The sequence below is a fragment of the Rhinolophus sinicus genome, chromosome 3, assembly GCF_057876585.1.
Source record: "Rhinolophus sinicus isolate RSI-liver-muscle chromosome 3, RSI-T2T, whole genome shotgun sequence".
NCBI lineage: Eukaryota > Metazoa > Chordata > Mammalia > Chiroptera > Rhinolophidae > Rhinolophus > Rhinolophus sinicus.
The window spans coordinates 149,329,785-149,451,680 of record NC_142503.1 but is presented as its reverse complement, the minus strand read 5'-3'; the positions used below and the strand labels follow the sequence as shown (position 1 = coordinate 149,451,680).

Below are 121,896 nucleotides of genomic sequence, written 5' to 3'. Positions count from 1 at the left end.
GGGAGGCAGACTCAATGTTATTGCCTGAAGATTGTTTTATGGATTTTAGTTTCTTAAGTCCCATGAGAGAGTTCAAATGGTCACAGCTGCTGGGCTTATCAAAGTGTAGCTGCAGACATCTGCACTGTGTTTCCTAATGTTTTTGATATTTCTTATGCTTATTTAAGTGTGATGTGACTGACCTTCAGCTCAATCAATTTAACTTTACATTGAGAGTTTATTGGGGATAGTGAGGTTGGAGAGCAGTGAGTTTCAGGATGAAAACTCATGCACAGAGGAAAGGAGATGACTTTGGGGAGAACATTTGTCTACAAAAATAAGGACAGAGACAAAAGGGAAGAAAAATTATACCCACAGAGGCAGCCCAGGTAAGCTCTCCATGATAAGAATGGAAGAAGTGTGGGAAACAGGAAGTAAACTTGAGAAACGTAAAATAGATCCTTAGTCCATCCTATGCCCAATCTCTCTTTCCTCTAATGCTCTCTGCCCTCTCCTAGCTTCCTGGTGTATGTGGTCCAAGGACACCTTCTCTAACCTCCCCTTCCTGCCTCCCATCTGGATCTCTGGCCCAGGTAATGGGATTGCTAATATGATGATAGTGGATGTAAAAATGTTGGTGTCTGCAAAGCAACTGTCTTAAAGTCTACAGTGAGGGTTTGGGCAGCCTGGGATTCTAATGGCGAGAAATCAATCACGGAAGCAGGACAGTTGGGGAGATCATTGTGAGCAGGAAGCTGCACTGAAAGATCAGAGCCCCTCAAGTCTTACCTCATCTAAGTGATGAGCTAGCCCAGGTCACCCATAGTCAGAATATCAAGTTTAAGTTTGAGAAGGTTAAATTTGCAAGACTAAAGGAAGACAGCAGAGGGCACAAAGGAGACGCACTACAGTCCATGGAGGGAAAATCAAGTGGTCAGAGATGCTAAGAAAGTAGCTCCTAACATGGTGCTGGCTGCTATTTATAGAGTAGTAGAGATGGAATTCCACAAAAAGGAGAGGAGGTGGCAAGACCATTGACACAAGTTGAAACTTCCCTATGTCTGTAGCTTCACAATTCCCCTCTCTCACTACTCCAGCTTCCGTAACACTACGCAGGGGTGTTTTCCCAACACCTCTCTAAGAGGTTCTCTGGGCCTAAAGATGGACACTCATTAAAAATCTCTATAAATTCCCACGACTAGCATGCATTCATTTATTCAATTAATAGTAATAGGAAGCCTGTATATTCTAGGCATGTTCTAAGAGTGCCAAAATAAGACAGAAACGTGACCTCAAGGAATTCATGATTTAATCCAGGAGAGATAAGACGAACAAGTAATGGCAATGCCATGTCATGAATGCCCTGATAGAGTATACATGAGGGGAAGAGCGGGTACAGGAGGAGGAAGGTCAAGCAAGGTGTTCATGGAGGGGGCCATGTTGAATGAGTAAGCAGTTTGTCAGCTGGACAGGTGGGAAAAAAGCATCCTAAACAGTGAGAGTAGCACGTACAAAGACCCAGAGGAATGAAACAGTCCAGTGCCACCTTAGGGGGCAGATGGAGGCAGATGGATAGGAAAGTTCAATGAGGTAGATGATGAAAAGTTTTGAATGTATTGCTAAGGAGCTTGGGTATTATTTTACAGGTGATGAGGCGGTTGAGAGATTCCTGACACCTTTCAACTATGAAGCAATAGAGATTCGTCTCAGGCCAGTTAGTGCTCTGCACTGTATTTCTTTCTTTCTACGGGCCCCACTTCCCCTCAGGCGCCAAGAGCTGTGTTACTGACACTTCTGGTTCATGACACCCTGTTGACATGGGTCTATGCACAGCTCTCACTGATTTCATTATATTTTAATTTTATTTCATTTCCCCCTTCAACCATGATTCCCACACCCATTCCTTTCTCCCCACAGAGGTATCCACTCTGATGAATTTGGCAGATGTCCTCAGATATTTTTGTATCCTTGTAACTTATGCTGTGCTCTTTTTTTATGTGTATGTGTTTTTAATTCACACAAATGGTATTGTTATACAACTTTTTTTCATTCAAAACTGTTTTATGATCTTGTGGCTTTATGTATATTTAATTTATTGCTTCCTACTTTTACATGACATCCCACAGAATCTATTCACATTTCCGGATCCTTTCCCCTAAAGTTGAACAAGAGGGGCAATGCCCTGTAGAACAAACAGTGCAGCAATAAACATCCTCAGATATGTCCTATTATAGGTCTGGGTAGGAATTTCTTTAGGATATATAATCAAGCCTGGGGTTGCAGGTCTGAGCTTTGTGAATCTTTAGTTTACAATTACCGGCAGATATCTCTCCAGAACAGTTATCCCAGTTTCCACTCCCACTAATAATACATGAGAGTACCATGTCCCTTCATCCTCACCAACATGTAGTATTTTCTGACTTTGTAATTTTTGTCAAACTTATGTATGTCAAGTGGCATCTCATTTTAATATATATATATATATATATATATATATATATATATATATATATATATATATATTATAGAGAGAGGGTGCCAAAAAGATGTGTACACATTTTAAGAAAGAAAAAACTGTTAAAATTGTAATACTCAATATATATTGATAACAAAAGATGAATACGGGGTAGTGGATGGGGGCAGGGGGTTTGTCACTGTGTGAGGGATATAAATGATAAATGTCTATTACATTGTGTTGTGCACCTGAAACTAATAAAAAAAAAGTTTAAAAAAAGGTCACATTTGACTTCTGCAATTACAAGAGGTGCTCAAAGTAGTTACCATCAGCATAATTTTAATGCAGTTTTTTCCTTTCTTAAAATGTTTTCTCTCTCTCTTGATATATATATATATATATATATATATATATATATATATATATATATATGTATATATATATATATGTGTGTGTGTATATATATATATATATATATATATGGTACATGACTGCGAAATTCATATAAAGGGAAATCTGAACAGTTACCAAATTATTGAAAAGATGTTCAATTGCTAATGTTATTGAACATCTTTTCAATGATTTGATAACTGTTCAGATTTCCCTTTATATGAATTTCTCATTCATGTACTTTTGCTGTTTTTCTGCTGGGCTTTCTCTTTCTTATTTATTTGCAGGCATGCCTTATATATTTAGCTATTTATCCCTTGGCTCTTTTAACCATTACAAACATATTTTCCAAAGGTGTCACCTGTTAATTTTATCTACAGTGTTCTTTATCAAATAAAAATACTCAATTTTGATAAAGTCAAATCCATCAAGTTTTTTTTTTTCTTTACCTTACTATATATACTTTTTAGGTCTTATTTAAGAAGTTCTCTCCATCCCCCAAGTGGACAAAGACACTCGTACATTTTCTTGTTTTGGCTCTATAGTTTTAATCTTTTATTTATCTGAAGTTCATATTTGTGTATGGTATAAGGTAGGGATCTAGATTTGTTTTTCTTCACATAGTGAGAGAATTACCTGTTGGTCCACAAACTGGCCCTCATACACAGAGGGCAAGGGCGGACTGAAGAAAGGGGCAGACACTCTAGATTGGTAGGTGGAAGTTTTAATAAGCAAGGGCAGTTACCTAAGAGGCTTGTCTTGGGTGGCCACAGATAAGTAGATCTCTACATCCACCTGCAGACTTGATCTGGAGGCCTTAACTGAGTTCAGTCACATATTCAGTCTAGATGGTCTCAACAACACATTATTGTCTCACGGCTATGTCCTTGAAATAGCTCCTAGAGGGGGAATGGTGGGCAGATCAGACATTCCAAGGACAGGTGAGGGGGTGAGGAGCCTCTTATTGCCTGAGTCCAGCTCTCAGCTCAACGGGTGGTCATGTCCTCTCATGACCTCCTCCAACATTACCCCAACTCCACCTACTAAAGACTCCATTCCTTCCCACTGATGTGGTGTCACCTTTTTCATTTATCAGGTACCCACACACCCAGGGGTCTATTTCTGAGGACTCTATTTTGTTCCATGGTTCTATCTGTCTATGTCTATAGCATCACCACAATGCTTTATGATATGTCTTATTTCTGATAGGATTAAAGTCCCCCAACCCCATCCTTCTTTTTGAAAATTGATGTTATCTGTGGATTTGTATTCTTCCATGTAAATTTTGGAATGCTTGTCAAACTCCTCAAAAATTGCTGCTGAAATTTAAATTAGGATTGCTTTGCATTTATGGATTAATTTGGGGAGAACTGATATTCTAAAACATGTAAGTCATTTCTTCCATTAACAGGAAAAAATGTCTACATTTATCCAGACTATTTTTTATACCCTCTAAAAGTTTTAGATTTTTTCTAAAAGGTTTTATGCATGCTTTATTATTTCATTCCTAGGTGTTATACAGCTGCTGTTGTGAATGGTGTCACTTTTTAAATCATATTTTCTCTTTATTTGTTAGTGTTAGTATGATGAAAATATGAGCTTTATTATTCTGACAGGCTGTTGATTCTGAGAATTTTCCATGTAGGTAATCATGTTATCAGCAAATAATGATACAATAAAGTCTCTTCCCTTTCAATACTTTTACTTCTTATTTCTTTTTATGTCATATTACACTGGCCAGGCTTCCAAAATTATGCTGAACGATAAAGGTAATACTTGTTTTCTTGCCTTTTTCCTGATCTTAAAATGGTTGCATTTAAAGTTTCTCTAGTAAGTATGATGTTTCTTGCAGGTGGCAATATAGAGCCCTAACAAATTCCAGAAATTCCCTTCTACTCCTAGTTATCTGAGAGTTTATATTTTTACATTACAAATAGTTGTTGAATTTTTTCAAATGCTTTTTAGGTTTCCATGAGATAATTGTGTAATTTTTTTCCTTTTTAGTTTTCTATATGGTAATCTATATGGACAGATTTCCTGTTATAAAATCATTTTTCGTTCCTAGGATAAATCCTATTTTATTATGATATGTTATTTTAAAAACACACTGCTAAATTATTAGTTTTTTGTTTGTTTGTTTGTTTGTTTTTAGGATTTTACACTCATTTTCATATATTGAAATTGGTATAATTTTCTTTTGCTACCATTATTTTATATGGGAATCCAGGTTTTACTAATTTTATAAAGTGCGTTGAGAAACTTTTGCTCTTTTTCTCCTTTCTGGAATGACTTGCCTATGTTAAGAATTGTATATTTCTAGAAAATTTGGTAGAGTTTGTTTGTATAACAACAGTCTGGGGCTGGAGGATTTTTTATTTTTATGGAAAGGTGAATTCTTTCATTATTTTTCCAATTTCATTAGTGGTTTTATTCTATTCACATTTTAGATTTCATCCTGCATCAATTTTGGCATTTGTGTACTTTTATGGACATATATTCATTTTTCTAGGTTTTCAAATATGTGCGTGTATATAATTTTAAATTTCTAATTTCTGTATTTAATATAATTCCAGTTCTCTCTCACTCTTTTTCACTTATCATTCTTGACAAAAGCTTGTCTATTTTATTGATTAAAAATAATTCAGGTCTTGCTTTAACTAAATTTCTTTATTTTTTGGTGTTGCTGTTGTTCAATGTTTTATTGACTTTTCATCTTATATTTATTATTTCCTTCCTACATATTTCTTTGGGCTTTTAATGTTGTTCATTTTCCAACTTCCTAAGAACTTAGTCCATTAGTTTTAAATCTTTCTTGTTTTTTTACAAATATAAGTTTATTAAATCTATAAATTTTCTTCTAAGTAGTGATTTAGTGTGTCCTACAAATTTTGACCTGTCTATTTTTAGTACCATTTAATTTTAAGTTTACTCTTTGACCAAAGGATTTTGGTACATTTTTTTCATTTCCAGACATGTATATTTTAAAGTTTCTTTTCTTGTTACTGATTTCTTATTTTATTGCCTGTGGTCAGTTAATATTTGATCCAAATAAATTCCAAAGAATCAAATGGTCAGTATCATTTGTTTCTTTGGAATTTATTGGGCTTATGCCATGTTCTACTACATAGTTGATTTGTATAAATACTTCATATGTGCTTGAAAAAGAAGTGTACCTCTTTTAGTAATGATAGATACATGATAGATAGTGTATATTCAAGTAGAAGGTAGGTAGGTAGTAGTCTCTAATTCTGAATTTTGTCACTTAAATCTTCTTTATATTTGATTTTTAAAAATCTCAACAAAAGTTGACCATATAGACTTTAAAATCTCCTGATCCAGAGTTGAGTGTCAGTGAAACAAGTTTGGGCATGATGAGCTGGGTGATGGGGGAAGGAATTTTTTTTTAACCCTCTGTATCCAATTTGAGTGTTGCTAACTCACAGAGGCATTTACAGTTGTTATGAGAATAGTGGAGACAATGAAGGAAGGAAATGAATGCAATTCTCAGTGGAAAGAGAATGAAAGAAAGTTGCTCCTGTGAATGGCTTATAGCCTGGAGAAAGGCAATGTGTGTAAGAGTATGTGAGTATGAGTGTGTATGTACCACTTGGGAAACAAACTGCTTTGCTTTGGGACGTCTTGGATGGTGGGGAAACACCCCTGGACGAAATGAGAAAGCTCTATGCTGTGGTTGGCAGGGATAGGTAATGACATCGGAACCATTTTTTTTCATACTTCTTGCTTTGTGTGAACAAATCTCAAAATTGGCAGAAACCTAGATGGGGGTTACACATTAATGGGGTCATTGGGCCCAAGACTATTTTTTATGCATTTGAGCTCCCCTAGAGCTCTCAGAAATAGTTTGGAAAGTGGACTTTGTAAAAGACTGGGTAAAAGCAGAAGAGTTCAAAGCCATTGTATTGTGGCCGTTAAGTGATAATATGACTGAATTTGTACTCACAGGATGGTGTGATATACTGGTGTGTGTGTGTGTGTGTGTGTGTGTGTGTGTGTGTGTGCGTGTGTGTGTATGTATGTGTGTGAGTGTGTGTGTGTTACTATACTACATGTATTTAGAAAAACATAAGTAGCATGCAAATAACTTTTTTCACAAGTAGCATACAGCCTTGTTAACCTGTTTTCATCCATTCAACAATATAGCATTGACATACTATAATAGTCAATAAAAATATTACTAGTAATCCACAGACAGAAGGAATTAATACATTTGAAAATTTTAGGTAATCACCCACTACTAGCTTTTCTGATCAGGCCCAATATACATACTTAGCAGGGAAGTATCCAAACATTTAAATATGCAAATGTAGGAAGCCAAATGAGACATCATTTAATTCCTTTATTGTCTTACAGTGAAAGACAGCAAATGAGCAAGTAGATGGCTTTATGCCAGTTATTTTTACTACAATTTCTTTTATGCTAAGGTATAGCTGAAGGCAAGCCCTCAAATTTTAGCATGAACATGCTGCAGCAATAACATGAATATTTTAAGGGCGATAAGATTCTTTTCACGGGTTATGGTTGCAAATAAAAAATTTAAGCTGCAACTGCTTTGGCAAAGGTGTCATAAACAACTGGGACTACATGTAAGAATATGTGTGTGGCCGCACTCCCTGACTTGATCCTAAAAGACCCCCAGTCCTTGGGCCCAGGGCCCTCCACACTGCGATCGTCTTTCTTCCTGTCTTTCCTGATTCATCTTTTATCTCTCACCCCACCTAATTCAGCTACACACCTCCCTCCAGTTACACAAGCTCAGTGGAACAGAACAAGCATTTTCACATTCAAGAAATATGGCCTAGAAACTTAGCCAAAAAGAAAAAAGAAAAAAAACAGAAAAGAAAAAGAAATATGGCCTAGAGACTATCTTCAGATACCAAGGCCAGCAAACCTGCTGTACGATGGCAGCAAGCTGGGTCGGAGACTGCCTTCCTCAGCGAGAGATGGCAGGGCCAATGAGGCTTTGGTCATGACCCCCAGCCTGACAGCTACATTTCCTCTACTCTTTGCTACCACGGAACCTCACTGCGTCCTCTTGCAGGTGGATCCTATTGGTCAGAAGGGTGACCACAGCAGGGACCACATAGAAACCCCCTCTGTCCAGCAAACCGCAGAGCCCTGTCTTGACGACAGCTTGTCTGGAACACCCATTCATATTGAAAGGGAGACATTATTAATCTTGAGGAGATGTAACCAGTCAGAACATTTAACCTATTATTTGTTTAAGGGTGGTTTTCTCCCTTCCAGGAAAAAAAAAAAAGGTACAGTATTTCTGAGTTTAAGACACATCAAGAATTAAAAAACCTCACTCTTTTTCTTACCGGAGGCACATCACTGCTTAAAACCAGAAAGTGCTGACCTAGCCAGTGATTCCAGAACCTGGGGCCTCAGCACAGCATTTTAAAGACTCGTCTTCATAATAAATTACTATTTTAATGATAGTCCTGGCAATATTTTGTGACTATATAACACTTTCTGTAGATTAAGTAGCATAGTTCCCATTAATGGTTTACTATACTTGAGACCTTAAAGAGATTTAACTAACTGTTCATTTGGTGCAGTTTCTGCTGAATTATTTAAAACACCTCCTTACTGCTTTAATTTTGAATTTGCATTTGAAAGTACAATGCCAATTAAGATTCCTCCATTGCCTCAAATGCTCTAAAAATAAATACAAGCTAAATCCCAACCACAAATACATTTCTCTCTGTATACTATGACCTTTCTGTTATCCTAAGCTTAGGCAAAATAAACAGAAATTTCAGGAGACAGCCAGAACATTAGGAAATTATTACAGTAAAAAAAAAAATTAAAGTCTTTTTGGAAGTGCTGGAGACAGAGTTCAGAGTTCTACATTTAGACAGAAAACTTAGTGTTCAGATTTGACTAGATCGCGTTCTACCATCTCCAGAATTACAAAATGGAAAATATAAATGCAAGTACTTACACTTCTGTAAAACCAGGAATTAAAGATATTTGCTCAGTTGGCTGATTTGAATTTTATTTATGGTAATGAATAATTAAAAGTGAAAATCAAATGCAAGGCGTAACTTGGGCTGACCATGTTGTCGTTGTTTGTTTGTTTTTCCAAAGTTGAGTGTTTCTCTTGCTCACCCCACCCATCCCCATCCCTGCCACTCTCTTCTCATGATATGAAGTTTAGCTATTGACTTTAAGTCTACATCAGATACCTTTCTCAACGTAGACCCAAACTGTTTCATATTCCTCGCACACACTTCTCTGGCTCCCAGGACACCTTTCTAGAGGCCACTCTCCTACCTGGAATGTCTGTGTCTTGCTGCCTTTTGTCCCTTCTACTCCATCCAAGCACTCTACTTAGGGAAGCTCTTCCATGGAGGAGTTCTCCAACAATCCCATCTGGTTCCAGACATTTTCATGACTCTGTTTTGATTGTGAGTTGTATCCGTGTACATATCATCTTTTCCTTAAATCGTTTTCAAATATGGTTTTGAGTTCCTTTTGTGTCACCGCACATTTTTACTTGGGTACCTCTGATTACTACAGTATCTTCCTCACAGTTAGCGCTCAATAAATGTTACTGAAGGACCACGGGAAGCTCAGAATGTCAATTTGAAACAGAGTGCCATCTACTGGTATAAATGCTACAATATTATCAACATGATCCATTCTGCCTAATGAATGTACGTATTCAATACACACACACATAAGCTCTCACAGTTTGATTAAAGAATAAGGAATATACTACAGCAAAGCCATACTTTTCTCCCACCTTGAGTAAGATCTATGCTTTCAAAAAAGAAATGACAATGAAATAAGAAAAGATCCCCATCTGGATCCTCTAAATGAAACCATCATCTCCAAAAAACAGGTGCAAATTCTAAGCTCTGTCCTGTCTATTTATTGAAAAAAGTCATTTGAAATAAAGAGCTGAAACAATACATAATAAAATGACTGATTGCCACTAAGTTCCTATGGAAATGGCACCGTTCTATGAGGAACACTAGTTTTTGTTTTTGTTTCCAATGAATTAGTCCTTCCATCAGGTGAGCCTTATCTATAGTTCTGACAATATCTTTGAGTCATGAACCTCTGAGTGAGCGTGATTTCTCAGCACAAAGTGGAGGGATGTATGAGAGAGCAACGTGAAAAATATTCAGTCCCTAGTTATCAGGCTAACATTTTAGCCTATTAAATAATTTCTCAAACCCTTTCATAACTCCAATCTTTCTATTCACTGTAAAGCAAATCACATTGTGGGTGAATTTAAATTGCACAGAAGTGGGTCTATAAATTAAGAGAAAACTTTTCTTTCCTCTCACAGAGGCTGATTTAGCTAACACAGGCTCGTTAGTGACCAAGCAGATGCCCTCATCTGTAACCCACAGACAGCTCTCAGCTGTACAGAGAACCTTTCGTTTCCTACAGAGAGGTGAACTCAAAACTTGTCACTGATTTTTGCACCCTTTTAATCTTCCTGTTTATTCTGTGCTTCATTAAAGTCAATCTCCACAGGGCAGACTGTCATCCAAGCTTGGCCTGTCCTGCTGTCTGCTCTCTCCAGAGAGCATCTTTCATCCTGATAAACGGGCTGTGAGCTGAGCACGTGACTGAGCTCCTTAAGGTAAATACATTACAGAGAGCTGCTCCTTCCACACTCACTCAGCAGAATTTGATAAGCAGGATCATTTGACGTGGGCATCACGGTGAAGACAATGCTTTTCCAAAAGATGGAGTTTCAGATTTACTGGTGCAAAATGAGATAGAGGATATTTATTTTTATCATTGTGTTATACTATACCTGTAAGGCTGTATTAGTGTCATTCATCTGCCTGGCGTCTCCCTCAGGATTCAGCATCATTTATAGGATGTTTTCCGCATGCCAGGCTCTGCGCTAGGCACTAGAGACATAAAGATACACCTGGGGAGGGAAGATGGGGGCCATGGCAGGAAACAGTGAAACTCTGTGGGAAGCCGTAAAGCATGTCACCATTACAACAGCAGCCCGCGTGCTGAGTTTAAAGTTCGCCTATCTGCAGACCATGTCATCCCAGAGCAATTGTTATATCTGGATGAAGCAACACTGGGGCCCTAGACTGGTTTCTAGACAGCTCTCCCCCATCCTGTCTCCTGTTGACAGATAAGGCAGCAAGCCTACGCTCTGCGGGTGTATGACTTTCCTACCTAGTAAACCAGACATGGACCAGAGGCTGGGGAAGGAAGCCCTCTTTTCTCAGGAAAGGGGTAGAGGCATCTAGGATGCCTGAGCTGGGGACAGCTGAGTTCCTGTGGCCATCAGCTGAGCACTGGAATCACTCCCCAATACTTAGGCGATGACAACTGTGAAAAAGACAGCCCAGGGCTTGCGCGAGGGTAAAGGTATGGGCAGCCCTATAAGAAGTTGGAAGCTTCCATCTGGATGACCAGGAAAAGTCTATGTGGAAGGGTTACAGTGAAGCTCACGCCGACTTAGCTGAAAGGAAGATGAGATCAAGGAAGACGCCAAGCCACCCCACCCCAGTTTCCCAAGGTCAGAGTTGCAGAAATCCAAGAAGGGTCCTGATGGCTGGTCCTTCTCCGCAATTGCCACCTCTGCCTGGGTGCCTTGAATATCAAGAGGACAGGACAGCCCCGGAGATGTGTCCTGTTCTGCCAGGGGTGGCTCTGGGCTCCTGAATTACCTCTAGTTTACTCAGTGGTAATAGCAGCAGAAGAGCTCCATTGGCAGGTCAAGGGCAAGGGCTGCGACATCTGTGGGGCTGCCGACCCAGGTAAATCCACCCATCGGCAAAGCTTGGCTCAGCTGACGGCTTTTCCTTTTAGTCCTCTAGGCCCTTGCAAGACCCCATGCATCTCTCCCTCCTCTGAGCCCCTGTTACAATGTACTGTTTAGCATTTTTTTATATTAGGTCTCACAATCTACTTGTTCCTTGTGTCAAAACAACAAGATTTGTGTCTTTTACTTCTTTGAAATGAGAGACACACACACAGTGTTACATGTGTAGCAGTTGTACAATACTTAATCTAAATTAGGAATTGGAAAATAAGAGCTTATAGAAACCTTCCTCCTTTCACAGAATAGGAAACGGATTCGTAGAATTGCTGCTTTATTCATTCCACAAGTGTCTAATGGAACTTGCAAGTCACTGGGCTGGGTTCTGTGAAGGAGACAGAGACATCCAGAGATGGGCCCAACTCTTAGGGAGGCATGAAAAACAGAACATGTGCCCCAATCACCAAACGTGGGAACCCATTAGGAAGGTAAAATCAAGTCGGAGGGATCTCAGGTGAGGGAGATAAAGGGGCAGCTAAGAGACTCAGGGTTGTTTGATCAGGTACCTCAACCTGGTCTTGAAGGATTTGCTGTGTGGGGGTGGGGAAACAGTATTCAAGTGTGAATGTATTTTGGACTTTGCCAAGCTTTACATTCAACTCAAAACCAGGCCACAGGGGTCCGCTGGCTCCCAGCCACGGTGAGCCTCCCGAGGGTTAGGTGAAGGAAGACCTTCCATCCACCAGAATCAGCTCCTGGATGTGGCTGTCCTCAGCTCCCCATGCACAGAGAGGGCTGTCTCTCTCCTCCTGTTTCTCATTTTACTTGCCACCCCACCCCCACCCAGTGCAGGGAAGCCTGCAGTTCCACTTGCCTTTGGCAGCAGGCTGGCTGAGATGGGCCCCACCCTATCCTGTCAGCCCAGCCCCGCTAGACCAGGACACACCTGCGGGCCCAGCTCCTCTCTGCCCACACGTGGGGTGCATTTACCTTCTGCCTCAGGCCTGAGCCTGGTTATCGAAGGGTTCAAATAGCACCCTGGCGACGGAACAGCGCTGGCTCAGTTCTGTCTGCACTCTACCTCGGGGCGTGCGCTTTCCCTGGAGAGCAGCCAGTCTGATTCAGACGCAGAAGAGCACCTGAGCCCTCACCTGTACCCTCACTCCTCCTTCAGGTTGGCTCTCCACAGCTTTCCTCTCTGCACAGAGGGTCCTTTGCCCAATCAGGACACTCTCCCTGACCCTGGTCACTCCTGGTCACTCTCCCTGACCCTGACTGGGACTCGGTTCAGCCCTACCCCACCCACACGAGTAGGAGTTTTAGCCTGTTCTCACTAGGCTCACCCTCACTGGGCATCTCCAGAGGCCAAAGCAATCTCCACCCTCCACATTTGCTTGGTTTCTTGTGTCTCCCTTTCCTGTTCCCTTTGATTTAGGGGGAGAGGGAAAGTATCAGCATGCCAAGACAGCAGCTTGTGGGTGGGGGATGGTGAGGGGAATGGGGGCAAGAGAGATGCTGAATAAAGTGCCTCTCAACTTATCTTAAAAGCCTGCCCCCACAATTTCCTCTCCATTCTTCCCTCTAGACTGGGGTCTTCAGCTTCTTGCCCTCAATTTAACTGGAAGCTGGTGACAACCACATCAACAGGAATGGTGTTGTGAAAGTGGCGTCTGGATGAGAAGGGAGCCTCTCCGCTGTCCAGCAGCTGGTGAGTTATTCCTGCCCTCCGATTCCTTAGGCTTCTGTCTGGGATGGGCCTGAGGCTTCGCCCTAGGCCTGGGTGAGCTCGAACTCACTGCTGCTTTGGAGTTGTGATAACCCTTTTTCCCTTTTAAGTTTTTAAGTTCCAGTATTTAGTTCCTGTATTTCTTTAAGTTCCACAATTTAGTACAAGTAAACATTTATATATGGCAAAATCCTTTGGTAGATGTGCGATTCCACATTGTTTCAAGTCACCCTATCTGAGGCAGGGCAATGATACAGGGCTGTCCCCAATTTGCTCTTTCCCATTTTCCAGCTTCTCCTCACCCTTACCACCTGCTCGTGGGTGGGAGCCTCGGCCTTCGCCGTCCATCCATCCATCCCGTCAGCCGTCATTGGCAGTGCCGATAGCCAGACTGAGCTCACACTGCTGTCCCTGAACTTCCGGGTACCTTTAAATGCTTGCTTGGAACCTCCTGTGGATTTAGACCCAGTGAAAAGGCTGGAGGGGTGACCTCTGTGTCGTAACCGGCCCCAGAGGCCTGGTATTTGAAAGCACAGGCAGCAACCTCCACTGTCCTGGCGCGGTGATGTGACAGCTCTAACTGGTGGTCACATTGGGTGGGCAGGGAGGTCACTGGAACAGGGTCCCACTTGATCCTTTTCTACTTGGACCACACAACAGCCCTGCTAGGGGTTGTTTATTCTCTTAGATTAGCTTGCAGTTCAGATTTCAGGAGCTATTCACTGGCAAAAAGGACATGAAATACAGACATCAAGTACTTGGTATTTTTCTCCTCAAAAGAAGTTTAACTCTAGTAAAAACTGCAAATAAACTCAAAATAATTTTCAGTTTTGACACTGTCCTATGGAAGCATTTGAATGTGTGATAAAGAGCGTCCTTCTCAATTTACTAAGCAAACGTTTTAGAATCCAAGAACCCAAGGCCAACTGAGCCTGCACGTTTTTTCTCCAGCCTGCAGGCCTTGGCTCCCTCTAGTGTCTCTGGCTCAGCCTTTGTTTCAGGCTTAAAACGCCTAGGACTTAAGAACTCTCTTTAAGTGGGGATACAAAGCCCAGTTCAACTTCTCTTACTCAACTCTCCATGATGACTCTTGCCCACGTGCAACTCCCCCATGAGCTCGTTTGTTATTTTCTGTTGCTTATAACATTTTATTATATTCAGTTTATAAGAGAATTGTTTCATGTGTGTTATCTTCCCTCCCCCAAAATCACAATTGTGTCTTTTACTTTAAAATGGGAAAAACACAACATCAGGCATGCAGTAAGTGTCAAATACTTTAAATTTGGAATTCAGAATATTAGACTCATTTGGAAAGCGAATATAGCTTCCTCCTTTCACAAAATGGGAAACAGGTTCAGAGACTTGCTGCTTTATTCACTCCACAAGTGTCTAATGAAATTTGCAAGTCACTGGGCTGGGTTTTATTGCAGAGACCGAGACATCGAGAGGCAGGTCCAGCTCTCAGGGACCTTTTAGTGAACCATGAAAAGCAGGACATGTGTCCCAGTCACCAAAGGTGGGAACCCATAAGGAAGGAAAAAATAAGTCTGAGGGATCTCAGGTGAGGAAGATAAAGGGTCAGCTGAGGGACTCAGGGTGGTTTCATGGAGAAGGTAATACTGGAACCCAATCTTGAAAGATTTGATATGAGGGAATGGGGGGAAGGTGTGGTGGTATGAAAGCATATTTGGGGAAGGAAATGTGAAGGAGAATAGTAGAAGCTAAGAATGGAATGCCTTAGGGTCAAATTATAGCAGACCTTGAAATGCCAGCCGAGAAGTTTGCACTCTGACTGGTAAGCGGGAGGCACTATAAGGGAAGAATTTATAAATATATCCAGCCTCCTAAATGTGTATTGAATTCCTTTTAAAAAAGTGACTTCTCCTTCCTTGGAGGTTTAAGTACCAACTGGATGTGCTTTTCTCCAGCTATCCACTTATAATTTATGGAAATTCATGCATGGACTAGATAACTGCTAAGATTACTTCTGATTGAGATTAGACAATCAGGAGTTTGAACCAGAAGTTGACCCTATGGCAGAGGGAAGACTGTAGTATTTCTTTTTGTTCTTAGTAGGTGCTAAATTAATACTTTCTAAATTAATGAATGACATGAACAGGGTTGTGTTTTAGGAAGAGGAATTTGGCAGCAAGGTTTAAACTAGATTAGCAAGAAGGGAGCCACTGGATACAGGGCGGTCAGTTAGGACACTGTTATTCCTTTCCAAGGCCTAAACTAGGTTAGTGGAAATGGGAATGGAAAGTAGATTGACGCTGTGGATGTCGAATCAAGATGACTGTTTTGTTGTAATTGTGATCCTCCCCCTCAATGGACTGAAAATCCCATGAGCGCAGGAAATGTATTGCATTTGACTTTAGACCCCACTGTCTGGCCATGATTAGCACCATACAAGTGCTCAACGTGTCCTAAATGAGTTTAGGGAATACGTGTTGACTGGCTTTAGGAGCACGTAGTTGAGATGTTATTTAAGAGGCATTGGATATCCAAGCCGTTGGACGAGGGGCAGCCCGGTCCTGGGGCAGAGGAAATACAAGAGATAGCTACTTCCCTACTATCCAGTCTCTCCAATCCACCCGGGAAGGCCTTCAACACAGCTTCTCACGGTTCGGTCACTCCCCCACTTCTTGGCCTTGTGTCCTCTCTCTCATTTCACTTCTCAGCAGCATTTGACACAATTGACCATTTCATTCCTGGAACACTCCTTCACTTAACTCCCAAGACATTACTCTCTTGATTTTCTTTTTACCTTACTGACGATTCCTTTATTCTCCTCCTTCTGGCTTAACCTCTTATTCCCAATATTTAAATCAATGGTTCTCAGCCTTCCCTGCATGTTAGAATCACCAGGAGCTTTTAAATCTCTTGATATTCAAGCTGCTCCCCAGGCCAACTAAGTCAGAATCTTTGAGAAGCAGGCACAAGGTCAATATTTATCTAACGCTCTCTTGGTGATTCTAATGTCTAAACCACTGTTGCAAATGTTAGCGTTCCTCAGAGCTTAGTCTGAAATCCCTCCCCACCTCTGGCTATACCCCTCGTCCCATGGGTTTCAAGAGCATTCTTATCATGTTGACTTGTAGAAATATACTTCTAGCCCCAGTGTCTCCTCTGGACTTGTACATACAATTTCCCATTTAAGATCTCCATTGGGATATAGACATCTCAAATTTAACAGGTCCAAATAGAACTCTTGATTTCTTTCCCCTGACCTATTTTTTCCCCTTTTCTCTGACCACATCTATTCTTCCTCAGCAACCTGCCCCCCATCCCAGTTGATGGCATTATCATTTGTCCAGTTGTTTTGACAAAGACAACTTGGAGTTATCACTGAGTCATCTCTTTTTATCAGCTCCCGCATCTAATTTATCATCAAGTCCCTGTTAGTTTTATTTCTAAAATACATTCTAGACATTATAATATTTGTTGATATGTTTATTTCTCTGTCTCCCCTAGTAGAAGGTAGGGACCTTGTCTGTTTTAACATTGGATCTCTGGCACCAAGTAGGTTACCAATAATTATCTGCTGAATTAATTGTTAAATCCAGAGTTGACATGCAAACCAATAGTGAAGCAGACTGTACTGCCAAGGAGTCGCTGTGAGGTGGATGGCTGATCTCAACACAAATCATGATTAATGAAAGACTCTATTAAAGGTGTTTTAGGAGAGTATCTGGCTTGGCCTCTGGGCAGACTGTCTGCCCTAAACTTCCTGTCTTTCTCTCATCACAGTGTCTAAAACTCTTCCATTGGTGATACAGATAAATGCTACTTTTGAATTCTGTACTAAAATTCAAATACCCTCCGCATGTGTCTACTGGCTAATAAAAGATTAGGGAAGAAAGATTTTTTGAGCAATCAGACCAAGAGTGAAGGGGACTAAGAACAGAGGGAAGGCAGATGATATACTAAATTTTCTTCCCCATAATGTCTTTGCCAGAGCCCTTGGAGGAAATCGGTCCTGCAGAAAGCTGGATGAGTATAGGCCTGAACAAGAAAAACTTCCTGTGTGGATTCCACTGGGACTAGACACCTCCTAATTTCTCCCTCCCCTAGGTGCCTCCCGCTCCACCCCCCGACCCCCACTGTCATTTCCTGTGTATGGGAACTTGGCAATTTGGTAATGTATCTCCAATGCTCCTCTCCCTCCTGATTGTTTTGTTTGTTTGTTTGTTTGTTTGTGTGTTTTTTTTATTAAATTTATTGGGGTGACAATTGTTAGTAAAATTACATAGATTTCAGGTGTACAATTCTGTATTGCATCATCTATAAATCCCATTGTGTGTTCATCACCCAGAGTCAGTTCTCCTTCCATCACCATATATTTGATCCCCCTTACCTTCATCTCCCATCCCCACCCCCCACCCACCCTTTACTTTATCAAAGTAAATCAACCAGCCCTCCCTATATCCAGAGGAAAGTAGTTCTGTAGCAGGTGGTTCTAAAATACCTAAACCACGTAATATTTAAATGCTGGTTAAAAACATGTTTTCTCATTATAAGGTAATACTTATATTTTAATAACATGAGAAACAAAGAATTCGATTTCCCTAATGTTCCAATCTGGGTTCCCTGAGATGCAGACTCAGAGACAGAGATTAGTGTGTAGAGTATGCATTAGGAAGTACCCTTGGGATCGACATTTGTGGAAGGGAAGGAGGCAGAACTGGGCAGAGGGAAGAGCTGAGGTCAGTGCAGTCTCAGCAAAGGCCTCAGCTACGACCCGGGGGAGCTCTTCCAAACAGCTGGGGTGACCCTTTAGAGTTGACTTCCCTCGCAGTGAGGTGGCTAGGTGTTCACACTCCCACATCAACCAGACATTGGATTCACGCTGATCCTGGGTGAGAGAGGGTGCTCTGTAGCCATGGGCAATTTCTGGAGAGGGCTGACTGCTTAGGAGTGTCTCAGCACTCCCAGCATCTAGGAAAATAAGTACTTAGACCTGAAGACAGATCTGGGCAACAGGGCACAGCATCCATTACACCTAGTGTTTTCACACTGATGTTGCTTTCTGGTTGCTAAACATTATTCCGGGTAGCTATTGTAAGGCAGTTGGGTAAATTATGTACTAAGAGTCTCCACTGAGTTGGCTTTACTGCTGCCGAATGTTTTCTTGTTAATGCTGTGCCTCTGAAATATTTCCACTTTTCTGTCGATAATACATACTGTAATCATGCAGATAAGAGTGGTTTTTGATGTTATTGTCATTCTTAGTTAACATTTTGCGAAGCATTCACAGGAGGCCACAGACTCCTGGGATGGTTTCTTAGCCATCTGCAGGGACCAGTCTGGCCAATTAGAAAGATAAGATTCCCCATTCATTAATGCTGCAGACTCATTTGAATCCAAATCCCAGGAGTTTTCCTTAAAATAAACAAACAAACAAATGCCTCAGCCTACACAGTGTCTGAGGAACTAATTATTCAGGCTTCCAGTTATAGTTCTGTGTATGTAAGGACTGTAGTCAGGCCCTGAGTAAGCGTAATTGAGAATTAATGTGTTCTGTGGCTCAGAGGTGGGAAATAAAACCAAGATGGCCCACACGAGGGGAAAAAAATGGTTCTTACTGTGAAAGTAAGTCAATAAGGATCCATGATTGTAGGTTTTATTGCTCAGGCCTAGCCAGTGAACAAAAACAAAAGGACCTTCTTTCTACTGTGATTTTTTTTTCACCCTGGCAAATTTAGTCTCTAAAATAAGACCAACGTGCCCCTTAACTCGTTCATCTCTGCAGAAAATGTGGACATGAAAGGCAAGGAAGTTATACTTAGTAAATTCTACATATGTCTGAGCAAGCATTAAGCAGATAATAGGTTACCAGAGATGGTCTACTTGTCTGGAATTCTAATGTTGTGGTTGGGACAGGAGCTGGTACCAGGTGCTTCTTGGGCCCAACTCCCTCTCCCTGTGCTACGCGCAGCATCTGAGGATGATGAGAGAAGTTCACCTGCTTCCTCGCTTCCTCAGTTTATTGGTGTGCTCTACTCAGTGTTTTGTTTGGATGGCAATGTGGTCCAGTGGCTTGGCATGTGACTCTCAAATCCTGGCTTCTTCGCTTAGTCGTTGTATTATCTTGGGTATCCAAATGATCTGCCCTGGTCCTTAGTTTCTTTCTCTCTACATTATCAGTGACCATGGTGCCTACTCTTAGAGTTGCTAAAATGATTAAAGTAGATAATACATACGAAGTTCTTATGCCTCACAGTAAAATCAGTAAATATTAGGTCTTATTATTTGCTAGGAGTGAGTTCATAGGTATAAGATTAGGTTAAGAATCACGTGGACAATTTCTGGGACAGAGAGGCAGCTAACCTTGGTTGAGCTGATAATTCTTTGAATACATACAATTAAGTAAATAGCAATAAAGAAGAAGAGTTTCTATGCAGAGTTAAAACCAATGAGATAGATTCACTCTTTAAAGTTAGATGTAACTGTGGGAACTGGATTAGATCATTTATTGGTAGCAAAGGTAATGCAGTAAGTCTTCACTTAACATAATTGATAGGTTCTGCAACTTTAAGTGAAATAACATAACAAAACCAATTTTACCATAGGCTAATTGATATAAACTAGAGTTAAGTTCCTACTGTATCTCATCAATGTTATAAGGAAATAACGTTGAATGAAACATTATTTGAGAACTGCTGTATTAAACGTTAGGTTAGGAGTGGCTATGGCTGTCCATGAAAGTACAGGAATGCGTTTCTGCCAATCATAAAAGATACAAGCCAGTCAAAGAATTAGACGTTTCTACACCAAAAAGCCTTTCCTGGCTGAGCAGAACAAGATGTGGACTCGCCAAAGTCAACAACCTGCTTTTCTTACAAGAGAGTATTGATTTATGAGTAATAGTTTACTTATTTTCCAAAAAATCCCCCCAAACCAGAATTTAACGTTTTGATCTTAGAGCCAACTTAGGCTGTGCTCCGCTAAGGTATTATTAACTAGACAGGAGGAACGGGTTTTTGTGAAACTTAATACATTTCTAGCACTCTTCTTACCCATTCTAGGTATTTTAATTAAAAATTTTAAACTTTTATGTTAGAACGCCTGTTGATTTTAATGCTTTAGAAAAGTTTCTTACACATCCTATTGCTTTTTCTTCTCCATATTTATTCGTTCAACAACTATTTACTGAATGCCCGATATGAACCAGTTATATGATAGGTGAGTGTTCTGAGTGGAGCTAAAAGAAATGATTAAAGAGGTTAATAGGCTAATGTCTTTTAAAAATCTATTGAATATGCTTCTTTGAAATTGGGACCATATTTCTATGGTGTTCTGGTATAACCTCCATTATTTCTAACATGGTATCGTGTACCTACTTGACACATTTATTCATTGATGCTAAAGGATTGCCATAGTCTGTAGTGGAGACAAGGATGCGAAGAGCCATGTGGTTGCCAGTCATACAGTTTCTCTTATTTGAAGAAAGTTAGTTACAGATATAATCTCAGCCTGAATAAATGATACAATTTGTGGATCTTTTTCCAGACATCAAGTTTTAAGAAGTTTGAGGAATTGAACTTTATTTTTAAAAAAATGAAACACAAGAAGGTCAAGATGCAATAGTTAGAGAGAAAAGCGGTAGATGAAACAGTCAGAGAAAAGGAAAGTTAAAATGAAAATTATTATCTTTCTCTGAAATTATAACTATGTTAGTAAAGGCTTTGATATCCTGACTTACTACAGGTGAGAATAATTTATAAAATATAAAGTAAGGGTTTTACTAAAGGCAAAAGAGAAGATTAGCATCCAGTAGAAATGGAAAATAATCAAACTTTAGTTAGGTATTTTATTTATTTACATTTCATTCTTCTTCTGTTGCTTCTTCCAGCCTACTTCCTTTTACATAAGGGAATCTCAGTTTATTTTGGCTTTTACTGTGAAGGCTGAGAGAGAGAGACGCCAGGGCTCCACCTCTGACCTCCTGAATTAGACTACCTGGCCAGTGGGGTTCATTCATCTGCATATATTTTTTTAAATGTGGTAAAATAAACATAACCTAAAATTTACCATCTTACTCATTTTTAAGTGTACAGTTCACTGGCATTAGTATATTCACATATTTTGTGTGCAACCATCACCATCATCCATCTCCAGAATTCTTTTCATCTTGAAAAGCTGTGCCCATTAAACAACCTCCCACTTCTTTCTCCTCCCCCTAGCTCCTGGCAGCCACCATTCTACTTTCTGTCTTTATGAATTTGGCTGCTCCAGATACCGCGTATAAGTATAATCGTACAGTATTTGTCCTTTTGGCTTATTTCACTTAGGATAATGTCCTCAAGTTTTATCCATGTTGTAGCATGCGTCAGAATTGCCTTCCTTTTTTAAGGCTGAATAATATTCCATCGTACGAGTACATGTATACCACATTTTGTTTATCCGTTTATCCATTGATGGGCAGTTAGGTTGCTTCCACCCTTTGGTTGTTGTGACTAATGCTGCTATGAACATCTGTGTACAGATGCCTCTTCCAGACCCTGCTTTCAATTATTTTAGGTATATGCCCAGACATGGAATTGCCAGATCATATGGTAATTCTACTTTTAATTTCTTAAGAAAGCACTAAACTTTTCCATAGTGGTAGCACCATTTTATATTCCTGCCAAGTGCATAAGGGTTCTGTTTTCTCCACACCCTCACCAAAATTTGTCATTTTCTGTTTTTCTTTCTTTCTTTTTTTAAATAATTATCCTATGGGGTGTGAGATTATATCTTATGGTTTGGAGTTACATTTCCCTAATGATTAATGATTAGTGATGTTAAGTATCTTCCTGTGCTTCTTGGCCGTTTGTATCTCTTCTTTGAAGACATGTCTATTCAAATCCTTTGCCCATTTTAAAATTTATTGTTTCTTTTTTTGTTGTTGAATCGTAAGTGTTCTCTATATATTCTGGATAGTAACCCATATCAGACATATGATTTATAAATGTTTTTTACCATTCCATAGGTTGCCTTTTCACTCTGTTGATTGTGTCATTTGATGCCCCAAAATTTATTTTGAGGTAGTCCAATTTATCTATTTTTCACTTTTGTTGCTGTGGCTTTTGGTATCATATGCAGGAAGTCATTGTCAAATCCAATGTCATGAACGTTTTCCCCTGTGTTTTCTTCTAAGAGTTTTACAATTTTGGCTCTTAGGTTTAGGTCTTTGATTCATTTTGGATTAATTTTTGTATTTGGTGTAGTAAGGGTTTAACTTCACATTTTTACATGTGGCAGCTTTATTTTTACCTAAAGTTCCGCAGATATTTTTGTTGTTTGTGAACAACTATATTATGCCAGTGATATCCAGCCAGTATAGCAGTCCCCCAAATATCAGGTGATCCTTTTGTGGTAAAAATAGTAAAAGGGCCAAACACAGAGACAAAAATTTATACAAAATTCTCATGTGCTAACCTGATTATGTTTACTGTTTAAGGGTAATTTAAAATGTGAAATAATTGCTACCCACAGTGGTAAAATTTTCATATTTTCTCTGCTTTTTTCACACATCTACTAATTGTTCCAAATAACTCCAACCAAAAAAAATCATAAATAATGCTTCTCTGAAGATGAGCTCATGATCCAAAATTATAAATATCCAAAGATATAATCACCAAGTGTGAGAGTCAGCAGAAAAATGTAACAGCAAAATTAGGTCCCCAAGAACTTGTTTTTAATTTGTTTATTTTTTTCACTTACAGTTGATATTCAGTATTATTTATATTAGTTTCAGGTGTATAGCATAGTGGTTAGACATTTATATAATTTGTGCAGTGATTCCCCTCACTTATTCTAGTAGCCACCTGGAACCATAGTTAGTACAATATTATTGACTCTATTCCCTATGCTGTACTTTACATCCCCGTGACAATTTTGTAACTACTAATTTGTATGTCTTAATCCCTTCACCTTTTTCATCCAACCCTCGCTCCTCTGGCAACCATCATTTTAGATCTCCAACAACTATATATAATGAAATTATCAAATACAATAAACTTTTTTTAAATTTATTAAACAAAGGGTGGAATAAAAGTTTTAAGACAAATAAGATAAAGGTTTTTTCCACTTTAACACAGTATGTTTTGGAATCAGTGTACCCAAGGTTAACTGAGCTAGAAAACTCTCTTTAGATTACAAGCCTAACCCACACCCATTCTCACAAAACAACCAAGTAAGAAGAAATGTTATCAGAACTATTCTGGTGGACATTAACAGATTAATGGGAAAAAAACTATGATAGTCTGAATGTAGAAATAAATTGATAAAATTAAATTCCCGTTCAGGATGACAACTCTTCACTAACAAGGGAATAAAACACAGCGTGAAAAGCAGTTTACAGTGTATAACTGTTAGATTACAGCATATACAGTATAATTTCCTTCTGTTAAACATCTATCAATATATATGTGTGCAGGTCTCTAAGGTGTTAATACTTATAATCTCTGGGTGATAGATATGTAGTACTCTGGTCTTATATTTAGTCATCTGTATTCTTTCTACAATATATACTTACTGCTTTTGCTATAATAAAAGCAAAAACAAAAAAAAAATCTACAGCAAACATCATACTTAGAGGTGATATGTCAAACATATAAGACAACAATGCCCCTATTAGTTCTCCTATTTACAATTTTATTGTAGGCTCTAGCCAGTTCAGTAAGGGGAGAAAAAAATTTAATGGTATTAAGGAGAGGAAAGAAAAGAAAAAAACATGTTTATGAACGTAACACTCAAGAGAATCTATAGATAAAGGATTAGAATTTTGAAAGGACTTCAGCAAGACTGGTGGATATAGAGTAAATATACAGTACCTATCTGTGCTCCTCTGTAACAGCGAAAAGCAGAAAATTAATTTTGTGAGAGAGCCAGTGCTGGACATGTCCTTGCCCCGCCAGATTTACTCCCCACCCTTGTCTAACCTGGCAATGCCTTACTGACTCGCAGTGCCAGGCCCCCTTGTTCTCTGGCTTCTCCTTAGTTTCAGTCAGCAGTAGCACAGGCAGGAGATCAAGGGAGAAAGAAAAGAGGATGAGGATTATATTACCTCACCTCTCTCCCTGTGGGGTTGTTCCTGGCTGGCTGTATGCCTTGACAGAACGGCACCGTTCTCGGCAAAGGTTTCTCTCCACACAGCTTTTTGTGTCTTTGGGTTCTGGAAAATTGCCTCCTCTGCTTGCGCTTGGGTTTGGGAGGAGTGGTGGTTCTCAGAGTTACTGGCCGTGGGTGCTGGTACAATCTCTGGTGCTTTCCTTAAACCCTGACGGCATCTTTGTAAATGACCTAAATGAGGATGATGTTTTCCTACTTGGACCTTAAATGGTACAGATATTGTTTATGACAGCAACAAAGAATTAAAAGGCACTGAGAATAAACCTAACAAAAAGAGGCATGAGATCGTCACAGAAAAATTATAAAACTTAATTAAAATACATAAAAAAAAGACAGTATAGATATATACCCTCTACATAGATAGGAGGACATACTGTCATAAAGAGATTGGTTTTACTCCAAATGGATTCATAATTCCGATCAAATTTCCAACAGCTTATGTTTTCTTTTCTTGGAAACTGGCAAGGAAATCTAAATTTATATACAAGACTAAAAGGCAAACAATAGTCAAAATATTTTTGAAGAGCAATAAGTCAGATAAAGTTTGCTGTATTAGGTATCAAGTATTATAAATGTGTTATAATTAAAACTGTTAAAAAAACTGTGAAATTGGTACATTACAGATCAACGGGGAAAGAGAATGGTGCTGGGACAATGGTTATCTATATGGACAAAAGAATTATAAAATTGTACATCATTCAAAAAATATGTAAACCCCATGTGAAATATAGATGGGTCATGAAAAACTTTATGAGCTCGCATTGTTAAAGGATTCTTTAAATAAGGCAAAAACCCCACATAAGATATAAAGGAGATAATTGATACATTTAACTATATTGGATTTTTTATTTCTGTACATTAAAAGACATTTTAGAGAAAGTGAAAATGTGAGTCATAGCTTGGAGAAAACAAACAAAATAGATGTACATGCAATACCATGGAGTGATTTCATAAACATAATGTGGAATTAAGAGTAATTTGCAGGTATAGCTCAGTCTTATCATTAAAGCATGCAAAATGTCACATATTTTTTAGAGGTTGACTGCTGGTATTAAAAGTATAAAGACTTGCATGGGAATGATACATGCTATTAAGTACAGAATAGTGCTATCTCTAGGGGGAAGAAATGAGACAGGAAGATGTACACCAGTGCACAAAAACAGCTTCCACAGTTATTCTTATGCTGGCTATGGAAACATGGCTGTTCATATTATTCTCCATACCTTTCTGTATGTTGGAACTATTACCAATGTAAGTGGACATGACACAACTGTGGAAACAAGGTGTCAGAAATCAAAGTTCCATAAATGTGGGATTTAATTTTTAAAATCTAAACTAGATAAGAAATACTATTATTTCTACTAATAATTCAATGTTGACCCAAGGTAAAAGCAAGGTAAGAAAATGCAGACACCAAAGAAGAATAAGAAAATAATAGTGAAATTAGACGAAGTGGGTGTGGGCACAACTAAAGTCTCTGACCTCAGTTGTCCTTGAGCTCTTCAGAAATTGGTAAAGAATTTTGTAAAAACTGCTGTCTGTCATTTTATAAAATTCTGGTACAGTGTCTGCTGAGGTTCTGAATACAGTGGAGGGGGGTGGTGGGAAGCCATCACAATGACTTTTTTTAATGAAAAGAATGGACTTAGTATTATTATAAGTGTATCAGGTCAAGATCCTTGCCCAGAAAGCATTAAATCTTTTGTGTAAGCATTAATTTGTAAATCTTAAAAAATTATGTTGGATTTAAAAACAGCATGAGTTGGTAAAGACTAAAATCTGTCAGTTGAATCTAATTTTCTCTTGTGATGTGTCTGTTAAAGGGCAGTGACAGTGTAATTAATTGCTTGAGGCTCAGAAACCCAATTAATCTTTAAGTTGACTTGCATTTCATAGAATGTTAGTGCTAGAAGAGGCCTCAAGGATTATCTAGGCCACCCTCTTCATTTTATAGAGGAGGAAACAGACGTCAGGGAGGTTAAATGACTTGTTCAAGGTCAAAGATACTGTCTGTCTTTCCTTGCCACTGCATCCTGTGACTAGGTTCAGTATTGCTTCCTTAAAGCCTTTATGAGGTGTGATCAACAAATACGGTGGATGTTTAAATAAATAAAAAATTATTACTTTAAAAGACACATTGCTATTAATCCCCTTCAAAATACTCCCCCCTCACTTTGAACACACCTATCCCACCATTCTTGCCACTTTCTGACGCAGTTCTGGAAGTCCTCTTTCATGAGTGTCTTTACTTCATCCTCCACTATGACAATGCTCTGTATCACACATTACTTCTGGTACAGCAATTTCTGTCAAATGAAAACATTATTGTGTGTCCTCATCCACCTTGTTTACCAGATCTGGCACCGTGCAACTTCTGGCTCTTCCCCAAAGTCAAAATGATTCAGGACACCGAGGCAGCCACAACAGCACAACTAAAGACACTCACGAAAGAGGACTTCCAGAACTGCTTCAGAAAGTGGCAAGAATGAGGAGATAAGTGTGTTCGAAGCGAGGGGGAGTATTTTGAAGGGGATTAATGGCAATGTGTTTTTACTGTAATAATTTTTTTTTTTAAATTCTAACTGTCACTGTGTTTTTTGATCATATCTTGTATGAGTTTCTTTGCATCTGATCATGAAATAGTGTTTGAACCCAGGTTTTTCTTATGTTACAGCCTTTTGCAAAATACCTGGAAATTCAACTCATGAATGTCGTCTTGCAAGGGTTTCTAACCCTCAGTTTTTAAAATGTGAAGCCTGTCCCCTAATGTTTATGTAGCAGAAGGGGGAGAGGGAGAGCCACTGTCCTAGCCGACACACTCACAGAACTCTGGAGACAGGAGCAGCCCTGTGTGTACTTGAGGACAAACAGTGGTCCCAGAGTGTGACAGGGTGAGTCACACCTAACCCTGGTGGTACCCTGCAGGCCGAGCAGGGTACCATCCCCAAAGGATCCCTTAAGGATCCTTTGTGCCTGATTCCAAGAGATAAGTAGAGAAAGCTGACATGTGAGTATTTCAGAGAAGATATCAGTAGGGCAACAATGATAACGAAGATGACATATCCAGGAGAAGATCAAAGGAAATGGCAATCACTATAATGTGGAAAGTGTGGTGTCAGGCCATGTGTCAGTGAGGCAGCCAGGGAGATGCTCTGCTTGAATGTCTCCTTTAGGGAGCCTGCTGCACAGAAAGTGGTTGTCCCAGAACCTCCGGCAGCTGCCCATCTGGCTCTGCTGCAGTGTTAGTGCTGAGGCTGTGCCCTCCCACGGGGTGCCCTCCCACGGGGGCTTTCTCCCACGGGGCGCCCTCCCACAGGCACTCCTAGCAAATGATTGAGCACTGCCAGGGTGGTGGGGCCAGGACTTTTGGGCTCTAATCTCTAATGGGAAGTCTTCGTCGGGCCTGGCACAGATGTTCTCAGTTTTGCTGTTGTTTGAAGCTCCTGTTTTCACCCTTTCCCTCTCTGTCTGCACGTCAGAGCTGTATCAGTTCTGAAGACGCTCCCTGCCTTCCGCCCCTTCCCCTCCCCTTTCTCCTTAGAGGCCTTCCCCCAGACAACCCTCTTGACTGCCAGTTCTGTCTTGGCATGTGCCTCTCAGGAGACCTTCACAGATGCAGCGTATAGCAACTAACATGGGTGATGCCAAGCGGGGATAAAAAATGACTTGAGAGAGAGTTAGGACCCTACTTTGCTGTGGGGGCTTCATAGTAATGGTTTCTGTTAGGTTGTTACAGTTGCCATTATTACAATTCCTTAATTGTGCTCCTTCGTGGCCTTAGGATATATGGACTATTGTAGTAAAATTTACTTCCAGTGAAAAAAAATCCATGTTTCATAGATTGTAGACATAATTTCTTTCTTTCTCTTTTTCTTTTTAACCTTTCTGAAATTGGGATGGGTCTTAAAAGAGATGATGCGCCAGAGTTTTTTTTCGTCTTTACTGATGAATAATATAATGGTGCATCCTACCATTGATAGTGTCATAGATTCACTAAAATCCATTCGCTCCATTCAGGTCACCAGATGCCAGGTGCTGTAACAGAGTCTAAAGAACTAAGGCACTAAATCAGCCTCTGTCAGTTATTATTTGACTATTTATTAGGTATATCTACTAGGAAATGAAAAGAAACCCCTAGGGAGCAGAATTATATGATGGAGAGATATATAGTGGATAACTATGGCTATGAATATATTAGTATAGAAATAACTAGAGATCCAATGAAGCATTAAAAAAATCATAGGAACATATACTCTTTTGCTTCTGACTCTATTTACTCTTCTACTCCTTTTCTTTCTTTCTTTCTATTTTTAGACTGATATTTCCTTATAGACCATAGTCACCTTATAGTTCTGGTTATTCTGTCACACTCCCAGCTCTATCTTGTATAATGAGACATATGACAATGAAGTTTTTCACTATCTGTATTGAACCCCATGTTGATATGTGGTCGGAAGGGCCGAGCGAAGGACCAAGCAAATTCAGTAAGCTTCCCCAACCGTGTCCAGGGAGACGGGTGAGATGGAAGGATCTGTTGCCTGGATTCCCCAGAGATATATCTGCTTATCTGAAATTGGATTTCTTTGCACTGACTGCTTCTAAAATTAGGTTTAAACCCATTGTTTCCTTTCTCTCCAGACATAGCATTTATGCCTGGATCAGTTTCTACTAGCTTTCCCTATCTTTTCAAAATTGGAAAGTCTCTGCCTCAGAAAAAAAACATGATTGTTATTTCTAATCTGAGCACAAATCAACCAGTACTGGATACTCAATAAATAGTTACTATTTCTGTTCTACGAGGTCTGACAATTAAGTTTGTGAACTCATCCTAGAAAAAGTGCTACATCCCTCATTGCTGAATATCACTATGGTCACCTTCAAAGGACTCCCCTTGGGAAGCTATGGACCGACACCAGCACCTAGTCCACCCTTCAAAGCAATTTTGGAACTCTTTTTCTGGAATGGCCATCAGAGCTATTGTTGTATTACCCTTGATGTCCTGAATGTCATCAAAATGTCTTCCTTTCAACATTTCCTTTCTCTTGGGGGTAAAGAAAGAAGTCATTGGGGGCCAGATCAGGTGAGTAGGGAGGGTGTTCCAATACAGTTATTTGTTTACTGGCTAAAAGCTCCCTCACAGACAGTGCCGTGTGAGCTGGTGCATTGTTGTGATGCAAAAGCTCCTTTGGGACCATTTTTGCACACACCTTTCTCATTGCATGATTTTCAGTTAAGATTTTCCTGTTTCTCTATTGATATTTACTTGGTCTGCTATGCTTCTCACAGCCCGCTGACAATTTTGATGCACAATTCGACAAATTTTTGCAATGTTTTCATCAGTTCTGCTCGTTCTGGCTGCCCTGACCTCTCTTCATCAGTGATGCATTCTCTCCCCTCAGAAAAATGGCATTATCCCCATAAACTTGGACTAACATGTCCCTTATTTCACTCCCACTCTTGCCAAGTTGAACAAGACATTTAATGTTTGTTCGTTGCTCTAATTCAAGCTCAGACATTCTCGCGATGGCACACAAAAACACGCAACAACATCAATGAATGCAACTCAGCAAGACACCACCACATGTTGACAGGAACACAGCTGTGAGACATTGATATACCAAGGTTATGAAACCTTACTGAGCTGTTTGTACAGTGCTGCCAATGTAACTGCAAGGTGGCAAGTTCGCGAACTTAATTGTCAGACCTCGTATAAATACTATGTAGAACATATATATACAATTAGTATATTACGTTTATTGTATATAAATAGTCGCATAATCTATGATATATTGCTAACATGACAAATTTTATTATAGTCATTAATTACAGTACATATTTTTATAAAATGAAAGTTGGGTTTGCCTACAAAAGACTCAATGGGGATTACTTTGATATACTATGCCATAATTATTGGAAGGATTATTATAGTTTGTGGAAAATACTTTAAATGTTTGATTCAGTGACTATTTGAAAAAATAATTTTGCATGGAGTAATGCCCTAGACATTGTAGAAAATATTCCATAAAATGACAAAATTGCTATAATTAAGAAGTTAGGAGAATCTCCCTAAGATTGGGAAAGAGAGGCGATATGATCTAATTCGGTTGTTTTGAAACTTTTTTGACTTTGGTGCATAGTGGGAAACACATTCTACATCATGATCCAATATATGCATACGTTCTTCCTATCTATCTATCTGTCATCCATCACTGAAAATTTCGTGAATCAATACCTAGCTTACTAGATTTGATGTACTCTAATATTTTCTGGGCTATTCTATTTTTATTTAAATACTGTTTGTGATTCACAGTTTGAAAACTGCTGAACTCATGAAAAGAGCATACATAAGCTAGGAAGACAGTCTTGGTACAAAACTGTCCCACTACTGGCCCTTTCCATGAACTTGGCAAGTTACTTCTTTTGAATCTTGTTTTCTTCATACGTAAAATGAACTTGCATTCTATTATGACAATTATACATATATGAAGTGACTGGCATATAATAGGTGCTCAATAAATGATAAGGTAGCAGGATAATACTTTCTAATATTACCCAAATGTTTGCCCCTGCATTTCCTTATATGTGTTGTCCTCTATTATTTCAAGGTAAGGTTGTTACCAAATTTCAGGGCCATTCTTGCCTGGTAGCTTTTCAGTTCATTGATACAGCCCTCTTTCTCTGTCTGCACAATCCCCCTCCCTGCCCCCTTTCTCTCATGGCAATGGACTGAGCAGGACAGGGTCTGAGGACAGCTTGCACAGCCTTGCACCAGTACTCCCCTGTCTCCAAGTGCCCACAGCCAACGAGGGCTCCTTGACTCTGCCTTCTTTATCCTTCATTCCTCCTGGAGGGTTATTGTGGCCCTCTTTCTCCCTAAGACCTTAGAGTTTCTGCTCAGGTACTGAGTGCGCAGCCATTCTCCTTTCCTACGAGGCTGCTCAGACTCCCTACAAATCACCTCTCCCTGGCCTGCCCCTCTGGCCCTCCAGACACATCCACATTTCTCTAGGTACCTAGTTGATGTGCTGTCGTTTACTTAATCATTTCCTGATCATTACATATTTGGATTGCCCCGTATTTTTTACTAAATTAGAAAATTCACAACAAATACAATAATTCATTTAGTGATTTAACATTTTTGGTCTGGTGAATTTTTCATTAGAAAAAAAATTGCCATAAGTGTACCAAATTTGATCAAATTAGGCACTTTTTCTAAAGTTAAGAAATGAAAAAAAAATAACACCTTTCTACAAGTAGTTTACAGATACATATTATGTATAGACATATTTTTAAAATCAGTAAGAGCTTTATATTTCAGAAGGAGACTCCTCTGCTCTTACAATGAATTAAATGGGGTCACTAACCAAATTACAGTTTCTATACCCCACATGACAAATCCCTAAGCAATTGTTACGTAACGTCACAACCTCCCTAAATCATTTATACCATTTAGGGAGCTTTATATAAAGTCATTTATACCATTTAGGGAGCTTGTGATGTCACATAACAATAGCTTAGGGAGATATATATATATATATATATATATATATATACACACACACACACACATATATATATTTCAATCTAACATATATATTTCGATTTCAATATATATAGGGATATATATATATATATATATATATATATATATATATATATTTCAATCCTCTGTTTAACTACCAATTTACATTGCTTATTATTCAGTTCTGTGCCTATACCGGTTCTGTCTCCACTGTTTTCCTCCTATGCTCAGAATGTGACTTTTAATGCACAAAATTTGACAATCGAGGCAATTTTCTAGATGAAGGTCATTTTTTAAAATTATGTAGTACTTTACATAAAAGTGGCTTTTTACAAAATTACCCAGATAAAATTTTAATTCATATCCACAATAAATAAGCATTCTTTCTGTGTAGTGTTCCCCAACCTTGGAAGTGCATAGATAATAATTCAGGAGTTATTTTCCAGTTTTATTTTAGGAAATTGCTGACTTTGTGAATTCTGTTTCCTATAGATTTGGTGAGGGTGTGAGAAAAAGAGTGAAAGTGAGAGGAAGGAAAAGGAAGAGACCCACTAATCCAGGCTTAAACGGGGCAACAAGCCATTTAGTAGTGCCCTTCCCCCCCCCCCCCCCCCAGTTATTTAGCATTTGATCACATAGTCAACATGACTGCCAGATTATGGTGGCTAAAATATCCAGAGGCAGATCTTATTGTCTTAATGAAACAATCAGATTCAACATATGGAAGCTGCCTATTTGGAATCAACCAGAAAGTAGTCACTTCCTAACCACATATAACAGAGAGAAAAAGTAAGAAAGGAAGTTATATACAATGAAACCATTAAATGCAGATTTGCCACAAGGCAAGATGGTAATGCTTGAACATTATGAAGTGCAAAAACTGCACAAACACATTATATTTTAAACACTTCATCTACTTAACAAACTATGTACGCTCTTCAGCTAAATAAGATGAATTGAGATTCAAGAGGCAGCACCGTACTGGCAAATCTCGTCCTAAAGGCATCCATTAATATAAATCAACAGTAGCAATTTGGTTTGATCATTTATTTGCAAGAATCATTAAGGTTTATTAGCATAATGATTCCCTGTGGGATTTCATGTCGAGAAATGAAAAATGGCATTATCAATATTTAAAAGATAAGTGTGCAATGTTCCGAGTACTTAAACAGTCATCTGCAGGTGGTGTCCAGCTGCAGTAAATTAGATTAGATTTAGGCATTTTTCCGAAGGAAAGAAAAATTGTTTGGTTCTAATTGCTTCATTTTATAAAGCAATCCAATTTTGTAAATAATTTCTACTGTATAGTTAGAACTTACAGTGTGTACCTATTAACCTGCCTTATTTCAGCTTAGCAACTCTGATCTGTTCAACCCTGTTATGTTGTAACTATTGGGAATCATTAATCAGCATAATCCATCATTCATTACCAGGAAAATCTCTTTCTCTCTAGTATTCTAGACCTTTAATCTAGACCTGTAGGTGAAAAGCTATCTTCCAAAGGGAAATTAACCAGAAGATTTCTCCTTGATGCTGGGAGGGCATAAATCCTTCCTTAACAATGAAATATAATTCATGATAGTAATAATTTATCATGAGAAATCATCTTTAAATGTAATAATTGTTTTTTAAAAAGCTGTGCAATGGACTGTTATTCAGTGATAAAAATAAATGAGCTTGCAAGCCATGAAAAGACGTGGAGGAACATTGAATGCATATTGCTAAATGAAAGAAGTCAGTCTCAAAGGACTACATACTATATAATTCCAACTACATGACATTCTGGAAAAGAACAAACTATAGAGATAGAAAGATTAGTGATATTCAGGGGCTCGGGGGTAAGGAAGGAGGGATGGGTAGGGGGACCTCGGGATTTTTAGAGGAGTGAAACTATTTTGCATGATCCTGTAATGGTGGATACCCATAAACCTGTACAAAACAGAGTAAACGCTAATGTCAACTACGAACTTTAGTTAATAATGAATCAGTATTGGTTCATCAGTTGTAACAAGTGTACCACCCTAATATATGATACTAGGGATAGTGGAAACTGTGCGTGTGGAAGGAAGCAGCGACATATGGGAACTCTGTATTCTATCAATTTTTATGTAAACCTAAAGCTCCTCTAAAAAGCAATCTATTAATTAAACAATAATTTTTCGGATATTTTTTTCAGGTAAGATCAACTCATTGTTGTAATTGATTAAATTTGCCTTTGATTTCGATGACATTCAGGCCAAAAATCCTTTTCTCTGACAGACCACCTATTAAATTACATAAATTATTATAGAATCCAGAGCACCTGTGGGTAGACTGGAAACAAAGAGCTATAACTAAAATTCCTTTTAGAACCAAAGATCCTCAGTTAGGGAAGCAAACAATAATGAAAAGCTTGCATATTTGCTAGAATATTTTGCAGTGTTACATCATATTTCGCTATTAGGAATAACAACTCTATATAAACTTTTACCCTGAACCTGCCCCGTCTCCTCCCCCTCACGACAGGGAGCTTAACTCTTTGGGGGAGACAGTTATGTCAAGAAGTCTGCAGCACTACCTGCTTTGCTTTATCCCAGGTCATTTTATACAGAATACCAAGAGGGCATGCTTGTGCCTTCTGTCTGTTCCTCTCAGACAGTATCACTAATGAATAGAGTAGTAGATATAATTAACTTGGATGAAACACCCAAGGACAGAGAGAGGAACAAAAGCTTTGCAGCTCACAAGAACTTTTCCAAGGCTCAAGAATTTTAAGTGTTTTATTCATGCTTCGTATTCTTTTCCTCATGTATACCTTTCTGTCTTTGCCACATGTATACCTTTCTTGTACTTCTTACCAGAATTTCCTTCAATATGAATGTATTTTAACTTGATTATGTATGGCGATACCTGTAATCACTGTTTTCTTCATTAGTGCACATTGTTCTTATTATGATATCATTATGTTAAGGTGGGAATCCTTTGCCAGCACTCTGTGACCAAGAACTTGAACTCTGCTTGGTCAGAATCCTATTGGTTTTTCAGCTCCCCTTACTCTTGTGGTTTAAAACATGCCAACCATTCCACAATTTGGCCTTTTAAAAATTCGTCTTTTGTCTCTCTTGTCTTATAATTTCTGGTGACCTACTTGGTTTCCCCTTAGTTTATTTCTAACTAAATGCAAAGTGTTCCCCTCTTTCTACCCAGTAGATTCCCCATCGGAATTATCCTCCTAATAATCTTAAAAGTCAAATTACTGCATTTTAAATGTATTCTGAATCCTTCAATGTATACTTATTAAGCTATACTATGTTCAGGGCTCTGTGCTAGCCACATTTTGGTAAATTTAAACAATTAGTAATGCATTTAAGTATTGCTTACTGTGTGTGGTGTTCTGAAATAACCCATGTTATAAGAAATAAGTGGTATTGATATATTTAACTGCCTGACTAAACAGGTAATCTATGTTTTGAGGAGTGAAATACTTTGTTTATTTGATTAATGAATTGGTCTTTAAGTTACAAATATTTCCTTGCAAAAATAAATTAGTGTGATTTAGAAGTTCATTGTACATGATAGAACATAACTTTATCAAGTAACTAAATGTTTAATGATCAGATTTATGCCCTGTTAATGTTTTAAAGACTTTTATATTTATTGATCTGTGAGCATTTCAGGTGAGTAATGTTGATCCAAATCTATTCAACCAAAAATATTATCATTTGGTTGTCAAGCAATCAGTGGATCATGTTAAGCAGATAAGGGAAATGAAGAAATCATAATATATCTAGACTTTAGTGAAGTGTTCTTGGAGAATTGTCTCAGTAAATTCTTATAAAAAAGGTATAAAAATATTGGCAGTATATTAGTAAAATTGCTGCATTGATAACTAGTTGATTGATCCTAGTCAGAGGTTGCTGATCTATTTGCAAGGGAAAGATAGTGGTGTATGTCACGGCCCTGTGTTCACCCAGTCTAAGTCTACATTTTTATCTATGAAGTATTTAAAAATTAAGGCATGCTTATCCAATTTGCAAATGACATGACTCTGGGAATTATCAAATTACTAGACAAACATGTCACATGGATATTTTGGAAAACAAAACCAAAGATTGAATGTTTTGATCAATACTCTGAGAGAGCACATGGATTACGGCAAGGAAAAAACTGGCCAGTAGCTTCTAGAAGATAAAAAAGGGAGAGAGGAAAACATGAGAAAGGAAATCAGAAGTTTTCCACTCTACTAATAATCTTTAAAATCAAACAATTGATCTAAAAAAGTAATTAGTGCTGCAAAAAGTTTTGTTTTTCTTAACACTTTCACCCATGAGATTAAAAAGAGATAGTATTTGTAATAGTTCGGAATTGCATTTGTCTAACAGCAATAGAATCCTGAGTGAAAAAGAGGGTACAGACTTAGATAATTATGAGTTTATTTTTCTTTCATATAGCATGCGGTCAGGATAGGCAGGGCAGGGCTGGTGTGGTAGCTCTTTGGTCATGAAAAACCAAAGCTCCTTCTATTTTTCTGCTCTGCCATCCAGAGCGTGTATTATCTCATTGACAAGATGGCTGGTGGAGTTTCGGTCTTATTAAGGGCAGAGACCCACACATACAAAGGCCCTCTGGCAGGAAGGAGCTCAAAGAAGTTCACTGTGGCTAATATTTGAAGAAGGAACTTGGAGAAGTAGACATACAAACCTTCACAGGCTAGGATAGGGTTTTGGAATGTCCTTTAAAGGCAATAAGAAAATAGGGAAAACTTACCATTACGGGAAAAATTTCCAGTTTGTTAGACCCCCATATACACACACACACACACCAGACCTAGCTGACCTATCGCTGAACCAGAACAAACGCGAACATCCCTCCTCCCACCATCTGTCTAGCCTAGCTAGCATGAGCAACAAAAGCCAGGATCTACTGCTAGGGGCAGGAGTCAGAGGGTGGAGAGAGACACTTTCTGATGTGCAGGAAAGCCTAATGCTAAGGGTGGATCAGGAACATTGAGAGAAGCCTTCTAAACAAAAAACTAGCCCCCAGTATAAGCACAGGATAATGCTAGAGAAATTTGAAGATAGGGAAGCACTGATGGTAACCATAGCAACAGCAAAGTTCAAATCCAGCTCAACTCCTGACTACATTGACTCAACCTCCTACACTAATGTTACAGCAGAAGAACGGGTGTGTTTATTTCCGGCATAAATATTGTTTATTGTAGTCTATACTTTTTTACACATGATGTCTGGCATTTAATCAAAAAATTATGAAACCCACAAGAAAAGCAAGAAAAAATATTGTAAAAAGTGTATAAAAATGAAGCAATCAACAGAACAAAACTCATATATGACCCAGATGGTGAAACTCGCAGACAGAAATTTTTAATTACTATGATTAACATGTTAAAGCCTCTAATGGCAAAGGCAGACAATACATGAAAAGATGCATAATATTAGCTGAGAAAATGGAAATTATAAGAAAGAGGTAAATGAAAGTGTTAGATTAAAAACCAAAACAGTAATGAACATGAAGCATGCCTTTGACACGCTCAGTGGAAGACTTAACACAGCCAAGGAAAGAGTCAGTGAATTTGAAAATATATCAATAAAAATGAACTGAACAGAAACACAAAGAGAAAAAGATTGGAGAAAAAGCAAAGAAAATAGCATTTCAGAGTTTTAAGGCAATATCAAACAGTCTAACATATATGGAAATACACATATTGTGGATTTATATAGGTAAAAGTAAAATAATAACAATAGCACAAAATATGGGGTAGAGGAATTGGAATTATACTGTTTCAAGGTTTATACATAACAAATGAAGCAGAATCACAGTATATGAATATTTAAATATATATATATACTAAAATGATAGTGAAGATAAGATGGAATCACAAAAAATTATCTAAAAGACAGAAAAAGTAGGAAAGAAAGAACAAAGTACAGATGTAAAAAATATTTTTAAATTAGCAAAACTAGATTTTAATCCATCCATATAAATAATATGTAAATGTCATAAACATACCAATTAAAAGACAGATTGTCAGACTGAATAAAGTAACATTCAACTATATGCTATATACAGGAAAGACATTTTAAATATAAAGACACAGATTCAAAATAAAAGCATAGAGGAAAATGTATCATGTAAGCATCAGTTTAAAAAAAAGTTGGAGTGGCAATGTTCATATCAAATACACTTCAGAACAAAAAATATTACCAGGGATAAAGAAGTCATTTAAAAATGTTAATATCAAAATGTTATCAGGACATAATCTTAAAGTGTATACACCTAACAATAGAACTTCAAAACACATGCAGCAAAAAAAAGAAAAAAACCGAAAAGAAAAATAAGCAAATCCACAATTATACTTGATGATCTCAACAATCCTCTCAATAATTGATAAAGCAAATAGATAGAAATAGTGTAAGACTATAGAATACCTGAATAGCATTCTTAACCTGACCTTATTGATGTTTATAGAACACCACATCCAACAACAACACCAGAATATACGTTATTTTTAAGTGCACATGAAACACTCACCAGGATAGATCACATTGCACAATAAAACAAACCTCAACCAGTTTAAAAGATTTGAAGTCATACAGAGTATGTTCTCTGATCAAATTGGAATTAAACTAGAAATAAATAACAATAAGACACCTGGATAATCTGAAATATTTTGAAAGTTAACAAAACACTTCTAAATTCATGGGTCAAAGAAGGTCTTTGAATATTTTGAATTGAATGAATGAGAAAGCACAACATATCAAAATCTGTCGGAGGCAGCTAAATCAGGGCTTAGAAGGAAATTTGTATTTATATTTGAAAAGAAGAATGGTCTTAAATAAGGATTTAAGCTTCCACCTTAAGAAAGTATAAAAAGAAGATCAAATTAAACCCAAAGAAAATAGAGAAAGAACTAATGATGGTAAGAGCAGAATCAGTGGACTTGGAAATAGAAAAACAATACAAAAAATTAATAAAGACATAATAAAGTTTGCTCTTTGAAAAATATAAATAAAATTGATAAAACTAAGATGGAAAACAATATTTCTTCAAAGTTATTTCTGGGTAGAACTTTCTCCAAATGAATAATAGTAATATAATTTCAATCATTTGTTCATTTAACAAATAATTCATTTTGCACCAGTTATATGCCACATACTATCTTAAATGCTTGGGGTACATCAGTGTCCAAAATAAAAATTTCTGCTGACAGCTTAGCCAACAAGTTTTAATTAGAGGCTAATTTATGAGAAGCTATACATAAGCCATGTCTTTTGTAGAGTTCTTGTGGAAGTTGCTTCATTAACAGGGGATTAAATGCACATTACAGTTGCATCCTGGTTTCAAAATGTTTTGCACTGTACACATCCTGTAGTCAAGTTTAATTTTGTGGTAACTGGGTTTATAATAAGGCCCCCAAAAGACAGAAACATTGACAATATCCCCTGCCCATTACCCCACCACAAAAGTCCTAGTGTAGGAAAATAGTTTGAGTCTAAGGTGATGTCTCCAAGCCCAACAGGGTTTTCTTTTTGCTGTCAAACTTTTTGCATTTCAAATTGGGACATTCCTACTGAAATATCTTCAAGCTCACTGATTCTCTTCTCAGGGGTGTCCATTCTACTGATAAGCCTAACAAAGGCATTCTTCATTTGTTAGTGTTTTTGAGCCCTAGAATTTCTTTTGGATTCTTAGAATTCCCACCTCTCTGCTTGCATTACCCATGTTTTTGCATGCTGTCCACATTTTCCATTAGAGCTCTGTGCATATTAATCATAGTTATTTAAAATTCTTGTTTAATAATCACCAACTGTGTGTCCAAGCTGAGTCTAGTTCTGATGCTTGCTTTGCCTTTCAGACTGTATTTTTCCTTGCCTTTTAGTAACTTGCCTTTAGCCTTGTTTTTTTGTTGAAAGCTGGACCTGGTATATTGGGTAACAGGAACTAAAGTAAATAGGGTTTTAGTGAGGTGTGAGGTTTTTTTATTATATCACTAGAAGTTAGGCTGTGTTTAATGTTTACTGTAGCTATAGGTTCCAGAGGTTTCAAATTCCTCTCATGTTTTTGTCTCCTTCTGTCTTTGGATTTCTCTAAGAATTTCTTGTTAGAGTGTGAGTTTTGTAGCTCTCCCAGCTGTAATCAACTGTAATTACACTGGAGCACTGTTGGTGTGGTGGTAAAGCATGGAAAAGGGAAAATGTTCTATAATTTTATGATTAAATTTCTATTAGTAGGGCTGCGACCTTCACAAGTGTTTCCTACCTCCTCTCTGTCCACTTAGGTAAGACAGGAAGGCTGGAGGGGCTGTAGTCTGAGAAATGTCCTTGCCCCAGGTGGGATAAGGCTCTGGTAAAATAGTTTCCTCTGGAAAGTAGGACTTTATTATTATGGAGAAAGCTTTAGACATATTTCACAATGACTATTATTCTCATCCTATAGGAGATCTTTCTTGGTTCTTCATTGTAAGAACCTGCTGGGGGATTCCTGGAGGCAAAACCCATGGAAGTGTGGGGGTCTCCCAAAGACTGCAACCTCCAGTAGTCATGCTAGTCCATACTCAATCTCCAGTAGTTCATCAGAATTACTATTTGTTACTAGTTTATGGCTTCAGTGGCTTCTGCTGCAGGTGAGTAGGTCTTGACTGGGACTCCCGAGTTTCACCTCTCTTCAGATTTCAGGGTGGTGGGCTGCCCTGTAACCTCAGTTCTATGATTAGTCCAAGAAAAGTGATTATTTTTCAGTTTATTCAGCTTTTTCTGGTAGTAAGGATGGACATGACAACTTCTAAGCTTTTTATATTTTGGAGCTGAAACTGGAAGTCCTTTTGGTCATTAATCTGTAAACAGACATATTGTTACATAAGGTGGACTTCAAATTAGATAACACGAACTAAAGTACTCATACTACCGTAATTTTTTTAGTTTTGATGAAATTTTTCTAAACGTCATCTCTAAAATCAATATACTTGATTAATTTCTCTGCCCCATTCCTGTTCTTAAATTCTTTCATTAAAAATGGACTTTATACAGCATAGGGAATAGTCAGTGGAACTGTAACAGCTATATAAGATGTCAGAGGGGTAGTAGATTGGGGGGGTATCACTTTGTGAGGGTTGTAAATGTCTAACTATTATGTTGCTTTGTAAACCTGAGACTAATAATTGTTTCAAAAAGAAAAAAAAATGACTTTAGTGTCCAACCTGCCAATAGAATAAATCAGACCAACATCCTGCTATCATCTGTCCTCTCATTGGCACCTGGACCATGTATTACACAGCAAAATAAGATCCACGTGGTCCATACATTTTATTCCCAAAGTTTACCAAAAGCTTCTGTGGGAGGTGAGAAGGCTCCAGGAAGCAACTGTTACCCAGTGTTTCACAATTACCCAGCCAGGGGGACAGTGATTGTGCCTCCCACTGCTGAAGACCAAGTGAATCGTCAACCCAGGCAGAACAGGTAAGCGCTGAGAGCACAGGATGTTCTGTGCGTGGAAAGTGACTGCAGTCTCATGTACTAGAAAGGAATTTGTGTATTTCTGTGTAAACCGTTTCCACAGACCTCAACCCTACCAGAGTTTATCCGCTTGAGGGAAATCTTGAGCTCCCCAATACACTGCAAAGGGATTGCATCAGGACATAAGATTTGAACTTCCCGCTCGTCTCCTTTAGTTGTGTAGAAGTAGCCTCCCCGCCGACCCCTCAAGAAGCTCACGGCCTATTGGATCTTGTTTGCCCAATGGGAGGCCGCGCCTTTGTCGGGCTCAGGGCGCCACCGCGGCCGTTGCCGGGAAACCGTGTAGACGCCAAAGAGCTCAGTAGACCTTTGTTTGTGGCCGGAGGTGGTAGCTGGAGAGAAGCGTTTTTCTCCGCCAAGATGGTGAGCCGATCGGAGGTCTCGAAACAATTTGTTTATCTATTGATTGAATTGTAGTTTAGAGCCAGCCTGCTTCTCAAAAAGGATTTGAAGTGCCAAACCTGAGAATTAGTGGGAAACTTGTATTTGCTTTCAGAGGCCTCAGGTGCTTAAGGGACGCTCTTGGTGGCTTCCAGCCTTTTTTGCCTTTTCCCCACACTATTAGATCTGCCTACTAAAAATCTTATTTCGCGTATTTTAGGAAATTTAGGAAAAGATTTAAAAACCAATGAACAAATGAGTGGAAATAAAAGTCCAGGACAGTGAATGATTTAAGTAGCAGCGGGTTGACCTGACGGGCATCTGAACAGAGCTTTATGGCCTATGTGGGGGTTGTAGGGTGGGAGTTCCCTGGATAGAGGTAAAGAGCTGGTCTGTGAGAGCTCGACTGCACGTCTTGAATACTAGTGCTGCTATTTATTAGCTGAGGAACCTTGGGTAAATTTGCTTTTACTTTTCACGCCTCATCTATAAGATGGGTAAAAATAATAGTCCCTACTTCCCTGATATAACAATATATTTATCTACCATGTTTACTCATTTATTACATATATTTCTCTGAATTTAGGAAGGAAGCCAAAGGCCCTTCTTTTATTGGTTATCTGTATCCTTTGTTACTGGCGCTTATATCATATGTTTTTTAAAATCAGACTTTAGAACACCAAAATATGCGTACTTTTATTTTATTTTTATTGTTTTGCATTATAGGCTTCCAAAGGGGGAACTTGGAGTGTCAGTGAAAGGCATCAGAAGTTAGTAGATAAAAACTACTGCACAAAATTGCATATTGAGGCACTAAAAAAGATAGAGAATCAAATCAAGAACCAAATGGTGCAGAATGAAATTGATGACCGAGTTGAGCGCAAGCGATTCCTCAGATTATTACAGAATGAACAATTTGAGTTGGATATGGAAGAAGCCATTCAAAAGGTAAGTTTTACTATTCATTCTTACATCATTTTTTTCTTCATTTGCTCCTTGGAAATGATGAAAGCCAACTACTACGCTGGAGTGAGTAGATAGACAATGACATCATCAGTCAAAGGATACCTCATTGTAAGTCAGCCCAGTGTAGTGGTTAAGAGCTGGGATTTTGGAGCTAAACTGTCTTTGAATCCTAGTCCTGCTATATATTAGCTGTAGAACCTTGAGTGGGCAGCTTTTACTTTTTATGCCTCATCTACAAAATGGTAATAATAATAGTACCTACTTCACAGGATTTTTAAAAATAATTAATGAGTTAATATATGCAAAGCTCTTGGAATAGTCATTGGAACAGAGTAAGCACGCAGGTGTTTTTTCCCATAAATACAAAATCCATAATTATTAACTTCCACAGTTTCGTTCATGTAAGTACAATTCAGTTGCTTTCCATAAAATTCTAAAGACAAAAATTTAAGAATAGCTTTTTAAAAAATTTATTGAGTTTAAACATGTATATTATTAAGTGGTAGAAAATGAGCACTTATGAATTTACTCATAGTTTTGATTTTTGAAATACTGCCTTAAAGATTTCAGGTACAATTTATATGTATATAATTCCTAAAATATGGAGATAATTTTTCAGTGGAAATTTCTAAATATTTAAAAGGATGAGGGTGGTAGAAAAAAGGAAACTGGTAAGAAATGAGTTCTTATAAATGTTAAAAAAGTGTTTTGTTATTTCAGTATTTTTTTGAGTATCTTCTGTGTGTTCAACATTTTGTAGAAAGTTGTGGGAAGTTGCTAACACAAGTTTTAAAAATGGTATCTATCCCTGTGATTTCCAAATTCCAGAAGCTTAGACATGTTTTTTTAATCTTGAGCAAGATCCTAGGGATTTGACTTTTTTTCCTATTCTTTTCATTATTATTTTTTTTTAATTTTAAAGACAATCCCAGGTATATGACTCTCCTGCATACTTCAATATGCATGTTATAAAATATTTTCTTACTAGTAGTAGCATAAGGAGTGTCACTACCTTACCTAATAGAATTATAAATAACTTGTAGGTATCATTTACTACCATTTCATAATGAAATTTCTGTAATTGTGTCAAAAATCTGCTTTTACGGTTGGTTGGTTTTAATCAAGATCTAAACAAGGTTCATACAGTATTATTTGGTTGTTATGTCTATTAGGTCCGTCTTAATCTAAAACAGACCCTCCCTCATCCTTAATTATTTTTAACATATTTTTAACTTGTTAAACTAGGCCAATTGTTGTGTAGGCTTATCCCACATTCTGAATTTACCTGTTTGTGTCCTCATTGGTTCCTTTAATTTGTTCCACTATCTCTTAAATTTCCTCTAAATGGAAGTTAGCCCTAAAGGCATGATTAGATTTGTGTATAACATTTTTGTCACGACTCCACCGTGATGCTGTCCTTGATGTTGTATCACATCAGCAGGCACATGACGTCTGGTTGTCCCACTTTCAGTGATCAGTGGGTTTAGTGACATAGCCTGGCTCCTCCATTGTAAAGATCCCCATCAAACTTTCATCTGTGGCTTCACCAATGAATCTTTTCCTTCATCAGAGGTTGCAAAACACTGCTTTTCTGATTTTGTTATTCTTTTCACATTTACCTGAAATTGCTCTGTAAAGAACTTTCCCTCATCAACCAAGGTTATTTAGTCCCTGAAAATATAGTTCTTAAGTATAGTTCTTACCGAAAAGGGAGATAGTTGATTTTCAGAGTAAATAGTTGGTGCCCTAGTCATTGGTATCTGCCTATGTTGTTTCTTAAATTTTGTTTTCTTTAGTTTTTGACTTTCTGAAAAATTATCTTTATGGACTCATGGGTCTTTATATACTTGAATTAATTGCATTTATTACTCTTTTGGATGTTCCAATTGTCCCATCTTTGGCCAGTGGATCCCCTTTTGTTGTTTCTGTGTCCTTTTGACAAGACCTTAATCTGTGATAGTTTCCTTGCTTTTTGTCAGAACAAAATGTTCCAGGCTAGTGATAGTTAATTTTATGTGTCAACTTGACTGGGCCGTGGAATGCCCAGATATGCATCAAACACCCATTATTCTGGGTGTTTTGGGGGTAAGATTAACATTTACATCTGTAAACTGAGTAAAGCAGATTGCTCTCCCTAATGAGAGTGAGCCTCGTGCAATCAGTTGTAAGCCTGAGGAGAACAAAAAAGCCAAGAAAGAGGAAACTCCTCTTTCCTGACAGCCTTCCAACTGAGACATCAGCTTTTTTCCTGCCTTCACACTTGAACTGAAACATCAACTCTTGTGAATCTCAAGCCTGCCAGGAACTACACCGGTGGTTTTCATGTTTCTCAATTCTTTAGACTTAGATTTGAACTAAACCATTGGCTGTTCTGAGTCTCTAGCTTTCCCACTCACTCTGCAGAAACTTGGGACTTGCCTGCCTCCATAATCACTTGAGCCAATTCCTATCCGATTGGTTTTGTTTCTCTGGAAAACCGGGACTAATGGAAGGCTCATCTTGTAAATTGCTTGCTTCACATCTGGAATCAACCATTGTACCAAGGAACTCTGTTAACATTTAGTGGAAATAATATGTAGAGGCAATTTGGGTGCTAGATGTGCTTATTATTCTTGGGTTATCATTGATTCCAGGTCTTTTCAGTAGATGGAACTTTGAAATATACATGTTTTTAACTTTTTATTTTGAGATAAATTTAGGTTTATAGAAGAGTTACAAAAACAGTATAGATAATTTCTGTATACCCTTCACCTGACTTCCATTTATGTTAACATCTTACATAGTTGTAGAACAATTATCAAAGTGAAGAAATTAGCCTTGGTACAAAACTGTTAAGTACAGGATTTATTCAGATTTTAAACACCGATTTGCATCAGTTTTTCCACTAATGTCTTTGTTCTGTTCCAGGATCAGAATTAGTTGTCATGTCTCCTTAATGTCCTCCAACCTCAGTCTCCTTCAGTCTATGAGAGTTCCTCACTTTTTTCTGTCTTTCATGATCTTGACAATTTTAAAGAGTACAGTTCATTTGTTATATTCGTTTTTTTGTTGCTATGTATCAAGTTATCACAAATTTAGTGGCTTAAAACAACATCCATCAATTGCCTCACGGTTTCTGTAGATCAGAAATCCAAATGTGGTGCAGCTGGGTTGTCTGCTCAGTCTCAAAGGGCTGAAATCAAGGTGTTGTCTGGAATGCATTCTCATCTGGATCTTGGAGTCGTCTTGGGGTTGGCAGAATTCATGCTCTGTAATTGTAAGACTGAGGCCCTCATCTCCCAGAGATTGTTGACATTCCCTGCCACACAACCCTGTCCAGAACAGGGCAGTTTGCTTCCCTAAGGTCCAAAGGGCAGTGACTTCAGCTGCATCAGCTCACCTGATTAGGTTAGGCCCACCCGGGGACTCTCCCTTTTGATCAACTCAAAGTCAACTGACCGGAGCCCGTAATGACCTTTTCGTGTATTATATTGATATGTATTATTCTTGATTTTAACTTTGATCATTGGTTAAGGTGGTATCTATCAGGATTCTCGTCTGTAAAGCTTTACACTTTAGAATTATTTTGTACTTTGTAAATACTAAATACTTTGAAAGAGGCACTTTGAGACTATGCAAATATCCTGTTTCCTGTTTAAATTTTTGTGCACTAATGTTAGCATTCCTTGGTGAATCTTACCAACACAAATATTACTTTCAGGTTCTAAAGATAATTTTTTATGTGCCTCATTCCTTCTTCATTTATTAATTGGAATTTTTCTAGAAGAAAGAGTTGTCCCTTTTCCCCATATATTTATTCAGTTATTTATTTATATCAGTGTGGATTGTTTGATATTTATTTTATACTTTTGGTTATAATCCAGTTCTATTGTTCCTTATTTTGTTGTTCCAGTTGTTCCAATATTGCCTTTGGAAACTGTTTTCAGGTTGTCTTCTGTGCCCTTCTGACATCACGATCTACTTTTTCTTTTTTCTTTTGCATTTACTTGCTTTTTGGCACCACAACATGTTCCAGGCTCAGCTTATTCTTGCCTTGCCTTGAGATCCACCATTTCTCTAAAGAGGCTTGGTTCCTTTTGTTGGAGAATGGAAATCAAGATCTGAATGATAGGTGTGTTCATTATTATTGGGGTTTTACTGCTCTCCTCCCTCTAAGTGGAAAGAAATAGAAAATAATGTACACTAATCAATGCATATACATAGATCTGTTTACTTTTGTGTATACCTGCATATATTTATTAACAAAAAAACCTATGAGACTACATTGGTACCACTGATTACAATCTGGCACCACAGTGGTCATTTTAGCCTTTCCTGTTTCCTTATTTGTAACTACTTTCTCCAACAAAAAGAAAGCTGGCTCTCATTGCATACAATATTTACTTATTCTTTCCACCACAGTATACAAATAAAGTAATTTCAGAATTGCTAACCTGCACTCCTTGTGAACAAATTTACAATACAGATTTGAGTACAGTTCTTTTTCTCTTTAGCCTTACAATATCTGGTCAGTTTTCCAAACTTATGTCCACTTCTACCTACATTGTGGTTATGATTGATTTTTAACACAGTTAATTTCTCATAGTCTGCATTCCATTGTTCCCCCACATCTGGTGTATTTCATTAAAAAAAAATTATGTTGAAATAATTACAGATCCTTGGGAAGTTGCACAGATAGTACAGAGCGGTCTAGTTTCCCCCACTGGTTACATCTTACGTAACTAGTACAATATCAAACCCTGGAAAATGACGTTGGTACAGTATGCTTATATGCTTCTGTGTCATTTCATCACGTGTGGATTTGTACAACTACCACCTCATTCAGGACACAGAGCTGTTCTATCACCAACAAGACCTCATTCCCACTACCCCATTACAGTCACACTGCCATCAGTCCCCACTATGCCTGGCAACCACTAATTTGTTTGCCATCTCTATAATTTCATATTTCAAGAATGTTGTTTGAGTGTAATCATGTTTATGACTCCATACACATGTGGAATCATATGTCTGTGACATTTTGAGTAGGCTTTAACTCAGCATAATGCTCTTGAGATTCATCCATGTTGTTGGATATATCAATAATTATTTTATTATTGGGTAGTAGTACATGGTATGGATGTACTGGTTGATTTTTGTTGTTAATTTTCATATTATAAAATTCATTCTTTGTGATGTACAGTTCTTTGGATTTTGACAAATGCATAGAGTTCTGTTTCTACCATCACAATGTCATGCAAAACAATTCCATTGCACCATAGTCCCCTCGTGTTGCCCCTTTGTAGTCAACTGCTCACTCCCTTATTCCTGGAAACCATTGATTTCTTTTTTGTCACAATAGGTTCACCTTTTCCATAGTATCATATAAATAGAATTATATGGGTTTGACTTCTTTCATTTAGCAAAACAAATTTAAGATTCCATGTTATTGCATGAGTCATTCCTTTTAATTGCTGAATGCTATCGTAGTTTTCCATTATATGGATATACCACAGTTTGTTTATCCATTCACAGGTTGAAGGAAATCTGAGTGATTTCCAGTTTTTGGCAATTATGAATAAAGCTACTATAAACATTTGATTGCAAACATTTGTATGAACATACATTTTCATTTCTTTTGGGTAGAAATCTAGGAGTGGGACGGCTAGGTCATATAGAATGTGTATGTTTCATTTTATGAGAGACTGCCAAACTGCTTTCCAAAGTTGCTGCACTGTTTTGCATTTCCTTAAGGAATGTGTAAGAATTCTGGTTGCTTTGTGTCCTCACCAGTACCTGCTATTGCTTTTTGTTCATTAAAAAATTTTAATGAGACAATTGTAGATTCATATGCCATTGTAAGGAATAATAGAGAGATCGTATATTTCCTGTACCACATTTCTCCCAGTGGTACATCTTACAAAGCTATAGTACAGTATCGCAAACAAGATATCAACAATGATACAATCCATCAATTATGTTCAGACTTCCCCAGTTTTACCTGTGCTCATTTTTTAGTATTGTGTGTGTGTGTTTGTGTGTGTGTATTTAGTTCTGTACAATTTATCATGTGTATGTTTGCATATCCAGCACCCCAGTTAAGATACATAAGAATTCCATAACCAAAAGGATACCTGATTTTGTCCTTTTATAAGCAAACCCATCTCTTCCTTGTCTGACTCTACCTCATCCTTAACTCTGGCAACCACTAATATGGTCTCCATTTCTATAATTTTGTCATTTTAAGAATGTTGTGTACATAACTCAATCAAAAGACAAAAAAATAATAAATTAATGAGCAAAGTGTTTCAATAGCCATTTCTCCAAAGAAGATATACAAATGAGCAAGATGCACAAAAAAGATGCTCGGCGTCATTAGTCATCAGAGATGCAAATCAAAACCACAACGAGATACCACTTCGGATCCACGAGGATTGTAATAATTTTTTTAAAAAATGAAAATAAATGTTGGCAAAGATATAGAGAGCTTGGAACCCTTGTTTATTACATTGAAATGTAAAATAGTGTAGGGCTCTGGTGGCTGTGGAAGACAGTTTGGTAGTTCCTCAAAAAGCTGAACATAGTTTCTGTATTATCCAACAATTCCACTCCTAACCATATGCCCAAGATAACTGAAAAACATATATACACATAGAAACTCACACATGAATACTTGTGGCGGCATTATTCATAATAGCCCCAAAGTGGCAACAGCCCAAATGCTCAGCAGCTGATGAATGGATAAACAAAATGTGTTGTATCTACACAATGGGATATTATACAGCCACACAAAGGAATGGATTACTGGTATGTGTTACAACATGGGTGAACCATGAAAACATTATGCTAAGTGAAAGAAGCCAAACACAAAAATGCCACATATTGTATGATTTCCTTTAAATGAAATATCTAGAATAGGCAAATCCATAGGGATAGAAAGTAGATGAATGGTTCCCAGGGGGCTGGGGTGTGAGGGAACTGGTGTGACTGCTCTCAGGTATGGGGTTTCTTTTTGGAATGATGGATACATTCTGGAACATTGAAGACTTACGTCCGCACAAAAACCTGCACGTGGATGTTTACAGCAGCTGTATTCATAATTGCCGAAACTTGGAAGCAACCAAGATGTCCTTCAGGGGGTGAATGGGTAAATAATCCAGACAATGGAAAATGCATATTATTCAGTGCTAAGAAGTGAGCTATTAAGCCATGAAAAGACATGGAGGAACCTTAAATGTATATTACTAAATGGAAGAAGCAAATCTATAAAGGCTGCATACTGTATGATTTCAAGTATATGACATTCTGGAAAAGGCAAAACGATGGAGGTAGTAAAAAGATCAGTTATTGCCAGTAATTTCAGGGAGGAAGGGAACAATAGGCAGAGCACAGAGGAATTTTAGGGCAGGGAAATTACTCTGTATACTGTAATGGTAGATACATGTCATTATACAGTTCTCAAAACCATGTAATATACAATGCCAACAATGAATCCTAATGTAAACATGTAGGTTTGCATATCCAGCACCACAGTCACGAGTCCTGTGGACTCTGGGAGATGATCATGTGTCAGTGTAGCTTTATTGATTTTAACAAATGTCCCAGTGGTGGGGGGTGATGATAGGGAGGCTGACCGTGTGTGGGGGCAGGGGGCATATGGAAGCTCTGTTCTTCTCAATTTTGCTGTGAACCCAAAACTCCAAAAAACTAGTCTATTAAAAAAAGAAATTCAGCTAGATAGTGGTGATGGCTGCACAACACTATGAATATACTAATAACCATTGAGTTGTGAATTGTGAAAGGTGAATTTTATGCTCTGAATACCTCAAGTTTAAAATAAAGAACACGTTCCAAGAACATTATCTAAATGGGATCAAACAGTATGTAACCTTTGGGGTTGGATTTTTTTCACTAAATAATTCCTAGACATTCATTCAAGTTGTTGCTTGTATCAGTACTTCCTTCCTTCTTGTTGGCAAGTAGTATTCTAGGGTATGGCGGTACCACAGTTTATTTGACCATTCACCTGTTGAAGGATTTCTAGTATTGGCTCTTTTAAATAAATCTGTAAACATTTGGGTACAGGTTTTTAAATAAACATGTTTTCATTTCTATGGGATAAATGCTTAAGAGTACAGTTGTTGAGTTATATGATAATTTCATATTGGCTTGGTAACAAATTACCAAACTATTTTTGAGAGTGACTGTATCGTTTTACATTCCCAGCAATGTGTGAACAGTGGAGTTTCTCACCAGCATCTGGTTTTACTAGTGTTTTCTATTTTAGCCATTCCAATAGGTATGTAGTAATATATCACTGTAATTTCAACTTGCTATTCCTGGTGGTTAATGATGTTGAACATTTATTCATGTGCTTATTCTTTCCTAAATACAGAATTTAATCAGCCTCTAGATCTTTCTACCATTTTACAGGAAACACAAAATGGAAAGAAGTTAAATGATATCCTGGATATGCAATCAGTCAAATTGAGAATGTGGGACATTCTCTGGGAGTTAGGTCCTAATTTCTCCAACAAATCAATGGCTTGGAAGAAAAAAGAGTGTATGTGTATGGGGGTTGGGGGTGACTATTGCAGAATAAGAGAGACTTAGGAAAAATGAGAACTAGATACAATATGTGGACCTTGTTTGAATTTTGATTTGAACAAACCAAAAAAAAAAAAAGAAAAGAAAAGAAAAGCATCTCTGAGACAAGTGGGGACACCTGAATATGACAAGGTATTAGACCTTACTAAGGAATTATTGTTTATTTAGATATGTTAATGGTACGGTTGTTATAGGAAGAAATTCTTATTAGGTAGAGATCAATACTGAATTATATACATGGTAATGACATATCTAGGATTTGTTTTAAAATGCTCTAGCAAAAAAAAAAAAAGAACAAAAAAGTAAGAGTGGAGTGGAAGAGTACAGAAAAAAGATTAGCAAAATATTGGTAATTGTTGAAGATGATTGATGGCTACCTAAGGGTGTATTTTAATAGTTTCTCACTATTGGATGTTTGAAATTTTCTATGATAGTTGGAATATTTAGAAAAGTATTTATTGAATAGCGTGTATTTTAAAATAGTGGATTGTTGCTCTGAAGGCACTTGTTTTCTGTTATAAAAAAATTAAACCTAGATGAAAGATAAAATCTGATTCTGGGGGACATAACTAAAGTTATTTATTTTTTCATTCAGGCAGAAGAAAATAAAAGATTGAAGGAACTCCAGCTTGAACAAGAAGAAAAATTGGCTATGGAATTGGCAAAACTAAAACACGAAAGTTTAAAGGATGAAAAGATGAGGCAACAAGTTAGAGAAAACAGGTATCCTGGTTTCTATAAATTTCATTTAGTTAGTCTTTATCTTTAAACTTTTATGTAATGCTTAGCACCTAAGAGTGAAATGTCTTTCATCATTGCACTTAGCTAATATTTTGCCTGGAAATATTTGTTGCTTTTTATGATATATATATATATATATATATATATATATATATATATATATATTCATTTGTGAGAAGAATTGTGTTCTTGGAAGTTAATACTTAAGGTGAAAAAACAAATCAATTTCCTTTGCGCTTTCCTCTAAACATAATTTTTAAAGTGACCTTTTATAAAAAATAGACTCATGGAATACTGTTCTTAAGAGAAACCTTAGGTGATACCTCATTTAATTTTATATCCTTAAGTAAATTTTCTACACTATTTCTGGAAAGTGGCTGGTCAGCTGTGGTCAACACCTCTAGTGACCGTGATAGGAACTTCCTTTTTCTTCAGCCCTAACTTGAATAATCTTTCCCCCTGTTGTCTCAAAGTAAAATTCCCTGTAACATCCATGCATTTATCTCAGTTCTGCTATTTGATAAAAAAAAAAAAAAAAAAAAAAAACACCCAAATTTAGTTCTTCTGTATGACATCCTTTCCTATTTATGAATTCATTAAATGTTTTCTTCTAACTGAAATATCCCTCATTCCTTCCTTTATTTGTTCACCATTCGGGTTCTCTCTATAGATCTATTTAGATTACTGGTGGTCCTTAGCAATATGTTGCCCCCACAATTTCTTTCTTTATATCATTGTACTTCAGGGTACTGCTTCGTACCCCTAATAGTGGGACTATTAACCCACATTGTTCTAGAATATGTTCTTAATGTCATTGCCTAAAATCAAATTACTTTTTAGGGGCAGCCATGTCATCCTGTTGTTTAAAACTCAGGGCTAACTAAATGCCCATCCTGTACTTGTATAGTTGAATACATTGGAAAGTTATTTTGCTAGTTACGTTTTATCTTAACTGAGCAGGGCTTTGCAGAATCTGATATGACCCTTGGGTGAGCTTAAGGGTTTTGAGCCTCATTAAATTATACTGGGGGTGTCAAAAAGTGTATACACATGGCTTGTATTCATCTTTTGTTATCGGTATATATTATTACAATTTTAATACAGTTGTTTCCTTTCTAAAACGTGTTTATATTTTTTTGGCACCCTCTGTATTTATATGTTCAGCGAATATACCCATGTGTATTTTTCTAGGTCCACAACTTCTCTGAATCAAAGTCTCTAAGGGATTAATTTGTAAAAAAAGATTTAGAATTACTGCTAATGTCTTCATGTTGTTCTAGTCTCAAACTATCTTTTTGGACCTTAATTTGCCAGTCATTGTTAGCTGTCACTCATGGTTTTATATTATCAGAAGGTGAAATGTTTCACCCTGTCTGTCTAATTCATTGATATAAGAATTAAATAGAGAAGCTTTCCATGTCTAGCAGTTGTAGACTAGGTGATTCAGATAAATGTTCCCATTGAGAACAGACTATCTGGAGAAAGTATAAAAGTAAGGTCTGGGAGAGGAAGGAAACCAGAATGGTGAGCCTGGCATTTATAGCTGCATTTCTCCTGTAGATTTCTGCTGATTCCAGAAATATGGTTGAGAGTTAAGTGAAGCAGAGTTTGGCCAATCAGCATATGGCCAGGTGTTTTTCATCATTCTACAAGTTGTACGCTTCAGATTTGTGCACTTCAGTGTTTGTTTTAGTGTATGTATGTATGGGTCTTGTTTTTTTGTATGTATTTATCTATCTTATGTCTTTTGATTGGAGCATTTAGTTCATTTACATTTAAAGTAATTATTGATAGGTATATAGTTATTGCCATTTTATTGTTTTCTGACTGTTTTTATAGTTCTTCTCTGTTCTTTATTCTCTTGCCCTCTTCTCTTGTATGTTGATGACTTTCTATAATGTTGTGTTTGGATGCTTTTCTCATTATTTCTTGTGTATCTCTTGTAGATTTTTCATTTGTGGTTACCATGTGCTTCATATATACCAGTTATGTTTATAGCAGTCCAGTTTAAATTGATGGTTGCTTAATTTTGAACACACACTGACAGTTTTTACTCACTCCCTTCATGTTTGTTGTCTTTTTTTTTTTTTTACTTTTGTGTGTGTGTGTGTGTGTATCCCTTAAATTTATTGTTGAATTACACATGATCTTCCTACTTCTGCTTTTTGCTCTTTGTACTAGCTTTATAGTTGATTGATCCACTCTTATTGTTTGCCTTTGTCAATGAGAATATTTTTCTTTTCTATATTTTCTTATTGATATTTGTGATCTTTTTTATTTTTAAAGACATCTCTTTAATATTTCGTGTAATACTGGTTTAGTGGTGCTGACCTCCTTTAGCTTTTTCTTGTCTGGGAAGCTCTTTATTTTTCCTTGGATTCTAAATGATGGCCTTGCTCAGTAGAGTAATCTTGATCGTACGTCTTACTTTTCATCACTTTGAATATTTCACGACAGTCCCTTCTGGCCTGCAATTTTCTGTTGAAAAATTAGCTGACAGTCTTGCAGAAGCTCCCTTGTGTGCTTTTCTCTTGCTACTTTTAAGATTCTCTCTTTGTCTTTAACCTTTGGCATTTTGATTATGATGTGTCTTGGTGTGGACTTCTTTGGGTTCACCTTGTTTGCTGTGCTTCCTAGACTTGTATATCTATTTCCGTCTCCAGGTTAGGGAAGTTTTCCATCATTATTTCTTCAAATGGGGTTTCAATTCTTTGCTCTCTCTTTTCTCCTTCTGGGATCCCGTTGATGCAAATGTTAGTATGCTTGATGTTGTCCCAGAGGTCCCTTATACTATCTTCATTATTTTTTAATTCTTTTTATATGTTGCTGTTCAATTGGGTGTTTTCCGCTACCTTCTCTCCAGATTGTTGAATTGATGCTGTGCTTCATCTAATCTGCTCTTATGTTTTCTAACTCCTTTTTTTGGTGTTGAAGTTGTCACTGCGTTCATCTATCCTTCCCCTAAGTTCACCGAGCATCCTTATAAACAGCGTTTTGAACTCTGTATCTGGTAGATTGCTTGTCTCCGTTTCATTTAGTTCTTTTTCTGGATTTTTGCCCTGTTCTTTCATTTGGGACATGTTTGTTTGTCTCCTCATTTTGGCTGACTCCCTGTGTTTGTCTCTATGTATTAGGTAGAACTGCTATGTCTCCTAGTCTTGTCAAAGTGACCTCATGTAGTAAGTGTGTTGTGGGGCCCAGTGGTACAGTCCACAGCATGAGCCAAGACAGGTTGCTTGTATGGGAAAGCTGCTAGAAGAGGTTTGGGCCCCACATGTCAGTTGAGTGGGGCAGGATCTCAGGGAATCACCAAGGCAGTGCCAACATTGTTAGCAGGGTTAATGGAGACTCAGATATGGTGCCTGTCGGCTGGGTGGAAGGAGCACTCAGCAAAGGAACAACGGCTTCTTTCCCTGGAGAAAGCTGCCCTGACCCCGCCCTTCCAGGCCTTGTACTGATACTAGTCAATTTAGTTCCTCCCCATGTGTCCCTTGTGTTTTTTGAACTGCTACTGCTGTGCTGAAGCCCAGAGCAAGTGAGTCTGTGAACGAGTGAGTCTGTGAGCGAGTCTGTGAGTGAGTGAGTCTGTGTGTGGGCTCCTTAAGCAGAATCCTTTGGTCTCCAGCTGTCCTCCAGCCAGTTGTTATGGGGACTCCTCTTCCCAGCACTGGTGCCTGGGCTGATGAGTCTGGTGTGGGGCTGGGACCACTCACTCCTCAGGCGGAACCTCTGCAGCTGAGGTATCCCTTCTGATTCTGAACTGCCACACATGGGTGTGGGGCCAGATGATCCATGTCCACCCCTCCCTACCAGTCTTGATGTGGCTTCTTTATGTCCTTAGTTATAGGAATTTTGTTCAGCTAGTTGTCAAGTCGGTGGTTCTCAATTATCGTTGTTCTCTAATTTAGTTGTAATTTTGATAAGGTTGTGGGAGGGGGCGAGCACAGCATTTACCTACTCTGCCATTTTGACCTGAAGTCTCCTAAGACAGTCTTTAAGAAGACCAAAATTAGAGACATCTTCTCCAGAATATAAATACTTATTTTAAAGCTATAATAATTAAGATAGTGTGGTTTTAGTACAGGATAAACAAATGGATCAATGGAATAGAATAGAGCAGCTCTTCCAAACCAGAAAATTTAGCCCTAATGACCTGAGGCATCCATTATATGTAATGAGTTAACTTAACCTTCTACGGATCTGAAATAATACCAGCTATATACAGTCATTGAGACAATTTTTAAAAATACAATTACTCAATTTTCTGTGAGGCTTAATACTCTTATGGAACCCCAGTTTAGGAAAGATGGGATTGAAAATCCAAAAACAGTTCCATGCATGTATGCACACTTACTTTATGATAAAACTGATACTGCAGAGCATTCAGAAATATAAAATGGTACTGGATCAATTATATATCCGTATGGAAGAATATGAAGTTGGTTTCTATCTCACACCACACACAAAAATCAATTCCTGAAGAGTTGTAGTCAAAAAATGAATGTTGAAACAAAGCTTTGAGAAACTAATATAAGAAAATATCTTTATGTCTGTGGGGTAGGCATCATTTATGAAAACATGACACAAAAGTCATTGACAATGATGAAAAAGGTTGGTGAATTAGAATACTTCTTTTCCTTTAAAGAAACCACTATTGAGAGTAACCACAGACTGGAAAGAGATATTTGCAATGCATATAACCAAGAGATTTGTATCCATGGTATATAAAGAACTTATATGCAACGATAAGTAGACAATCCAGTGTAAAAATGGACAAAAAATATTGAACAAGAGCTTCACAGAAGGGATATAAATGACTCACAATATATGAAAAGGTCTCATTTCCATTAGTAATAGGGAAACGTAACCTCAAACTCCAATTATGTATTACACACTCACAAAAGTGGTTAAAATTTAAAAGAATGCCTAGACTAAAAAGTGTTACTGAGGATGTGTAGCAGTGGAAACACTTTGGAACTCTTTATGAGAATATAAATCTGTACAAATCATTGGAAAACCAGCATTATTACTAAATTTGAACATAGTCTACCTTGTGACTCAGAAATTTCACTTCTATAGAAATGTGTGCACTTGTCCTTCAAATGAATGTCATTTATTTGCACATTGGCTGTTTGAAATTTGAGGCAATATTGTAAATTGTGATTGGGTTTGTACATTGGCTCACAATTATTAATACCCAACTCCAAAAAAACCCCCCAAAAACCCTTGTAAATGTATCTCAACCTCTTAGTAGAGTAAAATATATAGACTAACCTAGAAATGTAATCCTCATTTATAATACTTTTATGAAAGAAGACAATTCTCTGTCATATACCTTTGCACCTACAGCACTAAAGGCAAGGACGTAATCCTAACACCAGGACTCTCGCTTCCCTTACTCCTTACGCCTCTCTCTTCGTAGGTATAGGGTACTTGTAAGTTGAATTTCTAGTTAGGTAAGTGCCTCGGTGTTCCTGTAAGAATTCAGATGTACATCTAGGTGACGTATTAGGACCCTTCCAACTCAGAATTCTAATATTCTGTCACATTTAGAATTATGATTGGCATATTTAAATGAAAAGTTTTGTATAGCATATTGTTTTCACTAAGACTAAGAAAGTGATAGATTCAAAAGTAATTCAGAGATGATCTGAGCCCAATTCCCATTTTTAAACGGGTAAGTAAACAAGCCCAGAGAAGAGAAGCAAACTTTCCTGTGGTCACTCCCTCTTCATCATCATCAAAAAATAATTACCATTTATAGAGTGTTAGTGTTTACTGTGTAACAGATACTTTTCTAAGCTCTTTATGCACAATTAACTAATTTAATTCCCACAACTACCCCTTTCAGATAGTAAAACCAAGGAACAAAATTTAAGTAACTTGCTTAGGTTTAAACCCCGCCACTACAGTTCTTTTAGCTTGATAGTATTAGTACCTGGACAGAAATTTTAACTGATATTGATGAAGCACCTTCACTGAGCTCAGGAACTGGCAAAAAGACTCTTAGTGATGATTATTGAAAATAAAAGGGTTGGGGGTGGGAGAAGAGGGTAAGGGGGATCAAATATATGGTGATGGAAGGAGAACTGACTCTGGGTGGTGAACACACAATGGGATTTATAGATGATGTAATACAGAATTGTACACCTGAAATCTATGTAATTTTACTAACAATTGTCAGCCCAATAAATTTAAAAAATAAATTAAGAAAAAAAACAAAGAAAGGGTTGGTTTGTCTAAAAAATTAATTACAATGTCCCATTTCACATGCATTCTGATTTTTCTTTGGATGAATGAAGAAAGGGATATTTTTTCTAAGTATTTAAATAATAATATAAATATGTTTTACACATGTAGAAAGAATTTTAAATTTCAAATATAGATTATTTTTAAAATAGTAAGAGCAATATGGTCCTCAACTTTAAATTTCTGTCTTTTTTTAAAACAGTATTGAGCTCAGAGAATTGGAGAAGAAATTAAAAGCAGCTTACATGAATAAAGAAAGGGCAGCTCAGATTGCTGAAAAGGATGCCATTAAATATGAGCAAATGGTAATCATGTTTCTACTCATTATGTTTTCTGTATTTTTAGCATCATTTAGAAAAGTAAAAATGTTTTGAAAATTGTTACATTTATAAAGAATTTACACTGCTAGATTTCTCAAATGCTTTTATACTTTTCAGATAGATCCTTAACATATAGGAAATGATGGATTATTTACTGTTGAGCCTTGTTTAATATTAGAGCCTTTCAGAGACACAAAGAGTTAGGTTGCTGCTTCAAATGAACAGCTGTATTCAGTAACTCCAGCATTCTTTATGGTCTTTGACAAACCAATACAGTACAAGTTGTTACTAATTTTTTAATTTTTTAAAGTGTCCTAAAAAAAACTATTTTATAATTTTAGATAGCAAACTTTTTTGTTTTATAAACAGCAATCTCTTCTTATCATGTTTCCCTCTATTTTATGGCCTTTTCTAACTCCTGACATACTGGCAACCTCAGGGCAAGAGTTACTCATGGGTGAGGGCGTTTCAGACACACTCAACAGTGGTTACACAATACAATACAAAACAGGGTTTACTGAGTTGACACTTACAAGCAGGTGCACGTCACACTTGAGCTCTCACTGTCACAAAGAAAGGCTAGACATAGATGACAAGGCCTGATTGCAATATTACACAGCTTTTAAGTTCCTTTCTCTCATTTCTCTATTATTATATAGAGCATTTTGGTGGTAGAGTTCCCTCTCTCCCCGATCCCTTTCAAAAGATGTCATACAGCTATTAAAGAAAAAGGTAGAGGTCAATGTTCTGGCTTTTAAAGTTCGACAGAATATATTATAGGTTAAAAGGAAAAAAGGAAAGTTGCAGAAAAATCAAGTTGGAGAATAATACATATCGTAGACCATTTTTTTTTCAAAAGCCTGTACATACTATATGTATGCGGATATCAACATATGTGTGTGTGTGTGTGTGTGTATATATATATATATATATATATATATATATATATATATATATATATATATATATATATATGTGTGTGTTGTATATAGCAACACATGCTCATACACATTTACAATTAGAGGGGTGATATAAAATATTTAACTGGTGCACTGCAATATAGGCATCAAATAAGAGCAGTGCTGACAGTGTGTGTGTGTTAGGAAACATCTGGAGGGTTACACAGACTGCTGTTAACAGTGATGGCCTGTGCTTGGCACGTGGTAGGAAAGGGTGAGAAGACTTCATTCCCTCAGCCATATAGTTCTACCCTTTCCAAAATACAGTGGAACATAAACAATATACTGTTTGGCCAGTAGTTTGCAGTTTTAATTCCCTGATAATTGAGGTTGCTCAGGGTAATTGTAGACATTTTAATCTGATTCATGAAAGAATTGCTGCTATTTTCTAAAGAAAATTGATCCACAAAAAATAAAGTCAAATACCCCTAGGACTTGACTAGGTGTCAGGATATCTAGGGTCTAGTTTTGGCTCAGTCTTTCTAAGCCTTAGTTGTTGTTTTTTAATCTGTGAAATGAGAATATTGTCTTCCTGTAAGTGTGTGGTAATCTATAATACATATTTTTGTCATTTTATGTATTTTTTAATAACCTACTACAACATATGCTAAGAAAACAGAATTTTGATCAAGTCATATTCATAGCATATATATTAAAGGCATTGGTTAGATCAGGAATGGCATTTAACATTTGTATTTGAATTTGTTTCTTTTATGTTTGATGCTGCTAACCATTCGAGCATCAAACCAGTTGGGAAGTGATCACAATGGTAAAGGGTAATTTTTTAAAATTGCCCCAATATATTTAAGTTAAAACTTACATTTTGTTAAATGACTTCAAAATGCTCAAAACAAATAAGGGGTTTAACCCATTCAAGAAGCAACACTGTCACACAGAAAGGATTGGTTTTGAATGAAGGAAATAAAAGCTGCAGAAAACAGTGACATCTGTGACCTTTTTAAGTTAAGGTGATTGCAAAGAGCCTTTAATAAATGAGCAAAGGGAGACTTCAAAGGCCATCGGCAGGGGAGAAAGTTTCAGCTGGAAAAAACTTTAAGTGTTGCACAGAGCTATTGCATAGCAGCTCTGTATGAAAAAGACATGGTAGGTGCGCCTCGTTTTACTGTGCTTTGTTTCAGTGCGCTCCACACATAATGTGTTCTTTACAAATTGAAGGCAACACCCTCCACCAGCAAAAAGATCACCACTCACTTTATGGCGATACTTGCTTTCTTATGTGGTCTGGAACTGAACCTGCAGTGTCTCTGAGGTCTGCCTGTACCCTCCTTACTCCAGATGGCAGCTGATACACAATAGAGATAAAAATTGTGAAAACTGCCAACATTAAATAGAATAAAAAATACAAGACAAAGATGACTACTGCTTTGGCAGTTAACATAGTTATTAATAAAGTACTTCTAATTTTACTTACTGTTTTTCAAAGATTGACGTATTAATTCTCCTTATTATTTATAGCCCTGAGAGCTATTTAAAGGAATAAGAAATCCTCGTTAGGGTCTGACTCGTCATTCAAATGCGTCAGGTGCCTGTGACTTACCATTGCTTTTTACCTGAACAGATGAAAATATTTATGTAACAGGCTTTACAATATTCAGTTACATCTGTTTAAAATAGTCTATCATACTATGCTCAGATTTGAAAATGGAATGATGAATTGTGTTTCAATAACAGAAACGTGATGCTGAAATAGCCAAAACCATGATGGAAGAACACGAGAGAATGACAAAGGAAGAGAATGCTGCAGAGGACAGACGAAATAAATTGAAAGTACAATACTGTCTTGACTTAGAGAAACAACTTGAAGAAGAAGAAAAGAAAAAGCAGGAAGCTTATGAGCAGTTGCTGAAAGAGAAACTCATGATTGATGAAATTGTTAGGAAAATCTATGAAGAAGATCAATTGTAAGTTAATCCCAACTTTCTTACATATCTAAAGATTTACAGAGCACTCTCTCTCTCTCTCTCTCTCTCTCTCTCTCTCACACACACACACACACACACACACACACACACACAGCCAGAAGATGACTGTCTGTAAGCCAGAAAGAGAGCCCTGCCTTGAATAAACCATGCTGGCACTCTGACCTTGGGTTTCCCAACCTGGATACTGTGAGAAATTTGTTTCTTATGAAAGCCACCCAGTCTATGGTATTTTGTTATAATACACCGAGCAGACTAAGACATGAGGCAAGTGCTGTAGGATTATAGGCAAAGAGGAAGAAACCTGGGGGAGGTAAAATAACTCACACAAGGTCATTTTTGTAGTGAACAGGGATAAACCCACGACAACTGATTATAGTGTCCATACACCGAACCACCACGTAAACTGCCTCCTCTCAGAGAGCCAGGCACAGAAACAAAACCAACCTTTCCATGAAAAATGGACAGTTCGCATATGAAGCTGTGAAACCGTCAAGTCAACGTGGAACTCAGGACACCCCGCTCATTGGTGCTGGACTGAGGCCAACATCACAGTGATCACGAAAACATCCAGGACATAACAGTTCAAAGGCTTTATGTGTATTACCCATCTGACAAGACTCTATCCCTTTGTTAATTATCATATTTCATTTTAAAATGATGCTTTGTTTTTCGTAGGAACTGTATGGATAACGACTTAACCTTTTCATTCACTCAGTGTCAATTATATACTAGGCTGGAAGTGAATGACTATTTTACCTTTAGATACTCATTCTTTTTCATTCATTTTTTTCAACCCAGACTTTAGTGCCCACTCTGTGTCAGGCACCCTTTAAGGCACTGGGGAAATACTGACGAACAAAATAAATAAAGGTACCTCTCCTCATAGAATTTACATTCTGGTGGCAGAGGACTGGTAAGAAACAAATAATCAAGTAAGTCAATACTTAAGATAAGTTCCGATAATGAGAAATGTTATGGAGAAAATAAAATAGAGACCAAATATATATATTTACATTAAACTGATCTCAGGGTTGTTTGGAAGAGGTAAGTACCTACATAGTGCCTGATACACAGGAAGTCTTTAGTATAGGTTATGATCACATAATCTGAGACCAACTCTTAACTGTCTTTGCTAGCATGATAATTATCTGGTAATTAATAGGTACTTATTAAGTGACAATGATAAACCTTTGTTTTTCTTAAATATGCCCGTATCATATGTTAAAGGACTTGTTTTCTAATGAATTTCCTTGGTAGACACTTGAAGTATAGAGTGCTGTGAGGCAGATGTAAACAGGTTGTAGCTTTTCTGAAATGAGATCATAAAACTTCATTAATAGGATAGTGAAGAGGCATGGTAGTATTTCATATTCAGAGAAAATTCATACCTGTCATATACTTAGTGACACATTGTAAACACTATGTTTGTTGCATGAATGAACAAACTATAAATAGGTAAGCCACTTTTTCCACATTATTGACTGAAGTAAATAACACCTATTTTTCGATATTTTATTATTTCTGTTGCTATAAAACTGCACTCACTGTTGCATTTAGGGAAAGACAACAAAAGTTAGAAAAAATGAATGCAACTCGAAGGTATATAGAAGAATTTCAGAAAGAGCAGGCTCTCTGGAGAAAAAAGAAACGTGAGGAGATGGAAGAAGAAAACAGAAAAATCATAGAGTTTGCCAACATGCAGCAACAAAGAGAAGAAGATCGGATGGCAAAAGTTCAAGAAAATGAAGAAAAAAGACTACAGCTTCAGAATACGGTATTAAAATAACCACTTCTTTAACACTGGAGAAATTCTGAAATGCTTCTTATAGGATTTGGTTCCTATAAATGTTTGAGGGTTTTGTTTTGTTTTAATTTAATAGCTGACTCAGAAATTGGAAGAGATGCTGCAGCAACGTGAAGATTTGGAACAAGTACGACAAGAATTATACCAGGAAGAACAAGCTGAAATTCATAATAGGAAACTAAAAGTAAGTTTTGGAAATTGAAAGCATGATTAACATAGAGAATATCATTTTGAGAGGAAGCAGTAGAACACAGATTTAAACCCAACCATATTGATAATTACATTATATGTAAATGGTATAAATACTACAATTAAGAGAAATTTTCAAGGTGGATACAAACGCTAAACCCTAGCAGCAGTTCACAAACTTTCATGAAAAGCATGATGCAACTATGTTGTTCATAAGAAACACAATTTAAATATGAAGACACATAGTTTAAAAGCAAAAGGATGGAGAAAGATAATACCATACAAACACTAATCAAAAGCAAGTTGGAGTAGAAATCATGGTGATAATAGGATTAAATGTGTATGAACCTAAATAAAGCTTCAAAATACATGAAGCAAAACTGGCAAAACCAAAAGGAGAAATAGACAAATCCATAATTATAACTGAAGATTTCAATATCTCTTCTCATTAATACGTAGGATAAGTAATCAGAGAACCACAGGATGTAGTATTGAACAACAATACCAACAAACCTGACCTGAAATCAAGATGATTTGCTGACTTTCTAGCTGGGTTATTCATGTATTGTAGAATTTTCAGAGTTCACTATGTATTCTAGATACTAGTCCTTGTCAGGTGTGGTTTACAAATATTTTCTTAGTCTGTAGCTTGTCTTTTCATCCTTTTAACAGGGTCTTTCTCTAAGCAAGTGTTTTCAATTTCTATCCATCTGAACAATTTTTGTTTTCATGGTTTGTACTTTTGGTATCAATTTTAGGAAGTCTTTGCCTAGATCCTGAAGAATTTCTCCTTTTTTTCCCTTAAAAGTTTTTGACTTTTGCATTTAAGCCTGTGATCCATTTTCAGGTAATTTTTTGCATTTTGTATAAGGTATGAGGCTTAGGTCAAGGTTCAGTTTTTGCTTTTGGATGTCCAATTGCTCCACACCACTTGTTAAAAAGCTTCTCTCTTCTACACTGAATTGCTTTGGCAGCACCTTTGTTAAACACAGTTGAGCATATTTGTATGGGTCTATTCCTAGGATCTCTATTTTAATCTGTTGATCCATGTGTCTGTCCCTCTACCACATGGTCTTGACTACTGTAGCTATATAGTGAGTCTTCAAAATTGTTTTAGTTTTTCTAGTTCCTTTGCATTTCCATATAAATTTTAGAATAATCTTGTCTCTGTCTACAAATAGTCATCTGAGATTTTTGATAGGAATTGCATTAAATCTGAATATCAATTTGGGGAGAATTGATATGTTCACTATGTCAAGTCTTCCAATTAATGAACACAATCTGACTCTCCCTTTTCATTGGTGTTTTATAGTTTTGAGCATACAAATCCTATGTTGTGTTAGATTTACAACTAAATATTTTTTTTTAGCAATTGTAAATGGAATTTTAGTTTTAATTTAAGTGTGTGTTTACTCATTGCTAATGAATTAGCTTTTTTATATTTATCTTGTACCTTACAACCTTGCTGAATTCACTTAGTAGCTCTAGGAGTTTTTCTTTCCCCCTACTTCTATGGATAAGGACAATTTCATTTCTTGCTTTCTTATCTGTGTACCTTTTACTTCCTTTTTTTTTTAATTGCCATATTGCACTAGATAAAACTTCTAGTCCTGATTTGCACTATGAGGAATAAGAGAGATGAGAGTAGACATCAACTTTCTTTGTTACTTGTCTTAAGGGGAAGCGTTCTCTTAATTGTCGTTTTTTTGTCGATGCTCTTTATTAAGCTGAGGAAGTTCTCTTCTATGCCTTTTTTCCCCCTGAAGGTTTTTAACATGAAAGGGTGTTAAGTTCTGTCAAATGAATGTTCTACATCCATTGATACAACGATGTGCTTTTTCTTCTTTAGCCTGGTAGATTACATGATTTTTTTGAGTACTGAATCCCCTTGCATCACTGGAACTAACTCTCCTTGGTCATGTTGTGTAATCCTTTTAATATACAGCTAGACTCTATTTTCTAATATGGTGTTAAGGATTTTTGCCTCATATTCATGAGAAATACTGGCTTTTAGGGTTTTTTCCCATTTGTTTTTGTTTTTTATACTGGTGTCAGGATAATACTCTCATAAGATGAATGGGGAAGTGTTCCTTCCTCTTCTATTTTCTGGAAGAGAGTATGTAGAATTGGTGTTAATTCTTCTTTAAATGTTTGGTAGAACTTTTCAGTGAAACCATCTGGGCTTGGAGTTAAAGTCTTTGAGTTTTAAATTATTAATTCAATATCCTTAATAGTTATAGGGCTCTTCAAATTATCTTATTTAATATTTGGTGAGTTTTAGTTACTTGTATTTCTCAAAGAAGTGACCCATTTTGTCTAAGTTTTCAAACTTATGTCTGTAGAATTGTTCATACTATTCCCTTAGTATCCTTTGGTGTCTGTGGGGTCTCTAGTGCTATCCCATATTTCATTCCTGATATTGGTCATTTGTTTCTTCATTTATTTGGTCACTCTGGACTTAGGTTTTTCAATTTCACTGATTTTCTTTTTTTAATTCCATTTTCTTGAGTTATAATTGACATAAAAGTGTAAGATTAAAGTGTACATCGTGGTGATTTGATATATGTTTACATTGTGAAAGGATTCTCCATAATCTAGTTAATTAATACATCCATCACCTCACATATTTATTTTATTTTTTTGGTGAGGACAGTTCTCTCTTAGCAAATTTCAATTATACAATAGTGTTTTCAACTATAGTCACCATGTTTTACATTAGATTCTCAGGCCTTATTCATCTTATAGCTGAAGTTTATACTCTTTTACCAACCTCCTCCTGTTTCCCCCACCCTCCAGCCATTGGCAACCACTTTTCTACTCAGTTTCTGAATTTGACCATTGTTTTTTAGATTCCACATATAAGTGTTACCATTGCATTATTTGTCTTTCTCTGTCTGGCTTACTTCATTAGCATAAAACCCTCAAGGTCCATCCATGTTGTCACAAATAGCGGAATTTCCTTCTTTTTATGGCTTAATAATATTCCATTACACACACATGCACACAACTATTTTCTTTATCCATTCATCTGTTGATGGACATTTAGGTTGTTTCGTATCTTGGCTATTGACTGAGACTGCAGTGAACATATGGGGTGCAGATATCTCTTCGAATAGCCTGTTTTCCTTTCCTATGGGTATATATCCAGAAGTGGGATCGCTGGATCATATGGTAAGGTAGTTCTATTTTTAATTTTTTGAGGAACCGCCTACTGTTTTCAATAGTGGCTGCACCAATTTACATTACACCAGTAGTGCACAAAAGTTCCCTTTTCTCCACGTTTGCCCACACTTACCTTGTCTTTTTGATGATAGCCATTTTAAGAGGTGTGAAATGCTGCCTCATTGTAGTTTTGACTTGCATTTCCTGATTATTAGTGATGTTGAGCAGCTTTTCCAATGTCTATTAGCCACCTGGCTGTCCTCTTCAGAGAAAGTGTCTATTCGGGTCCTCCAACCGTTTTCTGTTAAGTGGATATGTTGTTTTCTATTGAGTTGTATGAGTTCTTCATATATTTTGGATATGAACCCCTTATCAGATATGATTTACAAATGCTTTCTCCCATGCAGTATGTTGCTTTTTCATTTTGTTGATGGTTTCCTTTGCTCTGCAGACGTTTTATAGTTTGATGTAGTCTGATTTGCTCATTTTTGCTTCATTCATTTTTTTTATTGGTTTTCTGTTTTCAATTTCATTCATTTCTGTGCTTTATTATTCCTTCCTTATGCTTGTTTTGGATTTACTTTGCTTTCCATAGATTCTTGAGGTAGGAGGTTAGATTATTGATTTGACATTTCCTACATGTATGAACTTAGTGCCATAAATGTATTTTCCTAAATGTATGCATTTAGTGTTATAAATTTCCCTCAATGTTGTTTTAATTAGTTGCATCTCACAAGTTTTGATATGTCTTAATTTCATTTTCATTAACTCCAATGTATTTTTTTTATTTTTGAGACTTTCTTTCTGAAGCATGGATTTTTTAAAAAGTGTGTTGCTTAGCCCACAAATGTCCAGACGTTTTCCTGGTTTTGGGTTTTTTTTTTAAATTAATGATTTCTAGTTTGATTCCATGTGGACAGACAACACAATATATTTCATTTCCTTTAAATTTGTTAGGTAGGTACTTGAAAACAATGTGTATTCTGCTGTTGTTGGGGGAAATATTCTCTAAATGTTGAGTAGATCCTGTTGGTTGATGGTGGTGTTGAGTTCTATACGCTTGCTGATTTTCCATCTCGTTCTTTCAATTGTTGAGAGAGAGTTGTTGAAGTCTCTAACCATAATTGTGGATTTGTGTATTTCTCCCTTCACAAAGTGTTTTTTTATTGAGGTAAAAAAAAAGGTGCCTTTTCTTCCTTAGGATAATTTTGAGTTCATCCATTTTGTAGCATGTATCAGTACTTCATTTCTTTTTTTTTGGCTTAATATTAGGTTGGTGCAAAAATAATTGTGGTTTAAAAGGTTAAAAATAATTGCAAAAACCGCAATTACTTTTGCACCAACCTGAAAAATCAATGTATGGATATACCACATTTTGTTTATCCATTCAACAGTTGATGGATATTTTTTTTACCCCCACCTTTTGACTATTGTGAATGTTGCTGCTATGTAGATTTGTCTAGAAGTTTTTGTTTGAATATTTTTAAAAAATTCTTTTGGGTAAACCTAGGAATGGAATTACTACGTCATACGGTAATTCTGTGTTTAACTTTTTTGAGGAACTGCCCAAGTGTTTTCCACAGTGGCTGCACCATTTCACATTCCTACTCCCAGTGTAGGAGGGTTCTCTTTTCTCCACTTCCTTGCCAATACTTGTTATTTTCTGTCATATTATATACAAAAATGAACTCAAAATGAGTGAGACATAAGAAAGCTGAAGATACAAAATTTCTAGAAAACAGAAAAAAGTCTTTATGAACTTGAGAATGGCAAAGACTTTTTAGTAGGATAAAAAAAGCATGAGCCATAAAAGAAAAAGTTTATAAATTGAGCTTCATCAGAATTAAGTTTCCACCATTGTTAGGAAAATGAAAATGTAAGCTACAGTCTGTTAGAGAATATTCCCTATACATACACCTTACAAAGAACTTTTATCCAGAATATATAAAGAACACTTATAACTCAATAATAGACTATAAAGAACCCAGTTATTTTCATGAGCAAAACATTTGAACACACACTTCATAAAACAAGATATATGAATAGTCAAGTACACAATAAAGTATAGCTATCAGTGTAACTATTAAAGTATAGCTATTAAATGTTTTTTTAAATATTATTTTTAATATTTTCAGCTATATCAAAACATTATTTTAGATAACACTGTTTCTTCATTGAGGAAGAACTAGATACCATGTATTGATATCAAAACCTATTGCATGTATATTCTTAATGATTAACTGCATATAAGAATATAATGTGTATATTTCTTTTTAAAAACAATGTAACCCTCTTATATATATCTAATATCAAATTACCCCAAAATGTTAAGAATTAAATGATGGATGAAGATATAACAGATATATATATAAACAAATGGGAAACAGGAGGGTTATCACCACATTAGTAGAACATAAAGTTAACCCACATATCACAGATAAAAGGTATAATCAATAATGAACATTTAATCTTCCATGTAATGTTGCATTGAAGTACATAATTTTAAAAGCTGCTAGAGCTCCAAAGAAAATTTACCAGAATAATGCAAGGGGAAGGGTTTAATACCACTAGAAATTAATAACAAATAATTCAACCTACCAACTGAAAATCTAAAACTATTCTTTTCAACATTGGTTGAAGAGAAAATTAGCAGACAATTTAGAGGATGAGATTATTATATATCAAAATCTATCAGATTTTATAAAACCGATCTCTGAGGCAATTAATTATTAAACAAGAATATTGGAAAAATATCTAGGCAATCAACTCAGTAACTTAGAAAAACAATACAAATTCAAGTATGAGACAAGAATATGGAAGGAAATAGTAAAGATACAAGTGGTGGAAATAAACTGAAAATCAGAAATCATTAGCATTAATTAATCCACTTGGTTAATATTGGAGGGGAAAGCTTTTACTATGGAAAAGATATACAAAGAAAAAAGTGAAAACAATTTGAAGGAATAAAGAGTCTATAAAAAAGATTAGAAAAATAGTGAAAGGTCATTCAATTGTACACTAGTAATTTGAAAATCTCAATGGCACATTTTTCTGATTTCAAAATATAGTGGTCTCAAAAAATGTAGAAGAATCAGGTAAAATAAGATTATTAAGGATATTTCCTATATCAAAAGACTTTTGTGCCTTGCCTCACAGGCTGTCAGCCTCACCTCTGATTTTAGTGACAGCTGTGAAGGCTTAGACTGACTCTGCTGACAGCTTCCTAAAGTGTGGGCGTGTAAGTAGGAGCAGGGAATTAACATTCTCTGGGATATCCCTCAAAAAACAATGGACAGAAATTAAAGGACAGATGCTTCTTCCTGTTGGCCTTTGGGAAGGCGCGGAGGAAGGAAGGTCCTGAAAGGTGTTCCATGCATTCCTCACAGGTCCTGGCAGGATTAAGTCTCCGTTACCCATGGTGGTTAAGTTGCTCAGTGAGGTACCCCCGTGTTGGCTTTTCTTTCTTCTCTGTTTCACTTTTTCTGTCACTGCGCTGCTCCCTGAGATTATATCCCTGATAAAACATCTATGTACAAGTCCTTGTTTAAGGCTCTGCTTTCAGAGGAAAACCCAGACTAAGATATCTCTAAAAGTTTGCAGGCTCAGAGTAGTTTTACAGAAAATTATTTCAAACATTCAGTGAACAACTATTTCTCAAAACACATAATGGGTTTTAGAACACAGAAAAGGATTGAAAATTATGCAGTTTATATAACAATATAATCCTGACCCAGACATAACAGAGTACATGAACTCTTTTCTAGTTGAAAAAAATGTAACAAATTGTTTTATTTTGCCAAACACTTTCTTATTTTTCAGCTAGATGTCTTCACTGGATTAAACTAAAATTTGCATGGGAGATGGATGCTGGGAAATGGCAGCAGTTCATTTGGTTCAATATGTACTAAATTTCTATGTGTAAAGTATTATGAGAATCTCTGGAGAAATTTAAGGCTGAGACAGTATCTCTACCGTTCAGTGAGCCATTTGACTTCTATGTACTCTGTGGCAAATAAACACAAACTATATGCCCATTATCCCAAAGAAAAATATTATCTTGAAAAGGCATTTTTAGTTTTATTTCATATTGTTAACACAATTCTAAGCTTAACCAAATTCTCCTACATTTTATAAATCTGCTATAAAGAAACAGTTACTGAATGAACTTATATATATTTTGTTTAGGAAGAAGCAGAAGAGAAATTGAGAAAGCAAAAGGAGTTGAAGCAAAATTTTATAGACCAAATGGCCTTGAAGGAACTAGTACTACAAGCTGCAAAAGAGGAAGAGGAAATCTTTAGAAAAGCTATGTTAGCTAAATTTGCTGAAGATGATCGAATAGAATTAATGAATGCTCAGAAACAAAGAATGAAGCAACTAGAACACAAGAGGGCTGTGGAAAAACTTATTGAAGAGCGTCGCAACCAGTTCCTTGCAGCCAAAGTAAGAAAAAATATTTTGTTTTTTGGTGGCGTTTTTTTGGTTACTATCTTTTAACAGCAATCACCTCCTGTATTCATTAACTGCGAACCTTTTATGTGCCAGATGATGTTAGATATCTGTTTACGAATCCTATAATTTTTTTTCCTTTCTATTTTCCATGACTTTGACAAAGAGTGGTCTGAAGAAATAGTGACCCTAGTAAACTAGTTATTTCAGAGAAAAGCTTTGCATTGATACTACTTTAATGTAATTCTTGGCAGAAATTCATCACTATTTCAGTGGTCTGCCTTTAGCATCTTCCCTATCCAACAGGATTTTTTGGGTACATTTCCATAAGTCTTCTTTTAATCCCTAGAATTTTTAAAAACGAGTCCTCTCTTCCGTATCATGTGGCACAGACTTGGTGTGGTTGAATATTCAGAACTTGGCCCTAATACCGGTTCTCCCTGTAGAACTCTTGTGCTTCATACAGGCTTTTTAAAACTTGAAATATATGGGAATAGTTGTCTTTTAGATATCCCTATTCTGTTTTATCCTTTTTTTTTTTTTTTTTTGGTCTTATACTGTAAGCTGCCTTCAGCACCTGCTGCATGGTACACATTCAATAAATATTTGTTCAATTAATTAGGTAATAACTTCTTCAAACATTTTTTCCTGGGTAATGAAGATATTGTCCTGAAAATATGTACTTGCCTCCCTAAAATCCCAGTCATAATTATTGTTCTTGTAACTTTAAAGGAATAGTTTAGTGACTGTAAAAGATATGTATATATAATACATATAAGATATATATACATACTATCTAGTATCTTTTGAAATGTCAAAAAATAGTTCATCAATTTTATCTAATTCACTGCAAAAGTAGTTTTGATAAGTTTTTAAAACATTTTGTACTTTGTGACCATAAAATTTTACTTACATTTCCAGCAACATGAACTGGAAGAGTGGCAGTTGCAGCAAAGACGACAAGGCTATATTAATGCAATTGTTGAAGAAGAAAGACTAAAACTTCTCAAAGAACATGCTGTAAAATTACTAGGCTATCTCCCTAAAGTAAGTAAGATTTAACTCAAAGTGTAATGCTCATGACCTCTACTAGTGGAGGAAACCATGGCTTAGGATTCCAGACGGCCTGGGTTTTCACTCACTTCTTGCTGTCACCAAGCAGCAGTGGGATCTTGGCTTGTCACTGAACATTTCCAAAATGAGTTGGTCTTGGCACATTTTTAGAAGTATGAGCTAGATTTGTTGAATTTAAATTTTAGAGATTCTTTTCTCCCTTTTCAGTATAGGAGGTCTAAAACTAAACTACTGTAACTACCGTAAAGTAATTGTGAGACTCTGTACACCAAAGCTGATGATATATAGGAAAATCTTGTAATCAGTACTTGAACTTAGTCTGTGACAGATCTGCTCTATAGTAGGAGGCTGTGTTATAACTAGGTACCAGGTAACCTCAGCTTTTAAAAGAAGATAGCAAATTTTCACGCACATCTGAGATACATTGTGACTACAAAATAACAACTGAGTTTCATAGGCCACATAAACATCTAGACTCTTATATAAAATCTCTACCCTTCAAATACAGAAATTATGCCATTTGGTATTTTACTCAGTTGGAAGGATCGAGTGCATATTTTGTGTTTAATTCAGTGCTAAGTAAGGAAGGAAGGAGAAAGAGAAACATGAGTAATTACTGACTGTCCACAGGACTTTATAGTCTAATTATTTAGACAGGATTATGAATATAAAATGATGTATTAACGATAAAAGCCATGTGGAACTGATAAATTCCATGAAATAGACTTCAAATTCTGGAAGAATCTTAAGGTTTAGATATTTTTGTAGGGACATAGTTGTGGAGATGGGGAGAGAGCCTAATAAACCTGATATCCTAAAATGACTTTTATCCTTTAGGTCCTAATGGTCCCAAATGACCTAAATTATTCTTTAGATCCTTTAATTATAAGTAAATATTTAAGTTGTTTTGTTTTAAAGAGCCTTTTATTGTAAGGGAAAAGAAAAGAATAAAGAATTTCAAAGGGCTTACTTAAATGGCTTAACTCCAAACCTGGATTCTTTCCTATAAGACTGAATGTTTGCTGATTAGCCATAGAACTGAGGCAGGAACCTGGCAAAGCTCAGTCTCTTCACCTGAGCCCCTCATATCGTATTGTAGCGCTGTTTCAACAGAGTACAGGGCAGATTCAGTTCCTTCCCATTCAGCCAATCAAAGCAGTAGTAATTGTAGTAAAATAGAAGAGCCCAGATTCCTATGACAAGTTCCAACAACGGAACTGATAAATTGAGAAATCAAGTCAGTCAAAGAATATTCGGTGTGTGTGTGTGGTCATAATTTTCAGAAAATTATTTTTTCATAAATCTATTAAATAGATTTCATTATCTTGGAGATAATGTTACAAATTTCATGTCTATTTGTTAGTCTTAGAAGCATTTGGTGATATGTTATGGCATTAAAAGTAACTCAAAACATTTTTCTTGTAGGGAGTACTCAAAAAAGAGGATGATATTGATAAGCTTGGTGAAGAGTTTAGGAAAGCATATCAGAAAAGGAGTGAAATTTGTGAAGAGAAGTGATATCAAGATTTGGTAAAACCTGGATTCCTTTGTGTGTTACCACTAGATGTCAGTGTAACTTTTGTTTTACAGTTCAGTGCTAGGACTCCTTTGTCTATATGGATTTTTCTAAAACACCTCTGTATTTCATTTGTAAACCCTTATGTATAAGAAAACGTTTGCTTTCTGATAAAAATTAAAATTACTGAGTGATTTGACTATCTGAGTTTTATAACACCACCATATTATAACACTCCATGTATAGCAATACAGAGGGTGCAAGAATAATGTACAGTAGTACCTCGGTTTTCGAACATCTCCAGTGACAAACATTTTGGTTTATGAACGCCGTATACCCAGAAGTAAATGCTTCAGTTTTCAAACATGACTCAGAAGTCAAATATGTCACACGGCTTCCACTGAGAGCAAGATCCTGAGGCCGAGCTGCCGGCTGTTTTCGAACGTTTCAGAACTCGTGGATTACATTCGAAAACCGAGGTACCGCTGTATACACATTTTAAGAAAGGAAAAAGCTATTAAAATTGTAATATTCAATATATACCGATAACAAAAGATGAATCCAAGTCATGTAAATACATTTTTTTGGTACCCTTGGTAGACTGTAGGCCAAACCCAGGAGGCTATCTTCTCCATACCACTGCTACTGTGCAGAGCTTTTCTGTATCTCCATTCAGGCTACAGTTCTCTGTTTGTGTTTAGGAATTTTACTTCCCTGATTTGTCCAGGGAAATAAGTATTTAGAATTAATTTGGGTTTAGAGCCTCTTTTTCTGACATGTGATGACATGGGGAGCAGATGGCCTTCCAAAAAACAACAAGAGAGCCCTCAGAAGAAGTCAACCCTGCTGACACCTGACCAGACTTCCAGCCTCCAGAACTGTGAGACAATTTCTGTTGTTTAAGCCACTGAGTCCATGGTACTTTCATGGCACCCTAGCACACTAATCCAAAGTTAAGTCTCTATTCACGTGGTATGTATTTTTAAACATTAATATTTTAATGTAAATAGTGTTAAAAAGTCTTTAAAAAAACACCTTTTCTGTCTACTGTAAGGGAGGAGAAAAGTAAAGGGTGAGAACTTTCAAAGTGCTTAATTGTCAATAAGATATTAAAGACATAATTTCTCTCAGATAAACTAAATTATCTAGAGCTGAATCTCCAGAACATAAAGTACAGTAGAGAAAGGGCTAGTAGGTCATAAGATAGCAGAATCAAAAGTTAAATTCCTATTGCTTTATTTTACAAAATATTTCTTTTTAATTACATATCAATTTTGTATTCCCCCAATATTATATTCCCCCAATATAAACAGGGAATTCTTTTGATTTCATTATCGAATCTTTATTATTAAGAGTAAAAATAATTCAAACCAGTACACGTTATGTATATCCACCACACACTGTCGGTTCTAGAGGCTAAGTAGATGACTTAAGAATTTCCCCAATCAAGTGCCTTCATAAATTCCTCTTCGGTGAAAGACAGCATCTTGGAAGCTTCAATATGCATCTGTTTTTTAAAAAATCAATATTGTCTAATTTAGTATCAAGAATAGATCACAGGAAAATTGTAAAAGTGTATGTATAATATGCTATGAAATTATAATCTCTGTTGTAGGACTGTGAACTGTAATTCTAATACACATATTTGAAACGGTAATTACATTCAGGGGTCAGTCTATAAAAAAGCCTATTTGTTCAATGGTGGGATTGTACCAACCTACTGTTGAGAGAACAGTTCAATATTGTAATACCTAACCTTTGCCAAAAGAGAAGGTGGCAGAACAATGAATTCATATCTTCTCACTACCAGGTAACTCATGTAGCGAATGGAACAACAGTAGTTTGGAATCAATTTTCCTCTAAGATAATAGATATTTTTGTATAGGGTACTTTCTTTAGTTAGGGAATACCCATACTGTATTTACCAGTCCCGTTTTCCACATTACTAATTTACTTTCATGAAAATGTCCATTTGCTTGGGTAACATTACATATAAATCTTATATATTGATAAAATTTTGTGCCTAAGCATGTCAAACATACCTAAAGTACAAATAGTAAATATTTTAGTAGAGAGGTCCAAACAATATCTATGGTTTAACGTTGTTTTTTAGGGTAGACTCACCTTCTGCCTTTTTAAAACATCAATTAATTTTAATTGTTTCTTGAACCCTATCATTAATTCTCCTTTTTGTTTTTCTAGCTTCTTGTTTTCTGATTTTAATGCTTCAATTTTTTTGTGTTCTTCATTGGCTATATCCTACAAAAGGAAGAAAAACATTATAGAAACTATAGAAACTTTTAACTAAAATATAAAAATTCTGGTAAATTTCTCTTTGATAATTTTTAATGATGCTCAAATCTCACATTTTAAAAAACATTCTTAAAGTTCTAATTCCAATAATAGCAAAGTAGCTTTTATTAGGCCAACTCTCCTGACAGTAGCAAATACAAACTCTGAACACAATTTTAAAAACATCTGAAGGAACAGATGAATCAATAGTAAGTGAAGCATACTGTTGAGATCCACATTCAGTTGGCTTCTGAAAGCACTTTCCAGTTCATGGGTTCACAGACCTTAAGCAAAAAGCAGCAGCCCAGTCTTATTGGGCTAACAAAGGAACAGGGCTGCCAGGGTGGTAGAAATTTCCAGGTGAGAAACCTGCAAAGAAGGAGATCCTCAAAATCTGCACATATATTTCCCTCAAATCCTTGGCAGATACCTAAATAACAGGTACAGGGTGAGACTCCCAGGAACCCACAAAAAGCAACAGCTTTGGTCTAAAGAGCTGAGCAGAGAATTCTGCCACTGCCCCTGACAAGGGAGACTGAGTTTGTAATCTTGGTAAAAATTAACTGGCAGAGCTCTGAAGCACTTTATAGACAATGCGTCCACAATCTCTTCTCCTGGCACATGACTCCTATGTTATTCAGTCAGGTCTTAGCTTAGAATTACATTTTTAAAAAGCATTCACTGACCTGGCTACCTGCTTAAAGCACCATGTAACTAACTTCCTTTAAGGAAGTTATCACAGTTGCCCCTTAGTTTTGCTTGATGAATGGTCTAAATAACATCCAACTTCTTCACTGTAAGTACCACTTTTATTTTTTATCACCTTCGTATCTCCAGCCTCTAGTAAAGATCTGGCAGGCCCTCATAAATGTTTCTAAGTGAATTAATGCAGAATTAAAATTATCTGTTCCTAAATGCAGTGACATGGACTTGGTTAACATATTTCAAATGAACTTCAAACAACCATCAAATCAAATGCCCCGTTTTTAAGTAGAATTCCTGTCAGAACATCACACAGTTGTCTTTCATCATTCCTTCCTTCGGTGTGTTTCAGAGGCAATAGCTATGTTCCAGGCACTGAGGCACAGCAGTGAATGGACAGTTGGGGTTCCTGCACTTATGCAGCATCTGGTTTAAGTTGACTGACTTCATTTTAAGTTATTCTAAAACCAGATCACTTGTTTCCTAACCTCTGTGGAGAATAAATTTAATTTTAATTGCTTACCTAATTACATGTCTAGTCAGAATGAGAAGCAAGGTACAAAGAATTAAAATGGAAAAAAATATACCAGCCCAGAAAAGAAAACCTTATATACTTATTAGACTCCAAGGAAAAACTGATTGCATATCCCAAAAACATCCTTCTAAAAGTTAGAAATAAGGCAAAATAATTGAAAAATCAGAAACTTAAGACACATACAGATTTTTCAGAAATCTAAAATCAGTTACATTTAAGAACTCTGATCTCAAAATATCTACCTGATCGTAAATAGTAAGCAATATACACACAAAACTTCACCTGTTTAAATCAGTCACCCCCAATGCAGGCCTAGGGTGGGAAGTGTGTCTTGAACACACCTAAATTGTGTGTAAATTGATGGTTTCAAACTGAGATGCTCACATACCAAGTCTCATTACTTGAATTTGCAAAATGGCTGGCTAGAATTCGGCGAGTTATCTGTTGTCATGGAAACAAGTTTTTCTTTCTACTTCTCTAATGTGTGCTAAAATAGAGATCAAATCTACAAACAGAATTAGCAAATCCTGACGTCATTGGTTATTCCAGTTCATTTTCTTCAAAATCCCTTTAGAGTGCATCAAATTGGAAATAATACTCTAATAACATGCTAATTATCAGCAAGTTTGTAATGACTTCCTAACTTGTTCATTTCATAACTTCTATTAATCCCCATCACCATACCATCACTGATGGCTCCTGAATATGAGTACAGTCTGATCATATAATATAAACTGCCTCACAGAAGATGTCTTAAAACTCTGTAATCACTGTCATATTTGCCTCTGTTAACATGTTGGAGGACTTACCAAGATCAGTTTTGTTCTATACCCTATAATGCTACTAATTTAATCCAAACCATGTCATTTTGTGTATGTAATGAGAGTGGCTCCTAATTTCATCACCCAAGCCATTGTTAAGTTACTAAATATTGTCCTAAGGAAGAGATTCCAACGGAGCATCACTTTTAGCTTGACACAAAACCAAAAACTAATAGCCAATATTTATAGAGTGTAAAACAGTTTTAAATACACTCGACATTTAAGCCTTCACTTATTCAACAGATATTTTAGGAATTGAGTGCTAATTCTAGGTCAATCTTTAGCTAGATACTGGAGTACAATGGTGATTCTTACAATAACTCTATAACTGGTTATCAAAATGTTATCTCAGAACCAGTGGGAACTTGTTAAAACTGCAGATTCTCAGGCCTCACCCCAGACCTACTGAATCAGAAACCCCGGGGGTGGAGCCCAGCAATCTATGTTTTAACAAGCCTTCCAAGGGATTCTGATACATGCTCAAGTTTGAGAACCACTGCCCTGGAAAATAGCCTCTTGCATTATATATTAGAAAACTGAGGCTCAAAGAAGGATATAACAGACTTGAGATACACAAGAGATTTGATCCCACCATTTATTCCCAGAGATTACAAAAGTATTTGACATATAATATTTGGGCCCAATATTCTATGTGTTGGGTGAAAAAGTGAATGCATAAAGATTTGTTGGATAAAAAAAGGAATGAATCCTCCAAACAGTTGCATTATCATCCACATATAGCAATAGCCCAAGCAATAAATCCTAACTTATTGAAAATGTACATACTGATAACGAATCTGTTTCTTCTGAAAAGAGACATGTTCACTATGACAACAAGAATTATAACTTAAAAACTTATTTTTGACCCTTTCATAAAAGAGGAAGTTACCAAAGGTGATCACTAACAAAACTATTTAATATTTTTCCATACCTTGTAATTTTGCCTTAATTTACTTAGCTCCAATTTATGCTTTTCTGCTTCTTCTAGAGCTCTATTAAGGCGAACATCTGTGGCACTTTGACTAGTGGCAGCTTGTTTTTGTAGTCTTCTTTTATTTTCTAATTCCTGTAAAGTAAAAGAGATATGGAACATTTATAAATGTTTCCTGTATTATTTTGGCACATTTTCCATTTCCCTTGCTTTCTCCCAAATCGCACGTGCGCACGCGCGCGCGCTTTCTCTCTCTCTCTCTCTCTCTCTCTCTCTCTCTCTCTCTCTCACACACACACACACACACACACACACACACACACACACACACACACACACGGCTAGAGGCTGAGCACTGAGTGATAGAGGTCTCGGAATTCTTACCCTGAGTAGGTATTAGGAAAATATAGCTTTATAGTCGCAAATTAGGCTTTCAAAGTACTTTTTGTTTGGAATTTTTGGCCTCTTTTTATTGACCACAAGATACAATATACATGTCCTCTATATTTTATAAGCAACTCTTTATAACTATGGTTTTTACTTTGGAACCTCCCAAAACACCAATGTACAGCACAAACTTTCTCATATATACTGTTTGTGTAAACCTGACAAGGTATATCATTAAAAAATAATAATTTGTTAAATACAGAGCATACTACATTAGCCTTATAGGGAAATCCCAATTCTGAGTAAAAACAACAGATCCCTATGGCTTATTTTCCATACACTGGGGTGGTTTTAAACCTGCACTTCTGCAAATATTCTAAGAGATGCAGTTACAGAGAGTCTACAGGCCACACATGAAGAAACATGAACATATAGGATAAACTCCAAACCACCATAATTTGGCACCATAATCTGATTTCCTGCCATAGATGTTACCTTTGGCTGTATCAGCAGTTCTTGGATCTTGGTCAAACAGCCATGATGCTTCTTCCCTCTGAGCCTTATCTCATGTTCTTCCATCTGTCTTGATCCCTCCCTACTCATTTCTACCTGGCTAGCACCTACTCATCCTTCAAGACTCAGCTAGGGCTGTTCACTAGAGTTTTACCTCCTCCCAGAAGCATCCCCTTACTATCTTCCTCACTATCCTCCCAGGTTGGATTAGGTAACCCCTTTCTTCAGGGCTTCTATAGCATCTTGATATACATCTATTATAGTACTTGTTGTGTGGAACTGAATCTATCCACTTAGTACTTCATTCCCCACCACACACTGGTGTAAGCTCCTTGAGGACAAGAACTGTCTTAATTTCTATATTCCTAGCACTTTAGTGGCATGTAAGAGGCACTAATGACATGTTTACTGAATGGAAGTTATTCTGTAATACTTAATTCATTCTTCTTTGCATAACCGACAATGCCTAGTATAGAGTCTTATACAGAGACCACAATAAATATCATGGAATTGAAATGATGGAGTTAAAAATACAGTTGTCTGCTTCCTTCCTTTATAATTTTTTTCTCCTGGCGGAATCACTATGTTTTATTTGAAAACGGATCTCCCTGGCTCTGAGTAATTAAAGGGAAAACAAAACAAAACACATGCTGCTCTTTATGTAGGTTTCTAAACAAATCAAACTGTGTATGGATGCCATCTGCTATCACCAGCCTCCTTCACAGCTTTGTGGGTGGTAGCTTACACTAAGACCAAGCTTGATTTATCTCACTGTTCACATGGAAAAGGCACAGTCTCATTAGCTACGAAGTCCACCATTCTCCCTGTCTGTGTAAGCTACTTCTCAGAAAAATGAAAACCATCCTTCACCACATGATGTCCCCCTACTCCCGAAGCAACACTGCCTGCCCCCTCTCTTGGGAGAGTGAACAAGAAAAAGGACAGAAGAATAGTAAATTAGGAAATAAAGATTTCCTGTATAAGTAAATCCACTAAAGAAAGGGAAAAACCTTATAAAAAACTTGAAAACATTTCTATTTTCAGTAATACTCAAGTAGTTTTTAAAAAGTACAGACAGGATACCAATATTGTTATGACAGCTTGCATCCTGAAAAATACTCAATAAAGTACATCTATTGTTACAAAAAATTAAGTTTTCATATTGCTAGAGAAAAAAATTTATTAAAAATCTTAAGCCCTGAATTTTACATTAGTTTAAAAGAAAAAGCTGGATGCTTAAAAAGACATCAAGTCTAACTTTAAAACTCATCAAATACTATAAGATCCAAGAAGAAATAATTTGTCATTCTCTCATTATTTTTAAAGCATTTATAAGAGGACAAGAAGAGAAAAAGGTATGTCTCAGTAGCCATGTTTTAAGAGTAACACAAATCACCATAGTAATTCAGATGAGGGATAATCAGAGGAGGACAAATAATCAGATAAGATTCTAGAAACAATTGGCTAAAGAACAAAAAAGCAATAAACTTGAAGTCTGACAGCCTGCCAGCTGTGATAGACTCAGTTTCCACATCTGAAATTGGGAGAAATAATATCTACCTAATAGTTGTTATTTATTCAACACATTTATCAAGCACTTACTATGTGCCAGGTATAATTCAAGATGGGCACACAATAATTAACCAAAATTCCTCATCTCATAAAGCTTGCATTATAGAGGAACAAGACCTAGTCAGACAATAAGCTCTAATGCATCTTTTGGAGCAACAATTAATATAAGACCCGGTCTTATTTTACTATAATATAAGATGGGTCTATAATATAATATAATATAATATAATATAATATAATATAATACCCTGTCTTATATTAATTTTTGCTCCAAAAGACACATTAGAGCTGACTGTCTAGCTAGGTCTTATTTTCGGGGAAACACGGTAGCATATTCAAAGATCACTTAGGTGGTCCGATGTGGCTTCTGCTGAGTGACAGAGGCATAGTGCTAAGTCTTAAGGTAGGAGATACAGGCAGTGGGAGCTTAGGTGGACCTGGTAGTTTGGATTTTATACTGAATGACATAGGAAGCCTTTGGAAGGTTTAAGGAGAGAGAGAGAGAGAGAGATTTTTCTAAGGCTTCATCTAGCTATTGTGGTATTGCTACTGCGTGTAGGAATACCAATCTAGGAGGTCATTGGAATGATATGAGAGAGAGTTAGCTTGGGCTAGGGGCGAGGTAATGTGTTTCTGAGACGTGGTTCAAGTTAACTCTGTATTTTGAAGACAGAATTGGCAGGACGTGTAGATGGATTGGATGTAGGTGTGGAGAAAGAAGGATCAAGATGACTCTTAGATTTTGGCATGAACAACTCAACGTTTTTTACTGAGAGAGAGAAAAAGAGAAGCAGGTTTACAGAAGGCAGGTAGGAAGAACTCCATTTAGGACATGAATTTTAACATACCAAGTAGAGATAGCAAGTGGGCAGCAAGATGTAAGAGTCTGGAGCTCAAAGAAGAGCTCAGAGCAAGAAACAGAAACGTGAGGTTGATCAATATATGGATGGCACATAAAGCCATGGGAATGAATGCGAGCATCTCACAGTTGGGTGTAGACGGAGAAGAGATCCAAGGACTGAGCCTTGGGTACTCCAAAATGTAAAAGTAAGGAAAATTAGGAAGAAAATCATGACTGTGGTGCTCCAGAAGCTAAATGAATATTGTTTCAATGAGGGAGTAATCAACTACGTCAAATATTGCTGAGATACAAATTACCATGAGGAACAACACCTGACTAGAACTGGCAATGTGGATTACTGGTGACCTTGTTAAGAATGGTTTCAGAGGCAGAGTAGAGATGGAAGCCTAACTGGAGTAGTTGCAGAAGAGAATGGCAAATGAGGAATAGAGACACTGAATATAGACAGCTATTTTAAGATGCTTCACTGTAAAGAGGAACAATGATATAGGGCTGGAGGTAGCTGTGAAAGCTACAGGTTTTTAAAATATATACATTGGAGGTTCTATGGCATGTTTGTATGCTAATGTGAATAATCCAATAAATAGAGTAAATCTGATTTTTGCAAGAAGAAGAAGAAGAAGAAGAAAGGATAATTACAGGAACAAAGTCCCTAAGTAGAAGAGCAGGCATGGGATCCAGTGTACAGTGATCAGCTTTAGACAGAAGAGGTAGTAACGAGGGGGAAAGCAGAGTAGATGAGCATAGAGGCAGAAAAGTCAATAGATTTAGTGATAGGATGAGGAAGAGTTATCTCTTGATTCTCTTTTCTGAGTAAAATAGGGGACAGTCATGAACTAAGGATGGGAAGGTTGGAAGAGGTATTGGTAAATTGAGGTGAAAAGATCACCTGTTTAAAAAATCACCTCTGAAAGTAGGAGAGGGAACTGGCCTCTCAGAAAGTGGAAGAGGAAAATGGCATTACACTTGATATTTGTAAATAATTTTAAAGTAGTACCAATCCACTTGGCAGTGCATTTTTGTCCAGCCATAATTCACTGGTCATGAGGAGACCTGCAGTAGGGGGAAAATTAGGCTAACCAGGGTTGGGTTTTGCCCATACACTACATTGGCAGGCAAGTTAAGAATACAGACAATGGATAATTGTGTATCATGGAACCTAAGCTGAGGAAGAAGGAAATAAAGAACACAGGGGAAGGGGTAGATCTATATAATTAAAATATTGTGAGAGTACACAACTACATATGTATATGATAGCAATTTGTAAACTATGCACTATTAAACAAAGATAACGTACCATTAATATCATGGCTTTGCAGGATACAAATAGGAAAAACGAAAAAACCTTTCTTTGCAAGATAAGGAAATGACTTGAAGTTGAGAAAATCCTTTTGAGGAGTTTTGCTATGAAAACAGAAAAGACCAAAGCATCTTTGGGACATGAAAAAGAACTCAGTTTTAACTACAGCAAGATTAACAAGCAAGCAGACATTTCTTTTAAAAGGTAAGTTACTAATGATAAGAGTGTCCATGGGAAATGATCCATGGTCAGAGACTTGTGCAGTGTACTACTGACTTTAATTTCACCAGAAAAAAAACAAAACAGAGATTAATGCTTTGAGCCGTGATGAAATAATAATGGTCTAATATAAAAACACATTGCAAACAACTAGGAAAAAAAACTGTCATAATATGTTAAATAACTGTTTAGAGATACTGAAAAAACATTAGGATTGTTGATCCCTCAAAGAAAGGAAATAAATGAGGTAGCACTACAAAAAAATGGAATACTATTAGGATGGTGCAAAAGTAATTGTGGTTTAAAAGATTAAAATTGCAAAAACTGCAATTACTTTTGCACCAACCTAATAAAAAATATTCAATTCAAAATGAAAAAAGTAACAGAAAACAGTTGGAAAAATAGAAAACAAATAGCAATATGGTAGATTTAAACCTAAACATCAAAAATTGCATTAATGTAAGTGGTCTGAACATTACAATAAAAGACAGAATGTCAGAGTCAATAAAGGAGCAAAACCCAATTATAGGCTATCTATAAAAACCCATTTTCAGTATTAAAATGTTGCATAGCATGCAAACATTAATCATAATAAAACTGGAATTACTACACTAATATCAGACAAAGTGGACTTTGGAACAAGGAATATTATCCAAGATTTAAAAAACAGTATTCATAATTACAAAGTGGTAATAATCAAAACACTATTATAATCCTAAGTGTACAAACAACCAAAACAGAGACTGAAAATACATGAAGCCAAAACTGGTATGGCTGAAAGGAAAACAGACAAATCCACAATTCTATTCAGAGAATTTAGCACCAGCACCAGCACCCCTCTCTCAATGATTGATAGAACAAGTCAAAAATCAATAAGAATATAAAACACTTGAACAACACTATTGACAAATTTGGCCTCAATATTTATAACACTCCACTGAACACAGCATAATACATATTCTTTTCACATACACATGAGGCACTCACCAAGATAGGCCAAATACTGATCCGTAAAACTAATTGGAACAAATTTTAAAAGAATGAAATACAGAGTTGGTTCTCACAACACAGAACTAAATTAGAAATCAATTAACAAAGACACGAAAAATACCCAATTATTTAGAAATTAAACAATACACTCCTAAATAATCCAATGGTCAAGAAAAATCAGAAAGGAAATTAGAAAACACTTTGAACTTAATAAAAAGAGTATCAAAATTTGTGCGATGCAGATAAAGTAGCCTGTTGAGGGAAAACTATAGCTTTAAATGTTTATATTAGGGGGGAAAAGTAGAAAATTATCTAAGTTTCTACTGTAAGAATCCTAAAAAATAAGAACAAATTAAACCCAAATAAGAATGAAGGAAATGCTAAAGGGTAGAAATTAATGAAATAGAAAACTGACAAACAGAAAAAAAAAAAGATCAATGAAGCCAAATGCTGATTCATTGAAAAGCTCAATGAAATTGTAAGTATCTAGCTAGATTTATTAAGAATAAAACAGAAGAGACAATTATTAATATCAAGAATGAAATTGGGGTCATTATTATAGATCATATAGACATTATAAATATAATGAATATTATGGACAAATTTATGACAATAAATTTGACTACGTAGATGAGTAGGAAAAATTTCTTGAAAAACACAAATTGCCAAAACTGATTCAAAAGTGACAGAAAATGAAAATAGACTTATATGCACTAAATAAATGAAATTGGTAATTAAAATCCTTCCTAAAAGAAAACTCCAGTCCATATGGTTTTACCATTGAATTATATCAAACAAACAGGTCAATGAACACATAGAATAATGTAACAGGACAGAGACTACAAATATAGTCAATTCATTTTCTACACAGGTGCCATGGTAATTAAATGGAAAAAGATAGTATTTTCAACAAATGCTGCTGATTATCTGCATTTTTAAAAAATGAACCTTGACCCTGTCCTCATGCCATACACAAAATTAACTAAGCTAGATCATAGATCTATTAATAGTTATATGCCATGCATATATACATAAAGGCCAAAACCATAAAACTTCTTAAAACATGTTAGAAAATCCTCATGACCTTAAGGTGGGCAAACATTTCTTGAATAGGATGAAAAAAGCACAAACTACAAAAAAAAATTTGGAATTTATCAAACTTTAAAACTGCTACGTTTTGAAAAATATTGTTAAGAAAATTTAAAAAGCCAAGTCAAGTCAGATTGGGAGAAACTATTCACAATACATATTCTAGCTAAGGGATTCTATGAGGAAACACAACGAACTTTTACTATAACTCAATTATCTTTTAAATGACCAAAAGGTTTGAACAGACACATAACAAAAGATGATATATGAATGGCCAATAAACACATGAAAAGATGCTCAAGACGTATAGTTATAAAGATAATGCAAATTAAGCTATAATAAGTTACTACTTTTGCCCCTTTAGAATGGCTAAAATTAAAAAGACTAACAATACCAAGTGCTGATGAGGCTATAGAGTAACTGGAACTCTCATATATTGCGAGTGGGAATGAGACAATCATGTACATGGTACATGTACATGTTCCATGGTACAATCACTGTGGAACACAGTTTCTTAGGAAGTTAAACATACATTTTCCATAATACGCATAAATTCTACTCCTAGGTATTTATTCAACATCATGAATGATACTGGATGTGTCTACACAGAAAAAAAAATGTGTCTACACAAAACACCTATACATGAAAATTTATAGTGGCTTTATTTCTAATAGTCCAAAGCTGGAATCAAATTAAATGCCCATCAACTGGTGAACAGATAACCAAAATGTGGTCAATCCATAAATACTCAGCAATACAATGGGAGTGAACTACAGAATACACAACATTGATGAATCTCAAAAACATTATGTTGAACAAAAACAGCCGAAAGCAAAAATGTACATACTACTATGATGAAAGAACACAGACTCTGGAGTCAGACAAACACAATTTGAATCCTGCTCTGCCACTCCTCTATGACCTTGGGCAATTTGCTTAACCTCTCAGACTCAGTTTCCCTTTCTGTAAAATGTGTTTTACCTGGCACATAGCACTCAAAAAATGTTAGTTCCTTTTCTGCCCATAAAAGGTAGAGTTATAATCAATGTAGTCCTTTGGGAATATTAATCTGTTGATAGAATACAGGATACAAAGGATAGGGAAAAGAAAAAGGACATAAAATATCCAGTGAGGAGGATTCAGAAATAGGATAATAGCTTGAATTAAGTAGTGAGTGGCAATGGGAATTGAAAAGAGATAAATGAAAATCATTTGGAAGAAAGAATGCACAGGGCTGGGTATGAAGGCCAAGAACAAGAAAAGAATTAAGATGTAGGCAAGGTTTCATGATCATAAAAGACTAGAGAAGAGATATGACCAGAGCTTAGTTTCATAATGACAATGATAAAGTGTCAATACAAATTTAAATGGTTGTTTCCCAGATACAATTTTTTTTTCTTAGACCACTTGTCCAGATTTCTTAGACCAATAGAAATATGTGAACCACATATATAATTTAAAATTTTCTAGTAGCCATTTTAAGGAGAAACAAGTCAAATTAATTTTAATACTATATTTCACTTATCCCCATATATCAAAAATATTATTTCAAAATATAACCAATATAAAAGTATTAAATGAGATTTTACACTCTTTATTCTCTTTTGTATTTAGTCTTCAAAATCTGATTTTTTTATACTTATAGAACACCACAATTTGGACTAGTCACATCTAGTGAGTGGCTACCATATAGGACAGCAAAGGCTTAGAGTATTAGATATGACACCAAAAGCACAAACAACCAAAGAAAAACTAGATAAATTGGACTTCAAAATTAAAAACTGTTGTGCTTCAAAGAACACCATAAAGAAATTGAAAAGACAACCCAATGAGTGGGAGAATATTTGCAAATCATATCTCTGATAAGGGACTTATATCTAGAATATATAAAGAACTCTTACTACTCAACAATTTAAAAATTCCAATTTAAAAAATGGGCAAAGGATCTGAACAAAGAAGATATACAAATGGTCAATAAGCTGATGAAAAGATCCCCAACATCAGTAGTTATCAGGGAAATGCAAATCAAAACCACAATGAGATAACCACTTTACATCAGTAGGATGGCTATAATGAAAACAGGTAATCTAACATGTGTTGGTTAGGATGTGGAGAAACTGGAACTCTTACACACTGCTGGTAGAAATGTAAACATGGTGCAGCTGGTTTGGAAACCAGTCAGCAGGTTCTCAAAAGGTTAAATGTAGGGTTAACATGTGATCCATCAATTTCACTCCTAGGTACATACCCAAGAGAAATGAAAACACATCCACACAAAAACGTGTACATGAATGTTCACAGCACCATTATTCAAAATAGCCAAAACGTAGAAACAACTCAAATGTCCATCAACTGATAAACAGATAAAACATGTTATAGCTATATACTCTATGGAAAGGACTGAAGTATTGATAAATGCTAGACAGTGTGGATAAACTTTGAAAACATTGTATTAAGCTAAAGAGGTCAGTCACAAAATACCACACATTGTATGATTCTATTAGGTTAGTGCAAAAGTAATTGTGGTTTAAAATATTAAAAATTGCAAAAACCGCAATTACTTTTGCACTAACCTAATATACACAAATATATGAAATGTAAATGAAATAGGCAAATCTATCAAGACAGAAAGAGATTAGAAGTTGCCTAGGGCTAGAAGGGTTTGGGGGAAGAGGGTTAGGGTATTGTGGCTAAAGGGTATGTGGTGTCTTTTGGGAGGGGGATGAAAATGTTCCAAAACTGATAGTGGTGATAGCTGGACAACTCCCAATACATTAAAAGCCACTGAATTGTACATTTTAAAAGGGTGAGATGTACTGTATATGAATTGTATCTCAATAAAGCTGTTAAAAAAACTATTCTCCCATATGTGGGGGAAGAGTTTTTAGTCAGTACTAACAAAATAACTAACCAAAAGTGGTGTCTATATAAATGTGTGACTTCAATGTTTTACTGCATCTTTGGTATTAGGTTAGGAAAAATAGCAATATAATTACCCTTTCTACTGAAGACAGCTGTTGCTGCAGTCCATCACATTTTTTGTTTGCTTCTTCGAAAAGAGTTTTATATTTTTCTGTTTGAGACTGTTGCAAATTAATTGTTCGCTGCTGTCTCACACAGTCTTCTCCAAAATTTTTTATTTGAGACTTTAAATCCTGAATTTCACCCTCCTATAGTTATGAAATTATAGATTATGTGAAAAAACACACAAGATTTGGTATCAAAACTTAAAGCAGGAAAACAAAAAGGAAATTCATGTGATATTTGATTTTCATCTTCAAAAATGGAAGTCAGATGTTTTGTGTTTAATAGCTTACACTTGTAAGTTAAATATAGAGAATTCTAATTGCTAACAAGTAGTTTAAATTATTTAGCTCTGCAAATTCAGCATCTCAGAACAGAATAAAATTCAGTTTTTACATACAATTTTTGAATTCAACTTTTAAATGAGCATTATATCTCAATGAAGCTATTTTAAAAATATAATTGAAATGACTCCTAAAATTTGAATATTAGAGCATTTATGTTGAGCGGTTTTAAAAAACTTACCTTTTTATTGCATTCACATACAACATTATCCAATTCCTCCTGCATGACACGGAGTTTGGCCTTCAGAAATCTGATCTGTGCTTCTGCGGATTTAAATAATTATATTTATTGCCTTTCACTAAAATGTCATCAACTGTAAGATAGACCATTATATTATGAGGAAAAAAATGCTCAAGACGGGGAGCCTAACAGGAGATCCCTGTTTGGGAACACTAAAGACCCTAAATACCACTAATGTAAAAAGGTGAATGAAAAACAAATCCACACAACAGAAATGAACTGCTCACATCTCAACAATGGAACCAAGTAAAGATGGGGAGAAAAACCCCAAAACCACTCCTGAGAATCTGAACCACAAGCCAATATTGAAATAAGTATGCAGATTGACTTCATACTTACCAAGGTGGTCTGATACACCTCAAACAGAATTTAAAGTGACCTCAAGTCAGTAATGTCCCCAAGTGTTTGGCAGAAACAAACACAAAGCCACTCTAGCAAAACTCTACTTCAAATCCAGCCATTGTGATTATACAATCCCTTTGACTGGAAGATACATCCCAATTTCACAGAAGTTAAAGTGTACTGAATGTATCTTAGAAACAAAGAAATAACACTAATACTTTACTGCCAAAGCTTTCTCCCACAAACCCTCGTAGTATTTCATTGCTAGCAAAAGTTATTTATTCAATAACATCAGCAGTAAATCTTTGAGGTTTATAGGCCTATAAAAGTAAAGTGAAAGTGAACTTAGAACTCATTCGTAATTCATTCAATCATTTATTCTAAAAATATACTATATTAAGTCCCTACTACGTTCCAGGCATAGTAGGGATATTATAAACCAAGCTTTGCCATCATGGAGCTTGAGTAAACATCCTGAATGGTCTCTGAGACATCATTAGGATAAATCCCGCACAGCACAAACATTTCCATACACACTTCCTGTCCCAAAGCATTTCTTGACGATGTGTCTCCAGTGTAACCATGGAGCTGAGGAGCTATGGTTGAGTCTAACCCACCTAGATCTCTCTAGCCTCAACTCTTCTGTTAGCCTCCCCTGTAACGTCTGGTTAGCAGGGGATAGAAGGAAAATGATAAATTCAAGAGTGTACAGTTTGCAGTAATTGGTCTCTAGCAGAAACGGAGGAAGAATGGGAGTGCATGACTTTTCCCATCTCCTTCTCTCCCCAACTCAAACCTTAGTAGTATCGTCAAGGAACAGAATGCTCTTATCTCTGGAGGTCCATAGCATTAACCTCCCCTCCCCATCCCACTCCAACTTTAGTCTTAAAAAGCAATCTGCGCTGCTAAACTACTTTTTGATCTCCGCCCCCACCATGTAACTAGGCAATCATCTGGAATAAAAGAATAAAAGGGGAGACACCTAAGCCAAAAATTCTCAAAAGGGAAGATAGGGAGGCAAAGTGGCAGAGAGGTGATTTAGCAATTAGAAAAAGTAGCAATTCAAGGTAGTCTGTGCTGGTTCCTGGATCTGGGAGGGGGAACTGGGTCCTAGGTACTGTGTACTGAGGAACAGCCAACATCTGACCAGTGCGTCCTTGAAGGCATCTTACTAACAGAGACGTAAAGGCAACTTCCTGCTTCATTTAACTTCCCTCCCAACAACTAGCCCAGAAAGCTTGGATAGGTCAGTAAATGGAATAAACGCATAAATTAAATTGCTCCTCATTTATGACTAACTAGCATGCAGCACAATAATCATTATACATATAACTGTTATGATTTTCACAGAAGCAGAGAAATTTAAAGATAAACTTTATGATCATCTAATATAAACTGCTAAATTTTCAAACTAACAAATTGCTACTATCAAGGGTCTGAGTAGCTTGCCTGAACTCACAATTATAGTTCAGCATTAACTACCATGTTTCCCTGAAAATAAGACCTGGCCGGACCATCAGCTCTAATGTGTCTTTTGGAGCAAACATTAATGTAAGACCCGGTCTCATTTAATTTTCGGGAAACATAGTTTATATACACTCAATTGTCTTATTTTTTGTTTACAGTACAGCATAGGTGACACCTCATAAATTTAACAATTTTAGAGACATTACTGGTAACTAATATGTTTTTAGATTAAACTTAGTATTATTTTTCTAGTAGTATGAAGAAAATGTGTTTATAAGAAAATTATATTCATTAGAAAACTCATTTGATCATTTTACCTAATGCTAGATTGTTAATTCATTTGTTCTTTTGCATGTGTTAAGATGTAATAAATAGACTACAGTAACGGTAAATGTAAAAACTTCAAAGAAACTTTTTTTAATTTTAATATTTTAATAATTAGTTTTAGGGTATTTTAACCTTAGTTGAAAAGTGGTCAGTGAAACACCACATAGTCTTATTTTTATTTTTTATAATGGAAAATATCAAATATAAACAAAAATAGAGACAAGTTCAATGAAATCCTACTTACACATCATCCATTTTCAACAATTTTTGACTCATAACCAATTTTATTTTATCTATAATTCCACTCATTCCTCCCACCACCATGTCCCACTAGATGATTGTGAAACAAATGCAAGACATCACAATACATTTTTAAATGCAAAAAATAGTTAAATATCTTTTTCTAAGTAATTGTGATATAAAGATAATAAAACCTACCTGTGCCAATGTCTTTATTAACACCACAAAAAATATCATCATCTATATAATCAGGTAAGCCCTCTTCTTCCAGTTGCCCTTCAATTTTGCTAACTGTTTTTGCAAGAGAAAAGTCTAAGAAATCATCCACAGTGGCAACATCACTGGCAGTTTGCACAGAGTATTTCAATTTTATACTAAAAAAGAAAAATACATATGTAAATGTATATTATATATTATATATACATACATAATATAAAAAGAAGGTATGACTCCTAGATACAACTTTTATCCAAATAACAAAGCAGATCAAAATTATAAAATTTAACTTTATGATCAAATCTATAATTGATATTTTCAAGGGCTATATTATAAGAGACTTAGACTTTCAACCTTTATGAATCACATAACCACAGAGCTAGAGAAGCCTTTATGAAGCCAGTTCATTTAGATGTTGCCTCCAAACAAGTGAGCATCAAAACTAAGAGTGCTGAACTTGGCCTCCTAGGTCAAAACTAGTCTGTGGCTTTTAATTTTACATGCTGGAGAAGAACTGTACAAACTGATAGCACTCTAGTCATAATTCTGCAAATACTAAAGAATAATAACTCTTGAGAAAGAATTACAGTGTGAACAGCTATTAGCTCAAACTCAAACTTTTCTTAACCTAAAGAAATACATTCTAATCAGGATCAAAGTTGACCAAAATGTTGGATTTGGTATTTTTTTTTTTTTATAAAGGGAAGAGTATGAAATAAAAGTCACTTCTAAAGGCACTGAAGAATGTGCCAGGCCTAACCCATCAAGTTTATGGTTTCAAAAATTCCTTTTTACTTATTTTAAGTCTAACTTACTTTTAACACATAAGCAAAGGGTTCTTTCTGAATTCTATTTAGAAAAACCTTTTCTTTAAAAAGTAAACTTGAAGTCTAAAAATAATATAACCCTTTCCACTTATGTATGTATGTATTTATGTATGTAGTACATGTTTTCTTTTCTTCAATCAATTTTAGATTTTTCTCCTCCTATTCTGGCACTTTTATTTTTTTCTCTTTTATTGAAAAAACAAAAAGTTAGCCAACTAAAAGACACAAGAATTAACAAAGATTTTTCCAGAATTATAATGCAAGCATCAGTTTGGGTAAGTAATAGACATATAAATTTAATAACTTACTGTGAATGAGAACCCACTGCAGGTGTGACCCTACTTTTCTAGAAGGTCTCCAACCCAAAGAGTCTCTAGGGTCCCATTTTATGCTTAAAATACTAAGAACAGTTTTGAATTATTTCTCATCAACAACATTATTTCTCAACAACAGAATGTAAATTATAATTATACTATAGTCTTAGAGCATGCCAAATCATTCTGTATCTCAATATATACAATATGATATAGTGCCTGTTAAGTGCTCAAAAAGTATATGACTAAGTCTGAGAAAATTAGGCAGAGTTCTAATTCTAGCTCTAGTTCTAAGAAAATATTTCACTAAAAATAACACTTTAAAAATCTGAAATGTGATTTTGCTTAAGACAACAATACAAAATTAACATCTGCCAAGAACATTTCTGAGTAGAAAAATGTTTTAAATTATTGAATGTGGATAAATATACATAGTGTAATTTTGTATATTTTGAGTATAAAAAGATCTGGTGAAACAGATGGAGCTTAATAATTAAGAATGATGATACTGTGAATTATAAAATTTTTAAAAGAAACTATACTTTTAAAACTGTTCTGTACCTTGAATTTGTTTTCCTTGCTTGACTTGCAGAGTGTAGTTTGTTTTGAACCTTGTTGACTGGATCCACGTTTTTGGTCTTTGGTTTACATGAAAAGAATTTAAACTACTGATTAATTAGATTCTAACCATTTACCAAGGAAAGCAATTTTGTAATACACAGACTTGCTAGTTTGCTACATAAAAGAATTGCTATTTTCATGAAATTAATCAAATTGTATTTTAAACAATCCCACAACTGTACAGCTGGAAAACACCTAGATATCACTCGGACCAAGAGATTCATAGATAAGGAAAATGAGTCCCAAAGATTCCAGGATATTCAGCTACCTGGTGGAATGTTAAACTGGATGTTCTGACTCACAGAATTTAGTTCTTCTTGATTATTCCCGACAGTCCTTCAGGTACACTGTTACGTAAGCCTAAATGCCCAGAGGTGGGGAACTGGAGATTCCAGTAAGCCCAGCACCTGCGATAGTGATCTCTACGCTGTAAATACTTCAATGAATGAATAAACCTTTTAAATCACACACTTTTTCAGGTCTTCTATCTAGGAAATTTGGGCTTCAGAGAGAAAAGTAAAAATCCTTAGGTTACAGACTCATTTCACTTAGAACTTTTTTCCAATGTATCTCCAAACTGTTCAATGAAATTGAGACAAAAAAGGATTCAATTTATTTTATGAGCAACATTTCATGAAGGCATCTCTTCTTAGTAACAAGACTTATAGTCTATTTCTAGAGTCATAACCCTTCTGTCTTGTCTAATAAAAGTCTAAAATATAACCTAAATGCTACAGAATGTAATTACTTTCGCAAAAAGTTTAATTTCATACCTTAGTTTCTGAATGTAGATGAACTGTCCCTTCAGACAGTAATAGACCTCTACAGATCAAAAATAAACATTACACACTAATAACAGATGATTAATAACTAAGCTGAGACACAATAAAATTCAATAATAATTATATTTGAAAGGGAAAATATACATCAAGTAGACTGCTATAATTCTATTTAGGCACATGCACATTTATTTTAAATGAGTGTTACATACAAAATGCTTTGGTTAAATAATTCACCTTTGATAAAATACACTACAATGCTACTATTTTATTAGGAAAATGTAGCACAAATCTTAATGAATGGAAAATCACTGACTATACACAGGGATTATCTATTTTACAAAATGATTCACCACAGGGCTTTTTATTGTGAGTTCACTCAGTGTTATCCTTTGTCTAATGCATTTAAATACTTGGTCAGTGTCTGTTCTCCATTACATCGTGAACTCCATGATGACAGAAATCACCATTCACTGTTCTATGCATTGTACTTGCCATAGTACCTGGCATATAAGTTCTTAAATTGGTGCTATTTATTACATATTTTAGATGTATAAATACATACACATAAAATACAACTCGCTTTTATGCACAAAATTTTCGAAATATATTTGTAGTTAAAACAAAGAGTGTCTGTGGGGTCTGCCAACTACGGCCCACAGGCCGAATCCACCCACATCCATTCATTTACACATTGTCTACAGCCGTTTTCATACTACAACAGCAAAGTTGAATAGTTGTGACAACCGTATGGCCCACAAATCCAAAACTATTTATTGTCTGACTCTTCACAGGAAAAGTCTGCCTACCTCTGATCAATTTTCTAGATCATCTCTAACACGTCTTAATATTTCAGAAAACCTACTACATTAGTATCTATTGTTATAAAATTTAAAAAAAGAAAGAAACTCCATCATATCCTCTAAGATCCCCTAACCACAGCAGAGGACATAAAAACAAAATTACTTTCCATCAGATGCCACCTACTGAATTAGTTATATGTAGGTTTATTCAATATTAAACACAAAGATATACTTAGATAGCTATTATTAAATACAACCTCTTAAAGAACTAGAAATAGCTCTGGAAGAAAAAAATGCTTTTCAAAATATGTTAAAATTGCATAGACTAAAGAACCATTCTCACATATAACATGAAAATATTTCCAAATTTTATACCAATTTTAAGTGTCCTCTTTAATCACCCTCATTTTAAATTAGTATTTGCATTTTCTTACATTTTCGCATCTTCCACTCCCCTCTCCCTGCCACATACACATACATATCAGCCAAACGGTATTTAATGGTTATCTGTCTCCATCAGTTTTAGCAGAATGCTATTACTTTGTTATTATATTTCCAAGAAAAATGAACTAAAACACAAAGTACACGTATTCTAATAATTTTTGTTAAACATCTCCAGGAAAGGTTGGTGTGTAATATGATCGAAATGATTTGTGTGGAGATCGCCGGGGATACAAAAGTCGATTTGGGGAATGTAATCAATAATGTTGTAAAAATTTTGTAGGGTCTCTGATGGACACTTGTCTCATTAGGGAGACCACCTCAGGGATGATGTAGATGCCTGATCACTGCACTGTACACCTGAAGCTGAATATAAATATAAATATAAATATAAATATAAATATAAATATAAATATAAATATATATATATATATATATATATATATATATATATATATTTACAAGAAGCAGAGTACAGCATTAGGAATAGAGACAGTGGAAATGTAATGGCTGTGTGCTATGTCAGAGGGGTAGTGGATGGGGGAAGAGGGGTTGTCACTGTGTGAGGGATATAAATGATAAATGTTTAACTATTACATTGTTTTGTGCACCTGAAACTAATTTCAAAAATGTTAAAAAAAAAAATACCATCTGTTTAAAGAAATAACACAGTAAAGCAATTTACAATTTTCACACACAAAAACCAGAAATGATTTGTGTGGTAAACCTTGCTCCAGCAGACTAAAGTATATGTACACTAGACTTTTAGGAAACTAAATTCTGTTTTTTCTATCATATTGTTTGGCAGAGTAACCCTGGATGGTGAAGAGCTATTATATACTTCCTGACTATAATAATTTAGATAAATATCATTGTTCCAAGCTGAAATGGATTGTCTCTTTACAGAATTAATTATTTCCCATCTTCAGCAATTCCCAACTAATAGTCAAGTGCCATGTTTCATGTGGTAAAAGCCATCTGTTCAAACAGAGTCATTTAAAAAAAAAAAAAGCCACCTGAGCTAGTAGGTAAACAGAGGTGTCATCACCACTTTGCACTTAAGGAAAATTTAGTAAAAGAAAATCAACAGATTTATTTTTATGCTTGTGAAATCAGTCTCTCGCTTGCTTCAACAGAAACTAGAGATCAGGTGTTGTTACCATCATTTCAATCTTTTAGTTTACTGAATTAAAGCCATGCCTAATCTTATTTGTAATCCAAAGTTTGGAATTTTGATAACAAACATTTTACATAAAATATCAGAGCATTACATATAAGGAGGACAAACAGTTTCATGTTACATGTACACATAGCATGTGTATATCAAATGATGTAAAAAATATTTTTTATGGAAAATTTTCAAAATAAAATTAAAAAGCAACACACTGGACATTATTAACTCCTTGGGAACAGGTCCTGATCTGTTTACTTACCATTGTACCACTAGTAGCTAGACCTGGCACTAATGGTGTTCAAAAATGACTTTTTCAGGTTTACTGAACTATAATTCACACATAGTAAAATACATCCTTTTTAGGTATACATCCTAGTTGCATAAATTTGAACAAACTTATCTGGTCATAAGTCATCACTAAAAACACCAAGATAGAGAATATTTCCATCATCCCGAAAAGTTCCCTTGTGCCCCCTTGTAGTTAATCCTCTTCGCTTAGCCCCACACAACCACTTAACTGATTTCTGTCCCTATAGCTTTACCTTTTCCAGAATGTCAAATAAATGGAATCATACATAAAACTTGAAAACATTGTCATGTCATATATGAGATTCTTTAGTCTCTGTAATTTTAAGATTTTTTTTCTTCCACAGCTATTTCTAGTTCTTTAAGAGGTTGTATTTGATAATATGTAAATACATCTTTGTGTTTAATATTGAAAAAAATAATAAAAATATACATTTTTAGTCTGGCTTCTTCCACTTAGCACCCATGTTGTTGCATTATCAGTAACTCACTGCTGTGAGTTTATTGTCAAGTAGTATCCCATTGCATGGATATACCGTGATATTTTTATCCATTCACCACTTGGTTTTGGCATAAAAACTGCCATAAATATTTGTATACAAGTTTTTGCTTGGACATCTTTCTTCATTTCTCTTGGTTAAATAGCTAGAGGGAAATTGCTGGATAGTATGCAATAATTACTTTTGAGTACCTAAATAATGTTCCAATATTTCAAGTATGAGCCCAATATACTGCCGCTTAAGTACATTTATTTGTTGTTTCTAAGTCCTCTAAGGTGTTTAAATATTATACCCAATTAGGGCTGTGCAACTATCACAGCCTGCTTCTTCATCTTAGCTGACTGGGAGGATCCATAGCTATTTTAAGATTTAAACAATAACAGTTTAGATCCATTCACTCTTAAAGTGTCTTTGCTGGTACAGCACTCTCAAAAACTAGTCCGTTTCTTACTTGATTCCAGTCAGTTCCATGTGCCATGAGAACAGCCACAATTCTTTCCAAGACTATTTCTTTACCCTGAACATCTTTCTCCCCCTCCTTCTCTTCTGTCTCCTTTACCTCCACCCCAGTTTAAAAATGGGTTGCTTTGAGGTTATCAGGCTTCTGTGTGGAGACTATACCTATAGTTACATCTTTGCCCTGAGCCTTTTCATTCAATTGGAACTACGGTGCCATTGAAATATGATGATCCTCGCCCTGAAGAGCCTTAATCTATTGGAAAAGGTTACCAACAGTTGTGAAGACCACACCTTTAGTCTGATCTTTGCCTCAAGGTTGACCTTTAACAGGCTTTTGTTCCTCAAAGATTTTTCTCAGTTTTATCTCAATTTTTGAGGTCCAAAAGCAACTAACTGTACAAAGCCAGGGTAATCAAAACAATGTAGTACTGGCATAAGAACAGATACATAGATGAGTGGGAGAGAATCAATGTCCAAAACTGAAACCATGTGTCTCTGGTGATTTTTGACAAGGGTACCAAGATCATTCAATGGGAAAAGAATAGTCTTCAACAAATGGTGCTGAGACAGCTGGATATCCACAAGGCAAATAATGAGGGTTGACCCTCATCTCATACCACATAAAAAATTTAATTCAAAATGGGTCAAAGACCTAAATGTCAGAACATCAATCTCTTAGAAGAAAACAGGGATACATCTTAATGATCTTGGATTTAGCAATAGATTCTTAGATATGACTCCAAAAGCACAGGTCACAAAAGAAAAAATAATAAATTGGACCTCATCAAAATTAGAAGCAGGTGACTCTTCCAATATTCAAGGCCTCTAATTCCTAGAATCTCCATATTCCCTTTTATTTCTGCTTGCAAAACAGCCAATGCTTTCACAGACTTGTCTCCTTTTTAAAATACCATGCCAACTACAGCTAATAGTAACAGCGTATACTATTAATACTGTTTACCGACCTCTTCCCCTAGAGCACAAGTTCATTAGACGTCTGTTCTGCCTTCACTTTACCAAAGGTGACAGTTTTATTAAACTAATTGCAACTACATAACAGTATTCCTCTACCTTTCCAGCCTCCAATATCAGTTTCCTTGCTAGCTACCACCTAACTGCTAAGCCAAAGCCACAATTTTAGAGTTTGTTAATCAACACCCAACTCTAAATACCAAACACTGTATTAGTTAGGTTAGGCTAGGATATTAACCCCAAAATATCAGTGACTTAACACACTCAAGGCAGCAGTAGTGAGGGAGAGAGGGTCCTTTTTTTCTTTACATTCCTCATAGTTACCAAGAGACCAGGCTGGGAGGTTTCACCAACTAAATTCTCACTGATCATGACAGAGAAAGAGTCAACTAGAGATCGAAAGACCAACTCCTGTCTGTTTAGGCCTGGAAGAGAATAATGTCTTCTGCTCATAGCAAGGGAATTGGAATGTTTGGTGATCACCATTGTCTCTAAGATTTTACAATTTTATTCACACAAATCCTATTACTATTATACTTTTTCCTGCTAAATTTAGTCCCAAGTATGTTCTCAGTCCCTAATTTCTTGACATATCTGAAGTTCACATGAAATTCAAAGAAAAAAAGATTGAATACATTTTACTTTTACAAATTTATTATTTTTACCTAATCTTGATATGCTATTTTAAAAGAAAGGTAGTATAGTATGTGAAAATAGGTTTAGAAATCATATCAACTCTGGTTGGGATCTCAGTGAAATCACATACTATCCATACCTCCTTGGGCAAACTACTGAACTCTTAAGCTATCGTTTCCTCACTTTTAAAATGAGACAATTATACCTTAATAAAAAAAAATAAAAATAACAAAGCAATCCTAAAGCATTTACGCATCTAAAAAAAAAAAAAGTTTGAGACTTTAAGTCACGTACCTTAAACTGTAGTCATCTTCCCCTTCATGTGATTTAATTTGTGTTGAAATAGGCCTAGACTGTACTTCTTGCTGATCTCTCTAGTTAAATGAATAAAGATAAGTCATATAGAAAAACCCCTACAAAACTAGGTTTTATTCAAGTGCCTTTATGATCGTTAATCATTTCAGAGTTGTCCAGTTTCCGTGAAATCAAGGCACAGCCTTCTAAATGCTATGGTATGAAAATAAGGTCTGCAACAACGTAGTTTAACCTTTCATCCATTCTGGGTTAAGAAAGTCAATTGTAAGGGAAAAAAATGTAAGAGTGCCAATGCCTTCGTATGATCTTAGCCGACTCCTGCTTCCCCAGCTACATCAGAGTCTTCCATCTGTGTAACATGCAAAGGAAATTAGACTCACAAGAAATGAAAGCATAAATCCATTTAATGGGTAGGAAACCTTGTCGGAAATCATCCAAAGCTTCAATGTTAAGAAACAATGAAAATGCTGAAAAGGATGCACTAAGAAGAACAGTTTTTGGCAAAGATATATCAAGAAACAAAAGTGAGTAAACAACAATTCAGTATGGCAAAAGTTCTATCCATTAGCTTCTGTGGGGACAGCAATGCCCTATCCCTTCCCCAGCCATTCCCAGTTTTCTACTCTATATGGAAAGAAAAACATAAATAAATAAATAAATAAATAAATAAATACATAAGTCCTTATTAGAGGGCTCCTTGGGCAGAATACATAACGAATACTTCATACTACTACAACATTGGGTTTCTTTGTTCAAGTATTTTCCTGCTTCTCAGACACTGGCAAAAGCTAAAAGATGTAATAAAAAGATTTCTTTTTAGTGAAATATTTAATTACAAATGCAACTAGCAAATCTGCAACCATTATCTAAATATATTACCTGAAATTACATATATATTTATGTTACTTATTCCTAAACTAACAAATAATGGTGGAGCTATATAAGGCATTAAAATAAAATATTGCCTATTCTTCCCTACCCCCATCAACTCCAAAGGTGGGGTGGGGTTGGAGTTTAAAAGAAAGAATTATAATTAAATTAGAATAACAACTTTTGAAAAAGCTTGAAAGCAGCCACTTTATTCCTCTAAGGAATACTACTATATCCTATCAATTAATAATGGGAATGCTGATGCTAAAGGAGGGATGCTTAAAGTAGGAATAGCCAATTTGGTACCCAAATTAGGCCAAATTATGCTACATTGTTCAGTGTTATAACCTCACTACATTCTTTGTGACTATAAATCTGACTATGGTCTAGCCCTAAAAATTTGAGTTACATCCAACTGCAAAGTTTAAGGAACAAATTACCATCTGATGATTGTTATCCTTCATTCAACTTTTGTCCAGAGACCATTTTCTTTCTTTCTTTTCTAAATTACCAGTGTTCATTCTATATAGCTACTCTCAAATATTAATCCTTAAATAGTGGGAAATATTAAATATTAATGTTCTTATTAGATGATTGGACATCTAAATGAAAAACACGTTTTTATTGGAGCTGAGCTGCGCCCTCCACAACTAGATTGAAGGACAGTGACTTGGAGCTGATGGGCCCTGGAGAAATACACTGTCCCCCAATATTCCCCAATAAAATTTAAAAAAACAAAACAAAAAAAAACAACACATTTTTAGTAGCTTTTAGAAAATGTGTGCTTATCAAAAACATATAAATGCATATGAGTATATACACATACCTATATATATTCTGTTCAACATGTGATAATTTATTAAGCTGAAAACTTAATGCTTTGGGTACTTTTTAGTATGTATGTTATAAATCAAATTAAAAAGTTAAAATATTAGCACTTCCATGGTATTACCAATAACTGTACATTTACTTACTATTACTTCCTCAGCTTGTCGAACAAGATCAGCTGTTTTTGCCTCCAATTCTGCATTTAACCTCCTAAAAGCAGATAATTTAAAAATTGGGATATACTGAAGATTCTAATAAAAATAAAAGTAATTAAATTTCATTAACTACACTTTAGTTAATCAACAAATGCCAAAACAAACACATGACAATTTATTTTAAAATTAATATAACTATTAGAACACCTGTCTCCAACTCCCCAGGATTCCTCCTTTGTGGTAGAAATTCAGTGTTAACTCCTGGCCCCTCTCTGACCCTCACTTAAGGTGGAATGACTTGTCTGGGGGAGAATAAACTGGTAGGTTCAACTCAATTCCACTCTTCATCTTTTTGAGATCAACTCCAACTGGGGACAGGAGTGGGGCAGCGGGGGGAGAGGCCTGCTTTGGTCTGGAGTGTTGCTGTGACATTTTTATTTTTAATATTCCTTTCTATTTTTCACCTACAGCATATACACAATTTTGTACTGTTTTCCCATAACAAATAGAAAGAATATGTTTATATCTTTATAATTAGTGCCCTAAATGGCTATAAATTATTCTAATGAGTTGAAGTTAACATAATGTACTAATATATTCCTATTGTTAGTTCAAGTCCCTTTTTCACTTTTAAAGGTTAACACTATAATAAAAATATTCAAAAACACATAACTTTTTTATTCTATTCATAGGCCACATTTCTATACCACTTATGGTCTTTTGAAGTTATATGAAAGAAATATGTTGAGCCATTTTTAAAATGAGATATTTTGTTGTTTTTTTGATATGTGATTCAGAAGTAACAAACAACTTATGCCACCAACTCCCAGAAAAAATAAGAAAAATAAAACTAATAGAAAAAAAATAAATCCACAATTAGAAGAGAAATAATTAAGGTAAGATTAATGAAATTTTTAAAAAATAAAGATGAGCAATAAAACCAAAAGCTAATTCTCTGAAAAGACCAACAAAATACGAGTATAAACCTCCCAGAAAGACTAACAGAAAAAAGAAAAAAACAAAAATAAACAATGTTGGCAAGTCCCGAAAAAGATGTGTATAAGGTTACACACACAGTTAAGATTTAAAACATGAGATAATTAGAATAAATTTAGGCTAATATATTTTAAAACAGAAATTAAATGGACACTTTTCTAGAAAACTATCAAATAACCAAAATTTATTCTGGAAGCAACAATTATTAAAGAAACTAAATTAATAAGCAAAAAACCCCACATCGACTGTTACACAATTTTAATCAAAGAGCAGATGATCCCTGATAACAAAAAGCTTCCAAGAATGGGATAAAACAAAAAAGGAAAACCATTCAGCTTATTTCATGTGGCAAAGATAAAACTGGTATCAAAACCAGAAAGGAAAACACCAGAAAAAAAAGTGTAAGACCAATTTCATTTTTGTTTAGAGATGCAATAAACCTACATAAAATAGAGCAATCAAATCCAGCAGTCTTTAAAGGAAAACAAGAAATCTGTCTTTATAGTTCAGTATGTTAAAACCTTGAACAAGGAGGTGAAAGTAACATTTCATCACCTAAATCAATTTGAGCAAAAAAGTTTTGATAAGATTTAATGTTCATTCAAAATAGTAATTAAGGGAAACAGCATCCTTAAGTCTGATAGAAGAAATCTGTCAAAACTCTATAGCAAACATCAAACAGTGATAAAGCATTAAAAGTGGGCTCCTTAAAATCATAACCAAGATAAAGATGCTCACCCCTTTTTCTATTCCACATTGAACAGGAGGTTCTAACCAGGCCGAGGAAAAAAAAAATACATGAAAAAATGTTAAAGGACAAAACAATCATAATTTGCATATAACTGTCTTTATGAAAAATCCAAGTAACTCTACAGAATAAAAGTTCAGCAGAGCTGACGATCTATATCTATATAAATATAGATGTAGGATCAACATACAAAACTCAATAATGTTCCTACACATCTAATCAATTAGAAAATGTAGTAGAAAAAAAGCCATTCATTACAGCAACAAAAACTATAAGGTGCCATGAAAAGAAATTATATATGTAAGACTTTTATGTAGTAATATGATAAAATATTATTAAAGGACACCAAAACAACCCTGTGTAAATGCTGTACCATATTTGTGGAAGGGAAGATTCAATAGCATAAAGATGTCAGTTCTCTGCAAATTAATCTATAAATACAACGTAATTGGCATTTACAGGGGGGCGGGGGGGTGTGCAGGTGAGTAGAGGCTTGCCCTACCTTTTATCAAGACCAGTTAAAACAGACGTCACATAATCTGTTTAGCTTTCTGGTTTTGTGATACATGCATGAAGCTTGCAAAAAAATCTACTGACTATAGTGATCAGAATATACCTTAATCTATCCTCTCAGTGATCATTTCCTCTGTTTGACAGGAGCTGATAGGGTCCACTCTGGGAAGTCCTGTGTCCACCTGACTGAAAAGACACCCTTTTGCTTAACACCAAAACGTGTGGCAAAACACTGTCATGAACTCATGTTCTTGCCTATAAGAATAGCCAAAGACAAATACCATATGATTTCACTTTTATGTGGAATCTAAAAAAAAAAAAAAGCACAAAACAAATGAACAAACAAAACAAAAACAACTCATAGATACAAATAACAGACTGGTGTTACCAGAGGGGCAGGAGGTTGTGGGGAGGAAGTATTATAGCTAAAACTTACAGTGGTGATCACTATGTACCGTATGCAAATATTGAATTATAATGGTGTACACCTGAAATATACATAATATTATACACCAATTTTACTACAATTTAAGAAAACAAAGGCCAGACATTTTACTCGTCTCCATGGATAAGTGATCAATAAGCTTCAGGCAGAGCCTGGGAACTTGTGGGGACAGAGCCCCAGAAAGCAGTTTCCAGGCTCTCGGCCTCACATAGAAAAGTGCTGGCTCAGGTAGTGAAAGGCCATCAACTGTGATTGGCTGGCCATCAGCTGTGGCTAGTTGGCCATCAGCTGTAACCAGTGAGTCATTGGGCACTAATATAACTGCTGTGGCTACGCTAGCAGAGAAAAATGGGGGCTAGCAAGAAGATGGTGGCTGAGCTAGCAAGCGCGGATTGCAAGAGGCGGATGCCACCAGCGAGAATATAGTGGTATGACTCCCCCATCTATGGCTCCGTGGGTGCTCCTTTTTGGTTTCACCATGTCCTGCGTTCTGGTGCAGGGAGCGGGAGCAGAGACCCCGCGTGATACCCCACACGACAAATGGCGCAGGGAGCAGGGTTTCCCACATGACAGAACTACTCTGTTCAAATGCCTCCTATTTGCACACCAGCGTACAGGTAACAGAACAATTAATGCCTGGGTATTTTTACCACAAAACAACTTTTGCTAAAATAGAACAGCTCCTGTAGAGGTCTGCCTTTAAGCAGGACCATATCCCTAACTACGTGCCAGAGCCAGGTGCAAAATATACCCTTAAATAAACAAATGAATCAACCTAATCAATACAGGCATTTGGTGCTATCTGGTATGTGGTCATGAAAATAACTGTTTTGGGTTGAGTACAACTGATTCAGAATTGTATATAAACAACGGATCTGTTGAACTGGAATTATAGACCATTTCATCAAATAGAAAAGAATGATTATTCCCACATGCTATGGCAAGTTGGCATGTGTCTCGTTTATCTAAAAAGAGCACACTTCAGTTTTAACTTTAAATACGCTTTAATTTCCGGTACAAATTATATGGTAACTCTGTTTAACGGTTTCAAGAGCTGCCGGAATGTTTTACAAATTGAAATTAAATTAGTAACTTTAAAAAGAAAGTGAACTGCTAAAATACAATTTTTTGTAAAGAGTATATATACCATGGTAAATAAAAGACATGCTCTCAGACCTTGCGAAACTCATCGTCCAGTGGAGGGAAAAGACAAGTAAACTAACAAATGAATTTATTGTAATGTTATGCTAACTGCAAAGAAAAATTAAGACAAAAAAATAGTAACAGGAGCTGTGGCGACAGAGCCCCAGAAAGCAGTTCCCAGGCTCTCGACCTCACATAGAAAGGTGCTAGCTCAGGTAGTAAATGGCCATCAACTGTGATTGGACGGTCATCAGCTGTGGCCGTCAGCTGTAACCAGTGAGCTACTGGCCACTAATATAACTGCTGTGGCTATGCTGGCAGAAAAGGGGACTAGCAAGAAGATGGTGGCTGAGCCTACAAGCGGCGCAATGAGGGTTGAGAATTGTGTGGCTCCTGTTTCGTTTCTCCAACCCAGCCGCCAGCGAGAATATAGTGGTATGACTCCCCTATCTATGACTCCGTGGGTGTTCCTTTTTGGCCTCACTATGTCCTGTGTTCTTGTGCGGGGAGCGGGAGCTGAGACCCCGCAGGCCGCCCCACATGATAAATGGCACAGCGAGCAGGGTATGGTGCCGGCCAAAGCTCTCCAAAGGGCGGTGGAACAGTTTGTGTGTCTGAACACTCAGTCTGAGGAAGACCAGGAGGAGCAGCTGCTGGACAGCTGGAACCCCGTGGAGGGGTGGGAAGACGTGGACGGTTCCCCAACCAGCATAGGCTGCAGAAAGCGAAGGTTATTGCGGCCCTGTGGGCTGGGAAGTGCTTGCTGAGGCAGCCCGGATGCAGGACTTATAGTCCCAGGAGGAAACACTTGCTGAGTCCTCTGTGGGAGATGTGGGTGAGGTCAAGGTCGTCCCTCACCCTCAGGACAGCCCTGGTGAATGACTATGGACTATGGGGAACGGCCTTCTATACTTAATTTAATGGACAGCTTGACTGTTTGTTTGGGAACATACCACCATGTAGTGGAACTGCTGGATGTTTGCTTTTGTGTCTTGACCAGCTGCCATCAAGAATATGTAAGCACCTTGACTGTGAGCCGCTGTTGTTCCAGCACGGTACCCTGAGAGGCCCAGAGAGAGTGGCAGTGCCCTGAGAGCCCTGGCTGAGTCCAGGAAGTCTGGCTGTGCTCAGAGAGAGTAGCAGTGCCCTGAGAGCCCTGGCTGAGTCCAGGAAGTCTGGCTAAGCCCAGAGAGAGTGGCAGAGCCCTGGCTGAGCCCTGGCTGAGTCCAGGAAGTCTGGCTGTGCCCAGAAGTACTGGTGGTGCCCTGAAAAACCCTGGTTGTGCCCGGGGAGACTGGTGGTACCCTAAGAAGCCCAGGAAGTCTGGCTGTGCCCAGAAGTACTGGTGGCTCCCTGAGAAACCCTGGCTGTGCCCAGAGAGCCTAGCTGTGTCCAGAATATTGCATTCACCTCCAGGCTCCTCACACAGGGCCCCTCGCGGAAGACGCTTGTCACATAGATTGTGAGGCGAGAGCCTGTAGGGGTCGAATGTGGGGACAGAGCCCCAGAAAGCAGTTTCCAGGCTCCCGGCCTCACATAGAAAGGTGCTGGCTTAGGTAGTAAATGGCCATCAACTGTGATTGGATGGCCGTCAGCTGTAACCAGTGAGCCATTGGGCACTAATATAACTGCTGTGGCTACGCTGGCAGAAAAGGGGGCTAGCAAGAAGATGGTGGCTGAACCTGCAAACGGTGCAATGAGGGTTGAGAATTATGTGGCTCCTGTTTCGTTTCTCCAACCCAGCCGCCAGCGAGAATATAGTGGTATGACTCCCCTATCTATGGCTCCATGGGTGTTCCTTTTTGGCTTCACCATGTCCTGTGTTCCTATGTGGGGAGCGGGAGCTGAGACCCCGCAGGCTGCCCCGCACAACAGGAGCCTACTTAGCATAGCCAAGAAAGGCCACTCTGAGTATTACAGGTAAAAAGCATATGTGATTGCCCTCAAGGAAAGAAAGGGAAAAGCCTGAGGAACTAAAAAGCCAGTTAGGCTGGACAGTGGTGGGCAAAAAGGAGAGAGCACAAGATCAAACAAGAGGCGGAAGCCAGATCTGACAAAGCTTTTGAAACCACTGCAAAGTTTTAGGCAAGAGTTGCATGATCAAATTAAAAGATTACTCTTTGGCATCTGTGTAAAAACTGCGGGATGAAGAGAGAAATGGTCCAAGAGTGAAAGCACGTGTTGTCAGGATAATTGTAGTTACATTGAGAGTGGGTAAGGAAAGGAAATCCTTCTCCCAACCACCAAATACGGAAGAGAACGGTAATTCCAAACGCCCTGAAACATGCTTTCAATTTAGAAACCAAGCCTAAAAAAATTTACATACGTAAATTCTAGGAACTGGGAATTAAGTGGAACTCCTCAAACTAGAAACTGAACTATTGGAGGCAATTCCTGCTATCCAAACCACTCCTGGCAGTGTCATCTAACCAACGAGGATGTTTACTGGGTTAAATTAGATTTTCATACATTTCAAATACCCTCTAGGACGCAGGTGAACTCAAGTTAAACAGAAAAGATGAAGAAGGGCATGCGAGCGGGATGCCGGAAGAGAATGCTGGCCAGTGAGTGGTACCAAAGATTCAGCCAGGCACCAGGAAAAGTACTCGTAAGCAGCCTCATTAAGTGAAAGGAAAGGAAAAGCTAAAACGCCAAATTTCTTACTTATATTCTTCCTCCTTGGCGAGGAGGTCCCATCGAGATGTGGAAGGTTGCTGAACGCGTGGCGGGAGCGGAGTCCCTGAAACGGTCTGTCTCTGTAAAAGAGATCGAGACTTTCTGACCCGGAGTTAAATGAGGTTCGGCGTCCTCTGGCCCTCCAGGAACCCATTCGCCACCCAGGAGTCTAGTTAACTGACCCTGATGCCAGGACTTCGCCCCGCCATCTTTCGCGACCACGACGCCGTTGCCAAGGCAACAATTCAACATCCCGCGAGAGCTACCTCAACGGTGCAGCCAGACGCCCCAGGCTGGGGCGGAGCCTAAAAGCTGGGGCGGAGCCTAAAGGCTGGGGCACGGGTGTGGGCGTGGCCGCCACCTCCTCTGCCTCTTAGCGGTAACCGCAAACGCGACTTTGCGCTGCCCTATGAGCTTAAGAAGCCAACGTAGTGCGTTAACTTATAAATTCTTACGTTGCCGTGGAGGTATTTCAGCCAAGAAAGGCAGGTCCATTTCTAATTCTCAGTAGAAAGCAAGATAGTAAAGTCCCTACTCTGTTGTGCTTTTCCAAAGTTTGTGGCCAATCTGACCTCCGGCTGTTTTGTTTACAATGAACAACTCTTCAGTGCAATTCTAAGTTCTGATTTCTCACATTTATTTATAGCATGTGTAAGCGCTCAGACTCTCAAGTCAGTGAGTCTAAGTTTAAGTACAGGTTGTGCAACTTACTTGCTAGCTATATAGTCAGTCTTGGACAAATCACTCTATCCACTGCTTCATCTGTAAAATGGGAGCAAGAATAATGCCCATCTCTCAGAGTTACTATGAAGAGTAAGTGAATTGTGTCTAGAACACAGTAAGCAGTCAAAAAGTCCAGTTGGGGGGGGGGGTAGATGAGGGTAAAGGGGATCTAATATATGCTGATGGAAGGAGAACTGACTCTGGGTGGTGAACACACAATGGGATTTATAGATGTTATAATACAGAATTGTACACCTGAAATCTATGTAACTTTACTAACAATTGTCACCCTAACAAACGTTAATTAAAAAAAATAGTCCAGTTTAGGGAGAGTAAACTTGAGAGTCTAGAATAAACCTTCACGTTTAGGATCAATTAATCTTCAGTAAGGGTGTCAAAACAATTCAATGGGAAAGAATAGTCTTTTCAACAAATAGTACTGGGATAAGTGGGTGTCCACATGTAAAAGAATGAAGTTGAACCCTTATCTCACACCATGTATAAAAATTAACTCAAAATAGATCATAGACCTAAATCTAAGAGCTAAAACTATAAAGCTCTTCCAAGAAAACATAGGTGTAAATTTTCACCACTTTGAATTAGGTAATGATGTTTTAGATTTGACATCAAAAACACAAGCAACAAATCAATAGACTCAATATCAAAATTAGACATCTTTTTTCAAAGGAGACTATAAATAAAATGGAAAGAAACCACAGAGAGGGAGGAAATAATTGCAAATCTTACATTCAATAAGAGACTTGTGTCTAGAATATGTAAAGAGTTATTAAAACTCAAAAAGACAACTAACCCAGGTGAAAAATGGGAAGGTTCCTAAATAGGCATTTCTCCAAAGAAGATACACAAATAGCCAAAACACATGAAAAGGTGCTCAATATCATTAGTCTTCAGGTAAATCCAAATTAAACTCACAGTGAGATAACAGTTCCTTAGGATGACAATAGTAATTAAAAAGACAGACAATAACAAGTGTTGGGGAGGATATGGAGAAATTCAAACCTTCACATGCTGTGGCAGGAATATACAATTGTGCAACCATTGTGGAAAACAGTCTGGCAGTTCCTCAAAAGTTACACATAGAGTTACAACATGATCCAGCAACCCACTCCTCGGTATACACTTAAGAAAAATGAAAATATATACCACGCACAAAAAGTTATACACAAATGTTTATAGCAGCATTGTTCAGAATAGCCAAAATGTGAAAATAATCCAAATAATCATAAACCATAATGGGTAAATAAAAAGTGGTATATTCATACAATGGAATACGCTTCAGCACCAAAAAGGAAGCACTGATTCATACTACAATATTAATGAACCTTGCAAACATGCTATATTAAGGAAACAATTCACAAAAAAACATACATACTATATGATTCTATTCTAATATGACCATATAATATATGAAATGTCCAGAATGGGCAACTCTATAGAAACAAAAAGTAGATTAGTGGTTGCCTAGCCTTGGCAGATGATGGGAGGTTGGCTAAGTAATCAGAAGGTTTTATTTTTTTTCCTTTGGGTGGGTGGTTAATGAAAATGTTCTAAAATTGATTGTGATAATGGTTGCACAACTCTGTGAATATACTAAAAGCCATGAATACTACAATATGTGGGTGAATTGTAGGTATATGAAACACATCAATCAAGTTGTTGAAACATTAAAAATAATTAAAATGAAAAAGTCAAGAGATGGAGAAAAGCACACCATACTAATGCTAATCAAAAGAAAGCTGGAGTAACCATATTAATTTCAAACCAAGCTAACTTCAGAACAAGGAAAATTATCAGTAACAGAGAAGAGTATTCTATAACGATAAAAAGGTCAATTCTCCAAGGAGACATAACAATCTTTAATGTGTGTACACCTAAAAATCAAGTGTCAAAATGCATGAGGCAAAACGTAATAGGACTGCAAAGAACTATAGATAAATCCAATAATATATTTGAGGACTTCAACACCCCTTTTTCAGTAATTGATAGTTCAAGCAGGCAGAAAATCAGTAAGGATATAATTGCACTGAACAGCACTATCAATCAACTTGATCTAATTGACATTTAGCAAATATTTCACCCAACAGCAGCAGAATATACATTTTTCTCAAGGTCACATGGAACATTCACCAAGATAGACCATATTCTAGGCCATAAAATACACATTAATATATTTAAAAGAATAGAAATTATGTTAGTTTCCTCAGGCTGCTGTTACAAAATACCACAAACTGGGTGGCGTAACAGAAAATAAATTTATTGTCTCACAATTTGGGAGGCTAAGAGTCCAAGATCAAGGCCATGCTCCCTTTGAGACCTGTAGGGGAAATCCTTCCTTGCCAATTCTTAGTGTCTAGTGGCAGCTGTCACTTCTTGGTATTCCTTGATTTGCAACTGCATCGTTCCAATCTCTGCCTCTGTATTCACGTAGTGTTCTCCCTGTGTGTCTCTGTCTTTACATTTCCTCTTCTCATAAAGACTGCAGTCTATTGGCTTAAAACTCTGTTTCATGTCAGTCTCAGCTATTGATAGTGACACATGCTATGAGCTAGGAATGCCTAGGAACACTCATCTGGGTCCTTACTACTTGTGATGAGCTTCCTCTCTCGACTCTCCACCACACGAGGATACAATTAGAAGTCAGCCATTTGCAGCCCTGGAAAGGGCCCTCACCAGAACCCGACCATGCTGGCACTCTGATCTCGGACTTCCAGCCTCCAGAACTGTGAGAAATGACTTTCTGCTGTTTATACGCCCCCCAGTGTATGGTATTTCTGTTATAGCAGCCTGCATGGAACTAGATGATTCCTCTGTGTTAAACTTCTATTGTTGAAGACTTTGAGGTGATCCTTATAGATGTATATCTTAGCAGGATCTTGTAAGTGTTTAATCAATCACTCAGCACATAGCCCACAGAACAGGTGTACTCTAAGCCCTGTCCACAGCCATGGCGTAACAGCATCAGTATTACCTGGAAACTTGTAACAGACAGAATCTCAGGCCACACCCCAGACCTACTAAATCAGAATCTGCATTTTAACAAACTCCCCAAGAGATACGTACAAGTGTATATGTTAAAATTTGAGAAGCCCCGCTCTGGGCTTTTTAAGATTGTAAGGAACATTCTTATGTTATTTCAATTAATGAAGATCTATTGTGGCTATAAAGAGGGGAGGTCATTGGAAGAAAAGGAATTAGTCTCAAGAACCATGCAGCCAGGCCATAGAGAACCGGGGGTATCATTAAGGAAACAACACAACTTTAGCAATCTGCTTACTTCATCATCCTGCAACAGTGGACTTGTATTGCTCCCAATTCTAGAAGTACTCGGCCATTCAGTTACTATCTTTATTGCTACTGTTCCTGCCAATTACAATGAAATCGCCCTTTCACAGCAGGTGTCTCATCTGCACTCTCTAAGAGAAGTCTCTGTTGGTGTTGACCAGTTATTGGGCATGAGGGCACCACTCTTAGCCAAAGCTCTCATGGTAGGCTCACTCACCTGTTTGCTACCTTTGGATCTAATTAACTGCAGTTAGCATTTTGAGATCCTATAAACCTAAGCATGGCCACCTATGCTTAAGGGCTGCTTCTGGTCTAGTCCAGAAAGGGGCTGTGAGCAGGTCAGCTACTCAAATATTATACCCTATATCCCTCAGATTCCAATATTTGTTCATCAGTTTTTCATAAGAATAGGAAAGAATTTACCTTAGGTGGTTTAGATAATGAGCTGAGTTGGAGAGATGATGGAGAGGGGAAAATGATTCAAAGGTATTTAGAAATGCATTTTTCAAGCACTCATATAATATGAAATTATGTAACAGAACTCAATCTTTATTAAGTGACTGAGTATCTTATTTCAGAGATTGGGTGGAGTAACTAAAATTTTCTTCATGAAAAGCTTAGTTTCTAATTTTAGAGCAATATATTTCTGATGTGACAACAAACATATTCCAGTAACTTGATATAAAGCATCATATAAGAATATTGAAAAAAGAGATGATAAACAAGAATAGAAGTGCTATCAGCCATTGCATTATCAAAAGAAGAGTAACTTAAATAGGTTTATGCTTATTAAATGGGTAAATCAAATAGGAAAACACATGGAAAGCTTGAAATAGAAACGCAGCAATTAACATCTGGGTGTGCCTTTAGCACCTCATCACTCAGCGCTTTTCTACTCACTCCTCTCTGGGATTCCCTGCACATGTGAACTTCCTGGAAACTAAGTTCATTATCCAAAGCATTGAAGTTGCTTTTTTTCAATCTTGTTCACTTTAGAATAGCTTTAAGCTCATTTACAGCCATACCTTCAGACCAAGAGCTTCGTGATACACGTATCATGCATCCTCTCCCTTTCCTCTAGAGTACTACGGAGGATGACGATAGTGTCTAAAGTGCCTTGTCTACAACGTTACATACTAAGACTTAGAGAAACCAAACAGGAAGTGTTTTGTGTACCTGAACTTTAGTTGAACATACTATTTGGAATTTAAAAACTTCACAATGCCAAATACAATAGCAGTTCTCTCTTTCACACATAGGATATTATTAACCCAAGCTGTGGGACTACATTTAAAATGATTTCATGAAACCAGAAATGTTTTTAGCTCAATATTTTGGCCACTGCTAAGTCAGACTGCTTCACATTTGCGGAAACTAGAGTCAATAACCTTTAGCTAGGCCTAATTTTTTGCCTCGCTAGAGACCTAGAGATCAATCAAAGATTACTCTGCTGTCCCTTCATTCTTCTCTATTCAAAATAATATTGCACAATATGCATACCACCACACCGGCCATTCAACTCTTACGTAGTTTTAGTCCTCTGCTTGGACACACACTTTTTTATATTCAAATGGAACTGCACACCCCGACATTTTGGGGGCAAAGCAAGAGTCTTTTGCCTACCATCAGGTATCTTCTTCTAAGGAGGATGGAGTTCTAACCTTCCTACAGTTGATTTTTGGGCTGAAATGTTCAACAGTAATGGTATCCTATCATAACTCCATTATCTCATTTGAGACAGATTTACTAGGCAGGTATTTCTTTGTCGTTTAATAGAGACAATCAACAGCAGTTTAGCATACATTTCAAACAAAGTCACTTTAGATCCATGATGCTTTGTTTGATATTATAAAGTGAAATTTGTTTCTTAGAAAGGTGCACAAAATCTGGGTATGACTTACTCACAAATCATGGTTAACAGCCACAAGTTATTTCCCTTTTTCATAAGAGAGAGGGAAAATATTATTCATTATATCTTAAGTATCTGGGATTTGGTAGCCTATGAAGGGAAAGTTGACCAAGGGTCTCCTGAAACAGTGACCTTCAGTGAAGCTATGGAGATGTTTTACAGTTGCTGTTTTTTCATCTTACCCATTCCACTGCCACACATGCCGCTAACTCTTTCTTTAAACACTCATCCTGTATCACATTCTTGCCTGATCTTGGCATCAGCTAGCTATCAATTATTGTCTACCATCTAAACTGTGATCTCTGCCACAGGTATTTTCACTTAAGTTAGGGGCCTTTTAAGGGCCCGTACAAGCTCAAGGCCTAATGAAATGAATAAAAAATTATGACATTTCTGGGACCAGGATTGATGTATCCCCCAGAAGAAATACACTTTAATGGTTGAAGATCACCAGACTGAAGGCCAGACTCACCCAGTCCCAAAGCTATCTGAAACTGAGTAGAATTTAGAATTAGTTGGTGTGAATGAAATGAGAATTCTCGTGGCACCCACTCATATAGACCTACCTTGTGACTGCCTTCTTCTCTGGCCCCTGTACCATCAGTGCCTGCTTAACAGGACATACATTTTACCTCCATTTCTAGTTGGAATGGTCATTCCCACTGCTGGGTCTGGAACCCTTCCTACGACCCTAGTCTACCTGACCCTTTCCATAACCATCCTACCGTTACTATACCAACAGTTAGATTAGACATGCCCCTTGAACTCTGTGACTTGATTGTCTGGATACTACACACTTACCAACAGGGAGAGAATCTGTATGTATATAGAAATTATATATATATGTGTGTGTGTGTGTGTGTGTGTGTGTGTGTGTGTTTATATGTATTATCAATACGTACTTAGCTGATATACTGATCTTATACTAGCCACTAGTGATATAAAGATAAATAAACTAGGGTCCCTAAGCTCACATTCTTATAGTCAATTGTGAAAGAAATATACACAATAAGCAAATTGGACACAAGATCCTATGAAAGGAACACCTAACCAACCCTTGGGTAACTAGTAACTTTCAGGAGATGAGACAAAGGGAGGGTTTCTCTGAGAAAATAATGTCTTAACTGATTCTTGACAAATGAATAGATGCGTTTTTTGGTAAAAAAAATAAATAAATAAATAAGGAAAGAGGCTCAAATTTGGGTATAGCTGAGTAATCTATTGGACCAACCCTCGTGCACATAACTAAACTCTGGACACAATACAAAACAAAACAAAACACAACATTGGAGGGTGACCAAAAGCAGACAATTTATGGAAGAAAAATTATACTTGGCTGAAGGGAATGGCATGGAATTAGTTTCCCATGTTTATAGCTTTTAACCTGAGGACAAGCTACAGTTGGCACAACACAGGGCGGCTAAAACTATGATTAAAAAAAGAAAAAACCCACAGTCTTCCTGGATGAAAGAACCACAGGATAGAGTTTGGGGCAACAGGAAAAGAGCACCAGAGAGGAAGAGTCCAAAATTCCGTGTATAAACTCTACCCAAATCCCCAGCTGACCACTGAATTACACATCCATGGACAGATTTCAAGCAGATTTGTTGTTGTTGGGTGAGGGAATAAATAAATGAACAAACTGAAAAATGAATGAGGATGATTTTCTAGTGCCAGTTTCTATAAAGCAAAGTTTCTTACAGCTCTGTTTTCTACTTCCTCAGAAATCTCTATCTTCCTCATTGTCCCATTTCTATTCCTATATTACACTCGACTCCACATTTCTCGAAGTCCCTTGAAAATCTGTATTCTTCCCAACTAAAAAGCTTAGCTAAATTATTACCAACTTCATGGCAATTATTTTCATATCTCCAGTCTCCTAGAGGTCCAAAATTCTCAGAATGTACCCATACTAGTGATGGATATATTTTTGGATTCTGGAAATCCAACAGCGTCTACAAGTATTAACAGCTCTACAGCTTGAGGACCTCATGCAGTTTTGATTACTCAATTTTTGGAGGCTACACACCCTCATGAAATCACTCTTTTTCTTCTAAAAGCACCTGTGTTCTCCTTCGGTGTCATTATCTTTGAAGGCTTCTTTGGGTACCTCTCCCGGCTGCTACTGTTTATACTTTTTTAGACTGGGTATTCTGTTTGGATCACAAACTAGGTAAAGTGAGGAGTGATAGTACCTGATCATTACTGTAGAAGGACTTCCTGTACTCCAGCTCTGAAATTTTGCCACATTTATTTCAGAATAACACAGCAAAGTGTCTGAGCCAGAAACAGAGACCTCTAGCACAGAGATCCCAAACTACAAGTAGAAAAGTATTCCCCTTCTGTATCTGCATCATTGAATTGAATGTTCCTTACTCCAAAGCTATTACTCATTTATCTAGTCTTTTTTAGGTCTGATTCCTTCATAATATTGCCATAATCTGGGTCATGTTATCTCAACCTTTGCCTTATGTTGGTGGTTCCTTTGTTCAAGTTTTCCTACTACCCACAATCAGGCAGCTCTTGCTCTGGAAACCTCCACTGAAGGGATGGAATTTGGCTGACAGACATGCTGCCCTTTCTCCCTTAATAAGCCAGGAAACACTTTCCCTCTGAATCTAGGATACAGAATCCTTCTCAACACAGTTCTCCAGGCACATATTACAAGTTGGTTGGCATTGCAATTTCTGCCCTTTTACCCTGCTGTGTTATGACTGTAGCCCCCAACTATGTCATAGAGAACTGCCCTAATATTGATGTCTATGCTTCCAAAATATCTACTGTTTCACCACTCCCTCACTTTACCATGCCCAATTTGTATTTATTCAATGGGGATGTCTTACTATGGGAGTTGATCCAAAAAGTTCTAGGAATATCTACATTTACAGGATTACCACTGATGTGAGGAAGAAAGTGAAGAATTCAGATAGGTAAAAAAGATAGATAAGTAACTAAGTAAATCAATAAACAACAAACAAACAAGATGAAGATATTTTCTCTAAACCATACAAAGCTGCTATCTACCCTGCTTACTGAGTAGACTGAGTTGGGGTAATGTATAATAGCAGCTTTGTAGATGGGTCAAAGTGTTGTTTTGGACAGGAACAAGTTTTACTAATGAACAAGGATCTAACTTTCCTGTTTTCTTCCAAGTTTCAAGTGTATTCTTAATTTTAAAAAGATAAGCAAACAAAAATTTTCTTATTAGGCTTTGTATATACAAAATAATAGAGGCAAATGTTTACCTATTGTATTAATTCAGGCTGAATAATATTTCACTGCATGGCTATACCACAATTTGTTTATCCATGTATCAGCTAATGGATATTTGGGTTGCTTCCACTTTGGACCTATTATAAATGATGCTATTTTGAACATTCATGGACAAGTTTTTGTGTGAAAATATGTTTTCAACTCTCTTGGGTATGTACTTAGGAATAAAATTGTAGTGTCCTAAGGTACTCTATGTTTAACCATTTGAAGAACTGCCAAACTGTTTTCCAAAGTGTTTGCACTATCTTACATTCCCACCAGCAGTGTACAAGGGTTCCAATTTCTCCACATCAGTCCCAATATTTGTTATTATCTATCTTTTTGTTTATAACCATCCTAGTGTGTGTAAAGTGGTACGTCAGTGTGGTTTTGATTTGCATTTCCTTGATGACTAATGATGTTGAGCATCTTTCTATGTGTTTATTGGTCATGCATATATTTTCTTTGGATAAATAGCTATTCAAATCTTTTGCCCATTTAAAAAATTAGGTCGTTTATCTTTTTATTATTGAGTTTTAGGTGTTCTTTCTATATTCTAGATACAAGTTCCTTATCAGATATGTGATTTACAACAATTTTCTCCCACCCTGTGAGTTGTCTTTTTACTTTCTATATGGTAACATATGTTTCTAAGGTAACTATCCAGTTCATCCAAATTTTTATTCATTATTTAATAGTTTATTGGCATAAACTTTTTCATCTTTTTCATATCTTTTTAATTAGTGTAGGACCTGTAGTGAAGTGCTCTCTTTCTGCCTTATACTGGTAATTTTTGCCATTTCTCCCTTTTTATTTCATCAGTCCTACTAAAGGTTTATAAATTTTATTAATCTTTTCAAAGAATCAACTTTTTTTTTTTTTTAAGATTTTATTGGGGAAGATGAACAGGACTTTATTGGGGAAAAGTGTGTACTTCCAGGACTTTTTTTTTTCCAAGTCAAGTTGTTGTCCTTTCAATCTTAGTTGTGGAGGGTGCAGCTCAGCTCCAGGTCCAGTTGCCGTTGCTAGTTGCAGGGGGTGCAGCCCACCATCCCTTGCGGGACTCGAGGAGTTGAACTGGCAACCTTATGGTTGAGAGCCCACTGGCCCATGTGGGAATCGAACCAGCAGCCTTCGGAGTTAGGAGCAACGGAGCTCCAACCACCCAAGCCACCGTGCCGGCCCTAAAGAATCAACTTTTAGTGTTGTTGATTTTTTGCTATATTTGTTTTCTATTGATTTCTGCTCTGAGCTTTATTATTTCCCTCTTTCTATTTTCTCTAGGTTTGACTTAATATTCTTCCTATAGTTTCTTGAAAGCTTAGAAAATAGATGTTTAGCTTTTCTTGTTTTCTGATATATGTATGTTGGCTATGAATTTTCCCTAGGTACTGCAGTAGGTGCATCCAACAATTTTGATAAGTCGTATGTTCAAATATTTTCTAATTTATGTGGCAATTTCTTCTTTGATCCATGAATTATTTAAAATTAGATTTATAAACGTCTTTGGGTTTTATTCTCTTAATCATAGGATTTTCTTTCTACTGCCTTAACTCCTTTTCTCTACTTTCTCCTGCTATGTTGGCATTCTATTTTTTCTTACTCCAATAGCCTCTTGAAATGGCAAGTTGGAGCAATACATAGCATCTGGCACATTTCAAGGTAAATTTGTCCCTTTAGGAGAAGGTTCAAATCATTTTGCTGGGGGTACTATTTTTAATTTCTCTCCTCACCTTGCTGATAATGTTTGGAGTTAGGTAACTTGGAACTTTATCCCAGGAGGAATGTATACATCCTACTAACTAAAATAACAGCTGAGAGATTGCTTTTTTTCCCCTCTCTTTCCAGGAGCTACCATTTTGAGTGGAGCTACAGGAAGTTTCTTGAATAGTATCCTTAAAGCCATATTTGTCCTCGTGGATTGCATTTTAGTCCAATGTAACTTCTTGCTTATTTTCTTGTATAAAGGCTTTTTTTTTTTTTTTTTTTTTTTTTTTTTTAAGTAATTTGCCATCTGTTTAGGAAGTAATTGCACTGGGTCAGTGTTTAGGTGTATTTATGTCTGCCACCCCCCCCCCGAACCTAATACCAACTTTTCTATTGCAAACAGAGCTTCCCTTTTCTTTCTTTTAAACACTAAATGTTCTGAACCATAACAGTTGCTTTTACTTCTTTTCTTGCCACAGATGGGTAGATAGAAGGCTGTTGTTGCAAGTAAAACAGATGAACACAGAAACAAAAATTATTCTTCGTTTTTTAATTTTTGAAAACCAGCTATCTTGGGATTTCATTTTCTACAGTGAACAGCAATAGCTGTGTGACTCATTTGTTTACTAGCTGTGCAACCTTTTCACTTAACCTCTCTAAGCCTTAATTTTCTAATTTGAGAAATCAAGATAACAATATTTCCTATTTCATAAGGTTACTGTGAAGAGTAAGAGCAATAATATGAAGTGTTAAAAGAGTCTCTGGCATATATTAGTTATTATTTTTATGGAACCACAAGAGAAGTGACCACCAATAATCGTGCCAAGTGAAGAGGAAGGAATGATATTTTAGTACTGAGCTGAAAGCTCATGTTTGAATTTTCACAATTCTAGACTCTGAGCTTCATCACAGGAATGAGCATAAAATTGACTCTGTGTCAATATAATAGAAAATCTCACTTGTCCAAAAAAACATAGTTGATAAGAAAAGTTGGGTATAGGCACATATGGTAAATTGGGAAGATCACTATGAACTCATAACTTTTTAAAAAGAACGATCTTTTCCACCTCTATTCCTAAAATTATCAGCATCTTTGCCCATCACCAACTCCCATGTGCATCTAGAATTAACGTTAGGTCTATTATAATCAACACTTTTATATTTATAATTATCTTTCTGCATACTTTATATGAATTTTTTCTTTTGCATATTCTTATCCACACATGACCTTCACAGTCTCATCTTTTTCATCAATTCTTTAAATAACTGTTATTACTTACACTATTATTTTGTTGTTTAAATATCATAGTTTGACAAATGGAAATCCTTCAGGAGCTATAGATTTTTGGTTTCAGTACTACTTTCCAATAGAATTAACCAGGAAATCCTGGAAGAAAGGAAACAGCAAGAAAGGTCTGAGACCACTTACTAAAAAAAAGTTATCCAGATGTCTAGTACATGCTTAAAGTATATGTACTCTTTGCTTAAAGTACAAAAGTTCTATGCCAGGTGCACGTGGTAGTGGTGGAGGTGCTAATAAATTATTAATACAGGAATCTAAAAGCCTGGTCCCATACCTCAAGCTGGGAAAACTCTCAGTATGATTTATATTTCAGAGGGCCCACCCCCACTGTTCAGGCAAAAGTCAGACTTAACCTGGGATCACATCACAGCAATGTCCTTTCTTTTCCCCTTCCCTGTCCTGCTTCCTTCTATCTCTTTTAGGGTTTTCCTGAAGCGCGCTACAATAAAGCATCTGCACATGAATCCCTGTCTCAAATTCTGCCTCTAGAAAACCCCTCCCATGACACACTGGTATTAGGAACGCCTAGGAAGCAGACTCTAAGGATGGTATTCAGGGGTTGGATCACTTGCTGGCCGGCTGCCAAGGAGGCCGTCATTACTAATGGTAGGTAGAGTACTCATAGTCGCTGGCATGCTGAAGCACTAAAACCATTAAAGCTTTCTAACTGTGGCTAACGGGGATGGGCTCTGGATAAGGATGCACTGGCTTGTGCAAGATTTCTGGCATTATAATTACAAGGATTGTGAATTGTATAGATGTTGCTGAACACCACCAATGCTTTGAAGTGAAAAAAGAAATAATAGGCTCAGGATGCTCACTCATCAATTCAAAGCAAAGTGTAAATACTAAAAATCTTAGTAGGTAGCACTTAAAGGGGACCTCATTGGCTCATGGCCTAATCTTAAGAGTAGCAGAATTTTAGAAAAGATTTCATTCTCAACCCTAAAAGTTTT

At 36.5% G+C, this 121,896-nt stretch overlaps 2 protein-coding genes across 9 annotated transcripts; one reads left to right on the top strand and one right to left on the bottom strand.

Annotated features, from left to right (window-relative positions):
- Positions 1 to 8,679: 8,679 nt before the first annotated feature.
- MNS1 (meiosis specific nuclear structural 1) lies at positions 8,680 to 75,474 on the top strand. 3 transcript variants are annotated; one of them, XM_074327709.2, is made up of 11 exons: positions 8,680 to 10,445; positions 13,180 to 13,302; positions 42,577 to 42,798; positions 51,998 to 52,125; positions 58,595 to 58,697; positions 61,364 to 61,593; positions 63,172 to 63,388; positions 63,495 to 63,602; positions 70,955 to 71,212; positions 72,140 to 72,265; positions 73,718 to 75,474. In XM_074327709.2, the coding sequence occupies exons 3-11, from the start codon at positions 42,697 to 42,699 to the stop codon at positions 73,808 to 73,810; spliced, it is 1,365 nt and encodes a 454-aa protein (XP_074183810.1). In that variant the 5' UTR covers positions 8,680 to 10,445; positions 13,180 to 13,302; positions 42,577 to 42,696; the 3' UTR covers positions 73,811 to 75,474. The 3 variants fall into 3 exon arrangements, with proteins under 3 accessions (XP_074183810.1, XP_019587881.2, XP_019587882.2); XM_019732322.3 differs by lacking the exons at positions 8,680 to 10,445; positions 13,180 to 13,302 and adding an exon at positions 41,058 to 41,847; XM_019732323.3 differs by lacking the exons at positions 8,680 to 10,445; positions 13,180 to 13,302 and adding an exon at positions 41,066 to 41,832.
- On the bottom strand, positions 75,179 to 109,146 carry TEX9 (testis expressed 9). 6 transcript variants are annotated; one of them, XM_088797228.1, is made up of 12 exons: positions 108,926 to 109,131; positions 108,732 to 108,823; positions 102,214 to 102,277; positions 100,349 to 100,428; positions 94,758 to 94,806; positions 93,925 to 94,028; positions 92,205 to 92,380; positions 89,571 to 89,653; positions 89,018 to 89,191; positions 79,090 to 79,224; positions 75,933 to 76,067; positions 75,179 to 75,315 (listed from the first exon to the last, which is right to left on the bottom strand). In XM_088797228.1, exons 1-12 carry the CDS (start codon positions 108,950 to 108,952, stop codon positions 75,238 to 75,240), a joined length of 1,197 nt encoding a protein of 398 aa, XP_088653354.1. In that variant the 5' UTR covers positions 108,953 to 109,131; the 3' UTR covers positions 75,179 to 75,237. The 6 variants fall into 6 exon arrangements, with proteins under 6 accessions (XP_088653354.1, XP_088653349.1, XP_088653351.1 ...); XM_088797223.1 differs by having other exon boundaries at positions 93,925 to 94,001; positions 108,926 to 109,125; XM_088797226.1 differs by lacking the exon at positions 75,179 to 75,315 and adding an exon at positions 76,385 to 76,469 and having other exon boundaries at positions 75,934 to 76,067; positions 93,925 to 94,001; positions 108,926 to 109,146.
- Between the last annotated feature and the right edge of the window lie 12,750 nt (positions 109,147 to 121,896).

Bases quoted from the DNA above. Each gene is read 5' to 3' on its own strand.
- TEX9 (XM_088797228.1), bottom strand. From the start codon at position 108,952: ATGGCGGGGCGAAGTCCTGGCATCAGG. The intron at 108,824-108,925 runs GTCAGTTAACTA...TCTCTTTTACAG, and splicing joins GGCGAAGTCCTGGCATCAGG to AGACAGACCGTTTCAGGGAC. The intron at 92,381-93,924 runs GTACAGAACAGT...TTTCTTTTTTAG, and splicing joins GCAAGGAAAACAAATTCAAG to TATAAAATTGAAATACTCTG.
- MNS1 (XM_019732322.3), top strand. From the start codon at position 41,692: ATGGGAGGCCGCGCCTTTGTCGGGCTCAGGGCGCCACCGCGGCCGTTG. The intron at 58,698-61,363 runs GTAATCATGTTT...TTTCAATAACAG, and splicing joins CCATTAAATATGAGCAAATG to AAACGTGATGCTGAAATAGC. The intron at 61,594-63,171 runs GTAAGTTAATCC...TGTTGCATTTAG, and splicing joins ATCTATGAAGAAGATCAATT to GGAAAGACAACAAAAGTTAG.